The following is a 144,179-nucleotide window of genomic DNA, read 5'->3' as shown; positions in this document are numbered from 1 at the left end:
GAATTCTCGTAAGGTTAATGACTAGAAGACTATAGATTCTTCAAATTGAGAATGGGTAGCCGGGAAGTCTCAAACATGATCAAAAGCCCAGAACTTTCTGTCTCTCTACTAACTTTCTAAAATAGTGAATAAGGTTCTCACTAATGTTCCTATGTAACAACTCTCCAAATGATGGGATTCACATAGACAATAGGTTGATGACCACATGCGGGTCATGCAGATTGCCATGCCCAGAAAGAGCATGGACCCTGGCTTCCTTGTCTTTCTGCATTTTTATCTGCATAGGATTCGTAGCCCTGATAACATAATATTAATATGTTATTAATATATTATTAATAGTAAGTAAACTTTTCCTACATTATGTGTATCCATTCAAGGAAACTGGGGAGCCTGTGATTTATAGTTAGTCAGATGTAGAGTAGAGAGAGACTTGAGGCTTGCAACTAAAGTTGAGGCAGCCTTCTGGGACTAAGCCTTACAGTAGAAGTATGACCCTGACTCTGGATAGTTAGTGCAGGAATTTAATTGTGTAACATGGTGATGTCTACAGAATTGGAATTCAACTGATACAAGGGAAGGGTTGACCCACACATTTAGTGTCAGAAGTGTCATGGGTAAAATCAACCCAGAGACAAAATCTAATTTATTTCATTTGATTGATTTGGCTCATTTTGATAGATTGCAGAGTCCAGCCAAGCATGGGTTTTAGTGCAGTAATGAATCAAAGATCAGATCTGGCCTGTGAATCCTACACACTAGCAGAATAACAAAATACATAAGGCTATGATGTGCCTCAGATCTCTCACATAACTGCCCTGGCAATGTTATGAGAGGAATGTTGTTGCCAATCTTTAGAGATGAGAAAACACCCATATAGAAAGCAAGGTGTTTGCCTGATCTCAGCCACAGAGTGAGTCCACAGCAAAGTCCAGCTGTGAAGACTGCAAGCTGTTACACTTTTGTCTTATCACCACACTGCGTTTTCCTCTTTCTGACTGGCCACGACCTCTGTACAAAGATGGAGAACAATTAAGAATGGTGGTCAGAGTTGGGTAGGGAATATTCAACAATACTCTAAGAAGATGCTGTTACTTCCATTTTTCAGATGGGAAAACTGAGTTTGGGTTTGCATATCTAGTAAGCAGCAGAATTAGCCTAAGCCCATTTGATTCTAAAATGCAGTATTCTTCAAATAGCTGCTCTTTTTCCTATAGGGTTAGACATAACCTCCTTTACATCCAAGGCAATAGTATGATAGAGGTATATTTAATTCAAAAAGTCTTGTTTGAATTTGGTAGGCTGCTGAAAAATAAAATGTAAATGTGTGACACATTTAATATATGGTAATTGCTTTTACAATTTGAAAACCAAGACACAGTACAGATAAACTGACATACATGTTAAATGTACAGTTTTATGAGTTTTAAAAGATATGCACACATATGTACTTAAGCATATATATATAGATTAAGCATATATTATATATACATATATAATATATGTGTATATACATATACATATATATGCCTGTGATAGCCATCATGTTTTCAGAATGATGAATGGAGTGCTGGTCTTCACATCATGGTGGATGATGAAGATATCCCACTCCTTCATCTCTTCCTGTTTCTCAGCTGTTTTTAGTGCATTGGGGTGAGAGAGTGCCAGCTGCAAGTCAAAAGATGACCATGCCAAAAATAAAAAAAAAAAAACAATAACAAACAAAAGAACAATTAGCTATTTCTTAATACTCGGTAGAGGAAAATCACATTGCTATTTTTTTCTGTTTTTCTATGGAGGGGATCATGTGCCCCAGCCCACACATACTATCACATGAATTTATTGTTCCAGTAAAATGAGTCAGAGTTTCTCAAGAACACAGATTCATGTATTTCAGAACTATGTGTCAGCATCTTTTGAGAAAGGTACAGTCCCTGTATTAGAGGGTTCTCTCTCTCTCTGTCTCTCTCTCTCTCTGTCTTCTTCTTCTTCTTCTTCTTCTTCTTCTTCTTCTTCTTCTTCTTCTTCTTCTTCTTCTTCTTCTTCTTCTTCTTCTTCATCCTCTGTCTGTCTGTCTGTTTCTCTCTCTCTCTCTCACACACACACCCCACAGACATATGTATATGTATACTCAAAAGGATCACACAGTTATTAAACAAAAGTGGGATTTGAACTCAAGTCCAGAGGACTCAAAATCAGGTGTTGTTCTCTACAAGGAGGATGGTGGCACTGTGGGCAGAGTATGGATCTAAGGACTGGCTTGGAGCCAGAACTGGTCTGAAACTCAGGGCTTCACTCCAAACTTGCAGCCAGTTACAAAATGCTTGAGGCAGACTGAAACCCAGCTGTTGCTTTCACTCACACTGCCCTTTTCCATTGTGGAGGAGAGCGGATTTCCCTGCCCTGGTTAGGGATTATGAGAGTTACTTAAGAACAAAGTAACATGGTAAGTCAAGGTTTATAAATATTTAGGTTAAGGTACCCAGCCAAAATTCAGAAACCCAAATATCAAGAAATATTTAGTCCTATTATTCAAAGATGTGGGGGCAGGCGATAATCTCTGTACTAGAACATTTCGAGGAATAAAGGATCATGAGTGTAAAGCAAGTGCATCCCAGCCCAGAGTAAGCACCTGGGAAAAGGCAGCTGAAGTCTGCCTCTGAGGCTCTGCACACCAGTGCCTTTACACTGTATGCTTCATCAATCATGAGAAATGTGCTTATGTATCTCAGTGTGCAAACATCTGTGTAAGAGCATAGTATATTGTACTTATAGATTATTTTGTAAAGCAGACAAAGTATAGCTGAAACAAAACTATTTTGAAGTGAACATGCCTATGCAATGTCTAAAGGTCTGCTCTATGGTTGGTATGTTTTTAATAATATTTTTTTTAAATTGTATGATTGATTTTTGTCAGGAACAACATTCCCTGTGCAGCCTGGGCTGCATTTTGATTCTCCTGCCTCAGCCTCCTGAGTGCTGGGATAACAACATGCTTAACAGATAAATTTGTATGACTTTTTACATGTGGTGTGCATGCATATGTTTTCATGTTTGAATGTGTGAGGTTGCATATGTATATGGGTAAGAGTCTGGGGTTACACATGTATGTGCATAAGTCTTTGGAGACTCAATGTTAATGTCCGGGGTCTTCCTTGATCTTTCTTCATCATATTCATTGAGGCTGGGTCTCGGAACTTGGCAGGAGATTACTGATTTGGGTTAATCGAGCTTGCCAGCTTGCTGCAGGGCTCCCCTATGCTGTCTTCCATGCACTGGGTTATGGATTTGCTGCAACATCCACCTGGCAGTTACACAGATGTTAGGAATTTGAACTCTGGTTCTCATGGTAGCATGGCAAACACTCTGTTCATTGGATTATTTCTTAGCCCCCTTATTTCTGATAACTTCTAAAAGATTTTATATGTGCCTATATTCGTAACTCAAACCATTTTCTTGATATTTTTGATTTTTCCCTAGTCTTACCTTATCAGACAAGGTGATTATTATTTTAACCTTATAATGTAAAGAGATAATACTTAATAAATATAGCACTATATTTTTTGCTTGAATCTGAGCTATTACTGTGCCCCGAATGAATCTTTTTCAGACATTTGGTTTTTTTTTTTAAAGGATTATTGTATATCAGATTAGGTCTTAGCTGTCCCTAGTGACATGGGACATTTAAGTGGCAGCATATAACAAATTCTGAATTTAATGAACTTCCAGGTAAGTACCATGCAGGTATATTAGAGCTGGAGGAAGCTTGCCTGCTGCCTAAGTGACTCTTGGTCTGTCCTATTGTTGAACTGTTGTACCTAATACCAGTCTGTTTTAAGAACAGGAAAATCTTAATTTGTTTGGAGCAAAAAATCATGCATATGACACTCCCAGTATTTTTTTTTACAGAATATTTAATGAAACGCACTACGTCCTTTCAGAGTACAGATATATCTCTCAGAAGACATTGGCTCTGGTGAGCTTACAGTGTCTATTGTGATAGGCATCGACTTTCATTCACAGACATTAACTAACCAGTGGTGGATGCTGGGATTGTGTTCAACTGGAGCTCTGGGGTCATGCTTCATACATTCTAGGGGCTGTCTTTCACCAACACTGGTGGTCTTGATTTTTTTTCTTTTGCTGTATACTGTAATCCTAGACAGTTCTACGCTTTCTCTGCTGCTCTCTGATGAGATCTAGACTACCCGACAGTCTTTCCCAAGTCTTAAGGGCATGATTCTTCAAAGTAGAGGAAGTAGAGGTCTCCTGATCCCCAGATTTCCAGCATCAGTGTATGCCCCTCTTGTGATAAGTATCTCCTTCTTCATGTAGTCTCACTTCCCTGACAGCCTACCCAACAGTACTTGACAGCTAGTCCATAGCACATGACAGCCGACTGTTTCCTCTGCCCATGGAAGGCCTGGCCACTTCGAGTACTGTCTCCAGAGAAGCAGGAGCAGAGTGCTGACTGGTATCTCAGCCTTGACACAGCAGGGAAGGGTCAAGTCAATGAATGAGGCCTTTCATAGCTAGCTACAGGGACCCCATTTTTTCCTACAGAAGCCATGCGCTTGCTTTCAGAAGTTCACAATCAAATGTGAACTTTCATGGTTTATTTATAGCTCTGCCTTAGAGAGATAAAGAAAAGAAGTGATTAAAATGCTATTTTACAAAATATTTTGTTTTTAAAAAGCGTTCATTGTGTGGGCAAAAGGGGAAAAGAAAAGCCACTCTATTCATTGTGCTGTCTAGACTCTCAAACAAAGAGGATAGCGTGCTGCAAATTGAGATTGTCCGGCCCTCCATGCTGACAGAAAGTATGAATTTAGAGCTCAACTTCAAATAAGTCCCTTTGAACAGAAATATATGGGGAGACTATATTTAGTGCTTGTCAGCATTTCCATAATGAATTCATATTGTTGTACTGTAGTGATTCCCAGATTTACCACAGGCAGAAGATTCATGCAGTTTTACTCTTGTGGTAATTATTTAGAGAAATCGGGACTTTCAGCAGTGCTGTTTATGATGACAGCATTGCTACTCTGTACATTCTGTTTGTGTCTGGTACCCATAATGCCACCAGCCTTCCAAGAGATGGAGGTGAGCCTGAGCCCTTTTGGCTACCTGTATGTAACCATAGCTTAAACAATTTAAGGCAGAATGTGTGATTTGTCTATGATAGTAAAGCCAACATATGCCACTGTGGGAAAAAAATCTGATTGGAGAAAAATAACTACCCACCTCTTGAGTTTGCTAACAATTCAATATAGTGTCATCGTCAGAAGTCAAAGTTTGCCTTTGCAGTTTTTATTTAGCAAGTTATATGAAGCAAAAACTTGTATAGAACATTTCACATAATTCTTCCTTCCTTCCTTCCTTCCTTCCTTCCTTCCTTCCTTCCTTCCTTCTTTTCTTGGAGATAGGTTTTCTCCATGTTGGGTTAGTCTTAAACTCTGGGGTGTGAGCAATCTGCATTCCTTCACACCTCCCCCCACCCCAAGCAGCCAGGAATACAAGTGCATGCCAGCTACAACGTTCTTGAGACAATGAAAACCAGCTTTTGTTTCCACCCATAGTGCCCGTTTCCATTGTGGAGGAGAGGAATTATGATGGTTACCCAAGCACACGCTAACATGGTGATACAAGCTTTATGAATCTTAACTCTGGATACCCAGCCAGAATTCAGGAACTCAAATATCAAGGAACATGAAAGAGTAAATGAGAGCCATCTCCTAGTTTCTGCAGCTGGGGTGTGGCACACATGACAGGGCTCTTTATTCTGTCTCAATCTTTACCATTCTCTCTCCTACTTCCACAAGTGGTTGGAGAGCACAAAGAGCAGTGTCATATGTAAGAGTCAGGCTCTTAGATGTGAGTGGCTAGTTCTTGGTCCCATACAGTGCTGCTACAGATGTTTCTGAAGACCCTCTGCTCTGAATACATTTCACTTACAGTATGAGGTGTTAATGCCCCTGTGTTAGCAGAATGCTAGTTCTTCATTCCATAGAAATCTGACTGTTCGTTTCAGTGTCCTTAGGTGAACAGAAACTAAACCAACCCATGACAGCCAGTACCTGCTGAAGTCTGTAAGGAATGACAGAGCCTTTCAGAGCCTGAAAGCAAGACCTCTCCTCTCTTCTCTACACAGTGTCTGATACCAGCTGTTTTGTGCCTTCCAGCATGAGCCATTGTAGTCAACTATATGCTACAGGCTCAGCGCCAGACACCTAGGGAAGCCTTGCTGGCTTGATGTGTGAGGGTGAGGGCTTCCTCAGAGCTCACCCTGAAGGAGTCCTGATCACAGTAAACTAGCCCTCTCTGAGAAGCTGATCTCTGACCTGCAGTTCTGGTGAAAGGCATAGAGATGATTCGTGGGTCTTAGTTACCCTTCCACAACCTCTCCAAGGTGGGCTATTTCCAGCTAACTCTGGTATCATATCTGTCATCTTAGATCTTAGCAGAAACTTCTATTTTAACATCTTGTCACACATATTATCCTTAAGTTCATTCAGTCTGCTGACATTCCTGCATGCATGGGATATGACAGATGCCGAGTTTGGCAGTGAAAATAATTTTAACAATTCCTTCCTGCAGGAGTTCACAGTCTAGTTGGGAGACTGACATGTTAGCAAAAAAGCATGACACCATGTCATAAATGCTGGGTAGACGGAAGCATGAGTTGCGGTGTGAGCAAATAACTCAGTCCAGGGGGCATACAGGCAGCAGAGACGAGTCAGCAAAACTCTCAGTAGGGCTGGGTACCTGACCTAAGTTTTAAGTTTTAAGTTGTTGGCCCTTTCTCAGAAACACAATCAGCCCATTTTAAATCCTCATGAGTTCTTGTTTCTCAGTAACTTGTTTTGAAAACAAGCAGAGGTAATGTGAAGAAAAGCACAGAGAATCCCCTGGTGTCTGCCATTTGTTGAACATCTGTTACTGTGGGAAGGAAAACAACATCAGGACCTTCAGTGAGCTTCCTGGATCCCACCCATGAAGGCAATCCTGCAATGTTGTCTCAGGTCCCTAAAGAAGCAAGGCCAGCACAGCACAGGCAGAAGGGGCATGGCCTGGGGATATTTCCCAGCTTGGAGGAAGTAACAAGGGCAGGGTCTTCTCAGGAGCCTATCGGAAAAGAAATGCAAACCAAAACTAATAGGATAAAGCAGCTGAGAAGGTGGAGGTACATTTGGTGGCCTGTGCCAAGGTGTGCTGCTAAGAAATTATGCCATGCAACAGATCTAGTGTAAGAGATTTATTGGAAGAGAGGCGAAAGCAAGAGGCTATCTTGTAGTGGGGACATGAGGCAGATAGACAGACGGGCAAAACAGAATGGACAAGACAGGGAACAAGAGAGCAAGAGTGAACTGGAAAGAGACAGAGGGGAGGAGAGAATGAACAAAATGGACTGAGAGATGAGGGAGGAGAGAATGAACAAGATGGAATGAGAACTGGGGGGTATGTGGGGGAGGGAAGCTTTTATACACCATACTTGGTGCACTTGGTGGCAGTGACATAAGCTGCCACTGGGTCCCTGAAAGCATGCTGGGAGAATGCCTAATTGCTAACAAAACCCAGAATGAATAGCAAAGTGGATGGTAGGAATGGTAAAACCATCCCAGGAAGCAAAGCTGAGGCTATGAAGGAAAACATTGTGATAAACCCAGAGAAATACAGGGCTCTTAAACCATCTCAGAGCAGAGCAGCGGCTCAGGAAAATGCATTTGCTTGTGTGCCCTCCATAGAATGATCGTGAACAGCTGCCATTTGGGTTCTTCTTATCTCTCTGCTTCCCTGGTCAGTAACTTGTCCTCTATTTTAAAATCCTCCCGTTGTAAAAGATGTCATTTCTTTCTTCAGCCAGTGTGCTCCATAATACAGCATCTCTTACCTCGCCAGGATGTCTGCTCATCTGGAGTTAGAAGACCAGAGCATGAGTTCACATCCATTCTGTCTTTGGGGAAGAATCATAAGAACATCTTAGCCAAAGTGGGAATCGTGAGTTAGCAGAAAGAGAAAGCTATCTGCTTTCCTAACCTTTGAATGGTCATTGAAAATAACATAGCATAACTTTATCATACTGCCTTTTGATCCCAACAATTATCTTTTCCATTCTGTAGTAAATTTCCTAAGAAATATGCATGTTCTCCTTGGCACACAAAAGTGGCTCCACATGGTTTATGGATATTTTAGGTGCTAGGATTCATCAGGTCTCAGGCAAATCCCCTGCTCTGCAATAGCTTACCTTTTGGTTAGGGAATACTAGAAGGTAATTAACAGTTTGTAACTGAATTAATCAGGAAGTTGGCAGAGATGGGCAGGGGAACACTTGGATATGCTTTGAAGATACACAGAGGCTCTCATACACTCTACAGCAGGAAGATTTTGTATTCAACCACCCCTCCTTACTAATGTATGGGTTTCAGTGGGACAAAGAGTTTTCATATTACCTGTTATCCCCTAACCCCTCGGACGGAGTCTAGTATACAGTGGCTAATTAATATGTGACATAAGTTGTATCTATGACCCCAGAATTACTACAGACTTATTAAGTGTTTAATGGCTATTCTTAAGGCAGAGCCTTCTCTGTGGAGGCTTTGGTTGTTTCGTTGGTTTGCTTCGTTTTGTTTTTTCTATTCCATATTTACTTCTGTTGGATACCAAGATAGGATTGGCTCTGTGTTCTCAAAACTTTTTCATGGACTAAAAACCTTGTAAAAGGAAATCTAGCCCTACTTTTCTGTGTAGTCACAAAGGGCTTTGCTTTCTGGGTCATATGCCCTAGAGACCTCTATGCACTGTCATTTACTAAGCCCAGGATGTGTGATACCAGATGTAACCCTAACTATTCATTGCTTTTTGTTCTTATTGGCAAAGAAAAGCAAGTTTCTGGGAGAAAGCACGGTTTAACTATCTTAAAGGAAGTGAATTCTGATTATAATGTTCCTGCCTGTCACAAACTTGACTTTGAGGGTTTTTTATAAGGGGTGGTGGTGGTTTGGTCTTTTGAGATTATAATAGAATTATAACATTCTTCCTTCACTCTCTTCCCACAAAACCTTCCATATACCTCTCCACATTCTCCTTCAAATCCATGGCTACTTTTTTCATTAGTTGTTATTGTATCACTAAGTATAACCTATTCATATAAGGTTACTTGTATGTTTATTTACACAGCTGGCAGTTTGACACTGGATGACCAATGGTGTTTTTTCCTGGAGAAGACCATATCTGCCCCTCACAGACTTATTCAGTTTTCTGTAGATTTTTGTTGTTATTATTATTATGTTTGGGAAATTATTATTGTTATTATTATTATTTATGTATTCACTTTGCATCCCACTCACTGCTCTCCTTCTGGTCACTCACTCCTACAATACTTCCCCAAGCCCCCCTCCCTTTCTCCTCTGAGCAGTGGATCCATCTCTTGTATCTCTCCATCCTGGCACATCAAGTCTCTGTGAGGGGAGGCTAGACACATCCTCTCCCACTGAGACCAGACAAGGCAGCCCAGCTAGAAGAACATATCCCATGTACAGGCAACAGCTTTTTTGATAGCCCCTGTTCCAGTTGTTCAGGACCCACGTGAAGACCACGCTGTACATCTGCTACATAGGTGCAGGAGGGCTTAGGTCCAGCCCATGTATGTTCTTTGGTTGATGGTTCAGTCTCTGACAGCTCTAAAGGTCCAGGTTAGTTGATTCTGTTGGTCTTCTTGTGGAGTTCCTATCCCCTTAGAAGGCAAAATCCTTCCTCCTATTCTTCCATAAGAGTCCCCAGGCTCCATCTGCTGTTTGGCTGTGGGTGTCTGCATCTGTCTGAGTCAGCTGCTGGGTAGAACCTGTCAGAAGACAGCCATGCTAGAATCCTGTCTGCAAGCATAACAGAGTATCATTAATAGTGCCAGGGATTGACTCTTCACTCAGGTCTAAAGTTTTGGAGCTAGAGGCCTCCAGTGAGAGGAAACATGGAACATTTGTCTCTCTGAGTCTTGCTTACCTCACTCAATATGACCTTTCCTTGTTCCGTCCATTTCCTGTAAGGTCCATGGTCTCCTTCTTCTTTACCCAGCATTCTTTGTTGTTTCCATTTACCAGGAGGCAATGGCAAGAATGAGCAAAGTGGGGAAAGTCGTGTTCCCGGAACATGCTGATAAAACGTAAGTCTGTAGACAGCTGCTAGAGACTGGGAGCACAGAGAGGCAGCTGTTGCTCTGGGATGGACACTGGATCAAACCTGGCTCCTCTTTCACTTAGACCTGGGGTTCCCAACCTTCTGAAAGCTGCAGCCAAGTTCCTCGCATTGTGGTGACCCCCCAACCACAACATTATTTCATTGCTACTTCATAACTGTAATTTTACTAACGTTATGAATTGAAATGTAAATATTTTAGGAGATATGCCAAAGGGGTTGCGACCCACAGGTTGAGAACCACTGACTTAGCGGTTGGAAGAAAGTCCTCCCAATAGGAGAACTTCCGTTTATCAAGATCCAAAGCTAAGCCGCCCAGATTTGGGCTTACATGCCAACTTCCAAATTCTCAGACCAATGTTTGCACCCTGAATCATAGGAAGAAATCTTTTTTGTGTGTGCTAATGTATGAAGATCTTTTATGTTCACATCACAGGACCAGCTGGCATTCTCTTACCCTTTGTATATGTCTTGGCAGTGAAGGCTAGAAAATCCCCCATGCTTAAATGCCAAGTCAAAAAAAATATTTATTTACTCCTTGCTATATTTAAAGCATATACTGAACTCTGGGAAGGATGCAAAAAGCAATGAGACACTACCTGATTTATACACAGAGATGACTTTAAGTAACATGAATGCATTTTTCTATGGAGATACCAGCAGGTACCAACATAACCCAAAGAAGAAATAACTGGGACCATACATGGGGAAAGGAAAGCTTTTTGGAGAAGACCATGTCTCATCTGGCTTTAAATGTTTAAAAGACATTTCTACACAGGCTAAGGAAGAGAAGGACATTCTTGGTAGAGGAAATAATATATGCAAAGGAGCAGCTTTTATACTGAGATCATTACCACGAGAACACAAGGTGAGATGAGGAAGTGAGGCAGGCAGAAGTCAGCCCAGCTGAGGCTAGAAGTCAGGGGCCTCCACTGAAGGCTTTTGAAGCAGCCCACATTAGCAATCAGGATCACTATGAAATCACTTATAAGTCTGAAGATGAAGGAGCAAGTCCTGGAGAAAAGCACTTGATGTTAAGACCTAGAGAAGTCTTACCATGTCACTTGACTGTATTTGTCTCAAAGGTCCATATTTGAGAATTTGAAATGCCCACTAAAAGGCCAGTCTAGACTCATTTTATTCTTTGTCTCCAAATAGAGTCAGGCTGTTAAAGCCCCTGCATATGAACCCCTCTCTGACTGCTTAGCTCAGAGGAGCAGAATGGGGTATGGGAAACTCAACCCAGAAATACAGAGACTCCCCCTCCCAGTGAGTGGAGAAGCTGGGGAGTGTCCGCTAGAGGGCGCCTGGACTATCCCGTTTGTTTGAAATGAGAAACAGCTTATTCCCCTTTATCTCTTTGGTGACCCTCTCAATACGTTTCAGGGAAGTGTTTTTAATTTTTTCTCGGTAAAATCCATGTGCTTCCTTTGAAAAGCCTGTGGTGTCTCGATGGCAGTTGGCAGGGTTTCCATGAAGCGGATGCACAGTGCTATACCGCCATCTGCAGGCAGCACAAAGATTGCAACCAGAAAGACAGAGCCCCTTTGCTCTTCCTGTCTCTTGGCTTCAGATCTCATTAACTTTATGTTTTCTTGGTCCTGAGCCACAGAAAATCAATCGCTCGAGAGGAGGGGGAATTTAGAAGATAATTCAGTTGGCAGGCTGTATGTGAACTTAATGTCTAATTAAATAACTGTAGTTCGATAAGCACATTTTTATGATGATTCCAATTATTCAACCTTCCAAGGATGAATCTTGGGTTCCTATTGAGTGAAAAACGACATTTGCAAGAAGACAAATGGTAATCCAATGAATGGAGTTTCAGTAGAGTTGTTACCCTTAAAAGCTTTGCTGTGTGAGAGAGGCTGTTGACCAAATCTCCCTTTTAAGAGTTTTGAGATAACAAAGTTAGAAGTCCATCTCCTCCCACAGAAGAATTGCACTAGAATTATCATTAGCAGCAGAAAAATTGTTTCTAAAAATCATTCTCTGATTGACAATTGAATGCTCTGGAGGGGGCTTAGCAGCATCTCACAATCCTAGATTGAGTATAATAGTACAATATGAATTATTTCAAAGCAATAACTAATATGTTATTTATTATGAATCAGTCATTGTCCTCATGCTTTTCATATATTGCTTAATCCTCACAAAATTTCTTTAATATTATTCTATAACTATCTTGATAGGCCGGTGAGGAAATGTATGCACAGATGGGTTATGCAGGCATGGGTTATGTAATTCAAATCTGGGCCTGAAATCCCCTTCTTAGTTGTGGTTTGACCCCATCACAGCGCCTACATTACTAGAATGCTTAAGGTCGAAATGTGGAACAAGCACAAATTTCTGTGCATTCCCAAAGTTTCTCATACTATTTTATCCCCCACCCCAATTTACAGTCGTGAACAATCCCTTATAAGGGACGTTGTCAGAACACTCCAGAGTCTACCAAGTAGTGTTGAGTTGGATTCATCCACCCCATCGAAGAGAGTAAGGACAGAGTTTTTAAAGTTACTATGCTCCTACTGTTGCTATCCTTTCGGAATGGTGATGCCCAAGCAGCCCTGGTCTCATTCTCAGCCAAGAGTAGTTCTAACAGGTCTCACCTCAAGAGTCAGATGGAGAAGGCAGGTTAGCAAGGTCACTACCAGACACCGAGGGCGGGGCCAGGTGCAGGGAGATATTGGTCTGGTTCTACAGTTTACCTTAGATAAACCGTTGGATAAGCTAAACACCTGGATACGACTGTCTGCCAAAGTCATTGATAATGTGGAGATCACAAAGGGGATTAAAGTGCTCATTCTTATACCTGGCCAAGCTGTTGTTTTCACCTGTGGCTAGCCACACAGAAGGATGTATTCAAGCTTGGAAGCAGAAGGGATCAGTGCTAAGCCTGAGCCTTTCGGTATGTTCAGGGGAGGCTCGGAAGCCATTTCTTTCTAAGCATGAATCCCACCTCAGCTACTCTTCAAGCTACACCATTTCAGATGTGCCCTGCTGACAAAACACCTACATCTCAAACATGTAGCTTGCAGAACTGCATGTCATTTACACACAATAGAAAGAAACATACGAACCTCTTGCTCAGGGTGCCTTACACACTCAAAACTTAGGTTTCAGCATGAACATGACAGATATATTTCCATTCTTCTAAATAAGGGGGGAAGGCACATGACAGCTTTGGTTTGCAAATGTTTAATATGTTCCTTTTTGTACCCCCTCAGATATTATGACAAGAAATATCAAGTGTTTCTGAGGATGGTTGAGCACCAGAAGGAGTATTCAGCAATCATGAATGGAAGCTGACCGTGCCAACCCATACCGACTCTGTGCCATTCACTGGGGACCCCTCTGTGTGTTCATCTTGTGCTCAGTGCCCCTTGGGTATAATTTTGGCATTCCTGTCTTATTATCTAATAAAATCTTTGACAAGGCAAACTTAACTGGAGTCCCTTATGTCTGTCTGGATGCTGTAGTCATAGTTGGTGGTTTCTAGGGTCCTTTCCTGGTAGCAGAAGTTCTTATTGGAGGCTGGGATCTCTTGTCAGCCCAGACCTTGGAGAATCCTTCAGTCCTGTGGAGACTTGTTCATTGTTTCCATGTCAGCTATTAAATTAGGCTTGCACTGCTATATGTGGAATAACATGATGCTTATTCTGTGTACGTCATAGGGAACAGGATGTACACAGGGTCTTAAAAATTGTTACTTCACAGATGAGTGGTTCCAAGGGAGGAAGGGCGGGTGTTAACTATACAGAGAAATGGAGCACCATCACACCATCTCTGTTGACTTCCCAGGAGACTTCGGCCACTACATCAACAAATTGGAGGTAAGAGGAAATGTTTACAAGCTAACCTACCTTTTTGAGGACTTTCTAGAAAGAACTTGCTTCTTTGATCCCAGCTCCACTAGCTGGTTCAAGACCCCTTTACTGAATTGGATCTGGCCTTTTTTGGGGGGGGGGTCTTATTATCACTGTTGCTCTATATTTTGTCCTTCTATTTTTTAAACTGCCTTTTCTCTTTCCTAACCAAACAAAAATGACAAATAAATGACCAAACTTGTAATCAGCTCCTCCTCGGGCATCACAGCCTCTTACCACTAAGGATGATATCGTTTCCCCATCTAGCCCATGAACATCCTCATCTAGGCTTGGGGATCATTTCTTATTGGCCTATGGGAGGACTCCTGTCATATACAAATGTCTGTCCATGAGCCAGATGGAGCAATCAGCCATCGATGCTTCGAGGAACGATCCAGCTCCTCACACCAGAGCTTAACTGAATCTGTTCTTTCCTTCCGAGCCCCTTCCTTTTCCTGTTTCTCTCCTGCCGATCCACTTGCAATTCCCTTAGATTAATGACTCCCCTTTTCTTGACCTTCACCCCTAATCAGCAGGGAGCAACCAGAGACGATGACATGTACTTACCCAATACCTAACGACTCAATGATAAAACAAAAGGGTGGGAATGAATGGCTCTCCCAGGCCAGAGAATGGCAAACACAGGACCAAGCACAGCAAACATGGCACTGACAGGTTCTTCATTTTGCCCTGATTCCTTTGCTGAAATGTTAGATCACATTCCTAAATCTCACCACCAAGGTCTAGTCCCTTATTTGGCCACTGATTCATTCCTAAGACTGTTTGCCAAGATCCAACAATCAAAACGTCAAGGTCCAGAAATGAAAATTCATTATTTTGATTAACTTAATTAAAGTATTCAATCAGAACTTACCATACAAGCTACCTCATTCTAACATAGACCTTCCTTTTCCCCTCTTAAAATTAACACTTGCAAAGCTATTTGCTGCTGTTTCTGCCCTATTCAGATTCAGCCACCTTGTCTCTTTGCCTTGCTTAATAAAGAATCTCTTTGCATGTGATATTTACTTGGAAACTGGTATTTGGGTATGGTCTGTACCTAATCCTGGTGCGGGGATGGGGGGGGGCGCCCTGCAGTATGTGGGTCACATACTGAATGAATGTCACAGTGCTTATCACAGCAATAGAAAACGAACTAGAACAAATACTGATACCAGGAATGGGTGGAGTAGAAGGAAAGGTTGGCAAGCATTTGGAACTTTGGGTTTATCCCATCGAAGCTTGGAAGATAAAAGTACTGAGAGCAATGCAGGCATTGGAGGCCTGGATGGTGACATTCAGGGAGAAGCCAAGACTATCAGGGTCATTTGTCTGACTTCTTTTGTATTGAGAATCTGTGGTCTGGGCAGCTGGGGATGCTGAAGAATCAGCTGTGGTTAACAAAAGACTGGATTACTTAAGGGAAACATTTGCTTTACTGGGCCAATAGGCGCTAGTCAGCTGGAGCTGAGAAATTGGCTGTGAATAAGGAAAGGGCAGCATCACTAAACTGCAATCTTCTGGGACTATTTCCTCAGAGTTAGTACACAGGAGCTGTGGTCCAGAGGAGGCAAAGGCTCCCCATGGTGGCAGCCAGACTTTGTAATGTGTAAGAGTCTCCCATGTGGTGGTGGATTTGAAGTCAGGAAGGGGTCATGGGGTGAAGCTGAGGTTTGACACGGTAAGAGTCAGGAATGCTGGAAAGTATAACCTCAGCTGCTATGACCTTAGGATTAAGTGGGTCACAGAGGGAGAGTGTGGCTCGCCAAAGCAGTGTTTCTCCATGATCTCGGCTTCACTTCCTTCTTTAAGCTCCTGCTATGTCTTCCCTTCATAATATGCTATGATCAGAATGTGTATGCCCCAAATCAAACCAAACCAAACCAAACCCTTTGCTCTCCAAGTTGCTTGTGGCCATCATGTTCCCTCACAGCAGAAGAAAGTAAACTACGACAGACGTATGAGGCTGGAATAAGACAAGTGCAGACAGCACATAACTCAATAGCCTGAACCATGGCTCTCTTCCTGAAGGACCTGCACACAAGATTGGCAGTCTTATACTCTTAAGTTGAGAAAACCAGCCTGAATTAGTAGTCCTTGGTATCCAAGGTGCGGCCCAGGATGAAGGCGGATGTGATTATATTCCTACCCACACAGGAAGCCCCAGCCAAGACTTGAAATAAGGGACTAACTGGTCTACATCCCAGACGAGGAATAGGATAGAGCTCGTGATGTTAGGACGCAAATTAACCATGCTCTACCTGGGAAAGCTGATGAGGTCTGACTAAGGCACTGGGGCATGCCTAAGCCAGCCCACACAAAGCACTGTGGAGCGCAATGGCTGTCTGTGGTTAGGAAAGGCAGAAACACAAGAATGTGGTCTTTCCTGTTTATTCTCCTCAGTCCTTACTACCACATCTTGAGGTTCGCAGCATTAACCTCACAGTCTAGCTGAGAAGACGATGGTCAGAAAACAAAAAAAAAAACCAAACCAAACCAACTAACCAACCAGCCAATCAATCAAACACTAACAACAAAAACAAGCAAACAAACAAAAAAGGTGCTGCAGTCGCTTAGGTAGTGTGGGGATAGGATCCAACCTCATGTCTGTCCATTGCAGAGCCTTGGAGAGAACCCCATTGTACCGTCAGAGAAACTATCCTTCCCTCTAACTTGCCCTGTGGCTGCCGTGCTTTTGATGTGATGAACATCCTAACGTTCAGACTTGACCTTGGTTCCCACTGCTTTGTAGGGAAAGGAAAATGCAGCTGAGACAAAGGAATACAACATGCCCAGGATTCCTTCAGCATCTTAAAATCAAGGAGGCACCTAGTAGAAGATGGTGGGCCCTCAGCCATGGAGAAGTTAGCCCTAAAGAGGGTTTCTCCCTGTCTGTGGATCTTTCTACTACAACCTTCGTCCACAGGTGGGCAAGAATTCAGCAAGTTGCTTGTGGCACTGTGTTTAAAACGCCTTAGATAACACCCTGCAAGGTATTAGCATTCTGTTAACAGTGTTTCTACAGGATTCTGTCATACCTCCCGCCGAAGACAATCCCCAAGGAAATCACTGTGGCTCCTATGGTGAGACAGTATCTTGGGAAAATGTAAATATCCATAAATCTTTGTTTATAACAATGTATAGATAAGTAACAAAAATGTAATTATTCCTGACTAGTAGAAGGCTTAATTAACTGAATATATATGTTTAGCTTTTATGAATTAAGAATTAATTAGAGTAGTCACAGTGGTTCCTGGGATTTCAAGCCAAATCCATCTATGACGAACAAATCATTTTCCCAAAGAATACACTACACATCTTTAATTTAGACTGTAAATACTCACTAGATATAAACAACACAAATGTGGCATTTAAAAGAGACAAAACCCAAAATCCACTACAAAACTGAGGCTAGAGGAGGATGGGGAAGCAAAGATGAGTATGGTAGAGTAGTCTCTCTTGTTGCAGAGGTGCAAAACCCATTACTGATCAGCTGGGGTCCACATGAGGCCCTGGAAGGTACACCTCCTCTCAGAGAGGCATCCTACTGCAGAACAATCTAGCAGAATAAAACATCTCTAGGATCTCTGACATTTAGGTCAAACTAAGTATGCATTAATATAAGTTACTTTAAGCAATTGTCAACATTTTTTAAAGTGTCTTGGCCACTGAGTGTTATAAAACCTTTATTTCATGTTTAGTAACTTTCTTTTAGGTTTTATAATTTATGTATTGTAAATATATACACATCAGTGCATGTGCACATGCACACATGCACGTATGCACACATGTGTGAATGCACTTGTGCGCACACACACTCACACACCACACCATACACACACACACACACACCCCACAACACACCACACACTCACATACCCCTGAATGACCATAATACTTTTTTTTTTTTTTTTTTTTGCTTTCTGGCTTGAACACAGACAGCATCTGCCAGTGCCCAGGGATACTGCAGACTGTCCCCTGCACAATATCAAATGGGATACCCTTGTACCCTGCTCCAAAAATACCCAGGCCTGCAGAACAAATAATTTTAGAATTCAAGACATACTCACAAATCATTACCATGAAAGAATTTAAAATGAAGGACATTCTCACTAAACAAGAGACTAATGACTGGGCAGAGCTATGTAATGTAATCACTTAAGATAGGATCTCGGCTGGATGACAGAGGAGCCTTTGTGCTCTTCAGTGTCTCACAAACAACCTTGGCTGGTACTGGCAGCAGGAGGGGGAGTCTTGAATATACAAAGGATTTTTTTCTTCTTCTTGATCTCTAAAGGAGAACTAATAAATATTAGAAAATTCTATTACATTTGATTACATTTGTAACCCTAAAGTCATTAAATAAAAATGAAGACTCCTGCTAATAAATTCAGGAATCTCTATTTAGTGCTGTCACCCATTAATTTTGTGACCAAAAAATATTCTTTTATGCCCAGAAAACCATTTAAAATCACTTATCTTTTGAGCACAAATGCTTCTAAAGCCTGATTTATATTAGTTTTAAGTCTTGCTATAAGCCTAGATTTGAAATTTTTCCCCATTAAAAATCAAAAATCTCTCCCTACTGAATAATCATTCTTCATAGTTAAAATCCAGAATGTTTTGTTAACGTCTATTACATGGCACACCATGACATCCCTATAGGACACCTTTTCTTTGTGAATGCCCATTTCATCGTGTTTCTGGTATTCCTCCTTGCTTCACAGTGAGTTTGCTAATGGCTCCCTCTTCTGCACTCCCCTTGTTAGCTAAGAGATACCCAAGAGATCCTTTAGGACATTCCTTAGTTGATCGAAGGACTGCTGTGCTATATCTACTTGCCTGCTGAAGTCAGTCAAGAAAGCCTTGAGCCAGAGCCATGAGTCCTACCTTCAGTCTCTGGGTTGTATTTACAAACTGAGAGAAGAGAAAAGCTGCCTCATGGTTAATATGAAGGTTTGGTGGATAGAGGTACAAAGTACCAGGTGCCTGGTTAAAGCTTAACACCGAGGACAGGAAACAACAGTTTTCATCTTAGAAGTGTAGCTTTCAGACATGCTGCATACTTTTATATTGATTTCTACAGGTACAAAGTCTCACGTTACATCATAAACCAATTTTGATTGAGCGTTTATGTGTCAAGAGTGCTGGAGTGGTCCCTGACAGTGGATCAGGGGACCAGGAATTTCAGGTTTAGGAGAGGGGGCGCATATAAAAGACAGACCAGGAAGTGCAGAGCTCCACAGTCAGTGCCTACTGTGCACTACAGCCCTGTTGATAGGAGTTACAAGCAACCCAATCACCAGAAAGGCATGTTTATTGGGAACCGCTCATGCAGAAACCATAAAGGCTGAAACAGGCCAACCCTGCCCTGCTGAGCTCTGTAAAACTGCAAGCAAGGAGACTTTTCATTCATCAATTCGGGTTCCACCCGATGCCAGAGGTAACTAACTCAAGCCAAGGTAGGCACCTCAGTCTGTTACTGTGCCTGGAACACCTGGGGCCTCAGCAGATCATGCCTCCACCCCTAAAATACTAACACATCTCCCTAACTTGGCTTGCTTTTTTGAAATTACAGCAGTATTCTTACACCAGAACAAAAAGATCCCTCGTGTGGCTCATGTTCATGGTACTAAATCCACCTCTCAGTCTCCAGCAGGCACCCCGAGCTCAGGCCCCCTAACCTGTTCTTTCACCATCACATCGCTCCTTCTTTCAAATTTGACTTCTGAGCCAGCTCTGTGGGTAGAACTTGACTCTTTCAACCACAGGTTAAATTCTCCTGCCTGCTAGTCTGATTTATAAATCACCCACTCACATGACCCCGTCTCAAGAAAAGCCATGTGAAAGGCTTGTCTTCCTTGACTCAATATGTGATGTGGAAATATCTGATTCACCCTTCAATCTCCTTGTGGCAGTCACACTTTGGGAAAGGCTTCTTAGATGGAGCCCCGATTCTTTGTCTAGCTCTCACCAAACTCTCTCTTCCTAAGGTCATTCTGATTCTGTTACTCTTTAACCAACAAATTGGGCTTTGCATTACCCCAAGCAGACTTCTCAAAATGAATGCAGAGGCCGACAAGCATGGTCTTTGACTAGAAATATCTACTGTGGCGCAATCACCCTGGTGTGACACTGATGGAAGATGTGCTCTGGATTCTGGTTCTTCTGCTTCATTCTCGGTCTTCCATGTGACTGAGGAGCTTAATGACCTGTGAGCTTAATGATCACAGAATCTGGACCAAGTCTTTGATGCTAATATGAGTATCTCCAAAGCTCTCTTTCCCTACACCACCACCAACTGTGTACTGGATGAGGATTCTCACCCAGGCCAAGTGCCAGAATGAGGGTGACTCTGAACCCAGCTCCCACGAATCCAAAATTAACATGGAACTTTAATAAGACATAACCTCTGTTGCCGAAACCACTGAGGTTTTATCTCTTATATCATCAGCACCTTGCGCCCTCTCCAAACTGGTCTGCTTTATAATTGGCATACCTCAGATGACTACAGATATCCTGACTCAAATCAGGGCTAAACTTGTCAGAAGCAGAACAGCTGGTTCTACCTTGGTTGTGGCAAGTCATCATCCAGCTAAGTTGAAATCGTCTGGTTCTGACCTGAATCAACTCCATCCCACTTTATTGCTGTGGTTTCATTTGGAGCCCTCAATATCCCGAGTCTGTGCTAGCTCCTCCAACCAGGCCTCTCCCAAGGTAATTCTTAAGGTCTAAGTTCCAAAGCACCAGCTCAGTGATTCTCACAAATGCCTGTGTTTCCATGTATTGTGCCACAAGTATTCACATGCATTTTTTCAGGCCTATCCTTCTTACAGCAGACACGTCATACACTTCCTGGTATTTGTGCCAGGAACCATGTATTTAGCATCACCTGCCCTTTTACTAGAGAGATTTATCAGGAAATTCTAGGATGGTATAAAATCTACAGGAAATAACTGTACATACAATGATGACTTTGTTCCAAAGGTAACTTAATTGTTAAGGAAGTGGTTGAAAATCTTTCGTGGCTGCAACTCTGGAATGAAGCCCTCTCTTCCAAGCTTAATGCCCCTTTAATTCTTTTACATTTGTACAAAAACTAAGATGAGTATTCTAAAAAATTGTTTCTCATACCATATTTAAAACACAACTTTTGTTTCTGAGTCTGTGTACCAATATGAACAACTACTTATAATAGTAACTACTAGTGAGTAAATGCCTTGTGAGCAAGCTTTGTTCTAAATTAATTTTCCATTTTGTCTTTATTATAAAGCTACAGTATAATAATTATTGCCATCCTTTTAATAGTAGAAAATAATGAAGCATAGAGAACTTAAATAACTCAAGATCACAAGAAATGTCTTGCCCAAGTTCTCAATCATAATTTTGTATTGACTAACAACATCAATAATAATGTGGTGGTTTGAATAGGAATGGCTCCATAGGGCCATATATCTGCATGATTAGTCATTAGGAAGTGGTACTACTTGACAATTATCGGAGGTGGGGGGTATAGCCTTGTTTGAGGAAGTGTGTCACTGGGTCTGAGCTTTGGGGCTTTAAATGCTCAAGCCAGGCTCAGAGTCTCTCTCTCCTGCTGCCTGCAGATCCAGATGTTGTACTCTCATGCATGTCCATGCCGCCATGTTTCTTACCATGAGGACAATGGAGTAAAACTGTCAGCAACTCTAAGCAAGACCCAATTCAATGCTTTTTTTTTTTCAATAAGAGTTGTCATGGTCGTGTTGTCTCTTCAGAGCAACAGAATACTGACTAAGATGAATAATATCCACCTTTTCAAATGTAAATTGCACATAAAACTTTGCTCATCTCACTCTGTCCTAATAGCCCTGAGAACAAATAACACCTTCTTGTCTGCAGGCAAAGAAACAAAGATTGCAAGATATTAAATAATTTGTTTAAAGTCAGATGATTATAAGTGGCACTACACAACCTCATCTAAGTGTCAAAGGTTATTTTAGAGTGAAGTGCAGCTGATTCACTTAAATTAGTGCTAGGCAACAAAGGATGCCACTTTTGTACTACATGATGGTGATATCTGCTATTCTGTGACTAGGAGAGAGAACTGAGGCCTTATGAATTAGAAAAGAGAACATACTTGCAGAGCAGGGGTTAGCAAATATCCCAGAAAAGGTCATACAGTAAACATGATTGGCTTTGTGTACCATAAGGTCTCTGCCTCTGCTGTTACACAGTGTTATGCCATCATTACAAGGAAGCAGTCACAAACAATATTTGAATGATGGGGCCAGGCAACTTCCATTAAAGCCATGAAGAGACACCGTAAGGTCTCTGCTACTGCTGTTCTACACTGCCATGCCATTGTCATGAGGAAGTAGTCACAGACCACATGTGACTGGGGGCTGTGCCCATTAATGCCAGGATCGCTTCTCCTTTATAATCTCCACTACTGCTGGTTGAAGCACATTCCTTGAATCATGTGCCACATGTCTACCATTATATCAACACATGTACTTATTAGTCTTCTTCTATTATAAATATAGGATGCTTTCTGAGTCTTGTTCAAGAACTCTTCTTAACTTAAACGGAATCCCAATTTCAGTCTCAGCAAAACCCCCCAAACAGAACAACACCAACAATGAGGACAAGAACAATAAGCAACAAACTCACCTTATTCATTCATATACTGAACATCTAGTGACTTGGAATTATGTTGGTGAGAATGACCTTTCACTTACTTTACATATAATAAGTCCCCAAGTCTCAATTTTATTTCTCCTACAGGTGAAAAAAACTGATGCTTAAAGAAATATCTTAGTGATATTGTTCATAAAGGGCAGGGCCAAATGTCTAAGATGCATCCAAGATCCAGAACCCTGCGAAATCAAACAGGCATCGCTGCTCTATGAAAGGACATGCAGTAGTGCCCAACACAGAGATCACATCTGCAGGCAGAATTCTGGTTCAATGGGAAGACAACTCTGACCTTTCATTTTACCTTGATTTTACTTTTTCAGAAGAGTTTTAAATAGTATAAACTGTTCTCATAGATCTGTTCCCTGGGATTGCTTCTCCCAAAGTTGACATTTCTCGTAATCATACATTTATCATTACTAATAAACTAGCATTGGCACAACGTTGCCAATCAATGTACACATGTAAAGAGTTTTCCAAAGTTTTGATGTTCTATCATCCAGTCTAAAAATGTCATATTGAACCCCTCCTTAGTGTTCTCCAATCTGTGACAATCTCTTAGATAGCCTTTGTTCTCTATGAACTTGAAACATTTGAAAATTATTGACCAGATATTTTATAAAAAGCACATAAGTTTGGTTATGTCTGGTATGTTTCTATAATTACATTGGTGTGATGTTTTCTATGCTAACAGAAGAGAGAAAAGTTTCATTGTCATCATATGTTGGGGGGACAAATGTTGTTCATACAAGGCATTGTTGCTGATGTTAAAGGTGACCATTTTATTATCTGGTATATTTCAGTCAGTTTCTTATCTGGTATATTTCTCTGCATAAAGTCACTCTTTTGCTATTTTTATATTTTATTAATTAGAACTGAATACTAAATCCAGACCACACAGGATGGTAATTAAGCAGTACTCCCTGGAGGAAGAAGTAATTACACTGGATTCTACAAGAAATTTCATTGAAATCACAATGGTCTATTATTTAGATTATAATTCTGTACTGTCATTATGTAATTGCCCTTCGAACTGTTTCAACTTTGCCATTGGGAACTTTTGTACATTGGCTATTGTGTCTTGTTCATGCATGTTCTTTTTATATTGCTTGCTTGATAAATACCGAAAGCTCAGGTTTAGCTCTACACACTCAGGCTGGCCTTTACCTTTGAACCATACTCTCCAACAAAGCATTATAAGTAGAATGCTCTATTTTTAAAGACCTGTGCTTTCTCTTATTACAAGATTCTACAGGCTCATCTCTGCCTACCTGTGAAATACCTAGAGTCAATAATTTCTGCAAAGAACCTGGTTTTCTCATTGACAAATGATATTTGACATCAAGACCTAGATGCCAAGAAGTTTTTAGGTCCTCTCAGGAAAGCAAATAGAAAATAGAAAATATGCCTGTGTTGGTATACATATGTCATATATATATGACAACATTAAATGAATAAATCCATTAATGGTTTTCATTAAGGAAAATATCACAAATCTTTAAGTTAATATCTAACATAGACAGATATAACAATTACAACAAAGTAGTCTTTGTTGCAGAAGGACCACTAATGATAAAGTCTACTAAGCTGTTAGGAATTATTCAGGTGAATTTGCAGAGAGAGACTATTTCCAGTGGAAGGAACATCACTGAAGAAGCACTATAGGAGAGAAGAAAATTGATTGTAAAGAAGCAAACACAAGCACTTGCTTGAAATCCATGGAACAAAATCCAGATTGTTATGGTACAGAGTGATGCCACTGAAGAGAGTTTAACTCAGTAGAATGGAACATTCTCCTTCACATAGAATCAGAGACAATGAAGCTTCATTGTTGGAACCTGCAATTTAAAGGTAGCAGTATTCCATGTCCAGACAGCTCTCTTGAGCTTGGCACAAGATGGAGGACTCCCCTTTTGTTTAGCAGGGCTTCCTCTTCTCTGTCTGATCTGGGGAGCCCAACCCTATGTCCTCCACCTGCAGAATGTCATATAGCCTTGGTGAGATAACAGGTTCCGTTTCCTTGCTCCTAATAAGAACCTGTCCGGCAAGCACCTGGAACTCCTGGACTATCTCTCCATGCAAATGAAGCACTCTTATGCACTCTAAGCTCTAGCCAATGATACTTACTGAACCTTGAAATTCCTACCTGCTTCCCAAAATACATATAGCCCTGGACTGACCCTGACTAAAGTTGAGATGCTTCTCTAAAGCTGATCCTGGAAGTCTGCCATTTCTGTAGTACTCGCTGGCCTTCCAAACTCTGTTCTTTGACTCTGTTCCCTTTGTTTCAATGGGCCGGTGACCAACAGTTCCCAGGGAGAAGGGAGAACAACACTTCATGGTCATCAAAGTGTCCACTGGGAAGTCAGGCATGATAAGCACACCTGTAATCAACCCTACTCATCAGAAGGCTGAAGCAAAAAGAATGTTTGAGGTTAGCCTGGGCTATATAGTGAGACCGTATTTATTTATTTACAAAAAGTTCAGTTGGAATCAAAGTCAGTGTTGTATCATATCTAACCAATAAGTTACAGCACATTACTAACTGCAAGTATTTTACTGAGAAAGTGCTGGGGACAGCATACAATGACAAGGACTGCCTGCAATAGGCCAGGATGGAGACATCTCAGAAGCCTGTGGCAGCTCCTTGTAAAGAGGATGGTGTCTGGGACCCTGAGAAGCAGGAAACACATCCCTCCAGGGGACCCACCATCTGAAATAAAGGATTGCCTGCAGTAGGCAGGGATGGAGACATCTCAGTAGCCTGCAGCAGCTCTTTGTAAACAACAGTTGTTCCCATTTCTCCTAACCTTAGCCCTGGACAACGGCTGTATAGATTTCACTTGTGAGTGACTGTTTTTCAGTTGGCCTTGGTGTGCATAATTATTCTGTTATATTTGACTTTCTTACTTCTTTCTCCTTCTGCTCTGTGAATTCTGTGAAACTAGATGTTCCTTGATGTAATGATTCTTAAACAATTACAAATTGAGGCACAGGGCACAGCACAGCACAGTCCTAATGGCCCAGGTGCGTGCTGTGTGTTCTCATCTTGAAAACAATGCAATAACAGCACAATGGGAGTTCCAGATTAATGCTTGACTTGCAAAGGAAGTTTGAAGAAATTATTAGAAGATGAAATAGAGCCAACACTGGGACCCCAAGAAAGGAAAAAATCTACTGGAGTTATGAAATAAGTTTTGCATAACATTGAGAGTGGTTCCTAGATAAGCATGTATAGAATATGTACAATCTTACACTAGTAAAACTAAGTCAAAACACTGGGACTCTTAGGAGAGTCTGTGTGCAGAAGTAGAAAGCTAGTGGAACTACTGAGTTAAGGGTTAATTTGGTTCTTTCTGGCCCCTGCCTGGCAGCTTTGCCCATGTCATTTATCATTAGAGCTTCACAGGAAAATGCAAGTAGCTGACCTCGGAGCTCTGAGCTCTGAAGTATAATAAGTTAAAAGTTAAAATTTAAATAATGATAAGTTTGCAATTATTATTATCTTGGCTACAGGCCTGGGAATAGGGAAGCTTGAAACTTTGGGGAACAATTTTAATTCTTAATTCTTTGTGGGATAGGTTATTCTTTTGAATTTGATTTGGCAATGATTATACAATGTCTTTTTTTCCCCTATCTGCTGTTGGAGTATCAATAAAAGACTGGGGCAAGAGAAAGGCGAAGATGCATGTGAGGTGAATGTGGTGAGAGAGAGAATAAGTGACAGAGCGAATGAAAGAGCATGAGAAGAACATGTGAAGAGTGAGTGAAGAGAGAATGTGAGGTATATATGGAGAGTGCATGTGTGAGTGAAAGGAGAGTGCATGTGGTATGTGTGAGGTGTATGTGAGATGTGTGTGAACTGTGTGAGAGTGAGAAGGGAATGCGCAGAGGTGTGTAGGAGTGTGGGAGTTCAAGAAAAGAAAAGGGCAGGAGAAAAGCAGAGTGTGCAGGAGAATTCAGAGTGTGTGTGGCTTCAAGCTTTGAGCGAACGAGCAAGAGAGAAAGGAAGCAGAGTGTGAGGGAGGAGAGAAACTTAAAAGCCTTGAAAACTTTTTTCTGTCAGCTTGTACCCAAAAAGTAGTTTGTGTGTATTTATTATGCGCCTTCCAGATATCCCTGCTTCCAGTTGAGAACTCTGATCCTGTGTCGAGACAGGAAATGTACCCTATAAAATCGATCTAGGCAGATGATCAACCTAATGCACAAATACTGATGTGGAGACACAGAACCATAAAGGAACTGGGCTAATGGGACAACTGCAAATGAACACAATAATTCCTCAGCAGTCAGAGCACTGCACTGCGGGCACAGCAAGAGACTCTGCCTCAATAAAGTAGAGAGTAATCAAGGCAGACACCCAACTTAACTTTAGACTGATACACACACAGACACACACAGACACACACACACACAGACACACACAGACACACACACAGACATGTACACACACACAGATATGCACACACACAGACATGTACACACACACAGACATGCACACACACAGACATGCACACACACACAGACATGCACACACACACAGACATGCACACACACACACAGACATGCACACACACACACACACAGACATGCACACACACAGGCAGACAAGCACACACATGCACACACACAAACATGCACAGGTCTCACACTAGTACACATGCAAATATTCTTCTCAATAAATGATACATCAATTAGTTGTGAAAGGAAAGGGCAGTATAAAGAATAAACAAATAAAATGTAAATAAAATTTAGCAAAACCTATGAGATTCTGCAAAAGAAGAGAAGCAATAAATGCTTCCATTCAACAACTAGAAAGATTTCAAATTAATGACATGCTGATACAACTCAATGAACTAGAAAAACAAGAATAAACAATCCAAAATTAGTAGAAGGAAAGAGATAACAAAGATTATAAATTTTTAGCTATACCAACCTAGAAAAACAAAAATAAATAAAATCAGATTTGAATAAGGAGATACTGCCTCTGTCCTCATGATTTTTTATTGCCAACTTGATACCATCTTGTGACCTGGAAGGGAGAGGCTCAGTTAGAGAATTGCTTCCATCAGAAAGGCCTGTGGCTGAGTCGATGAGAAATTGTCTAAGTTGATGATGAAGGGGTCAGTACCCAGCTCACCACTGTGGGCAGCACCAGTACCCAGCCACATGGACCTTTGCTGTACGAAGAAAGCTAGATGAACATAAGTCAGCAAGTAGCATCCCTCCATGGTTTGGTTTTAGATTCTGTTTGAGCTTCTGCCCTGACTCCCTCAGTAATGGACTGTTGCCCGGAAGCATAAGCAAAAAACCCTTTTCTCCCCACATTGCTTTTGTTCAGAGAGCTTTATCACAGCAACAGAAATCAAACTAGAACAAACTATTAGAATCTCCCTAACTTTGAAAACCTAAAAGAAATAAATCAACTTCTGGATATATACACATACATACACACCCTATCATTGTAGAAAATGATCATGTGGAACCTATCCAAAGGATGCATGAATGGCTCAACATATGAAAAGCAATGCACATAATATATCACATCAAAATAATAAAGGACATATTATTTGCAGAAAATAATATCAGAAGCAGAAAAATAGCCATCAGAAATTAGGGGTACAAAGAGTTATTTGACCTTCTTTCATTTCTGGTGATTCTCCATTGGGAAGGGTCTGAATCTGAACATTCTGTGTACTTCCATTTTCACTACCATAACCTATAATATATCTGAAGCATACATGGTTGAAGTCTCCTAAACACAGCTGGAGGGTGCAAGGGAAGTGTCCAGGATGTCATCTCAACCAAGGCAACCATCATGATCCTGATCAAAACTTATGGACTTCATGCACTTGGGTCTACACAACAGTAGATGGAGAATGATTTTGTTAAAGAATGGCTTAATGAAAGCAATCATCCAGTTTAGACATTAATCACACAGGCAGAAGTAAGCTATTTTGATTATATATATGTATATACATATATACACATATATATGCACATATATTGTTAAAATTTTTCTTAAAGCTTTATTTGTAGATTATAAGGTGATATACATAAAACCAAGAAAATCTATAAATATTCACAAAGCTAATATTTTGGTTATGATTATAATCTTTTTTTAAAGCAAGCCCAAATCTCTTTACTTATTTATATGAGTACACTATAACTGTCTTCAGACACACCAGAAGAGGGCATCAGATCCCATCACAGATGGTTGTGAACCGCCATGTGGTTGCTGGGAATTGAACTCAGGACCTCTGGAAAAGTAGTCAGTGCTCTTAACCACTGAGCCATCTCTCCAGCCCCAATGATTATGATCTTTGTCATCTCTCTGTGTAATCCAGGCTGGCCTCCAATTCATGTCTCTGCCTTCATGGCCCCCAGTTGAGGAATGGGTCAATCCACCCAGAAATTTTCCTGTACAAAGGAAAGACAGGGACAAAAAATGGAAGAGAGTGAAGGAAAGACCATCCAGAGACTGCTCCACCTAGGAATCCATCCCATCTGCAGACACCAAACCCAGACACTATTGCTGCTGCCAAGAAGCACTTGCTGGCTGACAGGGGCTGATATGGCTCCTGGCCAATACAGATGCAGATACTCATAGCCAACCATCAGACTGAGCCTGGGGACCCCAATGGAAGAGCTAGGGGAAGGACTGAAGGAGGTGAAGGCATTGCAACCTCATAGGAAGAACAGTATCAACTAACTGGACCATCCAGAGCTCCCAATGACTAAACCACCGACCAAAAAGTACACATGGAGAGAGCCAGGACTCCAGATACATATGTAGCAGAGGATGGCCTTATCTGACATCAATGGGAGGGGAGGGAGACTTGATTCCCCAGCGTAGGGGGAAGCTAGAGGGATGAGGCAGGAGTGGGTGAATGGGTGGAGGAGCACCCTCATAGAGGCAAAGGGGAGAGAGGGGATGGGATTGGGAGGGATTGTGGAGGGAAGGGGGGATATCATTTAAAATGTAAACAAATAAAATTAATAATAATAAAAAATGTCTTTGACTTCAAAGTGCTACAATTATAGGGAAGTGTCATCATGCTTTGCCCATTATTATCTAATAGGTACAATTTCATTTAAGGCACTCTCAAGAATTTCACTAAAGGGTTTTGAAAGGAGCCTGCATATTTGCTTACCTAAATAAACTTCACTCTCTTCTGGATGCTACAAAATACTGCTTCATGGGGATATGAGACCATGGATTTATAGCCCTATAGTTTTTATAGGACTAGTGATACAAATGAGGCCAAAGATCTCTTTGTCTCAGATGATAAAACTCAATAAATAGCACTTGCAAAATTGAGGTATCCTTATAATAGTGCTGTAAATTTGGGTCTGTGAAAGAAAGGTTAATTATTTGCACTGGGCGTGTGTATACATTAGTATACAGCTATTCGCCTTTTACTTATGCACATAAAGTATGAGAGCCAACCAGATGATAGTAATACTTGTCACATGCAAACATTTTCCCAGAAGGCTTTTAGGATGTCCTTTTCTTACCCATGAAAGCCACCCTCCACAGGGCATTTTATATTAAAGATCCAGAGATTAAGTTATGGATTATATTGCACTAAGTATAGTAAATGGGTTTTCAACTCCCCTGTCAATGCTAATTGATTGAGAGTGGTTTCTGGGAGCACTTAGTTGAAAAAGACTATGAGATAATTTACTTTTCTTGTGGTTGTGATAAGACCTGGGCTTGTCAGTAAAGGGGTCTCCAGAGAGGATTCCTGAGGCCCGGGCTGAATAAAACAAGAAAATGAGTGGAGCTCCTGCGTTCATCACTCTCTGGCTCCCAGCTGAAGACAGTGTGGCCAGTTGCCTCATAGTCATGCCATGGCTGTGGCTTCTCTGCTCTTAGTGCAATGGTGGACTGTTTCTCTCACACTGTGAGCCAAGTTTCACAACCTTTCAGTCCTTAAGTTTCTTTTGCAAGGTGTTTGTTACAGCAACTAGAAAAGTGACAAATATACACATCTAACCACTTCTGAAATGACTACTAATTTTCAAATAATATTCTATCAAAAAGGAATGTTAAATCTTTGAAACACACACACACACACATACACACACACACACACACACACACACACACAACCATTCAAGTATAATAATGATTAAGCAGCTGGACTTAAGTGACATGGGCCTCAAATTCCAGCTACTTCAGAGGCTATGGTATGAGCATCACAAGTTTGAGTCCTGTTTGAGCTATATAGAGTCAGTTCAAAGCTACCCTGGACAATTCAATGAAACTGTATCTCAAAATAAAAGGTGTGTGTAGGGAGAGGCTGGGCTACAGCTCAGTGGGAAAGTACATTCATGCAGCTACTAGTTTAATCCTAGCACCACCAAAGAATGACTCAAGTTCACAGGGTGCTGTCCATTGTCTTGTGAATGTCCCTCAAAGCCATGTGTCCATCTTGGTTCTACTGGGAGTTAGTAGAATGTTTAAGGGATGGGACTCAATGGCAGAGTTTAGGCACTGGAGGTGGGCCCTTCTGTGATCATTCTGGCACATTCCATCTCCCCCAATCCAATCCTTTTGTGAGTTGGAGAGGCTGGGCTCTACCAGCTGAATCACCACAAGTCTCAAAACACCATAGCCGGTGAATCATAGGCTGAAACCTACAAGACTGAACCAAAGCGAACCTTAATCTGCATGAGTTGATCATCTTTGCTGTTTAAGCAAAGGAAATATAGAACAATGGGTAGCCAACAAATCCTGATGTTGGTCCTGAAATTACTGCATTTAGAAAATTCGCCCAGTTTCCTTTGTGAGGATATTCTAGATGTAACAATGTGACATATGTCAGGAGAGCTCCTCATTCTCAAGTCCATTTTATCAATAAAGCCTTCTTTTGTTCCCTTTGCTGCAAATACTTTTTCAGGACACTAGAGGTGAATTGAGATCTTTTGTGCATAAATTGTTCTCAGAATCAAACATTAAATAACCACAGGGTAGGGGATAATATAAGAAGTAAAAGACTTATAAAGTACAATGTTTTATCCCTGTCCTCTGCTTCCAATTATATCCTTCTTTGATTTTTAAGGTGTAGATTATTCTGTTATTACAATCTTAACCAATAAAACAAAGGAGCAAAGACCAAAAAAATAATAATGAAGTTTTAATTGCTTTCAATTTTTGACATGATCAGCTTGATTACTTTTTATGTTCACTCAAGAGCTTTGTATTTCAGAGAGAATTTTTCTTGAGATTGTTCATATGTCCCAGATGTGACCTACTTTCATTCTGGGAAATGAATACTGAGTGTGTCACCAGCAAGTCAAGCAGGCATGGCTATTCAGTAGCTATTTATGTGACATGCTTATAGGAACCAAATATGCAAACCCAGCTGGCCACTGAAACCTCAACTGAGCTTGTACTATGTACTGAGTGATATTTCAGACCCCCAAGTTGCAAATACACAGACCAAGTGCTGATGTTTGAGTAGTTATTGAACTAGTTTAAAAGAAAGACAATAAAATAGCCACAAGGTAAGAGAAACAAATGCAAACTATGTAATATGTAAACTAGGGCTATGAAGGAAAAGTGGAATGTTTAACTTTTTCAGAGTATCATTTGCAATGCTAGGAGTGTCAAAAGACAAGGGTTTGCATTTCTTAAACTTACAACCTCCTTATATAGGGCTAATGAATCTAAAGAAGTATTAGTATTATGTCATATACCTTGAAGGTGCCTTTCTACTTTGAGCCAATGATGCTGACTCTCATTATACATTTTTAGAGTTATACAAATGCATAGATATCTAGCATGACAATGCCAAATGGCATCTGCCTGTCATTCCTTGTACCTAATTTCCCATGATCTTCACTGTATCATATAATGTATCAATTCTTTGTTCTAGCTATTTATTCAAATCCTCTTGTATGCTCAGGGCATTGGTTACATTTTCAGCAAGATGAATAACAAAACTAGCTGTTTGTACCTCTTTTGCTAAAGCCAATGCAGAAGTAGTAGATCTGGCTCTAAGAGTTCTGAGAGCAACAGCTCCTGCAATGATCAGCCCATGTGTTTGCTCCATGCCAGAGTGGGATCGAATTCTTTCAACATTTGTAAGCCTTTATCAGAATACCAGTGTTCAGATAAATTTCCTAGAATCATAATAATATCTGGTTGATGTACTACCACTACAGATTGATCATCATACAGTGTAGAAACACAAATGGACAAAAACAATTAAAACAAGAAATACTGAATATGAATTTGAGAATCAACTTGTACATTTATTCAAGAATATTTGCATTATTGATGTTTGCATTAACTGATCTGTGGAGCAGTTTGGGGAGTTTTGTCATCTGAATGTTGCTTCAGCTCATGAACACATAATACTTGTGTACATTTTGTGTGTCTTTATTTCAGCAGTGCATGTTGAAAATATGTAGCGATGTTATATCACTTTAGTCAAATGCATTAAGTACTTTATTATGATACTTTAAATGTGATTATTTTATTCTTTTTTATTTCAGATAGTTCGCACCCAGTGTATAGATATAGAATGCATTTTCTTTGTGCCGATCTTACTTTGGCAATTTTGCTGAAGTCTTTTCTTAGCTTCAGTAGTTATGAAATGTATTGAAATACATATACATGAAATACAAACGCACATAGGTAGAACTGAGACACACCAAATACCATTGTATCATCTGTGATCAGAGGCAGCTTTGCTTCTGCAATTTGGACCTCTGACTCTCCACCCACTTCCTTATGTCTTCGCCTCCATGTCTGTGTCTGTCTGTGTCTGTGTCTGTCTGTCTGTCTGTGTCTGTGCCTGTTTCTGCGTGTCTCACATTGTTTCACAATGCTTATGATGTTCACTGTGAGTCTTTTTTGATTTTTTAGCTCCACCCATCTTTTGGTTAGTGTGTACATAAAATATCGTGTCATCTTTTAAATTTCAATTTATTTTGTCTTTGAATTAAAATAAATCTCTCATAGGCAACATACAGGCAGAGTGCGATCTTTAATGCATTCTACCGACATTTCTTATTTCATTAGGGATTTTCACTGTTATATTTAAAGCATGATAAGGTGGGATTTCTACATGTTTGCTACTTTTTCGCTCTATGCCATACCTTTCTGTTTCTCATATCCTCTATTTATGCCTTATATTTTGTTAAATATAATTTTTTTAATCTACCATCTTTATTCTTTTTTTCTTGTTCTCTACAGTTTAAGTTATTTTCTTAGTTATAAACTGGATCACAACATTTTTAAATTTAAAGTAATTTATTTTTTATGATTCATTTGTATTTCTTCAAATCATATATACTTTGTTTGAATGCAATTTTAATGAATCTAGACTTGCTAAACTCAATTCATTGCCAGAAAAATATGCTAGCAAAATATGCTTTTTCTTTTTTCAAGATGAAATTTGATATGATGTGTTGCAATCTGTTTATTTTTTTGTTTGTTTTTTAGAAATGGTTGACAGAATGTATAATCTTTTGGACTGTGGTGTTTGTTGTTGTGGTGGTGGTGTGGTGGTTGTTTTGTTTTGTTTTGACAGGATCTGACTATGTAGCCCTGGCTAACCTGGAACTCACTGTATAGACCAGGCTGGCCTTGAATTCAGAGATCTACCTGCCTCTGCCAGGATCTAAGGTATGTACAAGCATGGCTGCCTTTTAATTTTATTTTTTTAAATAAATTAGTGATATAGTTTGTCATATTTTTCTATCATCTTGTAGACTATGTCCATAATAAAGATGCTTTTTAAAAGTTTGTATCAAAATATTTGTGTCAAAACTAGAATCATGATATACATCCCTTTAACTCCAGCATCCAAGAGGGAGAGACAGATATCTGTTAGTTTAAGGCCAGCCTGGTCTACATAGTGAGTTCTAGGACACCCAGGACTACAGATTACCCTGTCCCAAAAAAATAAAAAAAAATGGGTGGAGCTGCAAAATTACATTTTGCTCCCACATATGAAATTGGGGTTTCATTGAACTTGACTCAACGTCAGCTATTTACTAAATTCATGAAGAGAGTTTTTTCAAAAACTGGTTTCCTTAATACAAGTGCCTTCACTGTTCTGAAATATGTCCTGAACAAATTCTCCTTGCCAAACCTTCTATAATGGCAAACCTTAGTCCAAATTTTCTTGTTTGCTATGCTATAATTTCTTTGTTAAATGTCAGATCTTTTGTCATCATCATAAACTTTATGAAACTATTGTCATTCAACAACTATATACTCACACACAGTCACCACTTACTGTCAACCCTTGTTATATAAATATTGAATCAACTTTGGTCAATGTGAAGAACCTCCCTTACACATTTCATTTAGAATATAGTATTTCTCTGTATGAAGGTATAAGTAGTTGAATAAATGACTGTAACTATAAAATAAATATATAAACTTTTTACCTGTCTTTCAGTTAAAGTCCATTTATAGATAAAAATCAGTTTGATAGGTAATCAGAAAAGGAACAATCTAATTTTAGTTAAACCAACTTAGTTTCAATGAAATATGAAGTTTGCTTCCATGTGCTTGAAGTCTGTACATTGTTATCTCCACAAACACACTTTATACCTTGTACCTGTCCCTGTGTAGCTTAATAATTATTGTCTAACTCAGGAATATTAAATTATTGAGAGAAACAATGGCAAATCATAAACATAGAAATTCTGATATTTATATGTAGGTCATTATATTTTCATTTTCTATTCTTTATTTTTATTGCTCATTCATTTATTCCTTTTCATTTTACTTATTAAAACATTGGTAGGAATAAGATACAGTTATGCTTCATTATTTCAAATAGGAAGTTTATAATGTCATTGAGATGTTCTCAAGTCTTTGATACTTACATGGTATGTTTTAAGCAGGTATTTGTATTATTTATAATGCTACTATATTTGCTTTTTAAGGGAATGGAGAGCTGTCTCAGTGGTTAAGAGCACTTGTTGCTTTTGCAGAAGACTTAGGCACAATTTCTAGCATCTAAATGGCACACAACCATCTGTAACTGTAGTCTCAGGAGATCTGATGTCTGAGGGCACACATACATGAAGTCATAACACTCATCCACATAAAATAAACAAATCTTTAAACTTAAAAACATTGCCTTTTATGTCAAAGCTCTACAAACTAATTATACTACTTGCAAAAGAATGTCAGATATTCACCTCTGTCTTTCTCCATATTTCTTATGTCAAAGAAGACAGTTCACAAAGAGAATATATTTAATATGTGGTCACTGAAGCTATGGAATCTAGTTTCCTCAGATGGGTAAACTAATATTATCTTCATTTACCATAAGAAAATTGAGAAGAAAAGTAGGTCAGGAACTTGACCAGGGTCAAAACAGTAGAAAATTCTTATGAGAATACAATAGTTTTCTATTTCAGTACCTCTCAAGTAACTTCTGTTGTTATTTCTGGCAAGCTTACAACAATCCTTCCTATGGTTAGCACTAACTTCTGGCAACAGACACTACTTGTAATGAATAATCCAACTGAGACACTCTTAATTTTGAGACACTTTTCTGCTTAAAAACAAACACTAAATATAAATTAAATTGAAAAAGTGTCTTACTTTTGATCAAAGGGTTATGCTTGTGAACAGAGCTCTACGTAAAGCTTCAAGTGGAACAGACAGCAGCATTACCAGAGTTTGTTGATCTCAAAACTCAGTGATTTGACCTCATCATTATCTCTGTGGGTGGCTTAAAAATTATGTAGGGGGCTAGTGAGATGCTTCAGTGGATAATGGAGCTTGGGGCCAAACCTAGCATCCTCAGTTTTGTCTTTGGGACCCACAGGGTAGGAGAGAACTGACTCGCTGGAGTTGCACTTTGTCCTTCACTAACACATCACAACATACTAGTGACACTCAAAAATAAATAAATAAATACATACATAAATAAATAAACAACTACTGTGATAACAGAAAGATAAACGGAGGCATACAAGGATTTTACATGTGCAATCGTAATTCTGTGGTGATGATATTTGTCAAAAGAAATTGCTATTAGCTTTAGTTCTTCATCCAAGGAACCTCTTTCTTCTCTCTCTCCAGGTATCCAGCTCTCATTCTTTCAGCTTCTTACTCCTACAAATTCAGCAGGCACAGAAGTGTTTTTACTCCTTTGAATAAATTACTAGGGTAAATATTTTAGTTTTTATAAGAATGCCTCTATCTACACTGGTGAAAATCCATGTTCCAAGCAATAGGGTTATAGTAATAAAGTAGACATTGAGAATTCCTGCCTTACTCAGTACTAATCTCAACAGCATGGAAACTGGACTCCTGGGAGAAATGGCTGACTTGAAGACAAGGTCAGGAAAAGTTCCTTGTGTAATCCATCTCAAGAAGTACAAAAGCATCATTACCAATAGAGATGTGCAAGTGAAGAGACGGCGAGAGTTCCTATGAGCAAAACGTGACCTATGATTACAAACCAATAGAGATGGTAAATGCAAATGCATGGGTACACATTCATATTCCTAAAAATTTAAGTAAATGTAAGTTAAAAGGGAAAGTTCTTTTAAAAAGAATCATGTCAGCTGGTTCCATATTAAACAAATATGGAAGGAATCATGGACACAGAAAAACACTCTTTCACACCTACCAACGTGATACTTGCTTTCAGCAAGAATTGTTAATGGCTGCTTAAAGCACTAGGTAGAAAAGTTTGGAGAACTAGGCACCACAGAGTCTTAGTAGCATTAGTCTTCGGCATTACAATTAAAAGTACCATGACTATGGAGAAATCTAGAGAATATCATACCAAATTATAAAGTTTAATAATCCTAATAAACAGACAGTCTAATACCTTGTTTCTTCTAATATGCTTAGAATGGTATCTTTCCCCCAAACAATTGAGCCAAATATGATAATGAAGAAACACTCTGACTAACCTACCAGTCTCTTTCAAATATGTTGCTGAAAGATCATACACTTAGCAACTGACCTGCATCAGAGGAAAGTAAAATCACACAATTATAAACATAATGCAGGGTCCTTGATTTCTTGATTTGCATACTTGGGGAAAAAAAGCAGAAGTGAATAATTGCGAATAATTAAGTCAACTTTAAGGAATACATATTAAATGATAATATTACATCAATGTTAGATTTCCTAAGTGTGATACACTCATTTATGTTGGACAAACCTGATTGTTAGGAGATATATACTAATTTTTAAAAGGTTAACAATATGATTGCTGATCTTGAGTTGTGTATGTGTGTAGTTGCAGTAGTAGTAGTGGTGTATATGCCTGCTTATTGACAATGTGGCAATTAAAATGAAGAAAATATTTTATATATAAATATTAAAATTTCAGGAGTAGGACAGCTCTTTAAAGTAGCCAATTTTGTTTTATAGAAAAGCCATGTTATATTTATAAGAAAAACCATGTAAATATAATAGTTTAAGAGGTGAGGTGTGCTTTTAATCTCAATACTCATGAGCCAGAGTCAGGCAGATCTCTGAGCTTAAGGCCAGAGAAACCCACCAACCAAACAGAACAAAGCACTATCAAAAGCTTAATATATTCAAGGTCCCCGAATCAACAGTTGCAGTTATTGATCCTTTTCATTCAGCAGATTCTTTAACAGGTAGCAATTAATTCCATCATTTTGGACAAGATGGCTTTGCTTGCAAACAGTGTTGAAGGACAAGAACATGGACTACTTGAAGAAACACGTCTGCAGCCACAGGAGATAGAGAGTTGCTCAATGAAGGATCTCACAGGCTGTTTATTTTACAAAATAGTCTGTAAAACTCAGCTCTCAACTCCCTCTTTACAGAATTTAAGAGAGATTTGTTGGAAACAGAGAGCTTATGAACATGGGGACCTCTTTAAGCACCAGCATGCTTGTTTGTAAATAAAAGTGGAAAATATCATATCAGATGGCTGAATTGGTATGAGATGGATAGATGATCAGAGTGGACAAGTGAGTTGGATTCTGTGAAGCACTTAAGAGTATGGAATAGCACCTCATTCTCATACATTTTCATGAGTATTATCGTTATGTATAGTTTTAGGACCATGTCAGTATGCCTCATGTAATGAGATGTAGTTTGGACTAAGCCTTGTTGAGGTTTCCTCCCATTGTCTTTTTTCTCTTCTTGCCCCTTTACCAATCCCCCTCTCTCCCCACTTCTTTCTTTGTTTTTACGACAGCTGGGAAATATTTTCGGTTCACATTAAAACTCTAAAAGTCAGTCAAACAGTACCACATATTCACTAGCCATAACTTGATTTATGGGTATTTTTTGCAACTTATACAAGTAAGCATGTCACGTGTCTTCACGGGCCGTTCTGGCCCTTTGTTCTTACAGCCTAACTCATTATTGTGCACAGGAAATAAGTTTTCTTAAAGGATTTTCTGAATTCCTTCCTTTTAGCACTTTGGTATTTTAAAATACATTAAATTATATATAATAGACAACAAACGAGATATCTTTTTGTAGGCAAGCTTCACTTTAATATATTTTCAATTCATCTACGCAGAGTTCAGAATATCACATTTTAGCCATAAAATCGTGTCAAATATATTATCTTATATAATAAAATATAAGAAGTACTTTTAACACTGCAATGGCAGACTTTTAAAAAATTTTTTGAGTTTTTATTAAGCCCGCTTAATATGAATTGTGAATGTCTTAATTGTTTATGTTTCATTTAAGTAATATTCTTTGTTAAATTTAGCAGTTTTGGAAAAAATGGGCAATAGCTTGATTAGTGGTACTACATATAAAGCTAGATTATTCTTGCTTTTTATAGACAAGCATCTGTGGATTAAATGATTATCCACTATGTGCCACTGTTTAGTAGTTGTTTTGAAAACCTGCTTACCAGGATTAGAAGGAATTTTGTGCATAAAAATAGGTCACCAGTGAGAAGCATGAACTATTTCTTCTAACCAAGTGTAAAATGATGACATATTTTATGAATCAACTAGGCAAACATAGACATGAAATGTGCCTCTATTTCCCTGTTGTTTTCATTCACTTATACTAAAATTAAGGATTTTAGTAAATGAAATAGTTATATTTTGTTTTATACAACAAGCATCAGCCTTTCCCCTGCAAATTTAAAACAGGGTTGAAAAGATTACAATGTTTCATAATTTGCCTTTTTATTATTTTATTTGCCTAAGATAGCACAGTGTTAAGTTCTTCAAGGCATCACGTATGTACTTATTTCACAGTAACCTCCTTTGTCAAATCACGGCTCTGGCTACAGGCCATGCTTGCTTCTCAATCTAAGAACAGGGGTGTCAACACTTTTCTTCTATGACTGTTTTAATTTTGTCTTTAGGGTAACTTATTGGTGCACTTATGATCACTTCCTCCCCCATTTCACTAAAATTCTGAGCAATGGACAGTTCTACTCTCACCCAGATGACCTCGGACGTCCAACGGCGGAGGAAACTGGGATGTCCTTGGCTATTCCCACACCTGGAAGTGCAACTAGGAGCCAGCCAAAACCAGCAGCATTTTCTTAAATCATCTAGGCTGTGAGGTTGCCTTTCTAGGACAGCCTACCCACCAAACTGATCTATCTTCATTTAATGTCAGGAAGACTTACTTGGAAGGGCAATTCTAGCTGAGGCTGACAGATGTGGACTTCACTGGGACTGTACTGCACATAGCCTGCTTCTCCTTTTGCCCCATTCTGTGTAGTTCCTTTCTCTTGTATCAGAACCATTAGTCAAAACCATGCAGTAGCTCTGCACGCTAATCTCAGAGCCTCTTTTCCATAAAACACTACTTTATAAAGGACGCTGTAACAAAATTCCTTGATGCTAATCTTTTCCCAACTATGGTAGTTTTAAGTCCCTTGCTCTGAAGGTGTTCATCCTTCAGTGGCTGAGCTACCTTTACCAGTACTTTGAGTTTGCTCTTTGCTTGAAATTTGCATGGAAATCTTAGAACTCTCTTTGGGCAGTCGAACAAACTGGAGACAATATCAATGGCAAGCAATGAACTAACATGTGTGAAAAGGAAGCTGTATAGGCGATATATCTCTGAAATTATTATCTACAAACGTCTCAGACCAAAATTCCCACTGTCCTTTACTGATCCCCAGAAAATATTGATTTCACAGCAGAAAACAGTTCCCACCAGTGTGAATAAATGGGTATAATCCTTCCTCTCTAGAGTGAAGGAACGAACCCACATTCTTGATTCTCCCTTTCCAGCCACTAAGTCAGTATTCAACCCTAACTAAAAATATCCTTGGCAGAGAAGTTTGTCCCTGTCTTCCCAGACTGTTACCACTTAATATACACATGAATTCGGTTCGAGACTGTCCCATTGTGTGTAGACAAAGCTCAAGGATGGATTGAACAAATGTGATAAGCTGGGATGTTTATCAAATGCAGAACATGAATTTGTGCTTTATCACAACTACGCTAGCTTATGAGAGCTGTTTTGTCTTGTGCACACCCATCCTCTTCTACTGTCCCCTGTCTCTGATTCACTTTGATCCTGCAGCCTCAATAGATTAACTCTTCTAGGCATACTATCCTTTTCTGCCAAAGGCTTGGGTACATATTCCAATTTAAGCTACCAACCAGAGGACTTCCCTAAAATTTGAATCTTGAACATGATGACTCCCAGAAAGGGTGAGCAACCATTTTACTAATCTCATTCCACCTGAAGTGTCCAAAAACAATTCCTCATTCTGTTTGCTACTAAGATTCAAGGAACTGCCCTCCCTGCTCATGGATTTTTCATCTTTTCCACTGAACTGATGAATGTCCCATTTCATTCCAACAACACTAAAAATATGACCCCAACTCACCATCAGAAATTCCAGAATAATGCAGAAACATAGTGGCATTGTCCTGGTCACAGCCACTAAAATTGAGATAACGAGATTAACTAACTTGCTGAAAAGCACACAAGCAATAAAAAAAAAGGAGTCAAGTCTCCATCACACAAAAGTTTAGGTGGAGTTTAAAACAGTTCTCTTTGTGGATAGATATGTAGGTGAATGTGTATGTTCTTCACAGTTGAGTGCCTACCATAGTTAGAAAGAATTTTTTAATAATTTTGAACTTTACCTACTTTCTCTGAGAATAAGTTCATGGGACAAAACTTATATCAAGTAAAAGGATGTTAAAACTCACCCACTATTCTAGCATCTGGACATGCCAAAGCATCACTGTTAACATTCTGATCTCCTTTTTCTTAGACTTTTCTCTTTCCACTCCCACCTTTTCGCACCTCATCCCCTCTCTCTCCTTCTCCCTCTCCCTCTCCTCCTCTCTCTCTCTCTCCTTCTCTCTCTCTCCCTTCTCTCTCTCTCTCTCTCTCTCTCTCTCTCTCTCACACATACAGATATATGCATAAGCAATACAGGAACAAATAGGGATTTTTGAACTTGATGAGGCCCTTGTTTTATGTTCAGATTAAATTATCATATTCTTCTTTGAATAATTATAGTTCAAACTGTATTAACAGAAAGAAATATGTTAATCACTCCTCTTGTAAATATTTTATCAATGCCAGTTTAGAATGTTGATAAGTTTCACTGTAATCTCATTATATTCTTAGACTCAATTCTAAAATTGAAACTGTAGCTTTGAAAATTTCATAATCTTTTGAAATGTTATATTGTTTTCAGCAAGATTATGCCAATCTATAATTTTATAATCATCGTTTAAAATTAAATTTACTCAACTGTACAAACTTACACATTAACTTAAAAAATTAATGCCAAGTTTATAGTTCAAAATAATAGCTCATGCTACATTGTTTCTTTTATTATTCTATCATTATGAATTACAAGCTAACTACAGAAAGATAAAAACACATAGAACATTATAATTTCACATATAAATATAATAGCTAAATATATACATATTAAAATATATACATAATTGTATATGTATAAATAATTATAGCTGATTCTTTTATGTCTAAAATTATATTCAATATAAGTTAGTTATAATAAATTATTCATTGATAACTTTTCTCTATTAACTATCTCCATTGTTATTTTTAATTAGATACAACTCTTCTATAATCTTGATTATTAGACTAGTAATTAACTATTACTTGTCATTGATCAATGTTGGACATATAATTGATCAATCAATACTTGTAATTGATTTGCAATATGTCACTTCAGTCTGTGACTGAATTTGTGATGATTTCACAAATGGAATTAGGGAACTATTCCAAAATGGAATCATTGTTTAGATGATATGGCTGTTTTAAGGTTGCTTGGAGTTGGAGAGATGGCTCAAAGTAAAGGGTACTTGCTATTCTTGCAGAGGACCAGAGTTCTGTTCCTAGCCTCTACAGTAGGCTACACAAAACTGCCTGTAACTCCAGCTTCAAGAGTTTTGATGCCCTCTTCTGGCCTTCATGGGAACCTGCACATATGTTGCAGACATACAGGAATAAAAATAAAAATACATCTTTAAACTTTTCCAATAAATGTACCAAAATATGCTTGAATTTTTTGCTTTAGATTTATATTCATTTCACGCCAGTCATTTGCTGTTTTTCAGTGATGTGTTTTTCTAACTTTTCAAATTGGCAGTAATTGAAATTTTAGTAGGTCACTTACCTGTGGTTCTTAGTGATATATGGCATCATGTGTTTTAAAGTATGTATGGTTATAGTAATTCACATTGCAAAGTTTGCAATTTACAATTTATATTTCAGCTAGAGTGATTTTTAGCAATGTAGAGGCTGAAGTCTCTGCCATAAGATAACACTGAAACCAACACTGGATACAGGGGTTGGGAGAGACTCACAATACCGACTCTTCAACTCTTAAGGCCTGTAGTTTGCATGAAGTTATGTTACTATTTATAGTGTCCAGAATATTAAGCAACTCAAGACACTTTACCAAAATTCTAAGATACCGTAAAAGGAGTCAGCAAATGCCTTCACTGTATTTTTAAAAATGAAACTTATGTATAATAGGTGTATAATTTATCATCCAACAGCTTTGCTCAACGTCTAAATATAAAAATCATAGAGATTTAAGTGAACCAGCTGCTTCTTAATACAGAGTATGAATTGATGGATTAATGAGTAAGTGAAGCAGTGAGAACCAAGAGTTAGAGTAAGAACGGTGTAGTCCCAGTAACGACAAAATCCATCATGTTGGCTTGCCACCTTCCAGATTTTATGCACCATGCCAACAACATCTTCAGTGGACATAGATTATTTCTTTTTTTAACACAGAAAAGGGGGATAGGGTACACAGATGCAGCCTATGCTTTTTGAACACTATTTAATTTTGCTAAAAACGGCCTTTCCCTTTGCCCCATTTAAAATGAAATCAGCCACAACCTGCGATTCTGTCTGTGACGGTTTCTTTGACTTAGGCAGCATGGAGGCCTGTTTTTTTTCTTAGGAAACATGTTTCTTAGTCATGTGTTTCCTCTTCCTCTGGGGGTTTCAATTTATGAGCACTCTTGTGGGGAAGGAGAAGATACTGGAAGCTGAGCGTAAGTCTATACAGGTGCTAACCAGGAGAGAGGCAGGGCTAGCCTCCGAGCCTTCCACTACCTCTACCCTTTGGACACTCCAGCTCGCGCAGGCGCGCTCTCCTTCCCCTAGCCCCTCCCTCCTTGCACCTGCCAGGTCACAAACCTCCGCCCACCCACACCCTCTTCTCCTGGCGGTCCAGGCTTGCCCCTCCTTGATTGGCCAAGAGTCCCTGGAGCGCGTCCAATCAGCAACCCTCCTGAGCGACCTATTCCCGCTCCTCCCGCCCTGCGGGCCTCGCTAGCGCCCAGCTTCTTTGTGACTGGTGCTCGCCGAGGTCACTCAGCGTGCGGTGTGCGATCGGCGGGCGGGGCTGGCTCAGGTGCCGCGGCGCGGGACGGACGTGGTGGGCGAGGGGCGGTCGTGCCGCGACGTCTGCCGCGTGAGGCTTCGCGCGTGAGCGGCGCGGGCGCCGGGCCTGACCGCCGAGCTCCAGTGGCGAGCGCGGAGGTCGTTGACGCGGGCCCGGTTGGAGGCGCGTCCGTCTCTGTGAGCGCGGCGTCGAGGTTCTCGGACCATGGAGGACCCGCAGCCGCTGCCACAGCCCGAGCTGCCGCTGTGTGACAGCCTCATCATCTGGGTGAGTGTGGTTCCATGCTTGCCGGCGAGGCCACCCGCGGGGCGAGCGGAGCACGGAACCTCTGGCTGCCACGTACACCTACTACTCCTCAGCCTTTCCTGTCCGGAGACTCTGAGAGTTCCGCCTCGCACAGGTGGCCAGTAGGTGCTGGCAGCCTCGGTTCCCAGATTGCTGTCCCTTTGGGCCCACACAGCACCCATGATGGCATAGACACAGCTTAAGAGAGATGGCCAAGCTGCCTTTTACGTGGTAGCTCTTTTTCATTTTTTCTCCTCCCCTTCCCTTAGTTACCTTTCCTTTTTTAAAGTAAAAAGAATTGCCATTTTTGTTTGTTTGTTTACGCTTGATCCATGTGCAGGGTTTATTAGTGTAGATTGGCTCTGTCCTCAGATTTTTTTTCCAGTGTTCCGGTAAGCAAAACGGTTTCTAACCTGTTGAAATTGCCTAGATATGACAGAAACTGGCATCCAGGTGTGATTCCTAACCTTTTATTGTGCTAGGATAATATTTGACAACCTACAAATGGGTGTTGGTATCTCTGATCGCTCAGCCCAGATGTATAATTGTTTGGAGAGTAGTCTGTCTGATTGGAATGTAAGTAGCCTGGATCAGGAGGATTACCTCCTCTAAGAGAGTCCCTAGCTATCTTCTAATTCGAGCAAATCCAGAGGACAAATAGGAAAGATCTCTGTTTGAGATTTGTAGTCACTTTTGCACTTTAGACTTTAATAAGATGTTTTAAGTAGAATGCCAGTAGCTAGGATTTCAGGGTTAAAGCATTTAACGCATTGTGGATTTGCATGCTTATTTAAATTACTATTTAGCTTTAGATATTCTATTTAAGATTGTCAGGAAAGAAGGCAGTATTACTTTTAATGGTCTGCTTTGTTTAAAAACAAATGTCTAATCATAGGGTGTGTTCATGTCTCCAATTTTGTGCTCTGATCATCTGACTGAAATGGTAAACTGGGTTCTTTATGATGTCAATGACTTCCCTATGAGGTCACATGAAGTACAAGATTTTTTAAAACTGTACTGCAGTATTTCCAAGTGCTATGACCATATCTTTTCTTAAAGCAGTATTTTGACTTCCTACTTTGTGCTAGGTTCTTGGGAATCAGTTTAAGTAGCAGAGTTGTGCACCATTACAATGGAAGGCAAAGTTCCCCAAGAACTGGAAAGAAAGAAAGAAAGAAAGAAAGAAAGAAAGAAAGAAAGAAAGAGGAAAAGGAACCAGATAAGGATTCATAGGCAACAGAGGGTGGTTGGCTAGCTCTTGCTAATTGGCTCCTGCAGTGCTTGCCCGGGCTGCTGTACACTGGAGAAAATGGAATGGCTGAAAACCAGTTACTGCTTCTAATCATGCTGCAGATGCACTTTTCTCCCCGACACTGTCCAGCTTGGTGATGGGGAATGACCTGGCAGTTCTAATTCTTTTTAGGAAGCTTCCCTGACACTCAGCTTGGCTCTTCTTGGAACTGAATCTCTACTTTCAGGCACAAGTAGCCTCTTCATCTTTGGGTTTTCCTTTAAACTCGGTTCCTTCTAACTCTTCTAGAGTATTGTTCTGTCATTTATTTTCTTTCTGCTGCTGCTTCTGTCTAACCCTGACCCCCAGCTAAACAAGGGATCTCTGCATGTGCTCTGACGACGTATGGAGCTGTATCCTCAACCTCTGTTTTACTTAAGTTAACACATAGTCTAAGATTCACAGGAATCTTAGCCTTGAATTCAATATGGCTGACAGGCCTTAAACATGTGAGACTTCTTACATGTCCCAAACAGCTGGGATTACAGTCTTGTGACAACAGGCACTGCTATTTACAGCATCTTTCAATTAGCCATTTCCGTCATATGTTCACACCTAACATTTTACAATTTTAAAACTAAGGCACCACTCTAGCTGTTCCATGCTGTGGTATTTTCCCTTTCCCAGTGAAGTTGCAACCCTTTATACTTTTCATTTTCTTTCACTGCTCAACCCATTACATTTGAATTTCTTTACTTTTTTTAAAAAATTAAATTATTTTATATATTAACACTCCAAATGCTGCCCCTCTTCTTGGTTCCTCCTCCCAGAGTTCTTCACCCCCTTTGCTTTTGAGAGGGTGCTCCTCCTCACCCCTCACCTCCCCCCAACCCCAGCAACCCTCACCTCACCCACTCTCGAGAATCCCCCTTCCCTTGGGTATCAAGTGTCTAAAGGATTAGACATATCCTCTCCCACTGAGGCCAGACAAGGCAGTCCTCTGCTACATAAGTGCTGGGGGCCATGGACCGTCCTATGTATGCTCTTTGGTTGGTGGCTTAGTCTCTGGGAGCTCCATAGGGGGACCTGAGTAGTTGACACTGTTGGTCTTCCTATGGGGTTGCCATGCATTTCAGCTCCTGCAATCCTTCTCCTAACTCTTCCATAGGCGTTCCCAACCTCAGTTAATGGTTGGGTGTAACCATCTGCATCTGTTTCAGTCAGCTGTTGTAGAGAGGCTCTTCAGATGACAGCCATGCTAAGCTCCTGTCTGCAAGCACAACATGGCATCAGTAATAGTGTCAGGGTTTGGTGCCTGCTCATGGGATGAATCTCAAGATGCATGGGTCACTGGGTGGCCTTTTCTTCAGTCTCTGCTCTACTTTTGTCCCTGTATTTCCTTTAGAGAGGGTCAAAACTTTTGAAGATGGTTGCATGGCTCCATCCAGCCGCTTGGGGCCCTGTCTATCATCTGGAGGTGGTCTCTTCTATTTCCATCTCCCTGCTGTTGAGTATTTCAGCTGAGGTCATCCACATTGAGTCCTGGGAGCCTCTCATGTTCATGTCTCTGGGACTTTCTAGAGGTTCCCCTCCCCCTCTGCCTGTAGTTGCATATTTCCGTTCATTCTCCTGGCCCTCTGGGCTTCTCTCCTGTCTCCCCCAATACCTGATCCTACCTCCTTTTCCCCTTCCTCTTCCCCTCCCACTCAGATCCCTCCCTCCCTCTGCCTCCTGTGATTATTTTGTTCCCCCTTCTAAGCGGGATTGAAGCATCCTCATTTGGGCCTTCCTTTTTCTTACACTTCCTATGGTCTTTGAGTTGTATCATGGGTATACTGTACTTTTCAGCTAATAATTCACTTATCAATGAGTACTACCATGCATGTCCTTTTTGGTCTGGGTTATCTAGCTCAGGATGATATTTTCTGGTTCCATCTACTTGCCTTCAAAATTCATAATGTCCTCATTTTTAATAGCTGTATAGTATTCCATTTTGTAAATGAACAACATTTTCTGTATCCATTCTTCAGTTGTGGGACATCTGCATTGTTTCCAGCTTCTAGCTGTTACAAATAAGGCTGCTATGAACATAATGGAGCCTGTGTTCTTGTGGTATGGTAGTGCATCTTCTAGGTGTATGCCCAGGATTGGTACAGCTGGGTCTTCAGGTAGAACTATTTCCAGTTTTCTGAGGAACCACCAGATTGATTTCTGGAGTGGTTGTACCAGTTTGCAGTCTCACCAGCAATGGAGGAGTGTTCCTCTTTTTCTACATCTTTTCCAGTGTGCTGTCACTTGAGCTTTTGATCTTAGCTACTCGGATTGGTGTAAGATGGAATCTCAGGGTCCTTTTGCACTTCCTGATGACTAAGGATGTTGAACATTTCTTTAAGTGTTTCTCAGCCACTCAAGATTCCTCTGTTGAGAATTTTCTATTTAGTTCTGTACCCCAATTTTTAATTGTGTTATTTGACGTTTTGGAGTCTAATTTCTTGAGTTCTTTATATATTTTATACATTTGTTCTCTATCAGATATAGGATTAGTGAAGATATTTGCCAAATCTATAGGTTGCAGTTTTGTCCTATTGACAGTGTCCTTTGCCTTACAGAAGCTTTTTGGTTTCATGAGGTCCCATTTGTCAATTGTTGATCTTAGGCCTGAGGCATTGGTGATCTTTTCAGGAAGCTTTCCGCTGTGCCAATGCATTTGAGGCTATTTTCCACTTTCTCTTCTATTAGATTTAGAGTATCTGGTTTTATGTTGAGGTCCTTGATCCACTTGGACTTGAGCTTTGTACAAGGTGATACATGTGAGTCAATTTACATTCTTCTACATGCAGATTTCCAGTTCGACCAGCACCATTTATTGAAGATGCTTTCTTTTTTTTCACTGTATGGTTTTGACTTCTTTGTCAAAGATCAAGTGTTCATAGGTATATGGGTTTATTTCTGGGTCTTCAATTCTATTCCATTGTCTGTCTCTCTACCAATACCATCTGGTTTTTACCACTATTACTCACTAGTACAGCTTGAGGTCAGGAATGGTGATTCCCCCAGAAGTTCTTTTACTGTTGAGAATTGTTTTGTTTTAGATATCCTGGTTTTTTTTTTTCCCCATATGAAGTTGAAAATTGCTCTTCCCATGTCTTTGAAGAATTGTGTTGGAATTTTGATGGGGATTGCAATGAATCTGTAGATTGCCTTTGGTAGGATGGCCATTTTTACTATGTTAATTCTGCCAATCCAGGAGCATGGGGTATTTCTCCATTTTCTGAGATCTTCTTTGATTTCTTTCTTCAGTGACTTGAAGTTCTTGCCATATAGATCTTTCACGTGCTTGGTTAGAGTTATATCAAGATATTTTATATTATTTGTGGCTATTGTGAAGGGTGTTGTTTCCTTAATTTCTTTCTTAGCCTGTTTATCCTTTGAGTAGAGGGAAGCTACTAATTTGAGTTAATTTTAATCCAGCTACTTACTGCTGAAGTTGTTTGTCATCTGTAGGAGTTCTCTGGTAGAATTTTTGGGGTCACTTATGTATACTATCATATCATCTGCAAGTAGTGATACCTTGACTTCTTTCTTTCTAATTTGTATCCCCTTAATCTCCTTTTGTTGGTTACTTGCTGTGGCTAGAACTTTGAGTACTATATTGAATAGATAGGGAGAGAGTGGGCAGCCTTGTCTTGTCCCTGATTTTAGTGGGATTGCTTCAAGTTTCTCTCATTTTAATTTGATGTCAGCTGTTGGTTTGCTGTATAACGATTGCTTTTTTATCATGTTTTGGTATTTTCCATAAATTCCTGATCTCCAATTCTTTTAAAATGAAGGGGTGTTGTATGTTGTCAAAGGCTTTTTCAGCATCTAATAAGATGATGATATGATTTGTTTCTTTGAGTTTGTTTATTTGGTGAGCATGTTGATAGATTTTCATATATTGAACATCCTTACGTCTCTGGGATGAAGCCTACTTGATCATGGTGAATTATGATTTTGATGTGTTCTTGGGTTTGGTTTTCGAGAATTTTATTGAGTATTTTTGCACCGATACTCATAAGGGAAATTGGTCTGAAGTTCTCTTACTTTGTTGGGTCTTTGTGTGGTTTAGGTACCAGAGTAACAGTGGCTTTATAAGATAAATAAGGTAGTGTTTCTTCTGTTTCTATTTTGTGGAATAGTTTGAGGATTATTATTATTATCTCTTCTTTGAAGTCTGGTAGAATTCTGCACTAAAACCACCTGGCCCTATGCTAATTTGGATACTATCTTTATGCCCTTTAGTTTAGATAAGGGTTTATCTATTTTGTTGATTTTCTCAGAGAACTAGCTCTTGATTTTGTTGATTCTTTGTATTATTCTTTTTGTTTCTAACTGCTTGATTCTATCCCTGAGTTTGACTTGTTTCCTGCCATTTACTACTTAGGTGTGTTTGTTTCTTGTTCTTTTCCTTTTTTCTTTTTCTTTTTTTTTTCTTTTGCTAAAGTTTTCATATGTGCTGTTAAGTTACTAGTATAGGATCTCTCCAATTTCTTTTTGAGGGCACTTAGTGCTATAAACTTTTCTCTTAACACTGCTTTCCTTGTATCCCATAAGTTTGGGCATTCTGTGCCTTCATTTTCATTGTATTCTAGAAAGTCTTTAATTTTTTTTATTTCTTCCCTGACCAAATTATCATTGAGCAAAGAGCTGTTCAGTTTCTATGAGTATGTGAACTTTCAGTTTTTGTTGTTATAGAAGTCCAGCCTTAGTTCATGGTAATTTGATAGAATTCATAGGATTATTTCAATCTTCTTGTATCTGTTGAGGCTTGTTTTACGTCTGATTATATAATAAATTTTGGAGAAGGTTCCATGAGAGGTGCTGAGAAGAAAGTATATTTCTTTTTTTGTTTTGTTTTGTGGTCAAATGTTTTGTAGGTATCTGTTAAATCCATTTGGTTCATAACTTGTTAGTTTCCCTGTGTCTCTGTTTAGTTTTTGTTTCAATGACCTGTCCATTGTTGAGAATGTGGTGTTACTGTGTGAGGTGCAATTTGTGCTTTGAGCTTTAGTACAGTTTCTTTTATGAATGTGGGTGCCCTTGTATTCAGGGCATATAAGTTCAGAATTGAGACTGCATCTTGGTGGATTTTTTCCTTTAATGAATTTGAAGTGATTACTTTTTTTTGATTACTTTTGGTTGAAAGTCTATTTTATTAGATATTAGGATGGCGAATTCAGCTTGTTTCTTGGGACTGTTTGATTGGAAAACTTTTTCCCAGGTCTTTACTCTGAGGTAGTTTCTGTTTATGTTTCTGAGGTGTGTTTTTTGCATGCAGCAAAATGATGGATCCTGTTTGTGTATCCAGTCTGTTAACTTGTGTCTTTTTATTGGGGAATGGAGTCCATTGATGTTTAGGGATATTAAAGACCAATGATTGTTAGTACTTGTTATTTTTGTTGTTGGAGGTAGCAGTGTGTGTGTGTGTGTGTGTGTGTGAGAGAGAGAGAGATTCACTTCTTTTTGGTTTGTTGTGAAATGATTAATTTCTTGTATTTTCTTGGGTGTAGTTACTCTCCTTGTGTTGGGCTTTTGGTTCTAGTATCCTGTGTAGGAATGGATTAGTAGAAAGATAATAATCAAATTTGGTTTTGTCATGGTTTCTTCATCTATGGTGATTGAGTGTTTTGCTGGCTATAATAACCTGGGTTGGCATCTGTGGTCTCTTAGGGTTTTTATGACATCTGTCCAAAATCTTCTGGTTTTCAACATTTCTGTTGAGAAGTCTCGTGTAATTCTGATAGCTCTGCCTGTATATACTTGGCCTTTTCCCCTTACCCCTTTTAATATTCTTCCCTTGTTCTATACATTTAGTGTTTTTATTATTACATGGTGGGAGGATTTTCTTTTGTGGCCTAATCTATTTGGTGTTCTGTAGGCATATTGTACATTTATGGCCATCTCTTTCTTTAGGTTAGGGAGGTTATCTTCTATGATTTTGTTGAAGATGTTTTCTGGCCATTTGAACTTGGAATCTTCATCCTTTCTATTCCTATTATTCCTAGGTTTTGTCTTATCATTGTGTCCCAACTTTCCTGCATGTTTTGGATTAGGAACTTTTTACCTTTTATATTTTTTTGACTGATGTGTTGATATCTTTTATGGTATCTTCTACATCTAAAATTTTCACTTCCATCTCTTGGATTCTGTTGGTAGTGCTTCTATCTGTAGTTCCTGATTCCTTTTATAGGTTTTCCATCTCCAGGGTTGCCTCCATTCATGATTTCTTTGTTGTTTCTATTTCCAGCTTTAGGTCTTGGACTGTTTGGTTTTTTTTTTTTTTCAATTCTTTCACCTGTTTGATTGTATTTTCTGGTATTTCTTGAAAGGATTTGTTTCTTTTTTAAGGGTTTCTATATGCTTGCCTGAGTTTTCCTGTATTTTTTTTTTTAAGGGAGTTATGTATATCCTCCTTAAAGGCCTCTATCATCTTCATGCTATGGGATTTTAGGTCAGAATCTTGCTCTTTGGGTGTGTTAGGGTATCCAGGGCTTGCTGTGGTAGGAGAATTGGGTTCTGATGGTGCCAAATTATATTGGCTTCTATTGCTTATGTTCATGTGCTTGTCTTTTGCCATCTGGTTGTCTCTGGTGTTAACTGGCTTGGGTGTCACTGACTGGAACATGCCTCCTTGGAGGCAGGTTGAGCTATGACCGGGGTTAGACCAGTCCTTCTGGGAGGCAGACAGTGCTGTCTCTGGTTAGGGCAGGCCTCCTGTGTCCCTGGTTAGAGGAGGCCTCCTGTGTCCCTGTGTACTTGTGTCTCTGGTCAGGGCAGACCTCCTGAAAGACAGGTAGGCTGTGGTGTCCCATAGGTGGAACAGGCTAGCCGATTGGTCAATGGTTCAGGATGAGGTGCAGACTAGAAGAGGGATGGTGCTTGAGCAGAGTGGGATAAATTCCACTTGTTCTGGGCTCTATGGGGCTCTCAGCTTGCGGGGGAATTGTAATGAGTGTCTCACCTGTGTTCCTAGTTATGGCAGACCTCCTGGGAGACAGTTTGTGGGGTCTCGGGCAGGGAGTTGGCAAGCTCACAGATCTGAGGGAGTTGGCAAGCTCACAGATCTGACACAGTTTCACTTGGAGATACAGACCAAAAGGATGATGATGCTCAGGCAGAGCAGGCTAAATTTCTTTTCACTTTGACAAATCTAGTGAGTGTAACATGTAACAAAATCCATCCTTTTATGACTTGAAATTTTTCTCCATCTTGTTTTCCAGGAACTTTATTCATACTTTTTTTCTTTGCCAGACATACCATAATTGATCTTTCTAGATGTGCTTGAAGGCCACACACCTCTATGCCCATCATGTTGCATTGATTTCATGTTCTGTGAAGAACTTGTGCTTTTAAACACACATTTATAGTGGAGACTTTGTATCTTCTCTTCCCTCTACCTAAAAATACTCTTTAGCTCATCCATTGTAGAGATTTGGGGCAGCTTGAGGGAGCTTCTTCTCCATGGGAGGTTCGGGAATTGAACTCAAGGCAAGTTTGGTAGCAAGTGCTTTTTTCCTGCTGAGCCATCTCACTGACTCCTCTCACGATTGTTGTGCCCATATTCTGAAGTTGATCTTTTAAAGCTACTAATCATACCTATTTTATAAAATGTTGATGATAAAACTTTAAGTTACACATACAGAGTTAGCATGTCTATAGAAAATGCTGGCAAATGGTAGCCACAATGTTTTCCTTTTAAAGGTGCCCTCTGTACTGAAGTTTCTCTTTCTTTTTCCCTACCCAGTTGCAAAATTCTTGTTTCAAATCTCCTATAATCTATGCTGTCATGTGTCTCCATGCTGCTCACATCCATGCTGCTCATATTTTATAAACAGGATGGTTGCTTATAAGCCATATATTATCTTCCTTATACTGTCACATAAGCTATTCTGTATCTCTATTGGGTGTCTCGTTTCCTTACTGTAACTCCTTACTGATTCTTTATTTCTCTTCCAAGATGTATCAAAACCACTGAATTTAATGTTGCTGGAGATTTGAACATGTATTTTTCTGGTTCGGGAAAACTTAGCTTGTCCAGATTGTGCTAGTAGCTCCTGAGCACATAATCACATAGCAGACACCTGATAATAACTAATTATGTTCCCTCCTTTTCTTAATTCTCCCAACCACCTTCTGTGGTAGAAACTTTTCCAGTTGTTTTTGATTACATAAATAGTTTTGCGAAGGATAAAATATAGTCCATGCTGTTTGTCACAGTCCTGTAGCATCCTAACTCCTGCCTGTCTCTTCAGTTGCTTTGGCTGACAGTCTTTTTTCATCCTCCTTAGTACTGACAATCCAATGATACTAAAATGTATGCTCTTAGAAATATTATCTTTTCTCTTGTATCTGTGTGATTAAAAATACTTGTATATCCTGATGCTTCTTTCCTTTGGCCCTTGACTTCAAAGTTTTGCTATTTAATCCTTAAGACCGCCCATCCAGGAATGTTCTACAAGAAGGTTTTCCTAAATTTTAATTGTAATTACATTTATTGACTGTTTTCTTCTTTCAACAATATTTTATGTATGCTGTTACTGTGAACTGATTATGTTGTCTCAACATGACATGCCATTTTCTACTTCTCTTTTTTTAAAAAAATTTTTATTGTTTTTTTAAATTTACATTTCAAATGTTATCCTCCTTCCTGGTTTCCCCTCTTTAAATCCCCTATCCCACCCCTTCCCTCTGGTTCTGTGGGGGTGCTCCTTCACCCACCTACTCACTCCTGCCTCACCACCCCAGCATTCCCTGACACTGGAGCATCAAGCCATCACAGGACCAAGGGCCTCTCCTCCCATTGATGCCAGATAAGGCCATCCTCTGCTATATATGCAGCTGGAGCCATGGGTCCCTCCATGTATACTTTTCCGTTGGTGGTTTAGTCCCTGGGAGCTCTAGGGGGTCTGGTTGGTTGATATTGTTGCTCTTCCTATAGGGTTGCAAACCCCTTCAGCTCCTTCAGTCCTTGCCCTAACTCCTCCATTGGGGACCCTTTGCTCAGTCCAATTGTTGACAGCAAGTATCCACATTTGTATTGATAAGACTCTGGCAGAGCCTCTCAGGAGACAGCTGTATCAGGCTCCTGTCAGCATGCACTTCTTGGCATCAGCAGTAGTGACTGGGTTTGGTGACTGTATATAGGATGGATCCCCAGATGGGGCAGTCTTTGGATGGCCTTTCCTTCAGTCTCTGCTCCACTCTTTGTCCTTGTATTTTCTTTAGACAGGCAATTCTGGGTTAAAATTTTTGAGGAGGGTGTGTGACTCCATCCCTCAACCAGGGGATACCAGGAAAGCAAGAGGCTCCCAGGACCCAACTGGGATGGTATTAGCTGAAATACCCAACAAAGGGGAGAGAGAACCTGTAGAGACCATATTGAGAGGTCAGGCATGCCCCAGCTTTCTTAATTTTTAATGATAGCTACTTTGAGGGAGAATCTGGTGCATTTCCCTTGTAATCCCATCAAATCTCAAAATGTACAGAATCATAGTGAGTTATGCTAGAAGAAAATGCTATGATTTTAATAATTAAACGGTAAACTTGAGGAAAGTAAGTGAATAGTGAAGGGGATGAATGTTTAGGAAAAGAAATTCATAATACATTTGTTTGGGTAGAGATTAGATTTTTATTAATTTATATGACCCATTTTAGGTTTTGCTATGCTTTATAAATTTTTTGCTGCTTTGAAAAGGATGTCACTATTCTACATCTCTCTTACATATGAAAAATTTTAAAATTACATTAATTTTCTTCTTTGTTGATTATGTTTGCATAATTATTTGCACATGTCATATGGCTGGAGCATAGATGTCAGAGAACAACATGCAGGAGTTGGTTCTCTCCTTCTGTGAGGGTTCTAGAGATTGAACGCAGGTCACCACATTTAGCAGCAAGAACTTTTGCCAAATGAGCCATCTTGTCAGCCTCCTGAACACATTTATAATCAAGATTTGAAATGTTAGCGATAGCTGAAGCCATCCTAGATTGAAGCAGCTCAACTGTCTATGCCCTGTGACAAGTTGTTGGCTAGTTCCTGTTTCCTGTGGAGCTCATTCATAAGGGATACATGGTTTTAGATCTAGCACTTCTAGCTTTGATTTTCTGATCCAGTAACTTCAATGAAATTTTAAATTATATATGTTCAGTTATCTCAAAGTTCTTTCTCTTGTGTTCTCCTTACAGTAGATATGTCTGAGTTTTCATTATTTAGAAATGCTGAATAATTTCATACATTAGCATCACGGTGTTTTACTATATTAGGCTTGATTTTATGTAATAATGTGTTTATTTCTATACAACATTTACACAACCTTAGAAAAATAGTTTTGCATCTGTATTTAAACAAAATAAATTACTTTTAATTGCTTTTTATTCATTCTGTATTGTAAGAATAATATGACAATAAGGTGATTTGTTTTATGTCATTTTAGCTGCAGACATTCAAGACTGCCTCACCCTGTCAGGATGTCAAACAGCTGACTAATGGAGTGACCATGGCACAAGTTCTTCATCAAATGTGAGTAGTGACCAAAGTACTCCTCATGACAATGTAAATCCAGTAACAGCTAGAACATTTATATAAAGATGATTGAAATTTCATTTTATCCAGTGGACATAGTCAAGAATACGGCATCAAGGCATCCTTTCACCTAGGGAACAAGAACATTTTACCACCTGTTTATAAAGATGCATTTAAACCAAACAATTGATAAAGATTCATTTATCTTTCTAGAGGAAAAGACTAAATGAATGATATACTCGTCTGCATTTCTTACTGCTGTGGGTTATCCTTTGAGGACTCTTTATATGGACATTCTTAGAGGTTTTACTAGTTAAGTTTCTGGTTTTGAGTATGTTAGTGTGTACTAAACATTATTTAAAAATTATGAGTTCAGAATTGGCCATTTGTGCTATTGAGGGTACAGTTTATATTGTAGACTACAATCCAAATCCCTGGACTATGGTTGGCAAATATTAAGAAACAATAGGTTTAAGAATTTTCAATATAATTATTTAAAATGAGAACAATTCTATTTTGACTTCATTGTTCTCCAGTCAGAGATTATTGTAGTGACTTCTTCCCATCATCTAGAAGATGAAACTGAGTTAAAAAACTATGTAGATGGAGCTGCAAAAACCCCTATGTTGTTCCTAGAAAAACAGCTTAAAACTATTTCAGTATCTTGATGATTTTGCATTTTCACAATTATTTAATTTGAATATACAGATTTTCAAGTTAACTCAAAACATGTTAACATTTTTTCAGTCATTGAAAAATACTCTTCCCAACTTTCTTAAAATATTTTTTAATGTTTTATTTATATCTTGTTTTAAAACTACATGACCAAAGCCATGCAGTCTCAACATGGTATTTCTTGATTTGAGGATGCCATGATTGCTTGATGATGGAATGTGTATCTTGCTGCTTTCATTGTGATACTTTTTGGTTGGTATGGATATAAGGCATCCATCTATCTGTTCACTTGTTTATCAGTGCTATCTTCATATGCACCCTCAAAACTGGGCCTGTTCTTTTCCTTTTTTTAAAAAACACAGTTTCATTTACTGTGTAGTCCAGGCTGCCCTCAAACTTAGAGCTGTCCTCCTGCTTTATCTTCTAGACTGCTAGGATTATAGACATGAAATACCTACTTTGCCAAAGACATTTCTGTTTGAATTGATAAGCTTTAATGGCTTTATGCTGTAGGGTCTTTCCTTAGTGTGTCCTGTTTGATCCCCTAGATTAGCCAGCATTGTTTTTGATTAGCCCCAAGTGCATTTTGTCTAAATGATATCTGGTATCTTCGTCAACAGCTTCCCCCCCTCTCCATGATCACATTTTTACTCTCGATCTCTGTCTCTGATTTTCTCACTCTCCTTCTGTGTGTGTGTGTGTGTGTGTGTGTGTGTGTGTGCCTTCCAATAGCTTTTATTTTGATGGGAAAATAAAAAATAGGTTAGCTATAATAAGAAAGGCTTCTTCATTAAACAAATGACCGATGATTCAAAATATGTCCAAGCCTGTCTGCTGTCTCCAGCAACACTCACTGACTTATTCCATTTTCCTGCTTTAATGTACTATTTGGTGTTTTAGCCTCCTTGTCATTTCAGGAACCTTTATTTTGTTATTTTGTTTTTTATCCCTTTTTCAGAAGTCTATATTTGGGGCAGTAAGACTTCCAAGAATACAGTTTTTTTTTTTTATTTGGGTCAAAGTATTGGAATCCTAATAAAAAAGATGAATTCATTATATTTCTTTGTTTCAAAGCAATGTATTTGGTAACATAATAAATTTTATCAGTGATTCATATCAAATAATATTAAATTAATAAATTGTGAAGATAAATTCTGCTTTTTAAAGAAAAGGCAACATTTAGACAATTTTTGCTTATCTGAGGCAGGTAGACATCTACATAATAAGATCTAAAACAGTTGTCTAAGCTATGAGATTAGTCATGGGAATATACTTAGTAATGGTTACTGTAGTTACTTGTCTTTAGTTTAGATATGCAATATGCATCTCTTTTAAACATACATGTAAACAGTTCAATTGTGGGAAAAAAAAAAAAAAAAAACCATCCTGGGGAAAAATAAACCCCTAGCTGTTAGTTTTCTAGGGCTGCTGTAAGAGTGCTGCAGGCTGTGTAGCTTAACACACACAACACAGCTTTATTTTCTTAAAGTTCTTGTAGTTAGAAGACTAAGTCAGGGTGTCAGGTGGGCTGCCCTCATTCCAAAGCTTCAGGGAGAGGATCCTCCTTTTCTTTTTCAGGTTCTGGTGGTTTGGGGCATTTCTAGAGCCACTGTTCCTCTGTTTGGCTTTCCTGTGTTTACACTTCTGTCTGTTCCATTTTAAAGGCATTAATCTTAATGAACCCATTCTAAGTCAATATGATATCTTCCTACATTGATTGCTTCTGTGAAGAATACATTTATTTTCTAAATAAGGTCACAATTTTAGGAACAGACTTGCTGGGCAGTGGTGGCGCACACCTTTAATCCCAGCACTTGGGAGGCAAAAGCAGGTGAAGTAATACCTCACACAGACTTAGTTCTTAATATATACTAGAGTGCTGGCTTTAGAGTACTTAGAGTCCTGGATTTCTTTGTACTTCTTTGGGGTTGGTACTTTAGATCTTCTACTAGCAGGAAGCTTAGTTTTAAGCATTTAGAGCTTGTTAAATTGCAAGAGTTAATGACTTAAATAATTTAAATTGAAAGGAAATTCCAAACTAAATATATTTCAGAGTAGAAAAAATTAATAATTCATTTAAATCATTGGTAATATCACTAAGGATAGTGAGATTAAAGTCTTAACTCTTAAACTGTAAATAAATAATTAAAATGTTATAAATACCTGTTAAAGTTTAACCTTTATACTTTTGTTTTAGTGACGTAGCTTGGTTCAGTGAATCTTGGTTAAGCCGAATTAAAGATGATGTTGGAGACAACTGGAGAATAAAGGTATGCAGAAGTGGATGGGGGTTGGGAGGGCCACATGGTGGAAGAATAGTGGCACTGAGCTCAACTCAGTGTTTTTTTAAAAGTGAATTCGTGAGTGCATTGTTCCATTTGAGTTAACAAGTGTGGTGCTTTATGCCAACTAGAGTTACTTTAGAGAACAGAACCTTGATTGAAGAGGAAATGCCTCCTTCAGTCAGATTGGCTGGTAGGCATGTCTGGTTGTCATTTTTTTTTTTTTTTTTGGATTGTTGATTGATGTGAGAGGGCCAGCAGTGGCACCCTTGGGCAAGTGGTCCTGGGAGAATTCAGAAAGTAGGCTGAATGCATGTTATGACCTGAATGCAAGTCATCTAAGCAGATATCCTCCAAGGTTTTGCCTCTGCTGCTGCTTGAGTTCCTTCCCTGACCCCTCTCAGTGCTTGATTGTGATCAGGACTTGTCAGCCAAATAATCGCTTTCCTCCCCTACTTGTTTTGGCTGTTGCATTATCACAGCAACAAGGAAGTAACTAGGATACCTGAGTTTGTGCAACCCTGAGATTCCACCTCACACCAGTCAGAATGGCTAAGATCAAAAACTCAGGTGATAGCAGATGACAGCCAGTATTCTGAGTTTTCTCTTCAGTTCATGGAAATGATGTTTTACTATTCTTTAAGTAAAAATACCCTTTCTGATGCTGAAATTTTGTTGTTTATATTTTTACTTCAATTAACATCTAGCTTATTTTTCAGGTTTATAGTATAACAATCATTTATTTCATGATTTTTGACTGACTTTCTTTTTTCTGTTTACATTTTTTCTGTTACATCTGCTCTTTATCTTGCTTCTTGAAGAGGCTTGGATAATAAAAGTTGGACCTGTTTTTTTTTTTTTTCTCCTAATATTAAAACTACCTCACTCATCTCATACATTACAAAATATTTTATTATTGTGCATGTGCTGTGTATGGAAGTGTGCACATGCTACATTGTGTGCATGGAGGTCAGAGAACAAATTTGTGAAGCATGATCTCCCTTCCCATTTTAGGGCTTGGGGGATAAACATATATAAGCTTGTGGTCTTCCAGCAAATACTTCATCTGCTGCACTCTTTCCAGCCCACACCCTACATAAACATTTTGATATACTGTGCTTTTATTTTCATTTAACCCAAAATATGTGTTTATTTTACTTGTGAATGTGTTTTTGACTTGTGAACAAATTAGAAGTAACTAATTCAAAATTCAAATTCTTTTTTATTTATGGAATTCTGAATTAATTCCAATTTTGAAAGTAAGTAAAAACATCGCACATCAAAATTAGCCAGACCCAAAGTCTATTCAATTTAACGAACATATGTATATTAGTAATGGCATTTAAATTTTCTATTTTAATAACCTATATATTTATTCACTTATCTACTATCAGAAACAAGAAACCTTGACAGAATTAGAACTAAAAAGCAATTAGCTTTATATCTTTTTTCATAACTTATGTTACTTACCTGCATTTGGTGATGTTTTTATTTATGTTTTAAAAATAAAACCCATTTTTGTCCTAAGAACATTCGTGCCTTTATGTTTACATTGATTTATTTTCATATTTATATTACATCTTGTCAAGTGTAACTTAAAGCAATATGCATCCTCATTCATTCTCTAGATATATGTTATGCCCAATTTATTGATAGTACAGTGTGTATTTTATGAATGTTCTATTTATTTTTCCCATTTCTGTGTGTGGGGAATCCTTAAGTCTACCAATGATTCTGATGTTTCTTCTCAGTTCTGTTCATTTTTCATTTGAATTTCTATTATTAGGTTTACTATACATTTTTCTATTTTCTTGTTGAGGAATTTAATAATGTTTTATTATTTTTCTTGAAAAGGTGATTATTTTTTACCTTTATGTATGTCTTTCAGTATTAACATGAAACATGTATTTATTTCCTCCTTCTGTTCTACTTTAGGCTAGTAACCTAAAGAAGGTCCTCCATGGAATTACAAGTTACTATCATGAGGTACAGGAAACAATGCCAGTAGTTTGACTGCTTGTTTTTAGCATCATATTGGAATGAAATTTATAATTATAAGAATTATGTTGCCACTTATAGAGCACATAGAACTTGTGAAAATGAGGAAGTCTAAGATTAAATACATTGACTTAACAAAGGAAAAGATAAGATTGCTTTCATTTTGAAACTAAATTGATTACTTTTATAAATAGAATTTATTGCATAATTGGTGGCCTTCGAACTGATTTTGTTAGTAAAGATTTTTTTATATATATTTCAACATTACAGAAATAAACTTGAAAGTTTCTTGGAAGTTTTAATACTATGAGAGTTTTCAGTGTTTTACATACCCAGTATCCTTAGAAACTTAATCAGTTTCAAGAAAATTGAGAAAAGGCCAGAAAAAGTCAGAGCCATTACATTTGTTATTTATTTGTGAAAGTGCAGTTTATATTGTGAATCTAAGTAATACATATTATGACAAACTTTATTCAGATAGTCTGACTTCCCTTCATGTTGGAAAGTAATTTTGCCTATGTTAGACTTCTGGGCTAACATAATCCTATTTACTGTTTCCTAGGCAAGCATTTCTATTACAGTAAAATAGCCTAGGTCCCCCTTAACAAATCCTTGTTTTTCTGAAATGAGGTCAATAAACATTGAACACAATCAACCAGGATTGTGAGAAGGGACCAGAATATCACTGACTTGGCTTTAGTCAGTATTAATGACTCATGATTTCTTAATTTTTTGAGTTATTTCATGAAGTTATTTTGAATTAATTTTTCTTTAAAAAACAGTGTAAATTCTTTGTAGCCTACATAAATGAGTACTCTAATTTATTTATTTTTTGAATTCTTCAGTTTTTGGGGCAGCAGATTTCTGAAGAACTTATCCCTGATTTAAATCAAATAACTGAGTGTTCAGATCCTGTGGAGCTTGGGAGGTTGCTTCAGCTAATTCTCGGATGTGCAGTCAACTGTGAAAAGAAGCAAGGTAATAAGTGAGTTCTAGTCACTTGAGGTTTGTACTTTCTAGAAATAATCTATATTTCTATTTCTCAGTGCTGGCATTTATAGGAGGATGCTAACTTCCTGCTACAGTATGGCTGAAACCACCCTGCTGTACAAACTAGATCTAAGTTCTAGACCTCCCTGTCATTAGCAATGAATGCTGCAGCTCTTGATTGTCCTGTATTCTGGTGGTCAGTGGATACATTAAGCATATTTAGTTGAAATAAGTTAGTATCTGGTTTTGGGGAATTAAATATTCAGTTATTAAAATATAATAGAAACTTTTCTTCAAATTATATGCTGATCTGTTTAGAAAAATAGCTGTCCACTGTTTTCTTTTGAGAAATGGACAGTGGTATTAATGGAATCTGTGCATTACGCTAGTATACATAAGCATGGCAATCTATGTGCTTCTGAGCACGAAATGTCATAAAGATAAACTAAGTAGACTTGAGTCTCCTTCCTAATGGTAGCTTGAATCAGCTGGGGTAGGAAGAGCTTTGACCCTGCTTCTGTGTGCTTTATACAAATTTGGCCTTATTTATGAAAATTGGCTTGATTATTAATAATGTCATTCTCAAAGGGGAAGATTATTTTTGTGTTGATTTCATCAGACTTGAAGCATTTCATCATCTAGGTCATTAAAGGAAACCATTGTGTTTTTGGTACATTTTTCAGCTAATTCTCTTTCTCATTCTTAGCATTTAGGGGTAATATGCATACCATAGCCCTTTAGATTTTTAGCATCACAAAAGAAAGGAAGGTTTAAAGAACTTAATAGGAGTCTCTAAAACAATCAGTAAAACTCAAAGTATTAGGTAAATTTGAGGGTTTGGGGCAGTGGCTGTGGGAAGATCATACAGATGAAGTGGACTTATATCTGCAGGTATTTGAGACATTCTTTGGTTAAGGTCCTCATTTCCTGTCTGAGTGAATCACCCATATGTATTGTATATGTTTGTGGAAAGATTTAAAATCTTGTGAGAATTCGTGGATACCAACCAGATGTTGCAGAAGGCTGCATATGTACCTTTGAAAGCCCACCTGGAATACAAATGGTATAACAAAGGTTTCTAGGTCTAAAATTGAATACTTACTATTTAATAGTTTTAATATTACTTGCAGTATTATATTTTTTTCTTTTATCAAAAAACTAAAGGGTTTCTTTTTTGCCCCCAAATTTAAATTACTAAGGTAAGTATTTTCATCTTGCTGTTAATATACATATTAGTAAATTAGTATATGTGCATGAAAAATAATTTATAGGTATTTTATTTTCATAATTTCATTATTGAGTTAAGAAATTGTATAGAACAGATTTTTATTACACATTTAATATTTTAAAATTATAGAACATATTAAAAATATAATGACCCTGGAAGAATCTGTTCAGCATGTGGTCATGACTGCAATTCAGGAGGTAAGTGATACCATGTTCATGTGAGTATAAAGACTCAGAACCAAATTATATAAAAATTCTTGTAAATATTTGAGCAAGTAAAAATAAGTTAAAACTCTTCAAGTCCAGTTTAGAACTCCTAATTCTAAAAGCCAGTTGATATTTAATATTTCAAAGTACTTTTATTTTATTTTGGAGCTCAGCACCAAACTCAGGGTATAGTGATTGCATGTTCTACCATGGAACTAAATTCCTAGACCCTGAAAGTACTTTTCAGTACCTTCCACTAATAAGAACAGAGTTATCTACTCTACTGCATGTGGAACTTTCCATTTCTTCTCTTCTTCCTGCCAGCTAGAACGGTGTTCCTGACACCCTCATATATCTGGATCAGGTACAGTTAGAACTTTAGACATGTGAAAACTTAGATTTTGGAGACAAATAAACTGAAATTAAGACTATGATTATATCAGACATAAGGGAAGGGATACTAAATTCTTGAGGTGCAGTATTGGCTGTTAATACCAGTTAGAAAACTTGGGTGAAAAGTGGTAATATATGATATTTAATTTTGAATCATATTTATGAGGGGCATGACGGTACACCCTGTAGTCCTTACAGGAAGATCACAAGCTTGAGACCAGCTTAGTCTACCTCATGAGAATCCTGACTAGAAAAAGAAAAAGAGAAAAGAAATGAAACAATCCTTCATTTAAAAGTGGTTTGTGTTAATAGTAATATGTTCTCAAAAGCTTGTAATTTATTCTTTTGTAAATTATTCTTAATCTTATCATAATGTGCTTGAAGATTCTTATTTGGTTCTACCTCTAATAAAATTTTTACTTGATTAATTTTCTGAGGATCATTAAATTAAGGCAAGAGAAAGCTAAATATAAATCAATTTATTTCATGTAAATAGGTTTTCTAAACATTGCACTATTGTATTTAACTTAGCGATTTTCATTTTCCTAGTTGATGAGTAAAGAAATAGTGATCTCTCCTGCAAGTGACACGGTGGGAGAATTAGAGCAGCAGGTAAGACTTCATTACGTGAGGACATAGTTGACAATGTTGGCATGATTCCTCTACCAGTTACTTCACAATACTTAATTGTGTATGGTATTACTTTCTGCGGAGCTGAATCTGATTTGCTACAAGATCACACTTGGAGATTAGTATGTATTTTGTGATGAATGTAAGTAGTGATAGTGTTTTACTGTTTCCTATTATCATACTCAAGAGACAGTGTCACAAAATATTCTACCTGGCCCTTAGTGTGGCCCATTATAATATTCTAATGGCCCATACCATTAAGCAGTAGATAATTTTAAAAAAAATCTGTAAAAGTTTTATTATGGTTTCAATATTCACACATACACACACATACATACACACATACACACACACTCACACATTTCCATCCTTTTGTCTGAGATTGAAGAAAGAGCTCAAAGACTCAAGATCCTATGAAAGCTCTTTTTACTAGGGAAAACGACTCTTCTCTCTGTGTTTAACCTAATGTAGGTAGTCCAGAGAAAGAATAAAAGGAGAGGCTGAATACATTTTTCGGTATTTCTTTTAGATATCCATCTTTCTCTCCCCCATGAGTAATATTAGGTATCTTTTCCTACCATTTATTTATTTACTTTACAGCTGGATTGCTGAGCCCCTCTTCTACTGGTCCCCCCTAACATAGGCCCTCCCTCAGATTCCCTCTCTTATTCCTCTGAGAGGGTGGAGGCTCACCCTGGGTATCTTCTCACCCTGGCACATCAAATATCTATAGGGCTAGGGACATCCTCTCCCACTGAGGCCAGGCAAGCAGCCCAGTTAGGGGAATGAGTACCACAGACAGGCAACAGGTTTAGTGACAGCCCCTGCTCCAGTTATTCGGTGACCTACATCATGATTGAGCTGCACATCTGCCACATATGTGTGGGATTCTAGGTTCAGCCTGTGTATGCTCTTTGGTTGGTGGTTCAGTCTATGAGAGCCCTCAAGGGTACAGGTTAGTTGACTCTGTTGGTCTTCCTGTGAAGTTCCTGTTCCCGCCGGGGCCCTCAGTTCTTCCCTGAAATCTACTCTAATACTCCCCAAGTTCCATCCAATGTTTGGCTGTAGGTCTCTGCATCTGTTTCAGTTACCTACTGCGTGGAGCCTCTTAGAGGGCAGTTATGTTAGGCTCCTGTCTGCAAGCATAACAAGAGTATCATTAATAGTGTCAGGAATTGGTGCTTGCCCATGACATGGGTCTCAAGTTGGACCAGTTATTAGTTGGCTGATTCCTCAGTCTCTGCTTTTTCTTGGCCCCTGCATTTCTTGTAAACAGAACAGATTTTGGGTAGAAAGTTTTGTGGGCAAATTGGTGTCTTTATCCTTCCACTGGGCGTTCTGCCTGGCTACAGGAGGTGGCTACTTCAGGTTCCACATCCCCACTGCTAAAATTCTCAGCAAAAGTCACCCCTATAGACTGGGAGCCTTTCCATCCCAGGTCTCTGGCATGTTCTATAGATGCCCTGCCACCCCCAGCCACTGACTGTCATTTTTATTCTTCTGGGCCTCTAGACCTCTTTCCAGTTTCTCCCCACACCTGATCCAGAGCCCCCTAGTCATCTAAAGAGTATTTCAATTTTTTTGATAGAAATTTTGTTTAAATATAAGCATACTGTTTTTAAAACATATTTTCTGTAATGACATTAAAAATATAATCTTAATAACCTTTAAAATATGTCCTCAAAATTTTCATAAAACTCTACTTGTGAGACCTTTAACTATTAAATGTCACACCAAGGCAATACATGAAAGCTCATTAATTAAAGGTGAATTTTAAACATGATTTCTAATATTATACATCTTGACAGAAGGATTTATTATTCTGATTTGCTAAACATGGTCTCTTGAGAATTATGTTTTTGTTTCAGCTTAAAAGGGCCTTAGAAGAGCTTCAGGAGGCCATAGCAGAAAAGGAAGAGCTGAAGCAGAGGTGCCAGGAACTGGATATGCAGGTACGGACAGAGAAATCTGAGTGGAGAAGAGTTTTCTGTAAATAATTAAAACTACCAACATGCTCTGAAGGTTGGTTTTCATTTCATGGAAGAGATATCAAAATGATTCCGTAATGTTTAAACAGAAGCTTTATAAATATTTTTCTCTGTTTTGAAAATTGTTGGCTTGATTATTCTTTGAGAAAACCATTATATTAATTGGGGAATTTCATGATGAGGATTCAGTTTTATATGTTGTAAAATTGGAATTTTAATTTATTTATGCTATAATTTGTTTTGAATATTAAATAATTTGAAGTTGTATTAAGGAATGCATGACCTGTTAATGGAGTATATATTCTCTCTGGTTCATTTGTGTATGTATATGTGTGTGTGTGTGTGTATTTGTGTAGTGTCATGCTTATCTGTTATGTAATTCCTGTATTAAGCAAATGTGGTACAATCAAAATTAGCTTAGATCTCAAATTGTATCTTTACTTTAAATTTAGATTTAGAAACATTGATTTGATTTCCCTTGTTTGATCCCAAACTCTTATAATCAGAATTTTGGTGTTAGAAGACTCCTTTAACTAATCTTATCTGTTAGTCAACGTGTTCATTCCTTAGTCAGACTTAGAATACAGAGCTCCCACCTCTTCAGTGGTTGTTTTGCTATTGATGTTTCTCTCTCAGGTGACTGCACTTCAGGATGAGAAGAATTCACTGGTCTCTGAGAATGAGATGATGAACGAAAAGCTTGACCAGTTGGATGGCTCTTTTGATGATCCAAATACAATGGTGGCAAAGAAGTATTTTCACGTACAGCTACAACTAGAACAATTACAAGAAGAAAACTATAGGTAGTATTTTTAGTAGAAATTGTTGAGTTTTATTAAACTAATATCTAAGCATTATAAGCATCCAGAGCTGATGATTGAGAACTATACATGCTTAGGACATTGATTAAAATACATCTAACAAAAATACCAAATGTTGTCAGTGGTGCCTTCCTCACAGGGTTCAGTCAGGTTAAGCACGTAGTACATTAAAATAAAGGCATTCAGAGGTATAAGTCGATATTGGTCAGAGGCAGTAAGAGTTCAGAGGAGGGGTTCCAAGGTCTTGGAGAGAGTGCCTCAATAGAAGTAAATTCTAAATAAAAGAATGCAGATATTAAGATAAAATGATGCTTTTCACTCTAACATTTTGCTCTTTTTTTATTTTATCTTTAGTAAACTTCGGTTGTTTCCAGTGGGTTGACTACTGAGCCTTGTGCCAGTAGGTATTCAAATTTCTAGTGAGATGCAGGTTCTTTGGCCCCTTTAAGCTTCAGCATGTTTCCTAAAAACAGCAAACCACAGCATAATGATGATAATTTGGAGGTTTTTCATTGACAAGGTGTTCTTATGTAAATTTTCAAATTCGGTTAGTTGTCTCAATTTCTTTATAATTTTTCCCTATGAACATTGAGTCCAGGCTGTTTTGCTAACTGGTTTGTACTCAGTAGAGACTAAGTCTGGTCTGTTGCTCTTATTTTGTTTTGATGCTCTGCTTTCCTAGATTTAGCCAAGCTGACCTTTGAATCTAAGTGTCACCTTTTCAGTATTTTTTTCAGACATAGCAATATGCCTCAGACTAATTTTCCTTAATTTGTCATTCTACTTGGGAATTTACCTCCATACATGTTATGCATTTTAAACAGTAATTACTATCTATGCATTTTTCTTTATGTTTGCCAATTAAATTTTCTGTTACAAGCTGATATAGGGGTAAAGTGAAAACCCAGAACACCATTTACCTTTCAGTTGTATCAATATTAACTGCCATGACTTACCTTTTTCCTTTAATTTTTCCTCTTCTGAATGTGGCATTTATGTCATACCAACTTAATATCAGTGTGAAAACAAAGGATGGAAACTATATTAAAAATTATTTGCTTTCTTCTTTTAAGGCTTGAAGCTGCAAAAGATGATTACCGTGTTCACTGTGAGGAACTTGAAAAGCAACTGATTGAATTTCAGCATAGGAATGATGAGCTGACGAGTCTTGCTGAAGAGACCAGAGCCCTAAAAGACGAGATAGATGTTCTTAGGTATGGCTTTATGGGTCATTGTGTTACTTCTAAGTTATTGTTTAAATAATTTGAGTGATTTTCAGTTTTAACAGAGCTCTTAATATAATCCCTTTGTATTGATCAGTGATCACTTTTTTGAGACTTCTGGGTCATCTTCTGTGCTCATTAATTAGAACTGCAGTTTATGTTTAGTTATTTTTAGGACAATTTCAGATCAGAATCTATAAACCCAAATGATAGTATTTTCTTAGAATTTTGTAAATGATACATTATCACATTTTGGGAAATTAAGCGTAGGTAATAATTCTAATATTCTTTTCAGGAAGAATTGTCAGTGAGATATTAAATTTATGCTTAGTGACTGTCTATGATATATTTGGGAGGGCACCTTGTAGAGATTGGCTCTCCTCCCCCCAAGTGGGTTCTGGTAACTAAACTCAGGTGTCAGGCTGGAGGGGAGCACCTTCAGCCACTGGGCCATCTTGCTAGGTCTCTGTTATTATTTTTAATGTGAGTTTTTTCCATTTTAAATGCAAATTTGAAAGAAGTCATTATAGCTATTACTTAGTGATATGATTTTTTTTCAGTTCATTTTTACTTTAGCCCAGTAAATGTAGTTTTAAAGAAAAATACTTCAGTAGACATATCTGTCAATTGAATCAACTATGTAAGCATAAAGAACATGTACATTTTGATAAACTATATACCTAGTTTTTCTAGCAATTACAGATGCTGAGGATTGTTTAATCATGTGTACAAAATTTTGATTCGTTGTGCTAAAAGTCAAATTTGGAGTAATTTAATATATGACCACTTTATAGTAAAAATAATGAACTTGAAACTTAGGCCTATGTCTTTGTTATTGTTTAGAAGATTCATTTTAGAGCTGGAAAAAAGTGTTTTATTATTGTAGGGCTACCTCAGACAAAGCAAATAAACTGGAGTCAACAGTGGAGGTATATCGTCAGAAGCTGCAAGATCTAAATGACCTCCGCAAGCAGGTGAAATCTTTACAGGAGACAAATATGATGTATATGCATAACACTGTGAGCTTGGAAGAAGAGCTGAAGAAGGCCAATGCAGCTCGTGCACAGCTAGAGACCTATAAGCGCCAGGTGAGACATGTCTGAATATAATTGACGCAACTAGAAGTTGAATATTGTGATTTTGTTTGCTTTTTTCAGAGTGATTCAGAAGTTAAGAAGCATTGAGTATAGTTTTTTGTCTGCTTCCAATGAAATTCTTCTTTCTACAATTGTAGTTTAAGGGATGGTTACAGAATCTGACTTCCCTGCGTCCTTCACCTTTTTACTGTCTTCTGAGCTGCTCTTCAGGTTTTCCTGTTGAACTTTGATTGTTTGTCAGTGTTTTGGGATTTGGAGAAATACCTAGACAGTGTTAGAGAATGTAGCTCTCTACCTTTAAATAGTCTGTTGTGTCATTTATCAAACAACCTAGAGAAATACTAAAATATAACCTACTTTTAAATATTATTTAATTATATTAAATAAACCAAATATATTAATACTACTAATAAGAAATTAAGTATATTAAATATATTAAAATAATTTTGTATTGAATTGTATGTAATTCTTATTTTGAAGTTCTGTTTTTCTAAATACCTAGACATTAAATAATTAGACATTAATATTAGACATTTTATTTCCAATCAGGCTTTATTTATTTATTCAGCCCTGAAAGTTTATGAGTATCATGAACTATTTTACTTCACTTTTTTTCCAAAGGTTCAGGACCTTCACACTAAGCTTTCCTCTGAATCCAAAAGGGCAGATACACTAGCATTTGAAATGAAGAGGCTTGAAGAAAAACATGAGACTTTACTCAAGGAAAAAGAGGTGATCATAAATGTTTGATGCAAAATTTTTTTTTTCTTTTTCTTTTTTAGCTTTGAATTGCCCTAATCCTAATCCTTAACCACTAATCTGACACCTACGCATATTTTCTTCTTAATGATTTTCTAGTTCCTTTCCTTAAGTTTTTAAGCCCCTTTTAGTTGCTATTATCAGTACATAGAAGTATGGGTTGATTTTTTTTTAAAAAAATTTTTTTTGGCAACAATAATTAAGAGGCTCTTTTTTCTTCAAAGTGTAAGTTTTTGTAGTTTTGGTGGAGGATCTGTTGACTATACAGGACTGAGTTTATTCACGGTAAATGTGCTCCATTCAACCAGTCAGTTTGTCTGCTTTTTGCCAGGACTGTGATTCTGGTTGCTGTGGCTCTGAGGTTTGCTTTAATATCAAGTATTGTGATGCTCTCGTTGTTTGCCTGGTTTAGGATTGCTGTGGCTGTTCAGGATCTCTCGAGCTTTCATAGGAATTCTAGCTTTTTCCCATTCGTTCTTTTGTGAACATGTTATTATTACTTCTATGGTGTTTGCATTGAATATGAATAATGTTGGGTGGTTAGACATTTTAGCAATATTCATTGATTCTTATAGAGAATACTAAAGGAGTATTAGAATCGAGAAATTCAGTAAAGGTGTAGGACAAAATTAGTAGCTACTTTATGCACCAGTAGTGAGATTATTGCAAAGAAATCATGGGAAAAAAAAAACTATGGCAATAGCTACAAAATAAAATACTTAGTACTAAGCTTAACCAAGAAAGTGTAAGATCTCTGTGATGAAAGTTAGAAGACATTGATGATAGGAATTGATGGTGACATATAATGGAATGGAAAACTCCCCATTTTCACACATCCTTTATTTAATTCTATTAGCTTTCTTCAAGAGGGATAAAGAAGTAGCATGAGTCCTTTGTCTTAGTGAATGTTTTCTAAATGGTGATTTTCAGCCAGCCACTTTAAAGCAAGGACCATAAATAGGTTTATTAGCATATATAAACATACTATGTGCTCTTCTTCTTTATAAATCTGCTGTTCCAAGGGTGTCATTTAGCTATTTGCTGTAACAGGATGCCTGCCATGTATGTAGACAGGAAAGATATATTTGAGCTTACCAGTTACTATAGTTTTAGTTCATAATGGCTCCTTCTTTTAGCAGGCCTGTGGTAGGATTGGACATCATGAAAGCAGTGACATTTTAGAGGAATTGGTGGATGGTAGGTAGAGAGAGGGGAGTACAGGAAGGCACCAGAACAAGTGCCAAGTCCCCAGTGACGTGACCCCAGCAATCTGTTTCTTCAACTAACCTCCAGTTTCTATTCTTCACCATCTCATATCTTCAAAGATGATTAGATTATTAGAGTGTCACCCCTGCCAACCACTTATTTGTGCTTCACTGATCTAGACATAGTTCAGTGGCATTGAATTAAAATGAACCTTCATACACAGCATGCGTGTGTGTGTGTGTGTGTGTGTGTGTGTGTATGTGTATGTGTGTATGTGTATTAGTGGTTTTCAGGAGGCAAAGCTTGGCTTTGAAAAAGTAAGAGCTGCTTACTATCAATAGTATTTATCTTACTTAATTCTTTGCTATGCTGTGACCAGAAACTGCTGGCTTCTGGAGATTAAAACCTGTTGTTTAAGAGAGGTGGATTAAGTAAAAAAAAAAAAAAAATTGTTCTGTTTTTTTGTTCTTTTCTCCCTAAATCCTCTCAGTGATCAGGAGTTCTGAGTTACTTAACTCCTTGAGAGCCAGGAAAAGAATGTTGTGCATGCATGCATGTGGAAAGAAAACTCTTATGCAGACAATATGTACAGAAGAACACACGTTCATATGCACACACATTCTGGTCTAGCCCAACCATGTGTCTCATCAACTCTACAAGTTTCATGCATACTTACATACACCACCTGTATACACACACACACACACACACACACAAATATAAATATAAATATAAATATAAAATTTTATTTGGATGGGGCAAAAGCTCCCATGAGAAAATTTCATTGAACATGCACCAACAAAGAAAAAAACTCACTCATTCTGGATGAAAAATAAGCTCCAACTTTTATTGCTCAGAGAAAGAGAAAAAAAACCTTCTGCCTTTTTATTGCTGCAAGTAAGAAAAAGCCCTAAGTAAGAAAAAACCCTCATCCTCTTTATTGCTGAAAAGAAAGAAAAAAAAAAAAAGCCTTATCTCTCTATTGGTGAAAGAAAAGAGCGTTTTCCTATTTATTGGTGACTTAAAGAAGCCTTGTAAGAAAAAAGACTCTCCTTATTGTTGTACTTGCATTTTCTCAAAAGAATAGATTACATGGTTTTCAAGCATCTTTATATCCAAAAAAGGTTCACTGCAAGTTCAAGACATTAATTCAAGTCAATAAATCGAATAAGGAGTTTCAGCAGAAATGTTTACATGCATTTCCATTATGACTTCTATTAAATATCAAACTAAACGTTCATTATCTGTCACTAGCTCCACAGGTTCATTAAAAGTTTCAAACAATAGGTCTTATGTCATAAGTTAGTTAGCATGGTTTTGCCTAGAGGCAAATCATCTGCCTGTGTCTGATTAGTTTTGAAGTTTTGTATAGGTAAATCCAGCCATTTTTTTTGTTGTTGTTCTTGTACTTAAAATAAATTGTCCATCTCAGTTTAATGACCTTTAGTTATCAGATAATGATTTCACAGCTAACCTAGAAGCTTTCCTGATCGTAAATTTGTTCTAACTCTGCTTTATTTACCTAGTGAAACGTGAAGTTTTACAGAACCCAAATTGTAGCTTTCTTTTATAGAGGGCTCTAAGTTACTTGTATAAATTTACGAATTCACTAGAATCATCATTAGAAATTATAAAATAATCAATTTGTCTACATAGCATTACTGCAAGAGAGTATGTTTTTATTGATCTGCAGAAAATCTGCCCAATAGGGTGAGCTAATGCCTAGGGATTATTAGACTAATTTAATAATGACAGGACAGGTATAACAATAACAAGAATCAATCCCAAGATGAGCTCTCTTGAAGGCATTGCAGTTCAGAGTTTTACCCATTGGAACCATGCAGAAGGATGGTCTATCTCTAGGAAAGTCATCTGCTAGCCTTAGGCTCTCCTAAATCAGTCCTGACGGTTGTACTATCTATTACTGAAGGATGCCTGTTGTGTTAATGCAGCATGTTTTGTTTGTCTAGTCATCAGTGTGTGGACACTGAGACTCATGCCATGGTTGTTAGGGGGTTTTGATGCGGTTTGTTAGTAGTCATGCTCAAAAATGAAGCAAAGGGAAAGAAATTAGATCACTCTCTCTCCCTCCCCTCCCCATCTTTCTTTCTTTCCTATCTACTGTTAGGGAGAAAAACTGGATGGGGGAGATAAAGGATGGGAAAAGAGAACCCACAAACTATATAGAGAAGCTACAGTTATATCTGTAAAAATAACTGATTCAATATTTATAATTGTCTCAGAGGCTTACTGCTGAATAAGCTCATGATTTCTAGTTCTTTCTGAACTCTGACTATCTAGTTCAACTCAGCTGTTCTGGCTCAAACTCCTCTTCCTGCTGACTGATTCATTCTGGCTTCTCACTGAATTGCTCTGCTTTGCCTCTAACTAGCAATTTATTCTAATCTTCTGCTTGCTTCAACTGCCTCTGCTGACATGCAATAAACTGCAGAAACTCACAAAGAACTCAACTCCACTGTGCTGCACATATACATATTCTCTCTCTCTCTCTCTTTCTCTCTCTCTCTCTTTCTTTCTCTCTCTCTCTTTCACACACACACACACACACACACACACACACACACACACACACACACACAGTTGCTGCCAACTGGTTGATATGGGGTTATAACTGCTGATAAAACAATTCTTTTCTAGAGATTGATAGAACAGCGGGACACTCTGAAAGAGACGAATGAGGAGCTGCGGTGCTCAAAAGCACAGCAAGATCACCTAAACCAAGCTGGTGAGTTGGGTGGATTTAACTTTATTTTTCTAATGACTGAACTATACTGATTACACACTAATTGATTTTCGTTGCTTAGATGCATCTGCTACAAAAAGTTATGAAAATCTTGCTGCTGAGATCATGCCAGTGGAATACAGGTAAAGTTGTACTGACTGATAATCCATATCTGATAGTACAAGTGCCAATTCATTTGTGCCAGTTCATTTTTTCTGTCCTGTTTTACATTTGTTTATTTATCTTTAAGCTTTAGTGAAAGTTTAATTATTTAATAAAAGTTTATTACCATAGAACCAAAAACAACTTTAAATTTTTACAAATTAATTAAAAATTAATTAATTAATTAAAATTAAAAATTACCAGCAATTAAAAAAAATTATCAAAAGTTACTGACAGAGTAAGTTTAGTTTTTATGACATGGTCTATATTGTATTGAAAACATTTTTAATTTTTTTTTAATTTTGAGAAACTCTTAATGTATGACATTCAAATCCATGTGAGTAAAATAGAAAAGTTGTTAGTGGCAGACGGAAAATTAAACACATTATAAATGTAGGCATCCCCCTTAGTCCATCTTTCATGCTGGTTGTGTTTATGGTGAATTAGGAATTTTACCGGTCCACTTGTAAAATAGTCCCCAGAGTCTGCAAGTCAGGATTTATTTATTAAAACTCAGATTATCCCTTGTTTACTTTTATTAAGATATAATCCATCCACTTAATAGTTTGCTGTTTCTTACAATATTCACAGAGTCACTGTGACCGTCACCATTATTATCTGATTTTAGAATGGTTGTTATTATACACACAAGACATACACCAAGGAGCAACCGTTATTCCCTCCATCCCGATCTCATCCCTAGATGGCTAGTACCAGCTGCTTTTTATTAATGCTTTCTATACAAGGAATATATAATAGGTAACTTTTACAAGCTCAAATCTTTTTTTTTCAGAATATTATAAACAAATAATAACTGAAGCTCTCTTTGGCACATTTACACTTTATAAACAAGACTATTGCTGCTACCACAAAAAATTAAAACTATATCTGAAGCAAAATCCCAGAAACTAATGGGATTTTTTTTTCTAAATTTGTAACCTGACTTTTCTTGCTAGGTTATAAGACAATGTGCTTTGTGCCTAAAATTTGTATAACAAAATTTGTTTTACTGTACTTTTTAGTAAATAATTTTAAGACATATTACATAAGACAAAAGAGAAATACCATTATAAGCCTCTGCATAGTTATATAAAGTGAGAATCGCTTTCTTTGTTATTGAGTCAATCATTATGTTAAGATCAGTTTTTCAAAGCTGTAGAACTTAATTTTTAGATTCACACTGTTGCCATTTAAAACAACAAAAATTTGGATTTGTTGAAAGTTGCTTTGGGAGTATAAGATTTAGAAAAAGGAGAAAGTGTATATTTCCTATTTAATATTAAAATAAACTTTGTACTTTTGCATCTCAATATGTAAAGTACATTAAAACATATATATGAACCATTAATATAATTTAAACATATTTAATATACCATATGTATACCATTTTCTGACTCCCTCTAACCCCTGTGTACCCCTTCTCATTCATTAGTTCTTTCTTTACTTGTCATTGTTACATATGTATTTAAACAAATAAATCTTGCCTGCTAAAGTCCATTTAGTGTTGCTGATATTTGTGTGTTTTGGGTTCTTACCACTTGGAATTGGATAACCAATTAGAGGTTCATTCCTGGAGAAGACTCTCAGCAGTATCTCAGTATCATCTTTGTCTTCTGAAGTTTTCCCATCCAATTGATGCTGTCATTGTTCAGGTCTTGTTTAGGCAGTCAAAAAGTTGAGATCTCATGTATGCAGTGTCCCTGACTTATATCAGAGATAAATTTCTCAGCAGACATATCCTGATCCTCTGGTTCATGCAGTTTTCCTAGCACATGTTCTGCAATGTTTCCTGAAGCTTAGATTGAAGATTGTCTTGTAGATGTATGAGTTGGGGCCGAGCACCTGACAATTAGTTGTTCTTGACATTTTGGCAATTTCTGTCTTCCTGTAATGGTCTTTTGTAGTAGTGAAAAGAGATTTCTTGGATGAGGGACAAGAGGTACAATTATCTGTGGGCATAGGGATAAGTATTAAAAATGCATTTAAAAGCTAAGTATGGTATCTCATGCTTTTAATCCCAGTGCTTTGGAGGCAGAAACAGATCTCCTTGAGTTCTAGGGCAGTCAGAGCTACAGTACATATTGAGACCCTGTCTAAATGGAAAAAAGAAAAAGAATGCAGTTATAAGTTATGTTAGCTTGAGGACATGGCAGTAGTATGTTTAGTGGGCTTTAATTCCAGTTACCGAGATATAAGTGCCAGTATTGCCCCTTTTGGGCTGTCTTGCCTTGCTAGTGATTGTGGCTCATAGTATCATACTGTGTTGGACTACTGATTGGTTTTTTTTCCCTTGGTACTTTTGAGTACTGTAAAATCTAGTCCTCATGGAGACTTTTGGGTCAGATCTTGCTGAATTTCTCTCAAGTTCATCCTCATGAGAGGCAACCAAGTACAACAGCAATAACTTATATTGTTTTAAGGTATCTCCTAAATACCTCTAACCAACAACTAGGAAGGTTTATCATACCTACAATGTTTTGGGGTTTTTGGGAGGTTGTTTTGTTTTGTTCTGTTTTATCTTTAGGAAAGCATAATCACACCAAGTGGTTCAACTTCATTAAAAAAAAGTACACATACCCACACACAGTTATATATGTAGTTTTAGATAAACATAAAATAATTCTCCTACCTGAAAATACCCTTAGTTTATTTATTCCTTCTGCCCCCTTTCACTGTCTGTCTGTCTGTCTGTCTGTCTCTTGTCTCTCTGTCCATCTCTCGCTCTCTCTCAGTACTATGCTATTCTATTTCTCCCAACTTATTTCCCTGCTTGTATTAACATGTACTCCTTCATAGCACCTGTGCCCTGCTGTTCTCCTGCCTAGAGCTTGTGTTTTCCATGGTCCCTTTACTTTCCAGATTTCTGTGCTTACTCCATTTTGATACTCACTCCTGGAGAGTCAGAGCTGGGAACTACAAATAGGAGAAAATGGAGTATTTGTGTTTCTGGATCTGAGTTACCTCAGTATTTTTGTACTTCCAACTCTTTACCTGCTAATTTTATTATTCCATTTTTCTTTACAAATAATTTCATAAAGTTAAAAATAAACTGTTCCTTGGCATATGTTCAGAGGACTGAACGTCATAATAGCTAAGAAATGAAAACAACAGAATGTCCTTCAACTGATGGGTGGATAATGAAAATGTGATACATGTATACAAAAATTTTCTTAAAGGAAAACATATAGACTAATGATCATCAAATAAGATTTTTAGGCAGTTTTTTTTTTACATTTAGTTTTTTTGATTACATATATCTCAAGAATATTATACTACATTTTCTGAAGTTGTTAAAATTTAAAAATGAAATCAGATTATCTAGGGACTTGCATAATTATTTAATGGTCTAACTCATGGTCATTGTTAACCTTTAACAATTTTCTTTTGGGTTGTGACTTTGTAGGACATACAGTGTTTCTTTTAAAACTTTCAAAAGTTTTGATCATATATTAAAAAATAGAGTTATTAAATAGATACACATTCTCTTAAAATAATGTGGTGGTTCCAGCGAGGTAGCTCAGTGGGTTAAGGTTCTTGCTGCCAATCCTGCCATCCTGTGCTATCGCTGGACCCACATGGTAAAGGAGCAAACTGACTGCATAAGTTGCTTTACATGGATACCCTGGAACCTGTGTGCACAAACACATAGATGTACTTATATACACAAATAAGTAAATGTAGCAACAATTTGAATAGAAAATATAGTGGATTTTATTTTTAAAAACTGTAAAACAAACTTTTTTTTTTCAATATTAGAGAGGTGTTCATTCGACTCCAACATGAAAACAAAATGCTTCGCCTGCAGCAAGAAGGGACGGAGAATGAACGCATTGAGCAGCTGCAGGAGCAACTGGAGCAGAAACACCGCAAGATGAATGAGCTGGAAACTGAGCAAAGGTGACTCTTGCTCTCAGATGTCATGGGCTCCATTACCTAGAAGTGGGATCCAGTACTGCGGTCTGAATAAAAGCCAAGCAGGCTTTTCTCATCACTGTATTTAGGAAAGAAGTCATGGAATTTAATCAAGTGATACTATCATAAAGTATGTGAGTGACATGTTCATGTAATAGTCTGGTTAGCAGCTACTTATTCCTGAATTTCACTAAATATCCCCACAACTCAAAGAAAACAAGGAAGCAAACAATGGTCTGATAGCCACTACAGTTGGATGTGTAGGCAGGACACGGATTGCTTAGTCAAGTTTTTAAAATTCTTACACTGAAGTTTATGTAATTTCAATATGATATGAAACAAAACCTAACACAGATCAAAACTTAAATTTTTATATAGAATAAATGCTTTACTGAAATTTATACTGGTGAGATAAATTTTCTCAAAAAATTCACTTATATTTTAATAATATTGGTCATTCTATAATCTTGAACATGGAGATGCCATACTAGTGATAAAATATATGTAAGAATAGAAACAGTTGCATATAAACATAGACAAAGTTTCACATCTGCTTCAGGCAGTCAGTTTCTTAAATTCAGGTCACTTAAATTCAGATTCAGTTCAACTAGCCACAGGAACAGTCTGCATAATATAGCACCAAATAGGGTGCTTGCCTGGTCCTACTGAAAGGAATAAGACTTATATAATCATAAACAATACTCACACGTAGCTTCTATGAATGTACTGTCAGAATCTTCCATAATACCCTTCCTTCTATGCTTCAAACTTGTTTTTTCAGTGTCAGAAGCCGAAGCCCAGGGTTCCTACATGGCAAATAAGCAAGCAAACAAGCATTCTGCTGAACTATCTTTCCATTCTCATAATAGTTACATACAAGCACTTCTGGGGACCACTTCCATTAAGTCTTCACTTTGAATTAGTAACTATGACATACCTTTTCCATAGATAATAAGGATGTGGAGATAGAGGCTCAGAAACTTACTGAAGTTAGTTAGACAGCTTATAAGCTCTGGTTTTCACATTGACAGCATCTGTTGATCTGATTGCTGAGTGTCTCTAACTCACCTCATCAACAGGGGCACTCATTATAGAGACAGTTATAGCTGGAAAGTTTGCTTATCCTGCTTCTACCAGATCTTAAAGAGACCATTGGAATTTCAGATACTTGAACTTTTTTCTGTGAGCAAAACAGAGACTTGACTATTGCTGTCTTGCTAACCCTATAAATGCTAGGTTTTAGCTTTTAGTGAACTGATAAGGAATGATAAACTTGTGACTAAAGTCAGCATGTGCACATACATGCTTTAAGAGAAAATAAATTACATCCTGTTCTACCTATTGCCCTTGTCACAGATAATCACCTTGTACTCCTTTTTGCTAGCATTTTCATTAAATGCATGAATACACTTTTATAATACCGTAATTGCTTGGACTTTAAAAATGAGTAGATGAATACCAACTCATGTCACAACAGGTTGAGCAAAGAGCGAATTGGAGAACTGCAGCAGCAAATTGAGGACCTCCAGAAGTCGTTACAAGAACAGGGCTCTAAGTCTGAAGGTGAAAGTGTAAGTAACAAAGTCCATAACTTGTATGTTAATTCTCTGATAGTTTCTACTACCCATTTGTCTGCATTTGAAATGATACCCTTCTCATTAAGGGTACCTTCAAATACCGTATATATCTGCATAGCAGATGCGTTGATTTGCCAACGTGAATTATAATAGATTATTCATAATTATTATAAGATGATTTCTATCTGTGCTGCTCGGCATTTATACTTAAACTCTAAGTCTTTGCTTTAGAGAGTGGTTACACTTTGAGACCTGACAGCTCTGCAGGGATTTCACTAAGGTTGGCCTGAAGAAAAGCAAAAATGAGAAAAAAACTTCCTACAAGGAAAATGAGAATGAAATAGTAATTACAGCTAATAGGTCATTCAGGCAGTCATGACCAATGTGCAGGGCGTTAAGTCAGTTTGAAGGCAGCACTCCTGTTGTTTTCCCTCCCACGCACCATCCCCGAGCCTTTTAGACAATGTGGCCCTAGATAAGAAAACTTGAATAGAGGTAGATTTAATATAAACTTTGACAGATCTAGCAGTTTTCCATACTTTACCTGTATATGTGGAGAAGTAAAGAATTGAGAGAAATGTATGTAGTTGATTAAAAGAAAAGGTAGATAGACCTGGATGTATTAGCAGATACCAGTTGATAGAAAGCACTGTTGGGGGAGGAAGTGCTGAAGTTAGGAGAGAGAGAAAGGCAAACTGAGAGGGCTGCATTTCCTTTCTGTCTGTTGCATACTTTATATGGTTTTTTCTTTCTTCCCTGGGGACTTGGAACATAGAAGTCATCTCTTGCATGGCGGCATCTCATATGCGCATATATACGGTATTGTACCCTCTTTAATACAGATAACGCTAAGCCGCGTCAGGGAATGCTTTTAAGATGGCACCTGTTTAGGGAATACATTTTGAGTAGTAGTGTTTTGAAGAGTAATTCTTTCATATTTTGATTTTAATTTATTAAAGTCCATGTTATCAGATTGTGTGTTTTTAAACTTTATAGGTATCTAGTAGATGTGGAACTGCTCTTATGAGTTAAAGTACTACCTTTAAAAAAGGAAACTTGCTATTTTAAATTTGTTTTTGACAAAAAATTTAGTTGTCTTATTTTAATGCTGATATTTATGGTAGTAGTTTATAAGATAACTACTAAAATCTGTCATTTTCAAGTTTTATTTTAACAGGAAGGGTGGTATGTAGGAGGAGCTAAGGTGGGAGGAGTACCGAGAGGAAGAGAAGGAGTAAGGAGAGGAAGAGAAGCAGGAGAGGAGAAGCTAGGTGATGAGAGAGAGAAAGAGAGAGAAAGAAGGGAGGGACATCGAGGCAGATGTTCATGTGTCTCCACCAGTCAAAGATAGTTGATATATCTAGGTTGGGTATTGGGTTACACTTCTGATTGAGCATTACCAAACTTATAAAGCCTTTGATTGACATTTTTAAAAAGTGTATAAAAGCAAAAAGGGAAAGGGGGCATGGGATAGGGGTTTTCAAGGGGTGGGGGAAATGGGGAAAGGGGATGACATCTGAAATGTAAATAAAATATCCAATAAAAAAAGAGTTATCTAGATACTGAAATGTTTGATACTCCTCAATATATCACATTCAGCTTGGATTTGCTATTTTTCTTCAAGTTCAAGTTTAATTTTTACTTGTGTTCAAAAATGTGCAGAATTTTTCTTTGTTCTTGTTTTTTACTTTTTTTCCTATTTTTGTTTTCTATCCCTTCTGATAAAGAACTTACACCTAAAATTTTAGATTTTAGAAACTGTGCTGTTACAAGTACATGTTTTGAAGACTATTTTTACATAATATACCTTTAAAAGAGTTGCAGAAACTTAGATGTTTGGGCAATTTACCCTTTGCAAGTGAGTCATCTTAACAGCAACTATTTTAATTTTATAGTCCAGCAAATTAAAGCAGAAGTTGGAAGCTCATATGTAAGTAAAACTGATGTTTCATTTCAAAGGGGAAGGGTTGTAGAAGCTTCTGGAAAATGTTCTTTTTTGATTTGGTGAATGAATGCCTAGGCCCTGATGTTACCAGGCTACTCACCACTGCTACCAAAAGCAAAAGAAAACATGTTCAACTGCTCATGCCTGAATGCCTGTAGTTTTAAACAGCTAATATCATCTGATGCATTTTCCAAGCAGACATTACCACCTTGCTTATATGGATGGCTACTAACTCTGTAGAGCACTTCCTTTCTCTTGCATAGGAAGTGGAGGTGCTGAGAGAAAAAGCAACAGTTTTGGAATACTCTTTGTACCAGGTGCATTAACATCCTCATAGCAAGCACTGTAGTTAGGGAAATATGTTCCCATTTAACCTGTGACAAACTGAGGACCAAACAGATTCTTGCCCCAAGCCCAAAATTTTATGTGGCGAAGACCAGTTTTTATCCTCAAGTCTGTTTGATACCAAGCTCCATGCTCTCTCTACTACTCAGGGAAAAACTAACAGAAGTCCATGAAGAATTACAGAAGAAACAGGAGCTCATTGAAGACCTTCAGCCAGATATAAGTCAGAATGGTAAGTGTTCATTAAAATCTAGATGAGCCTTCTCAGGATTTGCCCCTTCCAGTGAAGGAGATAAGAATAGATCTGTCTTTACACAGTGTGTAGTTGTGCACATTGCATAAGAACCATGCTATTTTTTTAATGCTCAGTTCATTTGCATATGCTGGAATTTTAAAGCAAAAACCAATTTAATATGATGAACTGATTGATATAAAGGAGTATCAAACATTGTATATGCTAGTCAAGTTAATACTGTAGAATCTGAGTAAAATAATTTCAGAATGGATTAAAATAAACTTCAAATCAGGCAGTGTTTTATTTTCTTGCATGTGAACATTATATTTTGTTTCTGTGATGCTTACTAGAAAGAACAGAAGTAGCTAAATTATAGAGAATGATTGAGGGTACATTACTTGTAGTTCAGAAGTTTTTGATAAGAATAAACAACAAATAAGAAATTAAAGGGTGTTCTTGGAAGCTCTCTCACTAGTCATTTGAAAATAAATTTGATAAATACAAGTGTTTTAATAGGTAGTAATTGATTTAATTTTATTTTCACAAATAGCCCAAAAGATCATTGAGCTTGAAGCGGCTCTTCAGAAGAAAGATGAGGACATGAAAGCGATGGAAGAGAGATACAAAATGTACTTAGAGAAGGCCAGGAATGTGAGTGGCACACTCCCTCCCTCATCCATCCTGTGCTCATGTTCCCATCATACCTAGTTCTGCGTGCACTGCTGCTCACTGGGGAACCTAGTCACTTTGCTGGTCTCACTTTGCCTTGCCTTGCCTTGCCTGTAAGGTTCTGGCATCTTCTATGCTGGACTTGGAGCTGTATTGGTAACCCATCCTAGTCTTCATCTCAAGTTTTTGATTCTTGGTCTGGGTTTGTCCAAAATAAGGAGACTTGACTAAATAATCTTTGATAATTTTACTAGAATGTTAGCAAAATGAGCAAAATTTAACACCTTTTAGGGGCATCTCTTAGAATGTATCCAGTCAGCTTTATTTTACACCTTAGATACTTAAACTCTATCCTGATGTCCAGACTAAAGTCTTTCTTTTCCTACTTTAACTCAATTATCTGTGAAAATACATTTTATAGTCTTATTATCATATAAATATTCTCTCAGAATATTAATATGTTCTTTTTTATTTAATCAAGGGATTTCATGGTGGTACAACTTTAAAATAATGGTAGTATATTTATTTGTCTTAATATTTAGATTCCATATACTTACCACTTAAGATGTCAATGTGTGCTGTAATTGAACCCCAAATCTCAAGGCTTCACCTGTTGGAAATTTCTAATTGTAGTGGATCTTGTCCTCAGTGGGACGAAGGGTTTCTGAAACACAGTCACTCAGGTTTCAACTCTGGAGCCCGAGGTTTACTTAGCATTGTCAAAAGGCTAGATGAGGACAGACAATCTAAACTTCTGAGGAAATATGTAAAAGGTCAGGCCTGGAAACAGCAAAAGTCAGTGGCAGAGCTCACACATACGGTCACACTGAATATCTAAGAAGACAAAAGGATATGCCATAGGTATATTTCTGAAGTAAATAGCAAATAGATTTGATAAACCTGTGGCACCTGGGTTTGATTTCCAACACCCATCTGGTGGCTGACAACCATCTGTACCTCCAGTTCCAGGGAATCAGATGACATCTTCTGGTCTCTGTAGGCACAAAGTATACATATGGTGTACATACATACATGTAGGCAGATGCCTAGAGATGAGGTCACGAAGGTAGTGAAAGCCCTTCATTCAGGGTTACCTTTTATTTGGAGTAAAGTGGAAAACAAGGCTTCTGAGCAAAGGTATGGCATGATCTGACTTAAGTTGTTGTTTGGTCATGATCAGGTCACCTTGAAAAATAGCACTCAGACAAAATAAAACTAATAAATCTAATTCTAAACAGCTAAACAAACCTCAGTGCTCAAAGTTTAAGTAACAACTAAGTAGTTGTCATTGAAGACAAGAGGAATTTGGTTTGGTTGTAAACAAATTCCTAATGACTTTGTGGCTAATCTGTGCTATAATTTTTATAAAGCATATTCTTATGTTCTTGATACTTGTAAAGTCAAAATGGACTTTTTTTCTTTATGTAGGTAATAAAAACTTTAGATCCCAAATTAAATCCTGCATCAGCAGAAATAATGTTACTCAGAAAGCAGCTGGCGGAGAAGGAAAGAAGAATTGAGATTCTAGAGGTAACGCCTCCATATCCACTCAGCTCCTCACCCCTCCATGGAGTCCTGGGAATTAACCTCTGCTGTGTTTGCCAATCATAAAACCTTTATTAATCATGGTGTGATCCTGATGACTGGTTGAGTTCTTAGCTTTTTTCCTTATACATTTTTTATACTAGTACTTATATTATTTTTGTAAATAAAGGTGGATGTGGTACTGTACAGTTTTAAATCAGATTCCTTAATTGTTTTTTAGTTTCTATGGTAAAAAGTTTTATAGTACTACTATTTTCAATAGTAGCTGCTATTTTTGAAATGGATCCATATTCCTTTAGAGGCCATGCTGAGCTGTGTTCTCTGGCCTCCTCCTCCTCCATGAACTATGATTGGCTTCTTCTCTCATAACTAGAACAGTCTGTTCATACCCTTTACCTTGTATGATTTCCTACCAAGTCGTTATGAGCTGTGATGGAATTATTTTCACTAGAAACTTTTAACATGTTCTTTCCTGCATCCAGAATATATGTACCAGGCTGATGTGTGCCTGCTCTCAGCATTTGTCCAGACATTGCCATGTATATGAAATGCATAGAGAAAGTACATGTGTGAAGAAATGTGTTATTTTTTTAGGTTCTAACTCAAATGTCCAACTGTCTTCCTTTATAAAATGTTGCCTATATTTACAAAACAGAAGCTCTCACCATGTTTGAGTCCTCTTGCATTGCATGGCAGAAGTATACTTTATATATATTTTTTTGATGTATGTTGAAGTATCTTGAAGATGCAGAAGTCTGTCTTGCATTTCTGTAGCCCAGCTTTAAATATTTTGTAAATTCGAGGCTGGACTTGCAGCTGTATTGGTAATTCATCTTACTCTTCATCCTTTGGTCTGGGTTTGTCCAAAATAAGGAGACTTGACTAGATAATTTTTGAAATCTTAGTTTTCCAAGTGTGTTGACCATTCATTTTACAGAGGGAGCCAATGCTATTAGCCATTACTAATATTCAAAGTATATTCCAAAAAGAACAATGACAAAGTGGTGCCACTTACTAGAAGATTCTGAAGGAAAAACCTCAATTAACTCAAAGCATATGGGTGCTTAATTTTTGCTCATTCATTCCTTGTGTGGAAGTAAAAAAGAGAAGTTGAGTTGCAGGGGCTATTCTCCAGGTATTTGGGTTTGCATACTCTCTGTCCTATGAGCCTGTTTTTTAGGGACAATACAAGCATTCAATGTTACGTATACTTTTTATGTGTGTCAACTATATCTGTTGCTCATCAGAATTATAGAACTGACTGTATTAGAATAATAAAAGTGCATCAGTTTACAGTGGTGTATGAATACAGTCATAGTCTGGTAAATAAGATTCCAAGAAGAAATAGGAAAAGGTTTTGCTGAGGAGCCTAGCAGTTTGTTTGCTTTGTCCTTTCTCCTTAGTTTTGACTCCTTAGATACAGTGCCATGTTGATATTTCTGCTAGTTGCTTTTGTCTCAAGTCATGAGAATTAGTAGCACAGGAATTAATCACAAAGAGTGTGTTGTATATGAGTTTAAGTTGCTATTTCTGAGTAATGTTTCTAAAATGAAGATTATTCACATTCTTTGTTTTTCCAAAAGATGTTTTGATTGTGTTCTGCATAATTCACTCCTTTATTTTCAGTAATTTATGTATCTCACAAATGCATGTATTTCTATTCTCCCAGGAGTGAGGTAGTAAGGAATTTGTTTTCAGTTATTTGGGGATAGTATCGATATCTTAATTGTCTTAATCATTATTTTCTATTGCAGAGTGAATGTAAAGTAGCAAAATTCAGGGATTATGAGGAAAAACTCATTGTTTCTGCCTGGTATAACAAGGTGTGTTGAGTTTCAGTGGTGAGTGGGTTTAAACCCTGTTGATCACTTCCTTGACCAGAATAATAGAAGGAAATATGTTTTATAACAGTACAATACAGTTGTGTTATAAAGTCTGCTCACAGAGTAATGCCTTCCCTCATCAGAAAGCCAGTAGATCAAGCTAGAGTATTTTGTCCAGGTAGTGTTATACCCGCCTGCACCGTCCACATCTGTTCATCTAGGCTCTTCTGTATGATGTGTTGGGTAGTGCAGTGGAGGTTCTAACACACACACATAATTACTTTGGAATTTTTTTGTTATATTTAAACTTAGTTCTGGCGTGCTGTTTGTGGCTGCTGTTTCCAATGATATAAAATTTAGTGAATTAAAAGAGAGACACTGAATTTTGTGCCTTCTTGCTAGTGCTGTCTGACATAGAAGAATTGGCTTTTGAGTTCTTAATATTTTTTCTCAGCCAAAGCAGGAAACCATTAGCCTGCTAGAACTGCTGTAATAATTACATTACATTTAGCATGTTATTTATGTTTCTTCATTCAGAGCCTGGCGTTTCAGAAACTGGGCATGGAGTCTCGGCTGGTGAGTGGTGCTAGTGCTTGCAAAGACAGCATTGCGGCTGCTCCTGCACGCTCCTTCTTAGCACAGCAGCGGCACATCACCAGCACCCGAAGAAACCTCTCTGTGAAAGTCCCAGCTGCAGCATCTGACTAGTCTGCAAAGCAAACCCAACAGAAGTGCCTCAGAATGTCTGTACCCCAAGAAACTACCAGATAGAAAACAAGGTTAAGATGCTTGGTAGCAGCTAGTTTTGTTTTGTTTTTGTTTTGAGACAGGTCTCATAACCCCAAGCTGGCATAGAATTCACTGTATTCAAGGATGACCTTGAACATCTGATCAGTCCTTCTTGCAGTTTCTGCACACTGGGATTAACAGAAATAGTTGTAGACCACCATATCAGGTTTATTATAGTTCTAGGGGTCAAAATCAGATGCCCTACTAATTGAGTTACATTCTCAACCTTGGAATCAACTATATTTAAATCAAAATATATCAAATTAACATTTCCACTTTACTTAGAAAACAAATACAGAACCAGCTCTGTCTCTGGGTAGCACATTTGAGTTGGAAGTGTGATGAAGCAAATACTTGTCTTGAGATGGTATCATGTGTGGGAAAGCAAGTGCATATTCCAACTTTATGTTTTTAATTGTGACAGCAAGTCAGTTAATTTGCAAAAAGCAATCAGTAGTTTGTCATTTAATATCTAGATTTGCTTTATTGAAAACAGTTTCCAGTTACTCATGTGGAGAAAAACTGAGCAAGGCGAATTCCTTAGTCTGGTGTGTACAAAGTTTCCTGTTTGCTAATTCTGCCCTCTAGAGGATGCTTCAGCATGCAGTGGAAGCTACAATGCTTGGAAAACTTTGCTGTTGGAGTGACTTTGTCCTGTGAAAGTGACTCATTAGAAACTTGCAACTCTCTGAGTTGTGTGCCAGTTTGAACATGTGAATGAATACTGAGTTGCTAAGATGGGAAATAAACTGACATTTGTATTTCTGATGAAAAGTAAGCTATACTTTGAAATATCCACATGCTTTTAAACATGGCATTATTGTGGGCTTTGCTTTCTAAGAACCAGTAAATCATGTATAATTTTGCCTCTTTATTGAAAAGAAACAGTGATGAAACAGCTTATAACCAGTTTGCTTTCTGCTTGCCTCTAAGGAGTGTCTGGAGCTGTATTTGTGGCTGAATGTTCATCTCTGCTCAAGGTTGTCTTTTCCAGAGGTGTTACTTTCCAATTTGGGGTCATTTAAAAAGTCACAGCTTTGGAATATTAGTTGTTAAGTCAGTATTGCTTAATGTAGCCACAAGTGGTTCATTCTTGAGTCAGTCACACTTCCAACACTTAGTAGCCACATATTTCCATCATTATTGAGAGTTCTTCTGCAGTGAGTCACAGTAAATCTTCATTTTGATAACTTGGAAAAATTCTTTGATCCTTAGACTACAGATGTAAGAAGTGTTACATCCATTTCAGATGTACAGAGGAATCAGGTGGGTACAAGAGTGCATCAGACACAAGTGAGACAACTTTGTCTCTACCCCCAACATTTCCAGTCTTTACGAAAGGAACAAACTTATGGGCTGCATGATCCTGGTTGGATCAGCTCTTCACCTCTGCCTTCATAGCATGAAATAAGGATATGTAATATGTAAACAAAATGGGGTGGTGGTGGCTGAGTAAGCCAGATAGAGCTGGCAGGCTGTGGAATGTGGTCTACATTTTATTCTTAGTCCCTCATAAATGAGTATTGTTCTATTTGCAGTGTTAACTCATTTAGATAACTGCCTATAAATCCTTGCTAGCAACTTTTAACCACTTAAAATACAAGAATTTCACAGTGATTTGGGGTCTTTGAGATTAGTGGCATCTGCCAGGATATTTTGTTTTATCAGGGTTCCTTCTGTTGACTACCTCTTAGATTTTGATGATTCTTGTCTGTATTTTACACTGTTGGTTTGTATTTTTGTATGTTCTTACTGTATCTGCTTGCCTGTGTCTTTTAGTGAAATAAGTCTTTGAAATTACTTAGCATGCTGTTTAACATTTTCTAAAAATTATGACATTCGGGTATATTTTTGTCAATGAAGACATTGATGGTAGTGTTTGTATCTGCTTATAATTGAGATTTTACAAGTTCCCTTTTAATGGAACTGACTGTAAAACATCAACTTGAGTAAATTTATGTTTATAGTACAATTGCACATAAATTTCTAAGTAATGTAGCATAAATAAGGACAAAAGGATAGTTTCTTTTTTCTTAATTAAAAAAAACCCAAATTTTCTGATTTTTCTAATTTTAAGTAGAATTTTGAATGTTTGATACATTGTTTATATGAAACTAGTGTAAAGTTCTATACCATCTAGATTAATCACAGGAATTTAGGCTGTGACCAGGGTGAGATTCTTTCCTTGTATAGTTTACGCAGTGAGACGGGTACCCTGCCAGGTAGAAATCAGATCTGGAACCATGATTTCTCCAAGTGTATTGAAGGGAAGATTGAATGCATAAAATGGATTTGATAAAAATTTTATGTCTCAGTGACTATGAAGTTAGAAACAACTTGAATTTCAAATGGTTGTTCTTGGAGTGTTACTCTTTTTTCTTTTTTGGATATAATTATGACATTGATGCTTATCTTAGGATTAACTTAATGTATTGATAAATTTATGAAGTTTATTTTTTTAATGGTTTGACTAATGATTAATGTAAGTAAAAAATGTCTTGCCTAGCAGCTGTTAGCTGAGTATCCTTTAGTAATATCTGGTCTTTGATGACTGGATGTTAAACACTTCACAACCACACATACTTAGGTATAATGGTATATCTGGCATTTTGGGAGTGATGGTGGTTTAGGCCAAAGTACTGACATTTTGTGTAAAAAATTAATGTATATGGCTTGTTATACATACAGTCTTACTGTGATCCTGTTTGTTGCACAGAAATAGTTTGAACATTTATAAAGCACAAGTCATCAGAGGAAATAGTGTGTAGTTATTAAACTTGAGAAAGTTTCAATGTAGTGTTTAGTTTATTAAAAAGGTCCTTTCTATTTTCTATGGCAAATGCTGTCACACTTGAAAACTAGAAGAAGCAATACTTGATTTATTTTTGTAAGTATTTAGAATATTATTTTAAATAAATAATTGTCAATATAATTGTGAAATGTTTTAAGTAAATAAACTTCTTCTGAATCAGTTTTTTGTGTTGGTTTAGTGGCTACAAATGCATATTTATTTTTCATTTTAGTGAAGGACTAAACCTATTCGATTGGTAAGAAACATTACATGAATTCAAGCTTATTTTTGTTTGTAAACAGCTTACATAAAAGTGACTTTTGTGTGATCTTTGTCTCTAGTTTCACCATTAGAATGTAGATATCCTTTGTTATTGTGGAATTCAGAACATTTTGAGGCAAATAATTTGAGTTATATTGAGGGATAACCTCAATATCCATTTTTAAATTATTTCTTAATTGTATCCTTAATATAATAATTTCTTCATTAATAATTTATTGCATTACCTTGGGCATGGACCTCACACCTTTTTCTCCTAGTGATTGGATATGAATAATACTGAGTTTATACATGGAGAACATGGGCATGTTCTTTTTAGCCCTGTGATCCCTACTGCCTCATGGGTGACAGAAAGCATATTTGAACCCTTCAGCTATGGGCTCCTATCCTAAGATTCTTTTGTGTAAAGCTAGTTTGCATTTTGTTCTTTGCCCACCACCGTAACCATGCCCAGCTTGTGTTTATCCTCACAAGCTGTATGTAGACTTAGGAAAGCAGAGGTGTTTCATGCTCTAAAAACCTGTCTGGAAATATTTGGTTTTGTTGATGCTGCTCACTTCTCAGTAAGTGTGTAATAGTCACATAAATAGTCAAATGTCCCAGATACAAAAGGATAAGGACAGGGCACAAAGTGAAAGATCTGCCTCACTTTAGGTAGATGCCCAGGATACCTCTTGAACTTTATTTTAGGACTTAACTTCTCAACTCTAGAATATTATGGTGGCCTAATGAAACCAAAATTATTTTGTTTTTAATTCACCAAGAATGATGTCTTGACCAGTACAGTGCCATTACACTATTTAAATTCACTGTTTAACTATACTCTTCAGTCACTTTAAGTTGTTTTAGAAGTTGTAGTTTGTAGAATATTTAACTGGTTAGAACTAAAGACACTTGCAGTGTATTTGGCATAATTCTAATACCTCTCTGGATGTTTTAACTTTACATAGTGAGCTTATGAATTTAAAGAATGCTGTTCTGCTGAGTGGTGATGCTGCAGATAGTGCTGATAAAATTGCCCATGGCCTGAGGTCAGTATTTCTATTTTGGTCAAGCTTCAAGAATGGCATATGTAGCTTGATCATACTAGCTCCTTTTGTCCTGGGAATATTTTTATTTTATTTTATTTTATTTTATTCCTGCCCATCGTGTTAAAGCTTGTCTTTAACAACATCAGCATGTTGGCAGCCAAAATATGTTGCTTGAACCTGAAAATAGACCTCCAAGCAGAGTTATTAAATTAACAGACTGGCAAGCCAAGGATGGGTAAGATTCTGCACAGAGCCTTACCAACCTAAAACATAAGTGCATTGCTTTTGATAATGCATATTTCATGACAGGTAAAGAAGGCATTCTTGTCAGAATGACCTAAGACAGGCTCAGTCTTATTTATGAAATTAAAAAGGGGGAGAGGTGGAGGGCTTTGGGGGATTCTTAGAAAGAATCTGACATGGGCCAAGGACAAGGAAATGGACTGCTTGGTAGGAATATGACATTGGCCAAGGACAAGGAAGTGTGGGCTTCAGGCAGGAATCTGACATTAGGCTAGAACAAAATAGTAATTTCAGGCAGGAATCTAAATCTTAAGCTAGAACAAAGAAGTAATAATTTCAGACATAAATCTAAATTTTAGGCTAGAACAAGGAAGTAGGTTTCAGACATGAACATGACTTTGGGCTAGGACAGGGAAGTAGGTTCAGATATTTTGGTCATCCTGATAAACCCTTAGGAACAGTGATCACAGGAGTGTTCATGGAATTTTGTTTATTGCCTTGCTTCTTCTTTGACTATTTGTGTTTATTGTCTTGCTTGTTCCTTGACTATTTGCATCTATTGTATTGCTAGTTTTTCAAACTAGAACTGACCTTAATACTTGCATGTAATTAAAACGGTATAAAAGCAAAAAGGAGGAGGGGGGATTGGATGGGGGGTTCTAAGGAGGGGAAATGGGGAAAGGTGATGGCATCTGAAATGTAAATCTAATAAAATATCTAAAAGAAAGAACTCCTATGATCATAGAGACTTGGAATTCTACAGACTCAGAGCCTGTATTATTTTTACCTATGCTTAGTCATCTATGTAGCCATTACATTGTATAAAACTTACAAAGTGTATTAGCAAACCAGTAACTTACTCCAGCCCGAAAGCTAAGAACATACTGAGATCTCTAGCAGTTTTCCCCACTTTCTGCTGCCACATCCCTGATGCCCCACCAGTGTTTATGGTAAACACATTACTTATGACTGCCCATAACTAAAAGCACATGCAATAACTGTCACAGCGGCATGTTCCTGAGCCTTGGTAAACTGTGTCTTGATTTTTAGAGAGATTTGTTGTTGTTGTTGTTGTTCTCATACGGACCTGTGAAATTCTGCTCACTTCTCTTCTTCACCCACGTCTGTCCTGTGGAGTTATTAACTTCTTTTAAGTTTACTGGTTCGCCTGTCTGGCAGTTGATATATACTGTTAAATCCTTCTAGTAAATTTTAAACCTATTGTTTTTTTCCACTTTGATATTCTCTAGGTATCTGCTTTGAAAGTAGTCTCCTTACTGTGATTTTCCATTAAAAGCCATCCTTGATAGTCTTAGTGCTTACTGCTTGGCTGCTCTTACTACACACACATACATACATGCATACACATATACATACTACATACATACATGCATACATGCTCAGATTGTTGTAAAACTGGTAATTTTTCAAATTTCTGGAGGTGTTGACTGTTTTTGCTAGTGTTGCCAATTTTTTTTTTTTTAAGGACAGGTCTTTGGGAATTTGCATGATAGATTTTTTTTTTCCAAAATGAACTGTATTGTCAATGTATTTATTAAAATGGAGCCAAAATAATTAAGGTGAAATAATAATTTTTCCAACAACTAATCCTAGAATAATTAAATTTTGGTTGCAAAAAGATAGATGACTTTAGACTTCTTCACGTCAAACAAACAACTCAAAGTTAGCATTACATACAACTAAATTATAGAACTTTCGGAAAAAGGAAAAAGCATTATCTTGGAGTAGATGAACTGTTACTGACAAAATGTTTTGAAAAAAATTCATTTCCAAAGAAAATAAGGCATTGAAAAGAGCTTTAGACTGGGAGAGATATTTATAAAAACATGTAGAAAATATGTTAAAATATATGGATTTATAAAACATTATACCTAATATATAGGAGTCTCTTTCTAAACGTTATTTTTTGCAATTATAATTACATCATTTTTTCCATGCACACCTCCACTGTTAATTCATGGTCTCTTTTTCTTTCATTGTTACATAAATACATACATATTCCTAAATGTATAAATACTACCTGTTCATTTAGAGTGATGTAACCTATATATACATGATCTCAAGGCTAACCACTAGGTATCGAATAAGCAATTGGGGAGAACTATTCTCAAGAAGACCATTTTTTCCCTCTCTCCACAGTCCCTAGTTGTCTAGTATTGAGGCCCCATGAGATTTCTCCACTTCATGTTCTTTCTGTCCATTGACTTCCCTTCTCTCTTTGTTGTTCAGGTCTTGTTTAGGCATCCAGAAGAGTTTGCCATTATCCTGCTAGTTGATAGGAAGCACATGCTGTTCTATGAGCCTTGTAAGGAAAACAGCAAACTGCCAGGGAGAAAATTTCCTGCTATATGATTACTATATTTTGCCCAAGTATTGTGTTTCTTTGACATCTGTCTTTGGTCTTTACAAATGGTAAAGCAGGTGGGAAGTTATGCATAGTAATAATCCTGAAATCTCAGTACCTAACACCAAAACATTTATTTTGGGCATTGTATGCCCATCTTAAAGAAGCTGTGTCTTTGTCTTATGTCTTTGTCACACTGGAGAGACTAGACTAAAATAAAAGGCTGTTATTTAAAACATGGCAGAAAACATGTTGAACATCCAGCACTCAGAGGTTACTCCTGTAATTTCTACTCATATTCTTGATGAAGGCAATCATGTGGCCATTCCTGACATCAGGCTGTCATGTAAAATAATTGATACAAGGAGGAAGGACTAACAAAGTCACCCAGCAGGGGGATAATGATTCCCTTTACCAAGCAGCCATTAGAGGAGATAGTATTCTGTCTTGTAGGTAGGCAGGGAAATAAAGTTTACATCACCAGCAGAAGGTAACTGAAGAACCTTGGAACCTTGGATTGGACAGTTAGCCAGAACTGTGTCCTAGTTCATCTGCACACCAGGAGACTCCCTGGAGTCTTTTAATGTAGTTCAGTGCATATGAGAGTTCTGTGATGGTTTTGATCACTGATGCATTTGGACAAAGAGAAGCCTCTGTTCTGACCTTAGTAGCTACAGTAAGCACCACTGGTGACTCAGTGCCAGCTCCTGAAGGCACCCTTTGCAGCTGGCTCTTTCTTCTTGCTCAGTTTAATGCAACTGTTTCAGAAGAAAAGTTTCTGCTGTGCCCTAGCAGAACAAACAACTCATGGTGAGTGCACAAGAACACAGCGTGACCCAGAAAAATCCCAGTATCCACAGGGGCAGCTGCCAGCTTCTGTGACAAACATAGGGGTATGTGGAGGGTAAACCCAGGGAGCAGCTGGGAACTAGGGCAGAAACTTAGCTGCTCACAAAGCTATGTTGCTCAGATGTTCTTGAAAGATGGTAATGAAACTAGCAAAAGGAGAAAAAAAGTCTGAAAAAGATGTAACAAACTCTGGCTGGTCAGTCAGCATCTCTGGTTCTAACTTGTGACTGCAATTGAAGAAAGATGGCAGCTGAGTGTAGGTTTTGGGGGGGAGGAAATGAAATAATGGCCCATATGTTACCAAGTTTTCTTTAAGCTTACAGACAGGAAGATTTAAGCAAAATACCAAACTCTTAACAAAATACATGATATACTGCTTAGAGTGAAAATAGAGGGTATCATCTCAAGGAGAGCCAGGAGAAATGACAACACCAGAAGCAAGCCTTAAGGAATGAATGTCTCCAGAGAGCCAAAGTGGGAAGCTATCAATATAAAAAATTATACCTGTTCGTTGTTGTTTTTTTGGAAAGGAGTAAGTCACATCCTGCCACAGAAGAGGGATGAGGAAAAGAAAACGGAAACCAGGGCACCATTTGCAGCCTAACTTTTAAAACAAAAGTGAGACACATCATGCTGGAGATGTTGCCATAGTAACCCCACCCCAAAGATCGCTAGTAGTGAAGAAAGTAATGAACTGCTGTAGTTATGAGTTCATACACACACATGTAGTTTATGCATATGGTGAATTTTCTTTTGGGTACCAATTTATTTGCATATTTATAATTCCCATTTCTTACTAGACCGAGGCCTCTGAGGTCTTAGGGCCCTTGTACCTCCCTTGTTGATCACAGTATCTCCCTCATAGTCTATGGCCAGTAAGTATTTGTTGAACTGAGTTGAAAATACTCTAATTTGAGGCTGCTTTCAAGGTACAGGTCCATCCACTTTTACCACATAGAAGAAAAAGTAATGCAGTCTTACCAAATAAGTAACTGCCCTTGGAGTAGCTCTATTCTAGGATTCTGCCACCTAAGCAGAATGGAAAAAGGGACCATTTTCCACTTAAAAATTTATCTGTAGTATTACTATGAGAAAGTGAACCATCCCTTCACCTCGCATCTTTATTGTACATCTCTATGCTCAGGCCTGGCCTGTCTTCAACACAGATATCAAGTTGGTTTAGCCAGAGCCTATGCTTCTTTAGGATGATACTCTATTCAGTGATTCTGAAATGCCCCAGCTCCTGCTACAAACCCTGCCTATGCACAATTATGTAGACTGAGCTCAGTAACTTCAAAGCCTGATTTTACTGGTGTTAGGGATGCCTCATTTTTCTAGAGAAGTATCTTTGTAAGTCACAAAGGAGGAAAACAGTTGGCCTCTCATTTCTGCCCTTTGACCTGACAAGAGGAACTATAGGCACAAACAAAAAACACAACACCCTGCTCATGGCATGGGTGTCAAGTTGGACCAGTCTTTGGTTGGTGAGCCATTCCCTTCATTGCTGCTCTATCTTTGTTCCTGCACGTTTTGTAGGCAGGACACATTTTGGGATGGAGACTATTGTGGGTGGGTTGCTGTCCTTATCCCTCCACTGGGAGCCCTGTATGGCCTCAATGGGAGAAGATGTGCCTAGTCTTACAGTGACTAGGTGTTTCAGGGTGGGGTAATACCTGGGGGGATGGCTTTTCCTTCTCAGATGAGAAGGGGCTGAAGAATGGGGGAAGAGTTGTGGAAGGGGGGACTGGGAGGGGAAGGGGGGCTGATGTTGGGATATAAAGTAAACAAATTAATGGGGGTAAAAAAACCGTTTCTTCCAGACACTTTTTGCTTGTAACACTAAGGGCAGTGTCACTTCCCCTCTTAACAGCCTTTTCTGTTCCTTTGTCTTACTATCACTTTAATGGACTTTTGTCTGAATCCCAACAAACCAGAAAGAAAAATTCCAATTCTGTGGCCTTTTGACCTTTGTGTTCAGGGGAGCTCTTTTGATATGACTGATTTCAGTGTCTCTAGATTGAACTAGGATTGGGGTCAAAATTCACTGGATAGTGGTACCAGGCACTCTTTTTAGGGCCTTTGTCTCCTTCAGTGACAAACTAGATCTAGCTGGATCCTGCCATTTCTGATGCCCTGTTCTTAAATATTCTGCTGGGGCCAGTGAGTTACAGCTGGTAATGTAAACTACTGAAGACCCCCCATACTCGGGAGACCCTTCCTCAAGTCTCAGGAAATCACGACCACCCAAAGATCACAAGAAACCATACCTGGATGCAATCAGCAGAGGTTTATTAGGGAAAGGAGCTGGCAGCCAGCTGTCTGACCACGTACTCACAAAGGAGTAGGGTCCGACCTCAACATCCAGTCCGAGGAGGGTTTTAAAGGGAAAAACCACAAACCAGGGGAGTGGGGAGTGGGGAGTGGGTGAGGGGTTGCCAAGGATACATAACATAAGAATAGAAACATTCCAGAGAAACCCACCCTGAATGGTTAGTGTCATGTGGAAATCACCCTGCATTCTTCTCAAAAATGTGGTTTTTATCATGTCATTGTGTCCTATCCTGCCATTACCAACTATTTCAGATTAACTATCTTCCGGCTATAGCCCCACCTAGGTGGCAGCATCTTTATCTGTAGTCTGGAATGTGTCTTCCTGCCTTGGGCCTCTCCCACCCATAGGTGGGCCTATTGTTTGAGGCTTGATTCAGGGTCAGATTGTCCTTCACCAGGAATGTGTCCTGGGGTGGTGAAAATCTTACATTCAGTTCCTCGTTCTGGAATCTGCACTTCTGCCTAGGTCTAAGGGCAAAGAAAAAGTTTACATATTTCATAAAATGGCCTTTATAATTTTTCACTCTACACTACCAAACATTAAGGACAGTTGCCACTGAGATTCACACCCCACATAGCCAAGTCCTATGTATGGTAAAAAGTCTGGTAAAAAAAAAATGTCTGGTGGGGGGTTTCAGGGCAAGAAGTTACTAAGGAGCCAGAACATCTTTCCCATTAGCTTCTCAAACGCACTCCAGAGTTTGGTTATCTGTGATTACATTTTACCAATCATGGTCCTAGGTCAAGGTCACTCAACCATATGCAAATCGTAGAAACAGCTTCAATGCTACTTGCTTTGCCTGCCTATGAATGGAGACCCATCCCTGCTCTGCTAACTTCCAGAAGGAAGAGCAAGATAAGGCAGCTACAGACTTGCCGGAGAAGAGATCCATTATGACGAAGCTCTGATGCCACCCCCATGATTCGGCTCTAACACATATTGCCTGTACACCACTTTCCAGTGAGCACTCAGCCAATCAGAATCAAATAGATGTCTGTGGAAGGAGTAAGTGTTAGCAGTGATCGAAAGTTAGATGTTTCAGGTTCTTAGCCTCTTATTCAAGGAGCTGAAATAAAATCTCACATGTACTAGCAAAATAGAAGAAAAAAAAACCAACTAATTGCAAAGCAAAAGATCAGAATGTACTGCAAGAGAGTGGCCGGCCTCATGAGTGAAGATATTCAAGGGCCCCGAGTCTGTTTGCAGCCTCCTTTTACTTGAGACAATTTTATCTTATTGTGCGTTAATATGGAACTTGTTTAGGCTAAATTATTCTCTTTTTTTCATACCCTGATATATTAGGAATGTGTTTGGATAGGAACTGTTCAAGTTTGGTTGTATCAAGGGAGAAGAAACCACCCAGTACTCAAAGATGGGTATGCATGCATGCAGGGAGAGGAAGAATCCCCAAGTGAATGTGTGAGGAGTTGCCCTGAGTTAGCTTTCTATTGCTCTGATAGATAACTATGTCCAAACAACCCAGAAGAAAAGAGTTTACTTCATCTTATACTTTCACACTCTATCACTAAGAGAAGACAAAGCAGGAACTCCGAGGCAGGAACTGATGAAGTGGCCATGAAGGAGGGATGCTGAATGGCTTATTCCTTGTGACCTGCTCAACCTACCTTGTAAACACCCAGAACCACCAACCCAAGGGTGGTACCACTAGGCCCTCCCACAACAATCAGTCAAGAAAATGCACCACAGATTCTCACACAGGCCAAGCCCATGAGAACGTTTTCTCAATGGAAGTTACCTCTTCTAAAGGGACTGTAGCTTGTGTCAAGTTGACATAACACCAGCCAGCACATGAGTGGATGAAGTCCAGAGTGAATGTGTGTTGTCAGCATGCATACATCCATGTCAAGGACCCTGATTTTATTCAGATACACATAAATAGCAAAGCTTTCTCCAAGTAAGACTCAAAGCTATGGCAAAACCTTCCTCTGCTTTGAGTATGAGTGTTTAGGAACAATTGACTATTATATATAGAATTTATCAGTGGCAGCTTCTTTCTGAGTTTACAGCCTGACACTGCTCTCCTATAGAGAACTCCTACTGATATTAGCTAACCCTGCCTCCTTGGTCAGCTATATACAACAAACACTCCTCAATTCACGTGTATAAAATAAATGCACTGCTGCATTTATTGGTGACTGTTTTTAGAATACCAATGTTCTATGTGACAAGAAGTGAGATCATGATCAGACATTTTGTGTGACAAAGACCTAAAGTGGTCTGCTAGCACTCATGCATTTTGCCTCTTTTCCTACATAATATTAGGAAGCATGTGAACATTCCTGAAGACTTGTCTAGATGGCAGATGTCTTTTCCTAGTAGTCACACATTGTCTTCATCTTGAGAGACCTCAGTGTCATAGATGCCCCTCTAAACTGCCTTGACCTCTCTCTTTGAGTGGCCTCTCTTTAATCTGAATCTGTACTTTGTAAGGCCCGAATGAAGGGAGGACCTCACCCAAGCCTCAGGAATTCTCGGCCACCCATTAACTCACAAGACACCGAGAACTTGATGCAATCAGCAAGAGATATTTCTATCAGTATACTGAGGTCAAGACCCATGACCCATGCAGGGGCAGTGGGGTCTGACCCCAGGGCTTTGGAGACAGAATTTAAAGCCCAAAACCACAACTCAGGGGGGAAACCACAACCCAGGGGGAGTAAAGGAGGGTTACTGGAGAGTACCTGTGGAAAGTCCCAGCCCATTATTCAGTTTGTGACAGGGTCCAAGGAACATTTTGTATAGGCTATTCTCTAAGAGCGTGTACGTAATCGGCCATCTATCTTGTGGTCAGCCAAGTTCCTGAAACACAGAGCTCACAACCAAGCTGGCCTGCACTCTTGGTTCTGTTCAGTCTGCTAGGAGGTTTTGAAAAATTTTAACCCTTTCAACTTCTAATGGGTCTCCAGTTTTCCATAGCTTCCAGTGTCTACTTCTCTAATCACATGCCGATTAATAGCTGAGGTCACAAGGACAAAGGTTCAGACAACTTTTCTCACTTTGCACCCACGTGGCAGATGAAGCTCTGAAGTCTTCCTAGATATTAATGCAAATGTGTACTCATTTAATAAGAAACTCCTTATATACAGATTTGGCTACAAACTCAATTTGAAGAAGTCAATTTGACAGTTTGTCCAGCAAATTAAAAAACATTCCATCTGTGTAACAGATCATGTTCAGGTGGTATGGTTAATTATAAAAAACAGAAAACAATAGTTTAAAAGAATTTGCATAGAACTTTTGATGATAGTTTCCTTTTAATTCTTGTATTTTCCCAATGTGTCTTTCACTATTTAGTGACATAAAAATTTATAAAATACTTGGAAGACACTATAATGATTTCAAGGCTCCTAGAGTAACTTAAAAGTTAATTCTTCTCATGAAAACATAATATGTGTTTTTACAAACAGAGGATTTGCTAACAGAATTATTAAAGGGAACCAGCACAGAAGGGTTTACTGTAAGTCCAGATCTTAGCAGGTGTTTCCATAACTCCTTCATCTGTGTGTGTGTGTGTGTGTGTGTGTGTGTGTGTTTGTGCGTGCGCATGCATGCACATTCATGTGCCTTTGTTCCTGTGATCTCTCTTTAGTCCCTTTCACACTATATACATACACTGGTGTAATTCTTCAACCTTTTCACATCATTCAAAGTTCAGGTGTTTTGAAAGATTATAAAAGGTGTCTTTTTCAAAATGTCCCGATATCGTCCTCATCAACTGATTAGGGTTGTGAGCTTCCACACTGTTGGGAGAACAATGACCCGATGCCATATTCTCATCACACCTACCTGATGGCACTTAGTCTTGAGTTTTATTTTGGGGAACACTTGATAAGGCTGATGTCTACCAAGATCTTTCTATAATTTTTACTATTTTGAGACCATTAACAAACTAATCTTCATTAAATTTAATCAGAAAAGTTTCCATTTTAAATTATTTACTGTATCTAGCTGCCAATTTGTTTTTGAAAATTCTATGAACCTCCTACATGGGTTAACATGTAAGTGCTTATTCTCCTCTCATATTTAGTGTCATGAATATCAGGATGAACTTTTGAATTCCTAATTTTATTCACAAGGTTATATTCAGTTATTAATCATTACTTGTTTGGTGCCACAGACAGTCCTGATCTAGAAAATAGAGCCCATTCAGGAGAGATTGCATGACTTCTTGGTATAATTATGTTTTCAGGCATACATTTTCTTAAACCAGCCCTGGAATTTGTCACTTTCCCAGAAATCTTACCTTCATTTCTTGATTGATGATATGTAGGAGATCAGAACTGGCATGAGGCATACCCATAGTACCCGTAGTTCTGAGGAAACATAGGTGCTGACATTCTAGGCTTCCTCAGAGGGCAGAGCTTGGGAATGTATAAATATATTTATACAATGTGCTTAACTAAATACATGCATACACACATTTGCATATACATTCACTAAAAGAGTGAGATGTTGGGCCATAAAGAGATGGTTTGGTCTCCCTGGTAGAGGACTGGGTTTGAGATAGCTGGGGACCCAACAGGACATTGCCTGTCAGGAACAGCATATATCTCCCCATGCTCCCAGATTCCAGACTACTCCATGTGGTCCACATCTCTCATTAACACAGAGTTGCCCCTCCTTTTATGAAAAAAAAAGAGAGTGGGATGTCGGGCTGTGGAAGGGTATCCCGGTTCTTAAGCTGTGGTTTTGGCCACGCCCCCAAAACCCAGGCTCCTGACACAAGGAGTTTTAATCTCCATTTAACCTTCACCCTTCAGTCACATAGGACACAGGTAGAGGGCATGAACAGGCCTTAGGCCCTAGAGAGATTTACATACTAATGAGGTACCTGAAGGCCAGAGGGTGGAGCCAATTAAGCATTCCTCCCCAACCCCTCCCCCTCTTTCCCTCCCTATTTAACACAGAACTGCCTTGCGTTTTACGGGGGAGGGAGGGAGTGCATCCAGATCCATCCACCATCCTCAGTCCTTGGTTTTGGAAACCCAAGGACTTTCTTGTGAGGAGTTGTTGAGAGGCCTTTAGTGAGCAGCTGAGCCTGACTTCCAGCTGCAGGAACTCTGCAGTTCCCCAGACACTTTTAATATTTTAGTGAAAATTTTGGATAAGGGAGTCAAAAGAAAACACTGTGGTTCCCCAGCCACTTTTACCTACATTGTTTATCTTTTTCTGTGTGTGAATGTTTTGTATGTTTTCTTAAAACATACAAAGGTTTGGCTGTCTTGCTCAGTTTAATTGGTCCTCATTAGGCTTTCCCAGGAAAATTGGGTTTTATTATTCCCCTCTAACAGAAAGCCATAGTGAGAATAAAGCAAGTCTAATCTTTCTCTTTCCTGGGTTCTACATTATGTGCTCTGTAACTTCAATAGTTTCCTACAAAAGACTATAGTAATTTTCTTCCCCTTAAGTGGGGGTCTGGCCTTGGAACTTGTAAAGACCACCAGAATCCAGAGGAAGTCATGTGTAATGGGTCCCTAGTCTGAAAATCACCAGGCCTGTGTGTTTTGGCTAGTCTGTGTTTTTATTTTATTTTATTTTTTTCCATGTGAAAAATAAGTTGATACATTTTTAAGGTCTATAAAATATTGTGTTGGAATTTTGATTGGAATTGTATTGAAACTGTAAATTGCTTTTGGTAAATGGCTATCTTCACTATGTTAATCCTACTACCCATCCACGAGCATGGGAGATCTTTCCATCTTCTGATATCTTCTTCAATTTCTTTCTTCGGGGACTTGAAGTTCTTGTCATATAGATCATTCACTTGCTTGGTTAGAGTTAACCAAGATATTATTTGTGGCTACTATAAAGGATATTGTTTCCCTATTTCTTCCTCAGCCCATTTATCATTTGTATAAAAGATGTATACTGATATTTTTTAGTTAATTAAAAAATTTTTTTTAATCATTCCATACGTGTATATCTCAGATGATATTCCACTTTCTTGTTACCTCTTCACCACGCCCCCATCCCACATCTGCCCTCCCCCTCCCTTTTGCCTGTGTGAGAGTGCTCCCCTACCCACCCACACTCTTTCTGCCCCACCATTCCAGCATTCTACTCTGGGGCATCAAAACTCCCCAGGACCAAGGGCCTCTCCTCTTGTTGCTGTCCAGCAAGGCCATCCTTTGCTAAGTATGTATCTGGAGCCAAAGATCTCTTTAGGTATACTCCTTGGTTGGTGGTCTAGTCTCTGGAAGAATTGGGTAGTCAGGCCAGCCTATTTTGTTCTTCCAGTGGGGTTACAATCCTCCTCTGCTCCTCCAGTCCTTCAGCCAGCTCCCCCACCAGGTACCCTGAGTTCAGTTTGATGGTTGGCTCTAAGCATCCACCTCTGCATTGGTCAGTTGCTGCCTGGACCTCTCTAGGGACTGCCATACTTGGTTCCTGTCTGCAAGCACCTGTTGGCCATAGCAGCAGTATTGGGTTTGGTGTCCCCTGACATGATATATCCTCAGGTGGGGACGTTTCCCAGTTGGCCCTTCTTTCAGTTTTTGATCCATTTTTGTTCCTGTTCTTCCTTTGGATAGAAACATTTCTGGGTTAAAAAAAATCTTTGAGATGGGTGGGTGGCTGCATTCCTCAACTAGGGGCCATGCCTATCTACTGGAGGTGGTCTCCACAGGTTCTATCTTCCTCCTCCTTCTCTGTTCATTACAGTTAAAGTCAATTCCATTGGGTCCTGGGAGCCTCATGTTTCTCTGGTGTCTGGAACCCACCAGTAGCTATACCCAGTTCCTCATCACCCCTGCTACCTATTTCTATTTGATTCCTGATCCTCTGTACCTCTCTCAAGTCTCCTTCAGATTCTGATACTGCCACCCTTATCTCCTCCTCCTGAGCCAATTGTGGTAGTGCAAGCCCGTAGGATTTGCTGGAGGAGGCAGAGACAGGATGATCACGAGTTCAAGGCCAGCCTGGGCTACGTATTTTTGAGTTAATATTATATCCAGTCATTTTGCTGATGGTGTTTATCAGTTGTAAGAATTCCCCGATAGAATTTTTGGGGTCACTTATGTATACTATCATAACATCTGCAAATAGTGATACTTTGACTTCTTCCTTTCCAATTTCCAATTCCAAGATCCCCTTGATCTCCTTTAGTTGATCTATTGCTCTGGCTAGAACTTCAAGTGCTATATTGAATAGATAGGGAGAGAGTGAGCAGCCTTGTTTTGACCCTGATTTTAGTGCAATTGCTTTAAGTAGCCTAGCATGACTGTCCTCTTACCAGTTGTGGATAGCCCTGGTGCTGTTTGTATTTTGATGCTAATTCAGCTTTGGGTGGGTGGGGGGTGCCTGGGGCTAGATGTGAATCATTTACTCAGGACTTTATGTGACCCTTGCAATGAATAAAGAAACCACTGGGCGAGTAGGCAGGATTACTGTTTCGGAGAAAGGAAGAGAAGAGGCAGGAGAGACAGCTTTTGGACTGGGGCAGTGAGAGGACAAGAGGTAGCTGCTAGTGCTTCCCAGTTTAGATGGCAAATCTGCCAAGATTCACCACCAGAGGATTTAGATTTAATATGGCTTACAAGATTAGGATTCTAGTTGTTGTGCTCAGTGATTGAATTACCATTGATTCTGAACTAAATTTGTATGGTGTTTTCCTTCATGCAGCGGCTCAACTGGGTTCCAGAGAGAAAGGTACAGAGGCAAAGCGTGGGGTTGTAAGAACTGTACCCCAAAAGGCTGTAGGAATTTTGAAGCATGGGGCTGGCGTGGTAGTGACCTGCAAGTGGGAACTTAGTGAGCTGGGTGGAGATATTTTGGAGGTCTGAGTCAGTTTCCATAAGATGAGAACAGGCTGGCCATGCCCGCCAGTGCCAGGTCTTGCTGGAGATACCATTAATTGCATTTTAAAAATATTTCCTTCAACACCTATCCAGCAGCTGACTTAGACAGATACAGACACCCACAGCCAAATAGTGGGTAGAGCTTGGAGAAGGATGGCAACCCCGAAGGGGATGGTGGAAGAATAGGGGGAAGGATTTTAGGCTTGAAGGGGATAGGAACTCCACAGGAAGACCAACAGTCAAGTAACTTGGAACCTTGTGTTCTCAGAGACTGAACCACCAACCAAAGAACGTACATGGGCTGGACCTAAGCCTCCCTACATCTATGTAGCAAATGTGCATCTTGGTCTCTTGTGGGTCCTAAACAACTAACACAGGGGCTATCCCAAAAGTTCCTGCGTGTACCTGGGGTATGTTCTTCTAGCTAGGCTGCCTTGTCTGGTCTCAGCGGGAGAGGAGGCACTTGGTCCCACCCCCTAGAAGAAGAAGGGGGGAGTATGAGGGAGAGATTGTGGGAGGAGGTAACAGCAAGGGGGCAGTGGGATGAAAAGTGGATAAGTAAAAATAAATAAACAAATAAATAAATAAATATTTAAAAAAGAATTCTCTGCAGTTTTGATGGAAAATGAGAAATAAGCTGAGAATAGTATTGTTGCACTAAGGACATCTTAGAGCAACAGTCAATAAGCTGACTTCCCACTCAGGTAAGACTGGTTAGCCACAAAGAGCCAACCCAGTGACCTGACCTAGAACCTTTTGAATATTAATGGGTTGTTGCTAAGTAATACAGTCTCTGGTACTTGTTATATAGCACGATTCTAGCTGATACAAAGGATATGAAGTCAGTGAATTCATATTAAGCCTTGGGCCCTTTTCTGCCAATTCTGTGGGCATGTGGTCTTGAATAGCAAAGAACTCCCTTCTTAGCTGTTTTCTTGTTTTAAACTTTTAAAAAAAGATTTATTTACTTAATGTATATCGATGCTTTTGATTGCATGTCCATCTGCACACCAGAAGAGGACATTGAATCTTATGATATTATGAGCTGCCTTGTGGGTGCAGGTAATCAAACTCAGAACCCTTGGAAGAATACCCAGAGCCCTTAACTGCTGAGCCATCTTCCCAGTGCCACTGGAGTTTTCTTATGGTAAGAGTGTAAACACTAATTCATTTCCTCCTTACTAATAATTACAATTCTGTAGTGATTGTCTGAGATAATTTGCCTGCTCATGAAGTCTGTAATTAAGAGTAAGTAATAACATTCCTAATAACATAGCATCAGTGAGTCTCTGTGTGTTGCCACTTTTGTTTTACAGCTGGTAGAGATGGGAGAACATTTTAAACTGGGTGAGACATGATGCCACAATGGGAAGTGGATTTTGCACTATGAAGAGAATTCATGTACATGGGCAGCAATGGGCCTAGAGGACCATCATCCGGTGGAAGCCCTGGACGGGCACCTGCTCACATTCCTCTTACCACAGTCCGAGGAAACAGCACATGAGCACTTCTGTGCAAAATAGCAAGAGTCATATTTCTAGGCCTTTAGGATCTGATTCAAGAACCAAGAATAATTATAACAAATGAGATATGTATCAGAATTTGTGCTATAATTCAAAACTTCTCATCTTTTATATGTATATTGACTTGCAATATATCCTCAGTACATGTTTCTGGAATTAAGGAACTGCAAAATTATTTAAATTATATATATATATATCCCATGATTTTTAAATAATTTTGCAGTTCCTTAATTATATTATAATTATTATATATATTCCAAATATATACCAATATTGGGAATACATGTGGACACTGAGTTATTCATTTCCCAAAAGTATGACCACAGTCTTCAGTAACTAGCTGGATAGAAAGTCAAAGAGACATAATGAACACTGAATCCCGTTGCCTGACTTGCAACATATGCAGAAACATTACTAGGTTTTAAAAGGGATTATAGCTGGGCAGTGGTGGTGCATGCCTTTAATCCCAGCACTTGGGAGGCAGAGGCAGGTGGATTTCTGAGTTCGAGGCCAGCCTGGTCTACAGAGTGAGTTCCAGGACAGCCAGGACTACAGAGAAACTCTGTCTCGAAAAACAAAAAAAAAAAAAAAAAAAACCAAAAAAAAAAAAAAGGGTGGGGATTATAATAAAAAAACATCTGTTGAAGGAGTATTTATAGGACAGGGGCCAATCCATTAAAGCTATTGTCAAGGTGCTCACTTTCAGAAGCGGGTAGTCCCTCATTCATTCCTCCTCCCCATTCCTTTATTAAAACTCATCTCTATATCTCTGTAAGGGTTCACTCCTTAAAAAGAACTTTGAATGTTTAAATATATCTGTAAAGATGACAGATGTCTAGCTTTGTCTGTGAGCAAAAGGCACAGTTTGGGTTTCTGTTCTCAGTTTTGTGGAAAACAGAACAAGGGAAGCTGAAATCCCCAGCAGAAGCAAAGTGAGGTGAGAAATAGGGCAGGTCAGAAGCAGTGCCAGGTTCAGGGAATGCTGGGTTGCAAGCAAAGCAAATTGAGCTACCATGGGCTATCTGATGATGTCCCAGTTAGAGTGGTGGACTATGCAGCATAGAGGGAAGGGCTGGGAGAGGCTCTGGCAACTCTGTCCTGCTCATAACCTACCCATTGAGAATGGCAGAAAAGATTCTCGCTTTTAAAACTCTCCAGTCTCCAAAAAGTGCTCTGGAGTGATCACTTCTGAAGTAGCCTAATCTTTGGAGTCCACTTACAGTGCAAATTGGTCAGGATCATGGACCCCTAGGGAAGATCCCAGAGACTCAAGATCACATACACACAGAGCTGGTGGATATCAAACTCTCATGCCTCAGTCTGTTCACATCCTCAGCTCCTTCAAGATCCCATCCTTAATGTAGATTATTTTATAAGTGCCTCCTGGGGATTTTCTAGGACACCTCTTTGTTGCAGAGTGTAAGTCGTTTATGGGAGAGTTTCATATGGGTCTAGGGAGAGGAATATAAGTATCCAGTGGGGTGAAGATGTTGTGACAGTTGGAGAATAAAAATTAACTCAGCTACTTACTGCAGTGATAAAGTGGCACATCTGGTCTACAAGGGAAATGACATGTCTTCCACCTCTGCAACTTCATAGTTAGCATTCAGAAGGGAGGCCTTGGAACCCAGTCCCTCAGCAGAGTTAGTAACACATCTAGGTATCAGGGTAAGCAAGACTATCAGGCACCCTGGCATGGCACGTAGAGTATACCTTTCCCTCACACTGACTCATCCTCCCAACAGTGACCTGACCCATTCTTTCAACCTCTCTTGATTCAGCCATTCCTGTTCCATCCTACCATCTTAGTGCAGGCTGCCCAATTGCTCCTTTAGACCCACATCTTTGGCTCTACAGTGGACAATCTCGTATGTTGTGAATACGACTTAACCATGCTAGACTGACTACCTGCATCATACTCTGTAGTATCTTCCCATCAATGTTGGCACATAGATATCATCTCATCCTCCAGGGCCTGCTTCCTCCTGTGTCATAGGGTGGTGTCTTAGTTAGGGTTTCCATTGATGTGAAGAGATACCATGGCCAAGGCAACTCTTATAAAGGACAACATTTAATTGGATCTTACTTATAAGATCAGAGGTTCAGTCCATTATCATCAAGGTGAGAAGTATAGCAGCATCCAGGCAGACATGGTGTTGGAGAAGGAACTGAGAGTTCTACTTCTTGATCCAAAGGCAGCCAGGAGAAGAGTATCTTCCAGATAGCTAGAAGGAGGGTCATAATGCTCACCCTCACAGTGACACAGTTCCTCTAACAAGGCCATACCTATTCCAACAAGGCCAGTCCTCCTAATAGTGCTACTCCTTGGGCCAAGCATATTCAAACCACCAGAGGTGCATTCACTTTCTTGAACAGAGCATTTTCTATTCATTCCAATGCCCATTTAAATGCTGTTTATCTTATCAGAAACTTCCTTCCTTCCCCATGTTGTCTAACTAGCCCTCAACCATGCTTTGATTCTCAGCTGCAATTCTCTTTCCTTGGAACCACTCTCTATCCCTTCAGATACTGTTCCTAACTCCAGTTCATCTGCTTCCAGACAGAACCGGCATTTTCTATGGCATATCCATGTGACTTATAAGTAGTTCTCTTTTTTTGGAGTATTGTTAAGAGTCACTCAACATATTAAAGATTTAAGCAATATTGTTTGGGTCAATCTTGAATTATGGCATGACTCTTCCCTTCCACATCGATACTGTGGGAGAATTAAATGCATTCTATAGGTGAAGGAAAAGTAAAACTATGGGAGACTAATGTATCAGAACACAGAGTGGAAAGAGCTGCATTGGATCCCAAATCTGTGGTGATTTAAATAAAAATGACCCCCCATAGGTCCACAGTGGGTGGCACTATTAGGAGGTGTGGCCTTATTAGGGTATGTCTGGTGATGGTGGAGGAAGTCTGTCACTGTCTTATCCTGCTGTTTTTGGAACAAGATAAAGAACTCTCAGCTACCTTTCCTGTACCATGTCTGCCTGCATGCTGCCATACCTTCTGCCATGATGACAATGGACTAAACCTGAACTGTAAGCCAGCTCCAATTAAATGCTTTATTTTTTATAAGAGTTCCTGTGGTCATGGTGTCACTTCAGAACATTAAGACCCCAACTAATCTGACGACATAGCCAAAGCTCCCAGCCTTTTACATATCAGACAGCTTCTCAGCATTCGGAATCACTGACATTCAACAATGAACTGTTAGAAATGGTATGTTACACTGGCCTGTCTTTAAAGGGACACAAATGGCTCTATATGTGCCCCTTGGGTGTGTTTTATTTTATAGCTATGTTCAGTCAGAGAAAAACGTGTTCTGGAGATGACAACCAAGTATATAGACCCTCAGAAAATGCCTGAGGGTGACCTTGTTAGCTTGAAAAGTTGAGAAGTCTCTAGGAGATTAGCAAAATGCACTTTTGAAAGAATCTGTGATAACATTTTCAGAAGGAATTAACTACAGGGAGAACCCTTGATTATGAATGGTACCCACATCTGGAGGCCTGGAGCCATAAAAGGGGGAAAGGAAAAAGCCTCTGGCCACCATGATTTGAAAGGATCTGCTCTGAAACTCCCTCACTGCTGTGCTGAGCTGAAACCTCAGGTATTTTTTGAACAGCTCTTAGAAAGTCCAACTTATGGTGAACAGAAAGAATGGAAGGAACTGCATTGGACCCAGTAGGGAGAAGGCCAGGAGAAAGAAATCTTTGAGGATATCTTAAGAGTGGTAAGGAATGTAACCAGAACTCAGGCAATGAGTGTTGCCTCCTGAACCAACTAGCAGACAGAAGACAACGGACACGGGATCTCCTTTCCAAACACTGTTTATTCAGGAACCTTGAATTACCGCAAAAGCCCCTGAGCTCTAGTTCCCAGCCCTTAAATCTCTGTGTCCTCTCCAATCAGAACCTGCCACGAAGTCATTCTCGATTGGTGCTGAGCACATACATCACATGGCCCAATCTTACGTAACAATGAACAAGCAGAATGCATGCACAGTAAAGCCTAGCCTACTAGCCACCCAGGCTTCCTGAAATGGTGAGCCAACATGCCAGGGGCGTCTGGCACCCAGCCAGGTGCCATCTTGAGTTCCACTCCCCACAAATGAGGATAGAGAATTTAATATGGACCCATGGAGAAAAATACAATGAAGAACCTTTAGTATCAAAGCAGTCAGTCCTGAGGAAGAATCATCGGGCAGTAACAACAAGTAGAACATTTAGTTCTAGACCCCACTCTTGTTAGACTGTACTAGAGAGGTATTTTTGAATTTAATTTTGCTGATACTCAACGTTGTTATCTATAAAATGGGTACTGTCAGTTATTCTGAAAAGGGAGTAAGATATTTTGAAAGAACTGAGAGTCAACAACGCACGATTGCTTTTTGTTACCATTATATCTCATCATATGACATTGGGAGAACACGGCAGCACCCTGTTACAATTTGTTTTTTGTTGCCCTGTCTAACAATTAATATTGCACTTTGGACTTGCTCTTTCCACGAGATAGAGAGCTCTCTGTCATGGAACTGTAAGTACAAGCTGCAAGCATGCCTGTGGGAATCAATGTGTCAGAATCAATTCTCACTGTGATGTTAGTCCAGGTGCATCAAATGTCTGTCACAGTTACAATTCAGTGTTTGGGGGATTGTGAAGTAGAATTTTCTAACCAAGCCTGGCATGTCTCTAGTCCCAATTGCTGTTCTACCAGGCAAAGACATAGAACTGTTGTGTGCCTGTGAACATTATCACAGGAAGATACTGACATGTCCTTGAGCATATAAATCTAAGCTTTGCCAAGATCACCTTGAATATAAAATAGTCCTACCTCAGTCTCATAAGTACAGTGACTCATGGTGTGTGCCAACAGTCACAGCTATTACTGTTAAATGTACAACCCAACAGTGTTAAATATTCAAATTGTACAAGTACCAGAACTTTGCTGTCTTGGGAAATGAACTACATGTTCACCAAAGAAGTTCTAGCTTACCAGTCTCTACCTTATACCTTTGTGTTGGCAAGTCTCATCATTGTAGATAACCCATTTAATTTGACTTGTACAGAATTTGTGGTTTTGAGGTTGGCTGGTTTGAATAATGTTCTGAGTATCCATGTATACCGTACAGTTCATCAGGATTTCCTTTCTCAGGAATGAACTTCTTTTCTGTTTCTTCTATGTTCCACAGACTGTTTATCTATTCATGACACATGAGTACTCTGGTGGCTTCCATTCACTGACTACTATGAATATAGCAAAATGGCAATGAGTGTATCTTTAGTTCTCTAAAGCCCTTGGGTATGTGAGCTAGCTCAGCAGTAAAGACACTTTCAGGCTGTTGAGCCTGAAAACTTCATTTCAACCTTAAGAACCCAAATTGTGTATGTAGAGGACAACTGCTACCAGGTTTCCTCTGATCTCCTCACATATGAAGTGTCACATAGGAACTTTTGTGCATACACACAAATATACATACATATATGTATGTATTTACATATATACACATATATGTATATATACACATATATAAAACAGTAACATATATACACAAACAGTAAATACATAGATATATGCATATATATACACATACATATATATATAAAACAGTGAGCATTGTTAATTGTGTTTATTGTTCAATATGTTTGTTGGCTTTTATGTCAACGATACAAGCTAGAATCATCTGAGAGAAGGGAATCAAAATTGAGAAAATGTCTCCATAAGATAAGGCTGTAGGCAAGGTAAGCCTTTCCTTAATTAGTAATTTATAATGGAGGGCCCATCCTTTTCTGGGTGGTATTACCCCAGTGCTGATGGTTCTGGGTTCACAAAGAAGCTGGCTGAGCAAGTCATGAGGAGCAAGCTAGTAACCCACAATGCTCCAGAGCCTTTTCATCAGCTCTCGGCTCTACCTGCCCAGTGTCAGTTCCTGCCTTGGCTTCCTTCCATAGAATATGATTTGGAACACAATCTTAGGGTATTTCTTCCTTGTCTTAGAGTTTTCTTGCTATGAAGACTAATTGAGGCTTTTCTTATGGTTTTGGAGAGTTAGTCTATTATCATCATGGGGGAAAGTGTGGTGGCAGGCCAAAACACATGGTGCTAGAGGACTGTCTGAGAGGTTAGCCTCCTGATCCACAGGCAGAGAGAGATACAAACACTAGACCTGGCTTTGAGGTTTCAAAAACCTACCCCTAGTGACACATTTCCTCTAAATAAGGCCATAGTTACTTCATCAAAGTCACACTTCCTAATCCTTCCTAAAATGGTTTCACTTCTGGTAACTAAGCAGTCAAAGGTTCATACTCCAAAGGGTCATGGTGTTTCATCACAGCAATGATAACCCTTGAGAGAGCTATTGATGTTGCCTCAGGGAAGTGAGAAGGCTCTCCAGCCCCATTTATCATGATACTCAAACAGTAGACAGTTGTTGGGATTGGGAACGGAGAAGAGACTCTTCAGTGGTACAGCTCCATGTAAATTAAGCAGGGAACCTTTTGGTTCCAATGACTTTGAATCATCTATATTCTTTTCATAGTCCCAATAGAATTCCTGGCTCACCAAGGTGACTTTGTGTGGTCCGTTGTGCCCTAATAGGGATGAATAAACATTGATGTTTCAAGTAATGCCATGTTGCAGACAGACTGAAACTAGAACCACCTTGTCTTGTCTCCTTATGGAGTCCTAGGGTAGAAAGATTTCTCAGTTCTGAATTTTATTCATTCCATCAGATGGAACTATAAATGAGGCTTTCTGTTACCACTCGTGAATCAGTAAGTGATAAATGACTTATTCTGGATTGTGGGAAGAAATCTATCCTATAAATTTATTGGAGTGAGCTGGTACTATAGGGGGCACATGAGTATATTAGAATCATACCAAGAAATGTCTTTTTACTTTGTGTACAGAAGCATGCTTTTTGCACAAGTAACCTTTGCTCTCATCTTGGGAATGAACCCCTTTAATTTTAAAAAGCGCCTTGTGAGCTCTTTAGTTTTGGAGACTCTGATTATGGCCAGGAAAATCACCTCATACCACAGCCTTCCAGACAGTTGTTTATCAGAAGTTCTGTGCTCAGCAGGCTTCCACAGGAAAGATCTCTACACCACTCCCAGAAGAACCAACCTAACATCTAGAAGCAAGTGCACATTTATGAAGTAGGCAGGAAGCAAATTGAAGGTATAATTTTATGATATGACAATGATTTCCATGCTGTTGGTATACTACCATTTTGTGTTTAAAAGAACTTTTCACAGAAGGAACCACCATTCTCATTGCAGTTGTAGATGAAAGATTGATCATTGAGCATGTAAGTGATTTACCCACAACCGAGTTGGAGGTCTCAGCAGTCCAGACTACAGATCCACTGACCTCAGCCTAATTCCTTCCAACTTTCCCAGTCACCTTCATTCTTGCCTTTCATATATGGGCTCAGTGGCTCAGTGCATTCTTCAGTTCTTCCTGTTCTTTCCTTCTCCAACGTCACAGTCTAGGGACGGCGCAGATGCGGTAGCTGACTGGGGAAATGGTCATGCCTAATCTGAACTTCAGACTCAGCTTCTCATTGGCTGGCGGCTTGAAGGTAAATTTTTGCACAAGGGCAGTGAAGAAAATAAAGAGCTCAGACCTGGCCAATTGTTCTCCAAGGCAAGCTCGCTTTCCTGCAGGAAAGAAAACAGAAGATAGGATACTTTCTCAGCTAGCCTTGGCATCTGCAGGGACTGGTGTTTTGTGTTTCCTCCTGCAAATCCTGAATGGACCCTGTGCCATATGTCTAGCTCTTTATTTATGTCTCACAGTGACTGAATGTAGAATGTTCCACTGAATATGGAACTTCAGAATCATAGATCAAATGTCTTCTTGTGGGACAATAGAAGTGAGAGGCCTGAGCTGGCTGAGTGAATGGGTGAATAGTCTCAAGGCTTTTCAAATTCATTTAAGAAACATAAATGATACACCACACAATGGCTTCACAGCAAAATCATGGAATGCTATATAACCCTCACAAGGAAGAGATAGCTAATGATTAAGGTTATTTACTACACTATCAGAGGACTAGAGTTCAAATTTCAGCACCTACATCAGGATGCTCACAGACACCTGCTCCTCTGGGTCTAAGAGATTCAATGGCCACTTTTGGCCTCCATAGGCACTGTATATACATACACAGACTTATACCTACATATGTAAAATAAAACAGAGCAAATATAAGAGGATTAAATAAGATTCCAAAATATAAGCAAGTGTCAGAGATGGGTTCCTAACAAGAAAGTCAGGGACATAGAGGCTGCTCTTGCAAAGGTTCTAGTTTGTTAATTGAGTCTGTACATTTATGCCTGGCAATTAGAAACAGAATAATGCTTGGCGTTTCTGCATTCATTTTGTATCTGTCTTCTGTCCTAAACATAGAGTCAGCTTCCTGCTTAACTCTACAGACAGGCATGCCTATCATTTAATAAGTGCACATCTAAACCTGGCCATCATCCCTTTCAATGAAGATGCCAAGATAACAGATATGGTATGAAGATGCCAAGATAAGGTATGGTTATCAAATTGACAAGAAGCAGCAATCCTCCTACAGAGTTCTGGATTGGGACCCAGAAGTCTTCTGTTATTCCCTTACAGCATCCAGGAGCATCAATGACTTGATTGGTAATTCTGTCCCCTCAGCAGGTGCTGTCCTCTCATAGAGGACAAACTGCTTAGCTTTCCTTCTAGAATCTCTGCTCCGAGAGATCTCCATCCTGCAAAGAAAGTGGTGATTGCCACTCACTGCCTCCATGAGCAGTAGAAATTTGCTCAGTACCAAATGCAGATTGCTTCTGGCCCTAGAAATGGCTGCGTTCTGAACACTAAGAACTTAGTTCTCTGTGACCAGAACTGAGATTATGATCAGTCAGATTCAGTGTGACAAAGACCTAGGTTGTTTGACTATTCGTGCTTCTTCCCATTCTGATATCATCTCAGCATTCACGTCCACAAGCCTGAAGACATGTCACATAGCTCTCCTTCCCTGCATTATCAGAGGACACGTAAAATTAACCATCTGTCTGTCTCTCTGTCTTTATTAGGTTTTGTTTAATTTCCAGAGAAAACTTTGGTGGGACTACCTCATGCTCCAGATCATTTTCTAGCTTAGGATTCTGGTTACACATTGTTTTTAAACATAGGGAGTTTAACAATAGGATAGTTAACAGATCCCACTAGACTTGCCAGCGGTGACATGATACCCTTGAAGTCACATGTTAGGCTTATCTGTCCTCTCTCTTTGCTCCTCCAGACACAGTCTGATTCCTTACTCTTTGCATAACTTTCAAGTTGTTGTTTCCTTAAAGATTATAAGAGGTGTTTTTTTTTTTTTTTCTATGTATCTCCTATCTTCCTAATGGGCACACAAGGGCCATGAGCATCTGCCCTGTTAGGAGGATGCCACTTAGGTTACACTGTGTTCTCACTTAACCTATCTGGTGGCAACTGGTTTTGAGATTTTGTTGGGGAATATTTGACGATGGTAGTGTCTGCCATGTTTTTCCTTAAACAGCTTTGAAATTTTTATAAGAAAATATTTTGAGACTGTTCACCTGCAAGACTCCATTGGTATTTCACTTCCAAAATTTGCATCTGGTTGCTAAATTGTGACATTAAAAATTCTATCACATTTTCATATACATTGCCATTTTTTAACAAAAATTTTAATTTTTATTTTGTGTGTGGGGGTGTTTTGTCTGCATATATGTCTTTGCACCACATGTGTGCAAGGCCCACTGAGGCCTTGAGACTGAGATTATAGATGGTGGTGAGCCGCCATGTGGACACTAGGTAGGAATCGAACCTAGGTCCTCTGGAAGAGCAGCCAATGCTCTTAACCACTGAGATCTCTCTTCGGGCCCTGTGTGGACATTCTAATGCTGCTCACCCCTCTATATTTAACCATTCATGAATATCAGTAAGCATTACAACCCACTGCTAACCAGTACTTGTTTTAGTGCCCAGAATAATTCTAAATTGGCCATTCACACAGGTATTTTCTGAATTTTGGATAACTGTGTTCTAGACTCATATTTAGGTTTCCCTTCTCCAGAACTGAATTTTGTCATTTTCCAGAAGTCCTGTTTTTTTTCCTATGGAATAATCATATGTAGAATTTAGTAGAAAAGAACTGGTCATGAAGTAAGCCAAATAAACAGAGAGTACAGTCATGGAGTTACAGATCCTAGCTTGGACTCATCAGGCCTCTGTGCTTCCATGACGTCTCTAGAGATCTTTATCACAACCATAGAATATCCAGGATAAGAGATAAAGCAAGAGACTCAAGATTATCTAAGCCACGGATCTCATGTGGGAACCTGTTAGCAGTAACAGGTTCTTACTAATACAGTCTGTGACTGCTTGTTATACAACAAGATGCTAACTGATACATAAGATATGACCTTGGTGAATTTAACATGAATGTACCCATAAGTGTGATGGTAAGTTATAATTTGGGTGGAATACAAAGAGAACTAAACTACTAGTAAAAATATAAGCCTTGGCCACTGTTCTGTCAATTCTTTGGGCATGTGGTAAGTAATAACATTCTTAGTAAGAATAGTATCAATGAGTCTCTGTATGTTGCCACTTTTGTTTACAACTGGTGTGTGGGGAAAAAAAAATCTCGAGGGGGGGAGGGAGTCCCGCGGCGGGCTCTGGCGGCGGGCATCCCACACTGCTGCGGAGAGTCCCACATTCAGGCCAGCGGCTGCATTGACAAGGTTCCAGGATTCCAAAAGCTGGGAATCTGGCGGTGAGACCAGGTGACATGTGGAGTCCAGTTTTCCAAAGCTTTATTGTTCATGGCATGTTGAGTGGGTATAGATGGTATGCGCTTTCCCCAAAAGCCAGGCTCACCTGGCCTTTTATAGGGAGGGGGAAGAGGGGGAGGGAATAACTTAATTTGCTATGCCCCTGGCCTTTAGATAATTCATTAATATTTAAATCTCTGTAGGTGGAGACTTGTTAATCACGCCCTCTACCTGTGTGACTGAAGGTGGCAGGTTAAATGGAGTTACCTCATCCAAGGCCCAACACTGGTGCAGATGGGAGGATAGTTTAAACTGACAAGATGATTTTACACTATAGGTGAAGAGAAAGCATGTACATGGGCAGCAATGGACAGGAGGAATATCTCCCTGTGGGGATCTTCTCACATTCTTCTCACCATAGCTCCAGGAATTATCACACAAAGCATGTATTTGGAATGTAAGGTTAACATTTTCATAGACTTTTCATATGCCATGGATCTGATTCATTAACTTAGAATAGTTAGTATGAGTGAACTATGTAGCTGAGATTTTGTACTATAATTAAAAACTTCCCTTTTTTCATAAACAGGAAGACTAGATAGAGGCTCTGTGTCGTATCAGCTTTCCTGTTAAAGGGAGTGTGAACAAAGAGGGACAGACAAGCCCAGGTGAAAAGACAAAGAAGTCAGAACCAGTCTGGTCAGACACATCCAGGGCAGCTGAGCACTGAGAAACATTGGCTCTGGATCTAGACTGGAAAGAGGGCAACATGAGAATTCTCCCTTCTTGACCCTCAGTGTCATGAGATATGACATTGCTCCCAATAATCAAGCAAGCTTGTTGACCTTGTCAAGCTTTCCAGTGTGGCTTTTGTGCAGCATTCAGTCACCTTCGGGAGGCAGTGTTAGGAAACATAGCCTTCAGTGTGAGAACATTAGGTGGACATAGCTCCAGCTGCAGCACATCTGGCTAGGTCTGTGTCTGTGTCTGGAAAGGCCGCAGTGGGACACGTGGTCAAGGAGCACCTCTGCCTCATCTTCTCTCCTGGTACTTTCATGTTCTCAGGTTGGATGTCCAGCAGATAATATATGCTTAGAACATATTTATGGAATTAATAACTTGCAAAATTACTTGAAAAGACATATATGCAGCATATGTATGTCAATGTTTATAATATACTAGAATATTTGGTTATTGATTCACAATCTAATAGTATAATAACTTGCCTGGTGGAAAACACAAGGGAGCAAGACAAAATCCTTTTTGTCAAATTAGTTAGTTTGTTTCCCATGCTTGTGAAGCAGGGAAACAAACTAATTTGACAAAAAGGATTTCAGCTTAAAAAAATAAGACCTATTTGGGAGTGTTCATAGGACAGATGCAAATTCACTTAAGCAAATGCCAGTTAAAACTATTTAATAAATTAAAACCCATTAATACTCATCTCTCTTTCCTGTAAGGAGGCATCAGTTAAAAAGAACTTGTGGCACTCAAAATGTCTACATAACACAATGGCAGGTATCTAGCTTTCTTGGTTACTAAGGGGCAGGAATTGGGTCTCTGTTGTCACTGTTGTAGAAAACAGAACAAGGGAAGTTGAAATCTTTCTCAGAAGCAAATAAGGATTGACAGTGTATGGGTGGGCATGCTGGGCTGAAACCAACAGCAAAATGAAGTTATACTGGGCAGACTTATCTGAAAGGATGCCAGGAGAGAGGGAAGGGATGAGATGGAGCTCTGAAGTCTCTCTGGTATATCACAACTCACCCATTGAGAATGGCAGAAACGATTCTCTCTTCTTAAACTGTCCATTCTCCAAAAAGTGCTCTGGATTGAAGGTGTCTGGTGTGGCCCATTCTTTAGGGTCCATATGCAGTGCAGTCAAATTGGTCATAACCGTGGTTCCCTAGGGAAAGTTTCAAAGACTCAAGACAATGTATGAAATAGACACACATATCAAACTCCCCTGCCAGAGCCTACTTACCTTTGGCAGGTGGAATCCAGCCAGTGTAGTATCAACTGCTACTTCCCTTGGAACATTCAGAGGGACAGTGTTGCTCATTCTCTGAATTTCATGGACGACAGCATTGGTGTAAGGCATCAAGTCTCTGTCAGCCAGGCTGGGATACTTCTCCTGGCCAATCACTCTGTCAATTTCAGCCTGTACTTTTGCTTCAAGAATATGGGAGACTCTATTAAGTTTTAAATTTTAATGCTTTCTTCTAAAGATATAAAAATTGTCTTCCAAAGTTCCTTGCTTTTATTTCACCCATCTTCCTGGTTGTGGAGAAATAAAAGTTCTCTACCTCTTAAAGAGCCTTGTTTAGAAAACTGCAAATTCTATAACCTTCTTCAAGTCCACAGCGTAACCTTGAATTTTCATATATCCTGAACTGAATAATCAGGATCTCCATGGCTAAGCTCATAGCAGTACCTGGTCGTTTAGCTAAAAATGTCACTTCCCAGGTTCTATAAGAAGGAATGTGGGAAGGGGAAATGTAACTGAGTTTTGCAAGTAAAAAAAAAATAGATGTGATGTTTTACTCTTGGAACAAGGCTTATAGAGACAATGTCTGGTTCCTTTCCCAGATTCCTTCCTATAGGTGCAAAGCAGTCCTCATGAGAGCCACTGGAGAGTCTGTTGGTCCTCACCTGAGCTCAACACAGCCATAGGTGAAAAGGATTTGGAAATCTAGGAAGTTCACATAGTCCAGCCTGGATCTTTCTCCTGAGAGAGGGATATAAATATCTAACATTGGCACTACTATGCATATAAAAATTAATTGGTAAAACCTTTATGTAACATAAATCAGATTAGAAGAACTATGGTGATTTAGAGATAAGGGAATTATATGTCCATAGTTATTTTGAGTCTTTAACTTGCTTGCCTCAGTCTCATTTTGATTAATGATATGGTCCACTAATCATATTTCTTATCACTTTTAAGTATACAGTGAAATAATATTAAATATATATTGCTATAAAAGTAATTGAAGGAACATTTCATCTTGCAAAGTAAATTCTATGTTTCCATAATTCTTGGATTATCTCTCGTGTATTCCTCCTTCTGTGTCCACAGATTTCAGCATTCTAGAGAATTTATATAGCTGAATATACAGAAATGTTGTCCCCCGTATTTATGCACGTATCACAATGTTTTTCTTTAGGGCTGAACTTCTGTACTAAACTTTACTCATAGTCCATAAGTATCCTGAATGCTTCCATCTGTTGACTACTATCAGTACTACACAGTGAACATGAATTAAATTTATATCAATTAATATACCATATGGAAAGATGGCTTACAACATATACCTAAACATAATGATATGTGATTGAGCTCAGGAATCTACATGGTAGGAAAAACCAACTTCCAGAAGTTCGTTTTTGGATTTACATATGTACATGTGTAAAGAGAGTATGCAAATTTGCACACACATATGCACAAAATAAATAAATATATTTTAAAAGCTTTTAGCAATAAACAATTGCTAAAATATCTAAAAGAATGTTTGTTTTAGAAGGCAAACCAGAATCATAACTGAATAGGCTTTAAGCTTTCTAAAAATGTACCTTAAGGAAGAAAGGCATTTAAAATAGTAGCTCATATGTATATAGTATACACACAGTATACATACATACATACATACATACATACATACATACATATGATATATGTATTAAAATGTGTGTGACTTAGTAATTTGGTTGCCCTGAAAACATGAGAACATGAGTTGGAATCACAGAACAAAGTAAAGTGTGGCAGTCTGTACTTGCTTGGTATCCTGCCACTTGTGAGACAGAGACAGGCAGATCCCTAGACTGGCAGAAAGGTGTGTATCATAAGATATCAGCTACCAGAATAAAGAAGGACAGTACCCAAAATGGGAATGATTTGCTAAAAAGGGAGGCAGGTGTGGAGGAATGTTGTGTGGTAATGTCATTCTTACTGGAACCTACCACAATGTAAATTAACTTCTGTCTTTTTTCCTAACCTCCAATGTTCTTGAAGGTACAGGATGTGATATCTGCACTATGATTTTTTTATGGAAAAATCATAGTCCTAACAGAACATGTGCAAGATGTGCCCCCTCCCAAACGTTGTTTCACTGCTCCCCACTCACTCCACTACACCCCATTTCTTCTGGCCCCATTCTGCTTTGGTTAGAGATGGTCAGCACATGCTCACCTTGCACTTCTGGGTAGAGGGCCATGTAGAGCAGAGCCCAGCGCAGTATTGTGGATGTTGTCTCTGTTCCGGCAAGGAAGAGGTCCAGAGTGCTGCACATGAGGTTTTCTTCATTGAAACTTGTAGTAGTCTTGTCTGGGTACTGGAAAAGACAGTGTGTGTTTGTTGACTTAGAGGACTTGTGATTGTATCAGAACACTGGTCCTCACCCTGAGGAATGAACTGGATTAAGTCATTCAGAATAATGATTCCTTTGATCCTATAGTCCTGGAAGCACATGGCAGAATGAAAATCAAAGCAACCATTCTTATCATTAAACTTTTGGAAAAGATTTTGTATAGTGGGAAGACAATGTAATAAAAAAGCTTACTTGGCTTCCAGTGTCTGCCATATCACTCAATATCTGTATGGCCTAGGGCACTCATTTTGTATCCTTGACTATGTCTATATGTCAGTCTGTATGATAAGAATAACACGCACATATTAACACACCATTATCATTTCTGTGAAATAGAACAGGCTCAAAGCCAATGTTTAACAGGTGACTTTGTTTATAACAGAAAGATTAAAATAAAATTTCTCTGTTCATTTATTCTTCAATCTGCATCATCTTGCAAAGTTAAAACATTACTGATTCCATCAATTGTTCTTTATGAAACAACACTGCTTTTAATCACTTCCTCTGGAAAAATCAATTTGTTAATATGCTCTCAATGCTGATGGTCTCATACCCATACTTCACATGGTAAATGATTTGCCTCCTCCCCTGGACATAAAATATGGCTTCTATTAATATTATGCCAGGAAAATAAAATAACAAAGAAGATATATATATATATCTTCTTTGTTATATATCTATATCTATATCTATATCTATATATCTATATCTATATCTATATCTATATATCTATCTTCTTTGTTAATATATATATATTATCAGCCAGAAGCCTACTGGGGTCAAGGTCAAGGACTTACATTTTACAGTATGTCTTAAATTCAAGATGTTCCTCCACAGGCTTAATTAATTAATTAATTAAAGTTAGGATTAAATACTTGGTTCCTTGCATTGAAAGTATTTGGAAAGTTCTTGGAAAGAATATAATGTATTGCTGAAAGAACTAGGTGCCCATGTGGAAGGAGGGTAACTCTGACAGTTACACCAAACCCATGGTCTCTTTCTTGTTTCCGCTTCCTGATCCGCTGTTCTGTGAATGCCTACCCCACACCCTTCAGCCCCGAAACTTAGCTCCTTTGCCATTTGCCACTTTAGATGAAAAATCTTCTGAATCCCAGCCAGAGTACAGTTTTGATTTACTTATTTTGCTACCATATGTTGTTGTCACAGAGATGCAAACTTAACTAATATGTTCATCCAGTGTCTTCTTGCCTTCATCTATTATTGACTAGTGATGACATGGAGACCATGAATTGATAAATTCCTCACCTAGATATAAAAGTCAAACTCTTACCACTTACTTAGCTGTTGTCTGTTACGGTGGGCATTTGGATTGGGAAAGGTAGTCAGCCTTGTACCAACTCATAACAAAATAAAGTTCTGAAATTTAACTGCTGTTTTTATTTTGTGTACATCTCCTTCAGATATGGGAAAAAGAAAAAGGATAGAAGTTGCAGGTTACCTGTTACCTATAGATCTGATTAATTTCAGGGGGGAAAGGTTATCCTTATAAGAGACCTTCAGGGTTAGTACCAGAGAAATAAGATGTAAATGGATCAGAAAGCAAAGAGATGTCGCAATCTTGGCATTGAATTTAGAACACTGAGCCTCAGGACCAAGCATCAGTGTCCCTTAGGAATGGAAGACATGAGGCAATGAAGTTTCTATTGCCTCCCAAAGTAGCTTCCCTGGCAGACAGAAAGACAGGGACTACCTAGAAATATGAGAGAATGAATAAATGTGTGGTATGGTAAAATCCAACCATTGTGGTTGCCTGCTGCTGGATCAATTGGAAGCTATTGTAGATCACTCTTTCATTAAAAAGACACAGGTGACATCTTCCCACCTTTGCCATTTCATTGAGAAAAGCATCAATGAAGTCTCTTGGCTCATCAGGGTTCCAGTCTTTGCGGTGATTGTCAATTATATCAGCAATATATGATTTCAGTTTTCTCCAGGTAGCCAACAATGTTTGGTGTTGTCCTGGCAGATGTTTTAATATCCATGGGAAGATGTTGTAGAGCTAATTAGGGAGAAGAAGGCAATCATAAAGTCACTTTCTATGCTTCAAGACAGTCTTGACTTTCCCTCTTCATCTTCTACGGTGGAACTGTGGGAACAGCTAGCCTGCTGCTTTCCTGCACACTCACTGTGGGGCATTTCAACACTTCCATGCAAATCACGCCAGCCTCTGACCATTTCCCACTGGTCCAACTGTTTCCCACTTAGGATACACACTATATCTGCGTCAGTTCAGCACAGCATTCAGTAGTTGTCTTAATTTTGATCCTAAGTGTCATCAAAGATACTGAGGGGCCAAAGGATGAAGGTGGCAGAAAGTGAGATAAGGCTGGGAAGCACACAAGGGGAAAAGTTCCACATGCAGTGGCTACAGATTGACCTTATCAACTTAAATTTACCATGGAGTTTGATAATTCTGAGTCTGAGGCCATGGGCTGGGTCAAATTATGGAACTTGTGTTGTTTATTGCTATAGAACCCAGAAACTCTGGCATGTCTGGGATGTACATGACCTAGAGGGGCATTCCTACAGAGTGGTGCTCAGTACTCAGAGCATCTTGAATGTGTGAAGTCAGGTTGCTTCCCACACTCTCAACATATTTGGGATACACCACCACCTGAGAGTGGCACCAGGAGACTTAATCTAGGAAGTCTTGCCCTGATTCAAAAAAAAAAAAAAAAAAAAAACAAACGCAAAGCTAAATTTGGCCAGCAGAGGTCCCTGTTACCCACGAAAGGAAAAAAGATGCGGTGAAGCCTAATCTGAAGATGTGAGATGCTCGCTGAGGCACAAACTTGGCGACAGCAAAAGCCAAAGTCAAGCCAGGAGTCAGAGGCTCATCTCCTTTGCAGCGCACTTAACAGTTTTTGACGACTCAGAAGTCAGTCGCTTTACCTTTATTACTTCTCTTCCTTTTTCGTCTCTCCTTTTTCGTTCTTTTCATTTGCAGAATTTTTAAGTGGACAGCATATTTTTAAATTACATTTTTAGTTTTTGCCCCCTTCATGGACTTAAATAATGCTATTTATCAAGTGTTGCTTTTCAATTTGGAGACAATAACATTCTTCTTCCATAAATTATTTTTTATATCTTTTGCCTTCCCCTTGTATTTCTGACTTGTTTGTTTTTAAATATAATTAAATATTAACTATATTTAAAATAATTTTCTTGTTTTTTCTTACATTTGTCTAAGTTTTGAAACTTTTCACTACTGAGAAATATTTCTGATGCCTCCCCCACCTTTTAAAAATCTTTTGTACTTTTCTATTCTCCCTCATAACACTTCTGTTCATTCCCTCGTTTGTGAACCTTCTCTTTTCTTTTTTTTGTCCTTTCCTGGTCTTTTTCCTTTATTTTTCTTACTGTTTCCACACTTACTTTAAATAAATTTATCTTCAGAAAGAATTGCAAAGCAGCCTTTAGATTATCATTTCAACAGTGACATGTTAGAGAAGTATCATTGATTTTATATCTGTAGAGTTTAATATCACTGCTAGGACAGTTTGTTTCTACTCACAAAGTGACACTAGCTTTTATAACCAGGCTGCTCAATAAAAAGGCCATTTCAAAGAGTCCAGATGAGATACTCCAACCACTAGATGCACAAATGAAAACAAACAAAAAAAAATGAAAAAAAAAGAAAAAAAAAAAGACAAGATGGTGCCTCTGAAATCATAACTTAACTCAAGCACCCAGAAACATGTTAACTATTGGGTGAAGTGCCAAGAGTTTTCTGATCAAAATGATCAGAGACAGAAAGGGGACAGAAACAGGCAGCGGTGTCCCAGAGTCTGGAGTCTGTGGGCTCCAGAGCTGAAAGTTAGCAGCATGGAAGCTACAGAGAAAAGAAAGAGAGAGGTAGCAATAAAGATGAAAACAGACAGAATAGGTGAAAACACAGCAATGAAATTGAGATTTTATTTTTAAAAAAGCCACAAACAAATAGAAACGTTGGGAATTTAAAACTAGAGTTAAAAAATAAATGTTACGAAACAAACAAGCAAACAAAACCCAAAGCCACAATAGAAAACCCTAGCAACAGTCTCCACCCAAAAGAAGATCTGGAAGAGAGAACACTGCGGTGGAAACACTACATTCCAACAGTGTAATGAAACACGTAAATAATGACTAAGGCCAAAATGTATTAGAACTGTGATATGATCAAGAGACCACATCCAGAAATATGCATGATTTTATTTCACAAGCTGAGCTAAAAAGGAAAGGGATAGATGACAAATTCAATGAAATTATAGCAAAAAGTTTCACTAAGTCAAAGAAACAACAAGACACTCAAGTATAAGAGGCACAAGCCTGACAACCCACATTTAAGCATTAGATCCCACAACTAAAAAAATAGAATTGATTCTCAAAGGTGTCTTTTGAGTTTCTGCTTACTATCATGTACAAACACACACATACACACACACACACACACACACACACACACACACACACACACACACAGAGAGAGAGAGAGAGAGAGAGAGAGAGAGAGAGAGAGAATTATATTTAAAAAATTAAGTTCTAAAAGAAATAATCCAATGGACATACAAAAACTGAAACAGGAGCCTAACATCAGATTCCAGATCAGCAGCGCTCAAAGCCTGAAGAGCTGGGGATGATATTTTTCAAACTGAGAAAGTAAATAATGACCAATCATGTGTTGCACATTCAGCAAATGTCTGTTTTAAAACTGATGAGGAATAGTGGACAAGTTATGAAAGATAAGGACTAAGTCAAGTGATGACCACCAAGACAGTGTGGAAGAAGATACTTAAAAGAGTCCTATACACAGAGGAAGAAAGACAAGTTTCACTCTTGAGAGCACAGGAAAGAATACATTTTATGAGAACAGTTGAATAAAGGAGAACTAGAAGGGAATTCGTCATGTCTAACACAGTAGACAAGCAAATTCTTTAATTAATCAAGAGAGAGTAAAAACTAAATAATCTAAACAACCAGGAAAAAAAATGAAAAGTGACAAAATTACCATAACCCATCTCCTTAATAACTTTAAATGTAAATGTTCTAAGCTCAACAATAAATAGATATAGACTGACTGATTTACTAGATAGAAAATTAGATTCAACATAGTGATACCTTGAAGAAACACACATTCCTGAAAAGATACCCACAGACTGAAAGTCAAAGAAGGAAAACATCTATGAAGCAAACAGAAACTGAAAACAAGTTGTATTACCTATTCTGATGTTAAATCAAAACTAGCTAGAGGAGATAAAGAAGGCCATTACATATACACAAAAGAAACAACATCTCAGAAAAATTGCAAATATATATGCACCAAAATTTGGGACTCTGGGTTTCATAAAAGAAACAATAATGAACATGAAGTTCAGATAGATTCTCATACAATAATTATGGGTGATTGTCAGCACTATATTCCAAGCCTGTATGGGTTATCCTGTATAAAATCAACAGAGAAACTGTACTAAGAAGAAACTTGTTGGGAGCCACGGTGAGCAGTGACAACATTCGCCATTACAAGATGGCACGGGCAGCCGGTGCTACCACAAGTAAACAACTAACTGGGCAGGTGCAAAAGGCAAAAGTGCACCAAGCCACTGCCCATCCCGGGGCGTAATATGGGGTGATGAGTGAACAGCCAATCAGAAGTGAACACACCACTCTAGGGTACATAAGCAGTGCCTTTCCCGGGCTTGGGGTCTTCCGCTTCTGCTGATACAAGAATAAAGCCTCGTTGTAGTAACTACCTGAACACTGCCTCACGTGTCTCTTTTGCGGGCGAAGGGGACTCGGAGGGGGCGCGGAATAGAAACTCAGAGATAATCTGTACCATAGTTCACATGAACATAGTGGATATCTGAAGAGTATTCTATCCAAATGAATCAGAAAATTCTTTGTTTTTAGTAACATATGGGACTTTCTGTAAAATAAAGTCCCAAGCCTTACCAAATACAAAAGAATAAAACAATCTGTTATATACAAATAGATAATAGTGTAATAGAACTAAAATCCAATAGCAAGAAATACTACAGAAGCTAAAAAAAAACCATAGAGACTGACAAATACAATCTTGAATAGACAATGACTCATTGAAAAAAAAGGGAGATGCCAAGCTTCTAGAATCAAATAATAATGAAAGCTTAGCCCACTAGACCATTTGAGAGACAGCTAAGGCAATTCTAAGAGGAAATTTTATATAGGGATAAACATAGGAACATAGATCCTACTGACATGGGAATAAAAATTGAATTTCAAAGGGCTACATGATATGGTATTACAATATTGACAATTTTAAGGAATAGGCATGTGTATTACAATATTTTAAGGGATAGGCATGTAAATAGTGGATGTAACCAGTTTTTAATAGTAACTTATGTTTTATCTCTAAAAGAAATACAAGAAAGATTAGTGTATTTGGCCACAAGAACATTTAAAGTACTCCTATAGCAGTGCTATTAATAACAACCTTAACTGAGAAACAAACCAAATGTCTAATCATTGAAGAAAAATCAATGAACAATGACAAAGGGCTAAAAAGGGTGGCATACAACTGGACAGCCAGGAAGAAAACTTGGAGTATGCATGAGAGCTATGAATGGGTAGCCTGGGAGAGATAAAGGCAAATCAACAATAATATTTTCATTCTTAAAAAAAGAGTGGCATTTGTACATAAATGGATAGCATGTAAATGCTGGTAATTCATTACAATACCAAAAACATTTTGTACAGTAAGTTTTCTTATCTAAAACTTCCGAATCAACAGGTAGATTTAGATAAGATAAATTCGTATCAAACTCAACTTGAAGACATATTTTAGTTTCAAAATGTTCTAGAAATAAGAAGAAAGAACCTATCTGTACTTAAATCAGCACAGGTTCAGTTTTCTCTTAAAAGAAAAGAAGCCAGAATGCTTACATGGATCATTATGGAGGTACCCAAGTACATGGCATCATCTAGTAACTTCAGTAGCTCCTGAAACTGACTGTCATGGTACTCAAACCTTTCCCCAAAGGTGATGGAGCAAATGATATTGGAAACTGCATTGTTGATCTTGAAGTGAGGATTAAAAGGCTGTCCTGGATGTGAATAAAGAAAGAGATGCATTTTTCACAGATACTGGTTTGTTAATTCCATATGACAGAAAAACATCCATAGAGAACCATGTAAGAAGGTATGGCCAGAGCATACTACAATGGGTCTGATATGCACCAAGGACTCTGGAATGCCTGAAAAGTCAGACCGACAACCAGGCTTCAAGTTCAGCAATTTGTTTAATGACCAATTTATATGCTTAGCTACAGAACTCCTGGGGAAGGGGCATGTCTAGATATTCACTGTTTAATCCTCAGCCAAGCATAACTCAGGGCCCAAGAGAAGCACTTAGACACTTAGTAGGAATCTGTCCAAAGCATGAAAGGACCACAATCCCCTGCAGTTGCCCTGTGAAATTCTCACCTCCCTCCTCCCCTATGGCTTCCACAAGGTAGTGGGCCTCCTCCTGTATTCGCTGCTCTAAGCTCTTCTTTCCTAGTCCAAAGTTCCTCAGTGTCATCAGGGCAAACCTCCTTTGTTCCTTCCATGTCTGACCATTGGAGAAGATCAATCCTGGAAAGAAGAGATTCAGCATTATGGCATTGTGGTTTTGTTCTAAAATTATCTCATGAACTGTATGGATACCTGTACAATATAAAGAAGAAGGGCCAATAAGGGGCCTGACAGCTGTCTAGAGAAAATATCATAAAGCAAGGAACATAATGGCTAGCATCTCCCAGTGGCTTGCAACATCGCACAGTTTAGTAAGTACTTCTAATATATTCATTAATTTAACACTCTTAGAAAATTTAAAGGCTTATTACCAAAACATGCCACACTCATTCCAATGGATGGAAAAGTGAGATACAAGGATAAAGTAAAATTTTCATGGTAACACGGTTACAAGGTAGCTATCAAGGTAGTCAATTTTAAGTCTCCCCAGAACCAACACATCTACACATGTGTTGAATGTATCCATGTTTTTGTTTGGTACATATGTTGTAAGAAAAAACCAAACTTCTATTTTGAATAGGGGTCAAATGAAGTTTAAGTTTCCAAGCCTTACCTGGATAACTGTCTTCCTGGTTGGCAAATAGGGACGTAAATGATAGGCTAGTCTATGCCACAGTTGAATAATCCAAGCAATGGGAATAGAATAAGTGTACCAGAAAGACATGCTTCTAAGGAAGTCCTTTATCCCTAAATCCTGATTTGTGGAACAATGTATCTGTACTTGGCATAGATGTTTGTGGTTTTTAAGCTTAAAAGCTCAGTAACATTGGGTTGGGAATGGGGCTTGGGGATGTAGTTCAGCTCCTGAGTCTATTTTGTAGTCCCAATTAGTCAGTGGTGGTTTAATTACAATAAATTTTTGTCATCTGCACTGACCTGGCATATGAGTTGTGTTGGATCTAAGCGGACCCCACAACAATATAAGTATTGTTATATTATTATATTATTGTTATGTTATAATAATATTATATTATTGTTATAAGTTATCTATTTTAAGCTAAATGCCAGGAACCACTCTTGGTACTATAATCTGTATTAGTTGGGGTTCTCTAAAGCAGTGGTCTCCAACCTTCCTAATGTTGTAACTCTTTAATACAGTTACACATGTTGTGGTGGCCCACAACCATAAAATTATTTCATTGCTACTTTATAACTATAATTTTGCTACTATTATGAATCATAATGTAAATATTTGATACTTTTGATTGGCTTAAGTGATCTCTGTGAAAGAGTTATTCCACCTCCAAGGAAGTTGTAATCCAGAGCTCTAAAGGACTAGAATTGATAAAATGAATCTAGATATATTAAAGGGGGATTTATTAGAGTGGCTTACAGGCTAGTCTAAAGATCACCGCCTCCTGATTCAAAGCCAATAATGCTATGATTGTTCAGTCTATGAGGCTAGATGTCTCAGCTAGTCTTCACTATCATTGGGATCCTAAAGAAGTAGGTTATAATATCAGTGAAGGAATTCCTTAGCTTCAGGATAGTTGAACTTGCAAGTGAGAGTGAGAACAAGCAGAAGAGAGACAAAAGCTTCCTTTTTTCTATGTTCTTTTATGTGGTCTGCAATCAGAAGGTATGGCCCAGCCAGATTAAAGGTGAGTCCTTATAGTTCCAGAATCTGAAATGATTCAGATTTAGGGTGCATCGTCCCACCTCATTCAATAAAACAAAATTCCTCATTTTTTTTGTGTGTCCATCTGCTTGGATTGTATTTGCTTCCAAATGCAGTTGACAATTAAGGTGAGCCACCAAACTCATGGTGGGGTTCTTTCAGCACCCTATTTTCCTGGTCTGTAGAACATAGCATTATGTTGGCTTTCATCAGGCATGCATGGATTTGTGGCTATATGGCTTCAATGCTATTATCCCAGTCTAATCCACAGTCTGGTTTTGCTACTAGAATGTGCAAGCTTCTACCCTTCATATCTACAATGCTAATATCTTTCCTCCATTCTCGACACGATATCCTAAGATCTCCTCAGTTCAAAAGCATTCAAAAGCTTTCCCAGCTGCTACTCAGGTTTTCCAAAATCCTTAGACATCTCTAATAAAAGCCCTCTTCTGTAATACTTGTTTACTTACAAAACTACACATTTTTATTAATGTATTTACTTGATTTTCTTCTTCATCCAATAGAGATAATACAGAACATTTTAAGATCTATTATACTCCCTGTTAATTACTTATACTGTGCTGCCTGGTTTTGTGTCAACTTAACACAAGCTAAATTGATTGGAGAGGAGGGAGCCACAGTTGAGAAAAATGCCCCCATAAGATAGGGCTGTGGGCAAGCCTGTAGGGCATTGTCTTAATTTGCATTTGGTATAGCAGGGTCCAGGCAATGTGAATAATGTCAACTTTGGGGTAGTAGTCCCAGGTTCTATAACAAACCAAGCTGAACAAGCCATGAGGAGCAAGCCAGTAAGCAGTATTTCCCCACAGCCTCTGTATTAACTCCTGCCTCCAATTTCTTGTCTTGAGTTTCCATCCTAACTTCCATTGATGCTGAACAATGGTATGGAATTGTAATCCAAATAAGCACTTACCTCTAAAGGTTTTTGGTCACAGTATTTCATCCTAGCAATAGTAACCTTTTTTTTTTTTTTTTCCCCATTAAACTCGGGCAGAGTCACACGGGGAAAGCGGGATTCGAACCGGGAGAGAGAGAGCAGAGGGCACAGGCTCACCCTCTGCAGCAATAGTAAACTTAAGACATATGTCTAGCACTGTGCTTCTCATAGGAGACAACAGATTGAATTGATGTAGAATTAATTAATAAATTATTTCAAAGAGCAATTAGCATCTAAAATGCTAATGTTTGTTAGATTCATAGATTTCCAGTTTTGTTTTCGACTTATGACTTAATTGATGATGATACTAATAAGTTATAACATTGGCTAGGAGCCTAGAGGTCCCCATAATTTCAATAGTAGAGTATGAGCATCTCTAAGCAAGATGTAGAAGAGGGGGATACTGACTTAAATCAATTTTCTTTAGGTAGAAGCCTGGAGTAGTGAAATGAAAGTGATAGCACATTGTGCTGGTGGTGACTGGGTGCTATGGGTCCTTCAAATCAAAGCGTCTAGAGGTAGTTTTGCAAACAGGTGGTTTTGCATAGTCTTTGGGTCCCAGTGTATATCATCTGATGGGCACTGTCATTTAAGAAATGTGGCATCCAGCTTCCATTAAAGATAACATTTCATGAAGGGATAGTTTATGGGCCTGTTGGATAAATAAGGCATGTATGTGCCTTTATGTATCATAAAAATTACAACACATAACTTAAAACACACGGAAGACTTACCATTTCCACTAAAGATATGTCTTTGTAGAGGAAATGTAGGGCGATTTATAAAGTTTTCATCCAGGTGAGAAAAGGCTTCTTTGATTAAAGGTAGGCTGCTTATAATCACTGAAGACATGATTCCGAAATCCAAACTGATAACATTCCCGTACTTCTTCACAAACTAAAAAATATTTCAGTAGTTAGAGGTGAGCAGGCTCATATATCTGTGTCCAGGGATGGCAGTCATGTGTGTAGCTAATGGGAATCATACTGATAGGTTCTTATTTTCCTGAGAAAGGATTAAACTTGGTTTGTGAAAATGTTTTTGATTTTTTTCTCTGCTACTGTACTTAACTCAAATTCACTTCAGGAATGGAATTCATCCTAAACAAATTCACTAGCAAGAACCAATAGGAGTGGAAGGTATATCTACAGTGTAGCCTTTACAGTGTAAAGTAGGCTTTAAGACACAAATTTCAATAAATAAGCAGATTCACCAACTGAAGCATTCTCAGTCTAGTGAAGGCAGAGAACACAGTAAATGTCACTTGCTAGAGACCAATGTAGTTCTGTACAAGTCTGCTATAGGAAGCACTGAATAAGAAAAAAACTCTACATCTGTCTGTCTGTCTGTCCATCTGTCTGTCTGTCCAACAATCAATCTATCTATCCATCTGTCTTTTATTTTTTTAACAATCATTCTTTTATTATAAAAGAGAGGCATGGAAATTATTTATGTGATGAAATAGTTCAGAACATCCGCAGAATGGTCAGCTTCATGTGACAGCACTTCAACAGTGATTTCAGTCCACATACTTTCCAAGAATGTCACCATCTCTAAATAAGACATAATCCTTGTCTTCTACAACTACTTTGGTGCCTTCATATTCTGGGACTTTGTCTCCAACTTTCACACTGACTGGTTGAATCTCTTCACCCTTTTCTTTTGGGCCTGCTACCACAGCCACTATCATTTCTTGGAAAACTTTGCCTTGGGACTTTTCTGGAAGCATAATGCCATCTTTGGTTACAGTTTCAGCGGCACTCCTTTCAAACAATACTCTGTACAGGGCAAGAGGAACTTTCTAAAAGCCTGTTCAGCTATGACTTGTTCTCTCTGCAGCTCCGGACTATGCACTTGGGCCTCTGCTGCAAGGAGAGTCCTGTGGACCAGCTCAGAATCCTATCGTGTGTGTGTGTGTGTGTGTGTGTGTGTGTGTGTGTGTGTGTGTGTGTTGTGTGTGTGTGTGTATTGCATGTGTGAAAGTAAGAGAACAATTTTCAGGAGTCCGTTTTCACCATGTGGGTCCAGGTGAGTGAATTCAGATGACCAAGTTTGGCAGCAGGTGCCCTTATCCACTGAGCTACCTCTCTGGCCTACAAGTATAAAATTCACAGTAAATAAAACTTCTATTGATGGTTTGTTTACATAAATAAACATGATAACAAAAGGAATAGCAAAATAACTGTGGCTATTTAAACATTTGACTGGTTTAGAGGAGGGATATGGTAATAAAAGCAACAAAAAGATGGAGGGGCAGAGTCCAGAGACAGGGCTGACAGGCTCATTCAGGATTCAGGTACAAAAATCCTGATGGATGTGTGAACATGTAACTGTATTCTTGGGAGTCCGGAGTCTGCTCTGCTTTTAAAGATGAATAAAAGGAAAAGAAAGAGAATAAGATGACCACCAACTCATGTTAAACATCTTGAGAGTGACATGGAATTTATTAAGGAATTTTATACTTACAAGGACCCTATAAGGTGTTCTTGGTACCATTGTACATTAGGGTCCTATTGTTACAGCTAGCTAGAGGTACATGCTAATTTCTAACTTGTGAATTGCATGCTTACCTCAGTCTGATAACATATCTCTTATTTAAATAGTGTTTTGTAATAATTCTGTGAACTACTCTAGAGAAAGCTAAGAAACTATGAGCTGGAGGAAGCAGTTTTCACATGCACAACAAAGAGCTAGCTTCTTCGCTGTCCCCATCCTTTTTTTAAAATGATGTCATTTTAATTGTATGAAAATCGTTTATCCCTTTGCTCCAGTAGATATCTGTTAAACCTTTTTTCTAAGTACAGCACAAATGATACTTTGATCATTTTATCAAAGGCTAGGTACAGAGCCGCCCATTCATCTGGATTTCATATGGTAGTAGAATTGATTACCAGAATCCATATGAATCATTTTATGAGATGAATCATTAGACTATCTTGTGTTTTCCTGTCATCCTAAGCATTTATTTAGTGTCTATAGAGTGAATGTGTCTGTGAATACCTATTTCAAGTATGTTATTATATGCTATTTTCTTCTACTTAGAATATAGGTAGACCGTAAGTGTTGTGTCAATTCATGCAGTGTTCAAACCTTGTTTTGTCATTATTTCCCTAAACAATCCAGAAAATTCATGCTACACCTTCCCTCAGCCAGTTTACACAGTGGAAAATGGAAAGCTGGCAGATGATTGCTAACAAGACTCCACGTGTGCCTCTCATGGAATCTAAATAAAGGGAATCACAAAACACAAAGGGAAGGCCATGGAATAGCTTCTGGGATTATTTCCTAATAGCTAGAACTAAAATGTAATTATGCCTAAATTATATCATTTAATTTTATTTGTTTGCTCTCAGATATCAATTTGCAAACCCATAGAAAATACAAACTAAAGGGATGAAAAATATTGCTGGACTGAGAGGATCTTCCCAGCTTCAGTTTCACTATGAACTATTCCTGTGATACAAGACACTCAACCTCTGTGGTCACACATGACTTTATAGCAAGACATAAAAGATCCAATATTTTAACCCAGAAAAGATCGAATAAAAACATGTCATTTTATTCTTGCAATTAATGATAGCCTTTGCTACAAGCAGAACTCCCATCAAATGTTACTCTCTTTTGCCCAAAGCCAAGGAAAGTTAGGATCTGCAGGCCAGAGATCTCTTTATCTTTCTGCTTCTATACCCTGTAGTCAAATACCATAAAGATGGAATCCACATGAACCCTATGAGGGACTGCAGTGATGGCGCTCATGGGTACCCAACATGTCACTTGTTCTACTTGTGTGTCTCCCCTGGGCTGAGCCTGTTTGTGACTTCCACAGCTGAACTGTTATGAAGAGGATTTCTCAAGAAGCCTGAGAGAGAATCCCCACCCTTCTTTTGTCAGCAAGAAATGAGATACTAGCAGATTGTCAACCTCAAGTCTGCAATCCGGGAAAAGACAGTATGGGCAAGGAGGGAAAAGGTATTCTGAGGTGGGGCAAAGCTAAGAAGTTTCCTTCTGATTCGGCCTCCTCTAAATGAATGAATAAGCAGTCAGCAAAGATGTAGAAAAAAAAAAAATAAGTCTCAGTAAGAGAACGATGACATCTATAGAAAACCCCAGTCAAGAAGAGTAGACCATATGCACATACTCCTTTTTTTTTCCTCCTTTTTAAACTGGAGAGGCACTCTAACCAACTAAGCCGAGTCATTGTGTTTAGCTTTATGTACATTTCTTAAAGTAGCAGGGCATTATCTGTCTTTATCATGATTTATTATTATGTCATCAACCAGAGCTTGGCATATTATACAGTGTTTTCTCTGACCACGATGGAAACACATCATACAAGAATAAGAAATTTTCCATTTATTTGAAAATGGAAATGTTTATTTCTTTTCACCTATTAATTAATTTATTTATTCACTTTCCATCCCAACTACTGCCTCCCCCTCCTCCAGGGTTCCCGACTTACACAGTTCCTTTCCTATGCCCCTCAACCCTTTTCCTCTGAGAAGGTAGAGGCCCCAACTGAGTAGCCCAGGATTCTGAGACATTAAGTCTCTGGAGGGCTAGACTTCTCTCTAGCTGAGGGAGCCACAAGGCAGCCCAGTTAGGGGAATGGGATCCACAGACAGGCAACAGCTTTAAAGATGCCCCCCCCCCCGCCCCGTTCCAATTGTTGAGGGACCCACCCACACTAAGATGGAGCTGCACATCTGCTAAGTGTCACGCTAAGTCCAGCTCAATTATACTTTTTGGTTGGTGGTTCCATCTCAGAGCTCCTAAGAGTCCATGTTAGTTGAATTTGTTGGTTTTCCTGTGGAGTTTCCATCCCCTAAGGGGCCCTCAATCCTTCCTCCCCCTCCCCCCAACTCTTCCAAGAGACTCTGGAGCTCAATTTAATGTTTACTGTGTGCTTCTGTATCTGTTTCAGTCAGCTGCTGGGCACGTCCTCACAGATGAAAATTATGCAAGGTTCCTGTCTGAAAGCATAACAGAGTATCATCGTGTCAGGGATTGGTGCTTGCCCTTGGGTGGGCCTCATGTTGGGCCAGTTATTGGTTGGCCATTCCTTCAGTCTATTTCTTAAAACAAATGTTAGAAGCTAACTCTTAGGCCTGTGGTTAGCGATTGCAAACTTGAGCCAGAGATCCCTGCCCACGACTGCCTCTGTTCCTGGAAGTCCCAGCAGCTCAGGATTAGGTCAGGGCAAATCCAGGCACCTTCTCCCTTTCCTACCTGTTGAACCGCCAGGTGCGACTGCGTAAAGTCCATCTGAAACAAGTTGCCCACGAAGGGCAAGCGCGGCGGCCCTGGCGGGTAGTTTTTGGGGCGCCGGCTTTTGAGGTAGTCAGCCAGGAACAGGAAGGTGACAGCAGCCAGCAGCAGAGTCCGGAGATGGAGAGCTGCCCAGAAAGCAGCTGCCAGAGAGCCCGCGGCTGCAAGCATGGCTGGCGTTTGAGCACTTGATTGAATTTTTTAGGGGAATTAGGGTTTGAACTGAGGCTCAGGGATCTTATCCTTGCAGGGCTCTCAGCTAAATTTATTCCACCCCGCCCCCCGCCCGCTCCCAGCCACGCCCCTCCATTTCCTTCTGAGGCCCTGGGATTTAGAGGCACAGACACCCCACCCCTCCCTCTCTGAGCAAAGGTCTTAGCCACTCCTTCCTGTTAGCATAGGGCCCAACCCACAATATGACAGCATAGTGCTGCTTCCTGCCCTGTCCCTTCACACTTTTTCCAATCCCCTGGCATGCCTCCATTTCTGCCAACACCCCCTCACAGCACCACCCCATTCCAAAGGTAGAGTATTAGTGTCTATTAAGGGTTCTAAAGCTAGCCCAAGATAATGTGGCCCTGGGCCGGCAGTGCTACAACATCGCCACAATCATCAGTTAATTACCCTTGCAGATGATGCAGTGAGGAACGTTCTTTAAAGGAACATGAGTTAACAAGCACATTGAGGCCATTTGTGTAACCTCAGAAAATATTGTTGTTTTCCTATCTTGGTAGTCCTAGGGATAATTATAGTAGATTAGGTTTTGTAAACTCGGCATGATTTCCAAGACGTATGGGCGAAAATAACCCTCCTCCCCAGAGTTTCTAAATCAACAACACTCTGCCACCTCATTTCTGCATTTCTTTGAAAATATTGTTTGTTAAATCTGCTATTCTTAGCAAACCTGATTTAAAGTGTGTGGTGTGTGTGTGTGTGTGTGTGTGTGTGTGTGTGTGTGTGTATGGTGTGTTCAAGAGAATATAAAGCACAAAGTACCTGTTGAGGTCATAGGAAACTTTGTAGAGTCAGTTATAATCTTCTGCCTATCTGTGAGTTCAGAGACTGAGCTCCTACTACCAGGTTTGTGAGGTAAGTATCTTTATCCTCTGACCCACCTCTCTGGCCCTGTGAACTAATTTAATGCCAATTTTAAGCCACCTTCCTGAAATGATTTGGATATGACATTTTCAAATATTAATTCTGAAAAGCTGATACAAAAAAATTAGTAACAAAATTTCTGACAGATATTGCCAACAATAGTATCATTTAAAGAAGGATTTAATTAATGAAATATGCTTTTGATAAGACCTAAGAAAATTCCTATGGTGGTTTGAATAAATGTTCCTTACTGGCTTATGTATTTGAGAATTTTCCTCCACTTGCTGGTGGTGTTTTCAAAGATCTATAGGAAGTGGAGCCTTGCTAGAAGAGGTAAGTCTCTCTGGATGCTGAGGTAGTCTTGGTGACCCCACTTCCTGTTTTCTCTCTGCTTCCTATATGCAGATGAAATGTTTTCTGAATACCTGGTGGGTGAACCTCATAGTCACTATGCAGTACCTTCACCATCATGACAAACTCTATTCCCTGGTAGTACAAGGCAAAACAAATCTTTTTCTTCTTTTAGTCAATGCTTTGGAGAGCCTGGGTATTTTATTACAGCAACAAAAAAGGAAGAAATACAATTACTAGAATGTTTTCTGCTTGGCAAACTTAATATGTAAAATTTAAAGATTAATTTTAGAATCAGCTAGTGTATAGAGTTACCTTTATATGATTTCTGGGCTTTGTTTTTTATGAGGTGGACATATTATTTGTCCATATTGAGAAGTGCTATTCTCATTTTGAGATATGATAATATATTTTTGTTGCAAATGTTATGAGTTGGTATTTTAATATTTAATGTTATGTACAAATTGTATGATTATCAAGATAAAACAAGTATCACAAAAATGTAGTGTTAGGTTTTGGGTTGTTTATTTCAGTGTGTCATTAAAATAATATTTGAGTTTGCAACAGAAAATGTTCTTGTGATAGCGGTCATATTATGTATAATAATTCTGTGTAATGCAACAGATGCAACATGACAACATGTAGAAAGTTTATTTACTTTTCTGTTTTCAGGTAAGTTTTTACTGAATGAAAAATGACTGTATCTATAAATACCATTTATAATTTGTCAGGAAAATAGAAAACATTGATAAGGTTTACAGAAAAATAAATCTAAATATATATATATATATATGTATGTATGTATTTAGGTTGACCGTAGCAAAAGTTCTGTTCATAAGAGACATTTTTTTTTTGCTTTATATATTGAAGTAATTAGATTTGGAATATTTGTTTTCTTTTAATAAGTTAGGAAAAGGATTAACTTTAAAAGAGAATTTAAGGGATGGAGAGATAGCTTAGGGATTAAGAGCACTGGCTGCTCTTCCAGAGGTCCTGAGTTCAATTCCCAGCAACCACACAGTGGCTCACAACCATCTGTAATTGGATCCAATGCCCTCTTCTGGTATGTCAGTGACAGTGTGCTCATATACATAAAGTAAATAAATCTGAGAGAGAGAGAGAGAGAGAGAGAGAGAGAGAGAGAGAGAGAGACAGAGACAGAGACAGAGACAGAGAGAATTTAGAGGCTAGAAAGTTGGCTCAGTGGTAAACGCGGTTGTTGTTAAAGTTAACAACTTCAATTATATCCCTGAGACCTAAGTGGTAGAAATTATTCACATACATGAGTACTCATGTGCGTGCCCATGCATGAGTGTGCTCACACACAGACACACAGACACACAGACACACACACCATTTAATAAATTAAAAAGAATTAAAACTATTTAATATTCTATGTATTCTGCTAATTTTGTCATACATTTGCCAAAGTCAAGGATTTTTAAGTATCAGCTTGTGTTAAAATATTTTAAAAGAGCACTTTGTTTTCTGTCTTTCTTTTCTTTTCTTTCACTGTATTTTTTGAGGTTCTTGGTAAATCAAATCGTATGAAGCATGAAATTAATCTTCTTAACCCTTCAAAGGATACATTTCAGTAATTTTAAACACATTCACATGGTTTGTATTGAAAATTCATACAATATATTCTGGTGACAGTTTCTCTTCTCCCATTGCCTCTCAGATCCTCCCTACATTTTTCTCTCTATCTTTAGAAAATGAACAGACACATATAAAAAGCAAACAACCCAGAATTAAAAAAAAAATAGAATAAGCACAAGAAAGACACACACACACACACACACACACACACACACACACACACACACCATAAAATCACAAAACAAGAAACCATAATATATAAGGAAAAGACCAATAAAACAAACCAAATGCCTCAAAAAGCATTATAAAGGAAAATTTCTTCAATAACACAATTGAGTTCATTTTGTGTTGGGCATCTACTGTTGGGAATGGGGCCTGTTCTTAAGTGTGATTTATCTACCCAGGGAAATTCCATTGACAAAAACTAATTTTTCCTTGCAAGTGGTTTAAATGAGTAGGTAGAATCAAGTATTTTTAAGGGACTCAGGAAATTGAGAGTGATTCAGAGGTTAAAAGCATTTATGATCATTATGAATAACTGTCTGAGCTCTCGTCTCTCCTACAAGGTGGTCTGATAAGTTGTCAGACTATAAATTCCTCTTCTGCATATCAGTTTTTCCTCCTATTTCTCTGAGCATGACTTTCCTGAATAAATGCTAATCTCTTAAGGACAATTCTTTCAATAGCTTAACAGTCAATCTAATGATGGGTGCACAATTGTTTCTTTTGATGATCTTTATTCTTGTCACCACACTTACAGAATTTTAAAGTATTGTTGATGATAATGAATATAATTAATTCACTCTATATGGTAATAAATATAGAAGATACTTTAAAAAATAAAAATAGAACTTCCATGTAATCTAGCTGTTTCAATCCTGCACACATACATACGCAGAAGAATCAAAGGCAGCATGTATACAGATAACAGCATCTCCATTTTTAATTGAAGCATAATTTACTAAGATATTACATTAAGTATTCCTGGGAAGATATATACAAATGCTCATTCACCTCAGACAGGACACTAATGAAAGGACAAAGTTTAACGATGCCCAACTTGTCAAATCAGTGTATTTATTGGGCTTATTACAGAGCATAGGTGAACCACACCTTACATTCAACTGTCTACAAGGCTGATCATCTGGTAAAAATGTCAATGGCTATGGAAAGGTTAGAATATTGCAAGTCCAGAGATCAATTACAATTTATATTTCACGTTCCTTAGCTTCATTAATAGCCATTCATTGTTCATATATACATAGTTCATTCCCTGTTCTTCTATAACCAATACTGGTTTGTCCAGAATTGAATTTTTGCATATACCTGGCATACGCTGGAAACAGGGTTGACAAGAATCATTTTTATTGTAAGAGTGTTTGTAGAGAAGTAACTCTTAATCTTGAAAGATCACCTTCTAATGGTTTTAAATGTTATAGGGTTAAGAGTAGGGTATAGGGTAAGGTAGTTGTCACCCATAAGAAGGAAGAACAAATTGATAGAAGTATTTCTTTTTACATATGTCTAACTTGAGATCATCTTTGACTAGCTTGCAGCTGAGGACCCACTTTCCAAAGTCTATACTCACAGTCAGCCTATCTGGAGGTAGAGACACATAATCTGAAAAGCTTAGTGAGTGCCTTCTCTGTTACAGAAAGATAATACTATGGTTGATAGTTTCCATTAGAGGGCACTGTTTATCCTCCAGTCTGATGTTAGGCCAGGCTCCAGTGCAGGAAAACAACATGCATTTCTTTTTTAAGGTTTGGGTCAAATTGATACAGTCTAGGGCCATCTTGTTACCCCTCTGTGTGGAACATATATTGGAACATCTTTCCTATTTTTTTTCTATAATAGACTTGACATTAATGAATTGTGACTCTCAGATTATGGAAACAGTGGAGCCCAAAGAGGGGGGAACTGGCCCAGCAATTTCATGCTGAGAGAAGGAAAAGGCCCTATCTAGAGGAGAAACTTGTTTCTTAGAAAGAGATTTCACACAATTCTAACAACTTCTCAGATTATTTTATAGGATGAGACTAAAAGTCTAGACAAGATAGGTCAGTGATTGGTGGACCACACCCTGACTGGGACTGCCTTTATGTGCATATCTTTGTCATCCTGAGGATGACTTAGGACAGTTTCTGGATTTCTTTGTCCTTTTCCCCAATATGGCCCCATGGAATAAATACCCATTTTCTGTTTCCCACATTTAATTTAGCTGTTTTTATAGGCTTATTTGGGAAGAATGTTCAGACCTGTCTTGGAGCACATATAGCGACACACTTTCACTACTCAGTACTTTTACTACTATCTTCTACTCCACAGCGTCCTTTGAAGATTTTCTCTTGTCTGTTCTCCACCCATGAGCAATGGAAAGGAGAAACCTTTTGGACTAACTCCTCTTGTTGACAGAGAACTGAATTGTTCCATATATTTGTCCTGCCTCATTAGTGACAATGACTTTAATAACCTCTAACTTTGATAGACTTATTGCATTTTGTGTGGATCTCTCTGGAAAGTAATGACCTTCTAATTGGTCAATCAGTCTTTGCAGATAGAAGATTTCTAAAGGAGTTTTTGTTCACAGTGAATCTATTAGGAGGTTAAATGACAGGTCCAGATTTAAACTCCAGGCACATCTAGTCATTCTTTGCTTACTTCTTTGTGGAACTAATGTCCTGAGATGAATAGATAAAAAGTTTGGGATCTATAGATTTACCAGACCTACTGACTTCCACTGCTAAGGTTCAGCCTCAGCGTAAGGAGGGTCCTGAGAAATGGGGCAGATGGGAGTGGCGATGACTCAATAATGACTCAGAGTTCCTAGTGGATGCAATCTTTCAGTTCAAGTGCTCTCTCTTTCCCAGAGGATTCTCGTTATTCTTCCTTCTCCTTTTTCCCTCCTTCCCAGTCTTTTTGCTTCTTTCTTCTCATTACTTTTCCTTCTTCCAACCAGAAAGTCTGAACCCAGGCTTTCTTTCTTTCTTTTTTTTTTTTATTTTTAAAATTCCATATTATATTTACATTTTAGATTTTATCCCCTTACCCCATTCTCCCCACCACCCAGGAACCTCCTATCCCATGCCCCTCCTCCTGTTTCTATGAGGATGTGCCCCCACCTACCCCCCACTCCCACCTCCCACCCTCAAATTCCTCCCCACTCCATGTTCAGCCTTGATGGGACCAAGGATCTCCTCTCCCACCTATGCCTGACAAGGCTATCCTCCCCTACATATACAGATGGAGTCATGGGTCCCTCCCTACGTGCTCCCAGGCTGGTGGTTTAGACCCTGGGGAGCTCTGGTTGGTTGGTATTGTTGCTCTCCTTATTGGGCCACCAACCTTTTCAGCTCCTTAAGTCTTCTCTATAACTTCTCCATTGGGAAACCCTTGATCAGATCAGTGGTTAGCTGTGAGCATCTGCCTCTGAATATGTCAGACTCTGGCAGACCTCTAAGGAGACAGCTATATCAGGCTCTT

At 38.6% G+C, this 144,179-nt stretch overlaps 3 protein-coding genes, 1 long non-coding RNA gene and 1 pseudogene across 20 annotated transcripts in view; 2 read left to right on the top strand and 3 right to left on the bottom strand.

The window, feature by feature from the left end:
* Positions 1-13,634, top strand: part of Fggy (FGGY carbohydrate kinase domain containing) — a 363,434-nt gene extending 349,800 nt beyond the window's left edge. For 9 of the 15 annotated variants that reach the window (XM_034503689.2, XM_076934646.1, XM_076934647.1 and 6 more), the window contains 3 exons: positions 10,095-10,156; positions 12,591-12,681; positions 13,416-13,634. In XM_034503689.2, the coding sequence (XP_034359580.1) occupies positions 10,095-10,156; positions 12,591-12,681; positions 13,416-13,424 (162 nt within the window). In that variant the 3' untranslated portion in view covers positions 13,425-13,634. The remainder of the gene's footprint in view (positions 1-10,094; positions 10,157-12,590; positions 12,682-13,415) is intronic. The other 6 variants (XM_034503690.2, XM_034503691.2, XM_076934650.1 and 3 more) reach the window with 2 other exon arrangements.
* On the bottom strand, positions 9,732-19,015 carry LOC143442408 (uncharacterized). The gene is made up of 3 exons (XR_013110580.1): positions 18,945-19,015; positions 9,997-10,182; positions 9,732-9,869 (listed from the first exon to the last, which is right to left on the bottom strand). It is a non-coding gene; the product is annotated as an uncharacterized LOC143442408 (long non-coding RNA).
* A 25,392-nt stretch (positions 19,016-44,407) lies between these two features.
* Positions 44,408-90,843, top strand: Hook1 (hook microtubule tethering protein 1). Of its 2 annotated transcripts, XM_034502190.1 has the most exons (22): positions 44,408-44,821; positions 56,543-56,628; positions 59,504-59,576; positions 61,524-61,574; positions 62,432-62,564; positions 63,934-64,001; positions 64,953-65,015; positions 66,902-66,985; positions 67,658-67,824; positions 68,916-69,056; positions 69,952-70,153; positions 70,784-70,894; positions 74,786-74,873; positions 74,953-75,013; positions 78,789-78,929; positions 80,422-80,515; positions 82,417-82,451; positions 82,961-83,043; positions 83,597-83,697; positions 85,144-85,245; positions 87,015-87,083; positions 87,621-90,843. In XM_034502190.1, exons 1-22 carry the CDS (start codon positions 44,759-44,761, stop codon positions 87,789-87,791), a joined length of 2,187 nt encoding a protein of 728 aa, XP_034358081.1. In that variant the 5' UTR covers positions 44,408-44,758; the 3' UTR covers positions 87,792-90,843. The 2 variants fall into 2 exon arrangements, with proteins under 2 accessions (XP_034358081.1, XP_076790754.1); XM_076934639.1 differs by lacking the exon at positions 87,015-87,083.
* Positions 90,844-114,279: 23,436 nt separating this feature from the next.
* On the bottom strand, positions 114,280-137,922 carry LOC117709291 (cytochrome P450 2J4-like). 2 transcript variants are annotated; one of them, XM_034503578.2, is made up of 9 exons: positions 137,610-137,920; positions 133,118-133,280; positions 129,718-129,867; positions 129,178-129,338; positions 124,103-124,279; positions 122,082-122,223; positions 119,877-120,064; positions 119,660-119,798; positions 114,280-114,772 (listed from the first exon to the last, which is right to left on the bottom strand). In XM_034503578.2, the coding sequence occupies exons 1-9, from the start codon at positions 137,817-137,819 to the stop codon at positions 114,594-114,596; spliced, it is 1,509 nt and encodes a 502-aa protein (XP_034359469.1). In that variant the 5' UTR covers positions 137,820-137,920; the 3' UTR covers positions 114,280-114,593. The 2 variants fall into 2 exon arrangements, with proteins under 2 accessions (XP_034359469.1, XP_034359470.1); XM_034503579.2 differs by lacking the exon at positions 119,660-119,798 and having other exon boundaries at positions 137,610-137,922.
* Positions 133,903-135,293, bottom strand: LOC117708354 (10 kDa heat shock protein, mitochondrial pseudogene; annotated as a pseudogene).
* Positions 137,923-144,179: the final 6,257 nt, after the last annotated feature.

This window comes from Arvicanthis niloticus, chromosome 5 (genome assembly GCF_011762505.2).
Source record: "Arvicanthis niloticus isolate mArvNil1 chromosome 5, mArvNil1.pat.X, whole genome shotgun sequence".
Lineage (NCBI taxonomy): Eukaryota > Metazoa > Chordata > Mammalia > Rodentia > Muridae > Arvicanthis > Arvicanthis niloticus.
This window is presented reverse-complemented; position numbering and strand designations above follow the sequence as displayed.

Excerpts from the sequence above, each read along its gene's own strand:
- LOC117709291 (XM_034503578.2), bottom strand. The coding sequence starts at position 137,819 with ATGCTTGCAGCCGCGGGCTCTCTGGCAGCTGCTTTCTGGGCAGCTCTC. Across the intron at positions 133,281-137,609 it reads CGCACCTGGCGGTTCAACAG|TTTGTGAAGAAGTACGGGAA; the intron begins GTAGGAAAGGGA and ends AATATTTTTTAG. Across the intron at positions 129,868-133,117 it reads ACATATCTTTAGTGGAAATG|GATTGATCTTCTCCAATGGT; the intron begins GTAAGTCTTCCG and ends TCTTCTTTCCAG.
- Hook1 (XM_034502190.1), top strand. The coding sequence starts at position 44,759 with ATGGAGGACCCGCAGCCGCTGCCACAGCCCGAGCTGCCGCTGTGTGAC. Across the intron at positions 75,014-78,788 it reads ATCATGCCAGTGGAATACAG|AGAGGTGTTCATTCGACTCC; the intron begins GTAAAGTTGTAC and ends TTTCAATATTAG. Across the intron at positions 83,698-85,143 it reads ACTTAGAGAAGGCCAGGAAT|GTAATAAAAACTTTAGATCC; the intron begins GTGAGTGGCACA and ends TTCTTTATGTAG.